Source organism: Dreissena polymorpha, chromosome 11 (assembly GCF_020536995.1).
Source record: "Dreissena polymorpha isolate Duluth1 chromosome 11, UMN_Dpol_1.0, whole genome shotgun sequence".
NCBI classification, from domain to species: Eukaryota; Metazoa; Mollusca; class Bivalvia; order Myida; family Dreissenidae; genus Dreissena; species Dreissena polymorpha.
In genome coordinates, this window is record NC_068365.1 from 41,922,369 (window position 1) to 42,066,547 (window position 144,179).

At 35.3% G+C, this 144,179-nt stretch overlaps 5 protein-coding genes and 3 long non-coding RNA genes across 13 annotated transcripts; 1 reads left to right on the plus strand and 7 right to left on the minus strand.

Annotated features, from left to right (window-relative positions):
- Positions 1-12,591: 12,591 nt before the first annotated feature.
- On the minus strand, positions 12,592-26,109 carry LOC127849786 (uncharacterized). The gene is made up of 6 exons (XM_052382537.1): positions 26,020-26,109; positions 22,817-22,836; positions 14,971-15,166; positions 13,270-13,302; positions 12,994-13,065; positions 12,592-12,670 (listed from the first exon to the last, which is right to left on the minus strand). Exons 1-6 carry the CDS (start codon positions 26,107-26,109, stop codon positions 12,611-12,613), a joined length of 471 nt encoding a protein of 156 aa, XP_052238497.1. The 3' UTR covers positions 12,592-12,610.
- Positions 26,110-34,714: 8,605 nt separating this feature from the next.
- LOC127850674 (uncharacterized) lies at positions 34,715-40,668 on the minus strand. Its single transcript, XM_052383872.1, has 7 exons — positions 40,649-40,668; positions 39,857-39,959; positions 39,416-39,586; positions 38,640-38,835; positions 36,722-36,793; positions 36,315-36,392; positions 34,715-36,089 (listed from the first exon to the last, which is right to left on the minus strand). Exons 2-7 carry the CDS (start codon positions 39,955-39,957, stop codon positions 35,637-35,639), a joined length of 1,071 nt encoding a protein of 356 aa, XP_052239832.1. The 5' UTR covers positions 39,958-39,959; positions 40,649-40,668; the 3' UTR covers positions 34,715-35,636.
- A 2,673-nt stretch (positions 40,669-43,341) lies between these two features.
- Positions 43,342-44,644, minus strand: LOC127850676 (uncharacterized). The gene is made up of 2 exons (XR_008035406.1): positions 44,520-44,644; positions 43,342-43,932 (listed from the first exon to the last, which is right to left on the minus strand). It is a non-coding gene; the product is annotated as an uncharacterized LOC127850676 (long non-coding RNA).
- Positions 44,645-44,646: 2 nt separating this feature from the next.
- On the minus strand, positions 44,647-48,403 carry LOC127850675 (uncharacterized). Of its 4 annotated transcripts, none has more exons than XM_052383875.1 (8): positions 48,326-48,403; positions 47,268-47,355; positions 46,827-47,021; positions 46,587-46,712; positions 46,094-46,229; positions 45,383-45,454; positions 45,105-45,182; positions 44,647-44,924 (listed from the first exon to the last, which is right to left on the minus strand). In XM_052383875.1, the coding sequence occupies exons 1-6, from the start codon at positions 48,384-48,386 to the stop codon at positions 45,413-45,415; spliced, it is 648 nt and encodes a 215-aa protein (XP_052239835.1). In that variant the 5' UTR covers positions 48,387-48,403; the 3' UTR covers positions 44,647-44,924; positions 45,105-45,182; positions 45,383-45,412. The 4 variants fall into 4 exon arrangements, with proteins under 4 accessions (XP_052239835.1, XP_052239833.1, XP_052239834.1 ...); XM_052383873.1 differs by having other exon boundaries at positions 46,094-46,289; XM_052383874.1 differs by having other exon boundaries at positions 46,094-46,289; positions 46,827-46,999; positions 48,326-48,372.
- Positions 48,404-55,073: 6,670 nt separating this feature from the next.
- LOC127851578 (uncharacterized) lies at positions 55,074-61,222 on the minus strand. Of its 2 annotated transcripts, none has more exons than XM_052385415.1 (6): positions 61,140-61,222; positions 60,378-60,495; positions 58,195-58,393; positions 57,159-57,230; positions 56,813-56,896; positions 55,074-56,577 (listed from the first exon to the last, which is right to left on the minus strand). In XM_052385415.1, the coding sequence occupies exons 3-6, from the start codon at positions 58,378-58,380 to the stop codon at positions 55,411-55,413; spliced, it is 1,509 nt and encodes a 502-aa protein (XP_052241375.1). In that variant the 5' UTR covers positions 58,381-58,393; positions 60,378-60,495; positions 61,140-61,222; the 3' UTR covers positions 55,074-55,410. The 2 variants fall into 2 exon arrangements, with proteins under 2 accessions (XP_052241375.1, XP_052241374.1); XM_052385414.1 differs by having other exon boundaries at positions 61,056-61,190.
- A 3,784-nt stretch (positions 61,223-65,006) lies between these two features.
- LOC127851673 (uncharacterized) lies at positions 65,007-79,096 on the minus strand. 2 transcript variants are annotated; one of them, XM_052385493.1, is made up of 4 exons: positions 78,971-79,096; positions 78,542-78,682; positions 73,062-73,237; positions 65,007-66,739 (listed from the first exon to the last, which is right to left on the minus strand). In XM_052385493.1, exons 3-4 carry the CDS (start codon positions 73,230-73,232, stop codon positions 66,497-66,499), a joined length of 414 nt encoding a protein of 137 aa, XP_052241453.1. In that variant the 5' UTR covers positions 73,233-73,237; positions 78,542-78,682; positions 78,971-79,096; the 3' UTR covers positions 65,007-66,496. The 2 variants fall into 2 exon arrangements, with proteins under 2 accessions (XP_052241453.1, XP_052241452.1); XM_052385492.1 differs by having other exon boundaries at positions 78,510-78,682.
- Positions 79,097-84,840: 5,744 nt separating this feature from the next.
- On the minus strand, positions 84,841-105,055 carry LOC127850793 (uncharacterized). Its single transcript, XR_008035454.1, has 5 exons — positions 104,857-105,055; positions 101,655-101,774; positions 88,325-88,437; positions 86,215-86,317; positions 84,841-84,912 (listed from the first exon to the last, which is right to left on the minus strand). It is a non-coding gene; the product is annotated as an uncharacterized LOC127850793 (long non-coding RNA).
- A 30,075-nt stretch (positions 105,056-135,130) lies between these two features.
- Positions 135,131-140,654, plus strand: LOC127851518 (uncharacterized). Its single transcript, XR_008035808.1, has 3 exons — positions 135,131-136,014; positions 139,028-139,148; positions 140,521-140,654. It is a non-coding gene; the product is annotated as an uncharacterized LOC127851518 (long non-coding RNA).
- Positions 140,655-144,179: the final 3,525 nt, after the last annotated feature.

Here is a 144,179-nt window from a genome sequence, read left to right on the forward strand (position 1 = left end):
TACTGTTTCCTTTGTAGCGAAGGAATCATCTACAAAATTACCAACTTAACTGATATATGCTTTTCCCATAATTACGACGGTACAGGCCGGGTTTATCCGGGAACTCTCGTGACACTTCTTCGATCATACGTCTCAGATTATTCAGTAAGTGGAGAGAAGGGAGAAGAAATGGTATGTGACAGAATCCGAAAGGTAAGAACTAAACGTTTTCTTTTTTCTAACAAATGCTCGATCTATACCTTACCAAAGCAATAACGTAATTTAATTGTTCTCATTTAAAGATGATTATTATATAAACGGTTTAAACTATGAACAGGTGATGAGGATGGCACAATCAACTATTTTGTTAAGCCATAGTTTGGTATATAATAATAAAAGTAATATTATTTAAATTCTGAGCAATATCGTGCACGAAAGTGTTTTAAAGTTCATATTGTATTAACCGGCAAACTATTATTTTATCTTGAACGACGACTTTTTGACAGGATGACTGTCGCCCACTTGTGTGCCCCGAAGGTCAGCTAAGTATGAACAACAAATGTCATTTCCCTACTACTTTCGTCGGAGATACATGTTCAGTTTTAACTAAACTGGAACCAAATAACATCGGAATATCTGAGGACATGATTGGCTCATTGGGAAATGTAAAGGGACACGAACTTTGGCGACACGGATTAAACGAATGGACACTTGAGTTTTTCAAAGTATTGAACAATGCAAGCACAACTGATATCAAGTATTTTGTCGCACGTTTGTACAAAACTACACATGAGGAATACCTTGGGCATATAATTGCATCTGTACGACAAGCTCTAGACAATATCTGGCAGTTAAAGATTGGTAATGTAATTATAAACCTCGCACCATCATTTAATGACTTCATCACAGTCAGTGGGCCGTACAACAGTACGACATATTTTTCTGTTTTTTACAAAGATGAAGTAGAAAACTACATGTTAGTTGAAAAGATGATAATGTTATCTGAAGTACATACGCTGCGTTCACCAGCTCTAATCATAACGAAGTCATATTTTTGCAATCAGGTTGATTTCTTCGAAGGGGAATACCTACATTTCGAGTATCATGTTTATTTGAAAAATGTTAATATAACACTCGGGAATGGCAAATTTCGGCGACTACGAAATAGCGACGGCAATTACATAATCCGAGTATGTTATGAGGACATAGGACACGAATGGATGTACAAAGACATCACAAATCTGGGCAGCGCCAATATATTCAATGACTGGGCAATTTGTGTTTTTGTCCCTTTTGGTGCCTCATTATACATGTGTTCAGTCTACCTTAAGTTTTAAAATTCCAGAAAATCCATGTAACACTGGGCATCCAACATTTTGGAATATAAATCAAAAACATCTTTTTTGTTTTCATAGTATATTAGTTTAAAGCGAATTTAGAAGTATTCATTATACTATAAACAAAATAAGTTTTCAGTGTGTTTGATTATTTGAAAACACTTTATGTTGCAAAGAATGAAGCAAATATATTTCCGACATTCAAATGTACACACATTAAAAGAGATCAAGGTTTTATTGAGCGACGGTTCTATCAAATCGGATCAAGTGGCGAGTCGCATCGTATATTCGAATAAGTTTATATGCATAAGAAATCAAAGGCAATATACACAACTCATCAGCTCTACAAAACAACTACTTTTATCACCTGGAAAACATATACTGCTACGCTTTCGGGAACATATAACCAAACGTTTTTCTGTTACAAAATGTTGAATGTAAAGTAATCATTAAAACACATTTGTTCAAATTCAGTTTTGTTTAGATGAGTTGAATTATACCAAATCCAAATAAAACTAAATGTAATATTGCTCTCTGCGCAAAGGTTATATATCTTTATATAATATAGATATATCAAATAGTAAAATATCGGTTGCAAAAAATATACACAACGAATGTATCTACGAGTATATCAGAGGTTTAGGTAGCTTTGACCGTAGAACTATACGAAACAGCTGACAGAGGTGGGAAGGTTGGAGCATATTACTTAGATGTTATAGCTGGTGCCCTGTTAGAAAATAGTGTTTAAGAACAAGAATTTATCTCCTATAAAAGTTTCTAGAGTGTCATTGATTGCTCTATTAAATGTTGAACACGTGAGTATATAGTGATTTCACGATTTAATAGTTATAAATGCACGTCACTTGTGAAGTCGCACAATTATTTCATAGAACGGGTTAATGAACCCAATAGTTCATTTGGGGTCAACGAAATTCTACATTTATAATACCAATAGTACGTAATAATTTCCACTGACCACCGTTTCTTCATGGTGACTGTTTACATTTGTTTGACGTTAAACGCGGCCTATCATATAAAGGTACAATTTATGCGGCGCTTACAGCATGTGAGGTATGCATCTTGTATTGAATAATCACTTTGTATAAATTATTTTGAATAAAAAAAAATCTTTATGTCAAATCCATCCACGAGCGGATTCATGTCTGCTGCGGAATGAAAGCAAAAAGCTCCACGAAGCAGACTAGTGTATGAGTTCTACTTCAAGTGTACACGACGAAGATATGACGTTCGTATTATGACATTTGCCTAACCTTCGCTGAAGTCGCCGAATGTTGACATGTGGACAGACGAGCGAGCGATGAAATTTCCGAGCCATTAAAGAGTGAAGCCGTCTGTTAACAAATATGTTACTCAAAACCTGCAATAAACTACATTGAAGATAAATGGTTTGATGTTGAAAAGTTGAAATGGAAAGCGTTGTTAGATAGAAATACCTCTATCAGAGGAAATGGTGGAAACAAGCTGAGAACTTACAGAATTTTGTATTTTTGTGCTGAGAATTATTTGAAAATCAATATACCTTTTGATTACCGTTCGGCGTTTACAAAACTTTAGATGCGGTGTTGCACCATTACGAGTTGAGACGGGAAGATATGAGAATTTAGCACCAGATAATAGATGTTGTCGTTATTGCTAGAATGTTGTAGAAGATGAAAAGCATGTACTATATCATTGCCGATTGTAAAATGAGTGTAGAACAGAGCTTATTTCTGTAATAAATAATATGCCAAGCGTCAGTTATGAAAATTTGTCAGATTATGAAAAAATACTTTCGAATTTTAAAAATGATAGAAGCGCATGTTGTTGCCAAAACCCGCTTTAAGATTTTATATGAACGCAAACAATGTTTATACTTTAGGACTTTACCATACTTTAACTGTATATATGTATATACAGAGTCTTAGTTAGAATATCTTTTAGTATGTTTTAATGGTAAAAATGATTTTAAGTAGAATGAAAACTTGTTTTTTATAAATGTTGTAGTCATTTTAAATATTAAGTTTTTAAAATTTACAGTCTCTTATAAGTCATTTATGACTGGTAACGTTGCATTCATATATCAATGTGTTATATTGTATGTGTACATTGTAGTATGAACATGCAATGTGATTAAGACTTAAATAACATATTTGAATTGAATTGATTTGCCATTCATTTTCATACAGAACGGTAAACAGCCTTGTTGGTATTGTGGACTAAGATCCATAACAGTTGGATCCTGAGTATTCTCATTGAAAGGTTTTCACCAAACGATGATGTTGTTGCTGACCGTATTACCTTCCTCTTTCGCTCCGTAGGCAATCTTTTTACTGAGCACCGGGCCATCTCGATATAGGTAAATAATTGGCCAAACGATGAAGTCAACATATGGTCCATGAGATGTGTATTTACCAAATGTATTTTTGTCAAAAGTAGGTCTTTCTGTAAATTCAAATGCGCCCTGAGAAGTCTGGGTATCATCGCTAGGAACTGACAGGTGTACATTATAAGCACTATAATCAAAGTCGTTGTCAATTGACGTTTTATCCTTAAAGAAAACTGCTCATACACTTTACTATTTGCCTGTATTAATTTATGAAACTGAGATCATGTATTAAAATGCAATCGTTTTAATGTGTTAATATTTAGCGAATGTTTTATTTTGGACGATTGCTGGAGATGTATGTCCTGTTTCCGATTGCTTTCATCATTTCCAATAATTGATTACTATATGTCAGCAACACATTCGACAACTTTATTGAGTATGTCGTAAAAAAGATATTCGCCTATTAACTTACTAAAAAGCTTTTATTATAAACCGTCTTTAGGGACACAGATGTTTGGTTAAAGTTATAATATATAATAAATTCACTAAGCTATATAATAAATGCATGTATATGTATACATATGCTAGTTAACCATGCAAATATGTAAACTACAACGTTCTCCTCGCTTAATTAAGCCTCTTTAGAATGAGCACATATACGTGTTTACCTACCGTTGGGGGCAATGCCCCCTTCCCAGATGACAAACAAGCTTTTGCAATATATAAACATATATACATTCAGTTAAAAATTTTACTAGGAAATTATATTGTATGCAGGTTTGTTTGACGGTAGTCTGTTCAGTCTTGCCTACCCAAAACCACCACCGTAACGAAACGATAAAGATGTTTGGAAGGGAGGAAGGGGCACGCTTATTAACTTTTCCACATCATTATCGTCAGAAGCGCACGATCAAGGCGGGCAATTTAGGGTACTACTGTCAGTGGATCCTTGGGGTCACTTAAACATTGCAATTGTGCTGTTGGCAACAAGCACATGTTTATCGCCCATTCACGACCCCAATGTGGGAATCCAGCATCTTTTATCTTTTAATTATGCTTCCAGTCGGCATTTTGTTACTAGATGATTAATTATTTCAAATATCGTTCCCACAATAATTCGCAATATATTTATGACTTTTTTAGACTTCTACTTCATATTACCAAATATATCAAATTATAAATTATAAATTTTTGATTTGATTTCATTTAAATATCTGAATATTAAAGGGGCCTTTTCACTGATTTTGGCATATTTTGAAGTTTGTCATTAAATGCTTTATATTGATAATGTAAACATTAAATTTTAAAAGCTCCAGTAAAAAATCAAAAATAAAATTTAAAAAAGGAAAAAAAGTAGCCCGCAGCATGGCTCAAACCAGTGACCCCCGGAATCCTGAAGTACAAACTCATTAGCCAACTGAGCTATCCTGCCAAGCATACAAAGGATGCGTATATTATACTTTATATAAGCAATCTTCGTAGTTTCACAAATTTAAACGACAACAACAGAACTATCCAAATTAATCAATCGTTTCGCGTTGCAACGCTTTATAATATTTAGGTTTTTAAATCGTCAAAAGATGCATATAATGGCTATATTAGACCATGGCAAATGTTCAGTAATACTGTTTCCTCACAAATATCATAACTAAACCGAAAATGTGTGAATCTGAAACAAGTTTTTTCAAATTTGTCAATTTACCAAACCGTGAAAAAATCCTTTTAAATTATAATTTGTCAAAGTGATTCTTACAAAACGTATCCATGATATTCAAGTAAAATAACAATAATCACTGATTTAATATAATATTGTATATAAACTTTTTATATAATTTAAAATTTTGCTAGGAGCAGTTGAAGCAATTTTACTATTAACGTCCAATATTGGAATCTTTGTTATTTCTCATTTTTTTCTCGCTATAATATGTGTGTTTAATTCCAAAATAAAAAAGTTTTGCTAGTAAAAGCATTTACTAGCATTTACTTTGCCAGCAATACGATATATAATAATATATGTGGACAAGACTCAATGAGATCTTTCGAACAATCCACAAAGGCTTCTTGAATCATTGTCGTACAATTGCTCACACTCATCGTTGAACTCTGGTAGTTCGACTAGTTGTCTAACTCGATTTAATTCACGATATGTTCCTAAACAGATTTTCGGATCCGGATCCCTCAGATAAGAGAAAATGGGAATTTTCTGTCAAAATTGATGAAATCAATGTTTAAAAAGTAAAATTTGACAAAAAACATTTATTACAATAAAAATAACAAATCTCTCGGTTTTATTATTTTAATTCTTTTTTCTTAAGAACCGGTAACAGAAGAAATGAAATTTGCCTGTGCTAAAGCACTACTACAATGATGTAATTTGTCAAACGCAGGTTCACACTTAAATGCAAGTTAGTTGTGTGACAGTGACGTCAGTCAGTTAGACTGGGCGTTTCAACACTACCTGTAGGTTTTAACTTAATATGGGTATGGCATGATTCGATGTGTTTTTGAGATTTGACGTTGTACCTGTTCTGTACAAAAAGTGGACTTTGCATATCTTACAAATGGCACTTGATTTATCCAAGGCTTCTTTTTCGTTTTCTCCTTTCATGTTAAAGCTGAAAAACTCCCATTCAGGGGAGGACAAACCAGAGGCGTTAATTTTCCGCACCGACATGTTCGCGAAAATCGGTTCTTTATACAATAAAAGCCGAAGGATCGGTAAACGCGAAGGATCTGGAATGATCTGCGACTTTACTGTCATATGTCCATAACAATCGACTATATTATATTTATATTTTAAACAGAACCAGTATGTATAAAAAACAACACTCGTGAAAACAGCGCTATGTTACATACAACTATGAAAATTAATATTCGGAACCGAAATTTCCAGGGGTGGATCCGTACCTGCGAATCTGAAGCTGGAAACGATATCTCGGGTACCCGTTACAGCCCTACTAGTTTCCAAATTAATTTTTTTAAACAAAAGTTACGGATGACAAATGATTGCAGAAACAAAATGTATAAAGCATTTTCTATTTGTTTTAATGAATTACTCTGAAAAGTTTATTTTTTATGTTTTTTTTTGGAACAAGATGTTGTGAACTTGAATATTTTGTCATTGGTTTTCTATTCAAACACTGATATTATGAGAATACTTGACTAGATGCTCAAATTCTACACAAAAAACAATCATAATCTGATGTTAATTAGTGAAAATTTATCTTCTTTGCTTAAGAAAAAATATTTTTCTTTCATGGTCTGTTGTCGAATAACCCACAGTAAGGAGTAAAGATGCGTAGGAATAAAAATAATATTCAAGTAATAACACATTAGAATAGTAATAGCACAATAACGTTATACGCAGTTAGGGGCACTGCCTATAGATCTAACCGCTAAAAGAAGTATTCCAAACTTTTTGGTTTACAATTTTTGTGTTCTAGATAGTGTGCATACAGCATGAAATTGTATGTTCTGGCAGATTATTGTTCCGACTTTCTTGATTGGGCGATTTCGGACTGCTTAATCAAATCAGAAAATAGTTCGAAAGCGTTATTTAGACCCAAGTTAAGCGAGGTAATATAGAGCGACTCGTTGTTTACTACCCATAAAGTGACGTCAAGAGTTTCCTCCCTTGTTTTTCCATGTAACCAAGTGATATCTTACGTAAACAACTGATTATTTCATGTTAATTGGTTAAACTATTTAAAGGCTATGTACATGTAAGGACAGCACGATTTTATTAGTTGATATGCAATTACACATTAATGGTTAAGGGCATATGTTTTTGAACTTAATTAAGTTACTACAAAAACTAAAAAAAACATGCCTAATTGATGTTCGTGCCAAACGGGCAACATAATGTCCAGTTGTTATTCGAATTAAAATATTAAAGAAGTCGCAATTGAAAACCATGAAAACGGACTGATATAGAATCTAAAGATAAATGAGAATATTTGTTATCAGTGAATCATGGTTTTATGATAAATAAATTAAGCAACTACATTTAGACATACAATAATGCAATTCAAGCACATACGACGTTTCGTATGTCGTAATAAATAAAGTATTATATTCGCATTTTCATCGACCAAATGGCCGTTTTAAATTGTTAATCCACCTCAATTCTCTTGCAACGATCGAGTTTGTATTCAAACTAGCTCTTTCTCTTTTGTTATGTGTATAAGATGTCTGGTATAGGACGTTATATGAGTTTTCAAAAAAAAAAATGCATGTAAGACGTACTCGACGGTACGTTCACAACCTGATATTTCAGTCTATGTTGAATTGTGATGCATTGTTGTCAAATTTAGTTATTTTATTTTGAATGCGTGTATTTTGAATTGTCCCTAAGCTGGGTTGAATTATGAGGAGATTTCCTTGCCCGTTAAAAGACAGGTTAAAACCGGTTATTATTTGTATTGTGATTAGATGTCGTGCGCCTTGTTCTAGATTGAATGTTCAATACGAGTTGTCACATGTCTAAAATAGCAGTATGGGTTTAGTACGATTTAATACGTCTCTTCGTGTGTTCATAGATTTGCCTTTGGTATTATTGTACGTTTTCTATGTATTGTTGGAGGGTGTAAACCAGCTTAACTGTCAGCAAACTAACACATGCTAAATATGCACTACTCACGATATGTATTACACAAATGACGTGCTTTAATAATCTTATCAACAAATGACCCAATCCGATATGATATAGCTGACAGTGTGGACACAGTTGGGTTACAAATAAAGATAACATACCAACCATTATCTTAATTTCATTTATTTGAAAAACACTATGCAAAATAAACACAAACATGAATAGGTCGCTCAAATATTATAATATCTTAGTTTAACATAGCCTAAAATAAAACATCCAAAATGTTAATTTAAAGTTACAATGATATTGAATAAATAGTTCATGTTAGGTCATATAAGATTCAAATAAAGTTTTAGACCTTTGGCGCAAGCCAACACGATTTTTGGTGGCAATCATAAATCGGTATCTACGTCTTTAATGTGTAGGTTACAAGTAAAACAATCGATTAACACGCGTACGCAGAGCATTGCTTCGTCCTGTTATCAATGATTTTATAAGTTAATAGATACCTCTAAATAGGAATGAGGAAGAAATATTTCAGCCTTAAAATAAGATACCAATAATGATATATAATTATATTGTTGTTAGTTTTCACATATTTTGCGATAAATGTTACATATCTCATGTGAAGATTTCGTTTAAATCCGTTGAAAATCGACGCTGATTCTTAATTTCTAGATTTATATGATAAATTGTGTACATGTTATATACCAATTTTTGAATATGTTAAATCACGTTCGGATAGGACAAAATCGTCCTTAATCGAAAGCTCATATCAGTAACATTTTTTTTCAAGGTCGAGTGGCTTTATCTGCTTAAATCATTTAAATGGATTGAAAGATTGATTTTATACACGCGTTGAAAACCAATTTATGCATTATAATAACCGTGCATATTGTGCTAGAAGAGCACTACTAAGACGACGATTGAGTGCAAATGAGTTATGATTTTAATTGTATTACTATTATATTTTAAACATAATTTGAAAAAGAAACAACAATTGAAAAATAAATGCTTGTTTGAAACTACCCTCGAACTTACGTAATGACTGTTTGATGATTTCAGTCGCCCACATATACAACAGCCAAAATAATAATTTATATGAATAACAAAACTTGATTGAAAAGGTTTTATTGTTAAAGGCTTGAAGGTAATTACAGTTGTTGGTGTCATTATTGATCTAAAAAGGGGGAATTAAATCATGTTTATGTCGTCTTAAGATATTTTTCGTATGAGTATTACGTGAACTATATTTACTACTGGACATGAAAAGTGCTACCCTTAAATTCATGATAGGGGCTACTATGGCTTCTGTGACCTTAACCTTTTACCTGTTCACAAAATCTACAGTGGTCTTTCTTTTATCTGGAGTAAAATATCATACTAGTTTACGGTTATATGTCAAGTGATTTTGTAGATATCGTGCGTTACAAGCGAAAGGACGTTACTATACTACATATCGGCGTGCCAACCAACGAGTCGAACGTTCTACAGTGTTCAAAGCAACCGACGTTAAACGATGAACAACAGCTTCAAAATGCTTAAAAATCATAATCACAATGCGACACTCAACAAGATTCAGTGTTATTGTTAGTTACTTAACGGAATTAAAGTTTTCATTCATATCCTTTTTTAACACGTTTTTTAATTAGTAACAATGTCGAATGAATGGCGAAATACATTTAAGGAAATTTTAAAACTATCGTCTCCCGTTAGATTCAGTAAATGCTTAAAAAAAATATGGTCTTTCTCTGCAAGCGTATGTGGCTAATATTAGTGTCATCATTGGACGCTTGCTAAATCTGTGTTTGCTCCTCTTTTCCCGACGTTACCGTTTTACTATTTCGTTTAACACAGCCACATCTGTATCGAGTATTTTGAAGATTGGCTGCACAGAAGGTGTTGGTTATTTTGTAAATTATTGTTGTTATAAGGTTTAAGCCAAAATTTATTAGCGCACAATATGCATCAGAACCTGGACGGTTTGATTTGAAAATACATTATTTGTATACAATATCGCATCATACTTGCATCTAATTGTACAATCTTAAAATCGTTAATTACAAAATAATTGTTCATGCTTGACGTTTAGACCATATTCACTTGCGATATGTACCTGAATGCTATATTAAAAGGCAAATGTGACAATTATTTCGATGACTATTACGGTCTTTGCTACCAACGTCATTAATCTTTTGTAGATCATGTTTTGTTGTGTTTCAAAATTACATTTATTGAATATTTTGCAAGCTAATCGCATATTCATATTTTTCGAGAACACGTTTTAGACATATAAGAGTCCACATCTTATTTGTAATTGAAATAATAATGGATTTTATTTTGTTAAATGACAATCGTGTATTCGTTTTTGTAAGGACTTCATTTTCGAATGCAAGCTTTGAAGCAGTAATTGACTTATTCCAAGAGATAGCGTGTTACCACAAATAATATGTTAATTCTTTAGTTTCATCTTTTACATCACAGTACGAGCTTTTTATGAAGATATACATGGTGTATTTTGTGTTTTACCATGAAAATATGATTACTTGGGAGCTGAATTAGTGCATAATTAATTACTGAATGGAGAGTTACATATTTGAAAACACACACTGTTCGTACAAGTAATATTGTCAATGGATAAGAATTTTACAGAGCGGAGAAACAAAATTAGTAGGACAGTTATAACTTGCTATGGTTTCAACTTTGATAACAAATAAAGAATAAATAAGAGCCTTCTGCGCATTATAGCTAAACGCACACATTTAGTAAGGGCCTTATTGTGTTATTTTAACTGCAAAACTCATAATTTATATAAATATATAATACGTAAATTTAGCATACAATATCCTGATGTTATACATAAATATTTGTACAAAAAAGATCTAAAGCAGCTTTACATAACACAAAAAAGTAACTTACTGGCAGACTGATAGTACTGCTGACAGCTATTTAAGATTGAAACTCGGGTGATATGTACTGGGATATCAACTACTGTAACGAAACATCCAAAAACACACTTTTTAGAAGGACAAAAAAGTTAAGCCATGTACGACCAGTAAGTTTCGGTAATATATAATATATCAGAGCCATTTTGTATTTCTAAGGGAGCCATACATTCACATTGGATTCATGCAAACATCATTTGCAAAAAACATTTTTTTCTATTGAGACACAATGAATGCCCATAGTTCCCAATCAACAAGCCCTAACAAAACATGTACAACAACTCAGTGTAGGAAAAACCTTATAATATACATGAAATCAACCTATGCGCAGTATGGTAACTAATTATGGGCCCATAAAATCCAGTTTCTACAATTCGATTTTTGCTAAATATTAGTTGCTCACACGGACAAGATACTTTTATAGGGCGCATATATAAAATTTGTACTGGGGAAATAATAGTTTCATATTCACATAATTTACATATATAAGCTTTACATACACTTAAAGCGTAACATAGTGTTTATCCCAATAATAATGTCCGGCATAAGTGCGAAAGTGAGACTTCTATCACATGTCCGGATGTCGGATTTATTTACCAAGGCATAGTTTGAAAATATAAGTGGTATTGACTTCAAACTTAACGGGTAGATATCATATGGTGCTTTCTGATTCAATATCGTCATTGCGTTTTGCAATAAAAAAGGAAAATAAACCAATTATATATATATAATAAAGTATGCCTTATGTAAAACGTAGTTTGCATTACATTTGAACATCAACAACACAAAGTAATTCAGTGTTTTAGGGCGGAATGTTTCTTCCTTGAGCTATTCCCTTGGCAAGCATCGGGCCATTCCGATGAAGGAACGTGATGGGCCAAACGAAATAGTCTACGTATTGTCCGCGGCATGTATATTTCTTGAAAATGGCCTTGTCAAAAGCTTTTCTATGAGACGGCTGTACGTCTTCTTCTATTACTACCGCTTCTGTCACTGATGTCAATTTGCCATTGGTCATGTCCAACTGGGTCTGATCTTGTGTCCACATACGCGACTTCCATCCCGGACATTCAATAACCATGGCCGGTTGATGAGCATTCATCAGCAGACATAACCGTACGCATTCCAATATATATTTCTGGATCGTGTCGTTGTTAGCTAACGGTGGGTACTCCTTGTAATGTTTTGACAGCTGATTTGAAAATTCCTTAAAATGCAACACATAAATAGGTAGTGTTAAGCAAATCAATCATAAATTATGTGTTCGTCATTTGCTTTCGATGTATATAAGTGTAGTAAGTACGTCTGAAAAAAAAAGAAAAAACTCGAGATTTGGAAGAAATAGAGAAATACAAACATACTCGTGTAGCTGATTGATAGACTCTTTTTGTCATATTCAATTAAATGAGTTTACCCGTTTCCTGTCGGCAATCTAATCGAGAAACTTCTTTTTTCGTGAATCTCTTAAACTCTTCTCAGTCACAGTATCATTCTAAATGATATAACAAGTACATTTCAAGCAGACTCATGTAAATCGGGTATATTGTTTGAATACAAATGTATTATTTTTGACTTGTTGTATATATATCCAAACATCATATATTTAAAGGAATATATAAGAAAAAATATAACAAGTATATTTTTATATTCATCGAATAAGATGGCATTAATACAATTTGTGCATGCAGTTCTGCAAAAGTACGAACTAAATTACGCTTATTCATTTGGTTGTACGTGTATGTAGTGGGTTACTGCCTTCTCTCCGTCAGAATTTGTTAACTATATTATTCGTGTTGTACTTGAGTATTTATTTACCTCGATCAGAAAGTGCTTTAGAACGTAGTTCCAAGACTCTGTGAGTTCCTTTTTGCAAAATGCATAGGCTTCCTGGTAGATACAAATTTAAACCATGTGTAAGGTAATAACAATTTAGTGCAATCAACAAACAGTTCAAGCATATATTATCCAACATAACATTACAAATGCATTTGTGTATAACGTGCTTACATTAAATTGCCTAAGTGCATTGAAAGTATACTATATGTGTTACAGATCAGTACTAATGCGATTCTTACTATATGAAATACTTACTAAAGTACACCAGTGCTGGTTTCTTGTTAAGGCCTTTTAAAAATATATCATTAATTTAAAAATGTACATTATAATTTTCTACATGTATCAGAGCATAACTGTATTTATTGTATTGCTATTCAAAAGAAGCAACATAGCTCATTCAAATGAGTCGTACTGTCAACGCTTCTAGAGTCAAGAAGATCTAATCGATCGAATCGAACTCTGTTTTAAAACTAAATGTTTTCAAATGCTTAGAAGTTCTTAATTTTCAGTAAAATATTCATACAATGTGGACTCGTTATAAATATCAGAGAATCTTGTAAAGAAAACAAAAACATAGTATTTAATGAACAAAATGTTCAATAAAAACACTGTCTGAAGTTTAAAAGCAAATTATGTGAATATGAGACTTCAAAGCAACATGACAAGTCTATATTAATGTGTGCCTTTGGGTTCACTTTTTTCAATGATGTATACATATGCGCGATTGTATTTGAATGAAAAGCGAGTTATTGTTAATGCATTATTATAATTATTACAATTTTAAACAATCCTTACTATCAACTCACTGGTATTTCCTGCATTTAACAAGCTATGATCCCCTATAAACCTATTGCACGTGCTCGGTGTCATTTTCGATATAATTTAAGTAATGTAAGTAAAGGACCCTGTTAAATCGCGCCTCGTATACATTTAAAGAAGTAATCAGCGCAAACACATCTGCGCGTTTTTCAACCTTAGCTAGATCTTATACATCTTTTGTCCCTAAATGCGTTGAACATTCATAAATCCTTATTAATGTGCGCCCAAACAACTCTAAAGGTTTCTTACATAGATAAATTCGCATTAAATAACTAACTAAAAACTATTAACCTGCGCCCATTAAACATTATCACATGTTAATACTGTCGTAATTGCATGATAGCAAATATGGACCTCATCAATCTACTTTAGGAGGTCGTCTGGCATTTACCAATCCATGGTAAGTCTATAATATGGGTGTTAAATGGTCTGTACCATATTAAAACATAATTTCCAATATGTCACGCCATCGTTTTGTTATTATCGCACAACAATATTAATTGTAAACGCATTTACAAAAAGAAATAATGAATACATTTAACTAAACTTTGAAACATAATTTTTGACATAAAGTGATAAACGTACGGTGGCATAGAGGTGGCATTTACTCCTCTTTTTAAAATTGCACTCCGCTTTTTTGTATCTCGTGGCATCGACTTAGTAACTCGAGGCCACGACTTACTAACTCTTGGCCGATAGAAAAAAGAGGAGTGTAAAACTAAATGAAAGAGGAGTGTAATTAAAAAAAGAGGGTGCATTAAACAAAGGAGAAGATAATTTAAGCTATCTCGAAGGAACGAGTTAGGCAGCCAATCAAATTTTGAGTAGCATGTGCAAATATTCTGTATGCATATAAATAGCTGACCGAAGCGGGCTTTTACTGTGATGATTACTTCCCTTTGTATAAAGATCACCATGGGCGACCATATGGAACTGGATGAATTGACATAACAAATTATTTGATTGGCTGACTAACTCGAGTTAATAAGTCAAGGCCACGAGAAAGAAAATAGAGGAGTGCAATTTAACAAATGACGAGTGAATGTCACCGCCATGCCACCGTATGAACGGGATTAAAGTTATTAGTTGAAAATGAATTATGAACATTTGACGATATATAAGATAATTACTTATTACCATGATGATATCTAAGAGAAAGGTCACTCCCTGCTTTTCCGTATATTGTTGCTCCAGGGCAGATAAATCATCCGTCCACTCGTTGTCAAAGAGTTCGGTGAGAAGCTCTGCAATTCTGGTCTGTCTGAACTTGTCGCTGAGGTCGGCAATATTGGGATTGTTGTCCCTCAGTCTGGACGACAACAGGTTTGACAATCTTTAATAACTAAAGTCCTGTATATTACGTACCGGTTTAAATAGTTTAGAACTGTAATTGTTTCACTTCTTTATATTATAAGACTTTGTTGTAAAGGTGTAAAGGTATTGAGGCAATTTATCAGCTGTATGTTTTATCTACTAGTGTATTTCAATAATATTGATATGACGATTAAGCTACTTTGTGGTATAAATATTGTTACGTACCTCTGCTTTGAGGTAATACCGTTTTAAATACTTGATAACTTATAGCTTTCAAATAGCTGTTAATATAGTGTTACGCTTGTTCCATCCGTTTTGAAATATGACACAAGCCGAAAATAAACGTCCAAACAATAATTTATTCGGGAGTGGAAGGGACAAGCCTATTTTAGTGGCACGAAATCAAACAGCGAAGGAGTAGCAATCCTCATTAACGATACACTGCCAGTAAAAAAATTAAATTACAAAGAAATTATACCGGGTCGTCTTCAAGCCTTAACACTAGAAATTAATGAACAAAGTCTTACGATTATTAATATTTATGTGCCTAACAAGGACGACACCCTTCTTTTCAAAACTCTAGCTAAATTCTTACAAGATACCAACGAAAATATTTTAATCGGGGGTGACTTTAATACTGTTTTAGACACTAATTTAGACAAGAAAAACGGCCGAGCCGATACACATAAACATTGTCGAGATAACTTAAATAAAATTATAGACGAAAATAATTTAATCGATGTTTGGAGAATGCATAATCCTAATAAATGTCAATTTACATGGCACTCTAACGGTAAACTGCCAATTTTCAGCAGACTTGACTTTTTTCTTATCACAGATACATTATGCAATATAACAAAAAGTTGTATTATTCAAACAGGATATAAAACAGATCATTCATGTGTTATATTAAAAATGAATTTCTTATCACAAAAACGGGGACCTGGTTATTTTAAAATAAACAACAGCCTTCTGTTAAATACCGAATATAAATCACTAATTAAAAAAACATCGCAAGAAGTTTTAAACAACAATAAACACTCAAACGCAAACACTCAATGGGAATTGGTAAAAGGAAATATTAGAAATGTAACTATAAAATTTGCTAGTCAAAAGAAAAAAGAAGACAATCAACAAGAAAAAGAACTAATTCAAGAAATAGAAGCTCTTGAACAAAACTTGATACGTAAGGATATTATAGACACAAAAGAATTATCAAATAAAAAAATGTTATTGGATAATTTAAGAGACAAAAAAATCAACGGTATATTACAGCGATCAAAAGCTATATACGTTGAAAGTAATGAAAAAAAACAGTGTTTTTTTCGCAAACCTAGAAAAAAGACACGCAGAGAAAAAAACTATTAAATGTATAAAAGTGAATGATAAATTTATAACAAATCAAAATGAAATATTAACAGAAGAAGTGAAATTCTATCAATCCATTTATCAAAAACAGTATGATAAAACATCAAATATTGATTTCTTTAACACACCGATAAACCGCCTTAGTGAAAACAATTAAAATATGTGCGAAGGTATCCTAACCGAAGAAGAATGTTATAATGCCTTAAAAGAAATGAAAAATGACAAGAGCCCGGGCTCAGATGGACTAACGGTAGAATTTTATAAAACATTTTGGGATGGCATTAAAAAAACTTTCATCGAATCAATAAACTATTCATTTATACACGGACATCTAACTGACTTTCAAAAACAAAGCATTATATCACTAATCCCTAAACCTAACAAGGATACCACTATTTTAACAAATTGGCGACCAATATCATTACTTAATGTAGACTACAAAATAGCTACAAAAGCCATCGCTAATAGAATTAACAAAACGATATCCTCAATAATAGCACCTTCACAAACAGGTTTCATAAAAGGGAGATATATTGGGGAGAATGCCAGACTAATTTTCGAAATAATCGAATACCTTGAAAACAAACAAATACCCGGTCTTTTATTTTTTTCAGATTTTGAAAAGGCATATGATACTTTAAATCATGAATTTAAGTGTTTACAGCATTTTAATTTCGGCGATGATCTTATCCGTTGGGTAAAGCTGTTTTATCATGATATAAGTAGTATTATTATGAACAATGGATACATGTCGGAAAGTTTTAAGATAAAAAATGGCGTTAGGCAAGGTTGCCCTCTCTCATCGTCCCTGTTTGTAATATGTATCGAAATAATGTCTAATTATATTGAAAAAGACCAGAACATTAGGGGTATTGTTGTAAATAATATAGAAATAAAACAGTCGCTCTTCGCAGACGACGCAACCTTTTTCAACAACGGTGAACAAAACTCTTTTGAAAATTTGGTCAATGTAATAACACAATTTGGGAAAACATCTGGATTAAAACTTAACAATTCAAAATCAACAGTTTTAAGAGTAGGGCTTTTCAAGAATACTACAATCTGTGTTTGCAATGATCACAAATTTATTTGGACATCAGAATCTGCAAACACCCTTGGGTTATCCTTTTATAATTGTAAAATAAATGTCCATGAACTTAGAACCAAAATTATGTGCATTCAGTAATTGTCTTAAACAATGGCACCACAGAAAATTGACCTTACTAGGGAAAATTACAGTAATGAAAACATTCGCCCTACCAAAATTAGTATATACATTCACTGTATTACCAAACCCTCCTAAACACACCATACAAAAAATAACTAAGGAAATTTTTAACTTCTTATGGGATGGTAAACCCGACAAAATAAAACGCAGCAAAATAATAATGAATTATACAAATGGAGGCCTTAAATTAACAGACATTGAAATGTTCCTAAATTCTATAAAGGGGTCATGGGTTAAACGACTGCTTACAGAAAATAATAGTATGTGGAAGTGTATATATGATACAATCCTACAGAAATACGGAGGAGAATTACTATTTGAATCAAATTTACAATCTAAAGATATTAAACGTATATGTAAATACAACGAATTTTTAAAAAACATAATTCAAGGATGGAATACATGTAAAAATTGCTATAAACACAACTTCGGCAAACATATTATATGGAATAATAGTAAAATACAAATTGAAAATAAAATTTTGTACTGGAAAGATTGGCACGACAAAGGAATCGTATTTGTCGACCAGTTAATTGACCTTCGCGTGAAGAAATTGTATAGCTTTACTGACTTCAAATATATCTTTAATGCATCAGACAATGACTTTCTTAAATACAATAGTCTTATAAATAACATACCAAAAGACATATTGGAACTTGTAGACGAGCGTTTTCTAACAGGATCAAGGAAAAAATCATTACTAGATATAATCAAAACTTCGTACCAACCAAATAAATTTGTATACAATCTTCAGCTATCTGAAATAAAAAATACAAATTCGAATGCGGAAAATAGATGGCAAAATATTTTTCAAAATAAAGAGTTAAATTGGGCAAAGATATACACGCTAGTGTTCAAAACTTGTACGGACACAAATTTAAGATGCTTCCAATATAAATATATTATGCGTTTAACAGCTACAAATACATACCTCTTCCGGTGCAAACTTACGAACTCTAACTTATGTGATCTGTGCAATGAATACGATGAAGATATTGAACACTTGTTTTGGAAATGCCGGGTAGCACAACATTTATGGAACAGTTTAGCGGACTACATGTATGATATAGGAATTTTATTATATTTTAACTACGAATTAATTTGTTTTGGACAGATTGAATATAATAAAAACATGCAAACAATTAATTTCATCATTTTTTTAATGAAATATTATATATTAAAATTAAAAACAATGCACCAACCATATGATTTCAACAATTTCCTTACATTCCTAAAATTACGCTTTGATATAGAACAAGAAATAGCCCCAAAAAACGATAATCTTGAACAATTTAATACAATTTATCAGAGATTACTTGACGGTCAGTTTTGAGCTTCCAGCTTCTCATTTTTTATATTTCTTTCTTACATTTTACTTTCTTTTGTTTACTCTTCATATTGCAAAAAGACATAAATAATAACCTATGGTTAAACCACAATTATCACTATTGTTCCATGCGGAGTGGGTATATTTTGAAGAAAAAATATTTTAAAAAAGCAACATTCTATTGTACGTGCATATGCACCCATAACTGTATTGTTATCTTCTTGAAGGAAAAAATGTTTGCAATGTATGTACATGTATAATGTTTGCTTTTTTTAGTTATATTAAATAAAATAAAAAAATTATTCGTGCGAAGACAATAATCGCAATAAACAACACGTTAGAGAGCAACACAATGAAAGTGATTCCTAACCGCCAGCTTCCTGGTAATTATACTAGGGTAGTATTAACTAAGTTAATGGCGTGTGACGCACACTCAGTGCGTTCGTTCACTTTTCATTAATAATACAATAAAAGTGTTAAACATGCTTCCAAAATCAGTGTTACTTAATGTAAACCATCTTTATACCACTGTATTATTACTATAGAACTTATGTGTTAACGACTAAAAGGTATTTACTTCGAAAAATGAATGATTCTCTCTAGACAAAAATTACGTCTATTCTAGATCTTGACTTAAGCTCAACTGTCTACTGTTTTGACTTATTGTTTAATACTGATGACCAAAATTGGTCAGTGACCACGATTCTGGGCAATGACCAAGATTCTGGGCAATGACCAAGATTCTGGCCATTAATGACCCGAATTCTGGGCACCAGAGACCAACACTGGTCAGTCACGTGACTGACCAAAAATAATTACCAAAAAATTGGAACGTTTCATGACGTCGTTTACAAAACGTCATAACAATAAGACATATTGGCGCCTTATATAGAAAAACAATGCAAATAACAAAGAATTAAACATGGATTTACTTTGCTGTGACACATTTGGAAGTAAGGTGGAAGTAACGTACCCTGGATAGTATATATATATATATATATATATATATATATATATATATATATATATATATATATATATATATATATATATATATATATATATATATATATATATATATATATATATATTAATATTTTAAGGAGCCCAATATATTGAAATAAATATATAAAATCATCTTTAATGAGAAAAAAATTGAAAAAGAGCCATGAAAAAAAATCCCCACCTTCTGATATTGGAATCATAACAAGGTCATTAACTAGACTTTATTATAGACCTGTCTTCGCGGGCCGCAAAAATGTCAAAAATAGCTGTAATCAAAAGCATCCCATGAACCTCCTATGGGCAATTGGGCAACCTTAAAAAAAAGTTAACTTCAACAAATCTGTCCAGCCGTTAACTCACAGTCGGTCGAAAACCGAGCAATATTTTCAGTCCGTTTGTCAACCCGAAAAAATCTTCTACAGACTTTCAAACAATATTTTTGATTTTTCTCCCCTTAATCAAAAGCTCGCGTCCTATTCATTTAAAACAACGAGGCGTGTCACATAATGCATGCATATGCAACCACGGATACCAAAAAGTTCATTCAAATCGACTTCATTGCGATCAAATTTCGGTGTTTTTTGTTTGTCTCTCTCCGAGAAATATTAACAGACGCCATATGTTTTACATTCGGAAGTACCTTGGATTTGATCCGCATGTATGAACTATTCTGAAACAAGACCGTTGATTGGTCAGTCATACAGGAATTTAACTTGCTTCCGGCTTCATCCTAGTGTTTACCTTTTCCCCATGCTATACGATAGCGTGGGAAATCCATGCCGGGCACAAAACCAAAAATAAACAAATACACGTGTATAACAATAACATTCAACTGGTCTATAATCTATCAAGATTTGTGTGTATTTCTTTGTAATTATATACAATCATATATGTAAATAAGGAACACTGATAAATGTACATTTTTTACTGAAATAAAACATTTTGCATGATCATGTAAGTTTTTTCTTTATTTTTGGCTTTCTCGTAAGAAATATACATTTCACATCTTAAACATGTATTATTATTGCTCTAATACAGATTGAGTCACCTAGATCTTATTAATTTTTTGTGTGTGTTTACTCATCTTTTGTATTCCGATCCTCATATTTGGAGCATATAACATTTATCTTTAAAATGTATTCGAAAAATACGTTTTAAATTTTAAATGTACATTTTCAATAAAAAATTCCATGTCATTTAGCTATAATTTTACATTTTTCTCCGTAAGAACCAATCTATGGTCTAAAAAAGATAAGGTTGCTTTTTTTCTCCAATTACTTCCAAACGTGTTTTATTACCAAAACCAAATGTTTCTGTATCTTTAATTTACAATATGTATGCACAGATATGTAACATGACGTAACATGCCTCACAATTAACCAGTTATATCTTTCTTTGTATTGTTTTATATTTTGAATGATGGGCATTTTGCCTTTTTTCCTAAATATAGCATATCTATCTACATCCACTTAAAAGAAATGCTTTTCATATAGCATATGTAATAACAAACAGTTTGTTCATTCTTATATTGAGAAAAAATATTGCAGCACACTATGTTCTGTTTGAATCATATTTCAGTACATGTCACTTTGTGTTATATAATTATGCGAAAGTTGTTCTTTGTCGATAGAACATGTTTTGTCAAAGATGTACAAAAATCAATTATGTTGCTAAAATCAATTACTAGATTATCACCCCACTTCTTCATATTATCATGCCTTCCATACAATTTTAAGAATTTCTGAAATAAAATTATAATATGATTAGAAAGGCATTTTCACTCAAAATAATTATTTTTCTGATACAATTCCATTACAATTAATACACAATTTAATATCATACACTGTTTTTATGCTACCCTTTTGTATGCCTTTATTTCAGTTTTGAAAAGTAAAAGAAAATATTCCTCACCTCTCACAATTTAAGAAAGAAATGGATGATGATCTAGTAATTTATTATTTAAAGTTTCCTTAATAACTTATAGCATAATTATCTTTTTTAAAAATTTCAAGCTTCAGACAACATTAAAAAAAACAACAATAGTCAGTTGATAAGGTTTTGTTACTTTATATGACATAATTATTATGTTAATTTAAATGAAATTTAAAATGGTGTTTCATTCCCTATATTCCTGTGTGTAGTCTCCAAATGTGTGATACTTCCGAAATATCAGATATCCTTATATGGAACAGCCCTTGTTTATGGAACATTTGGGGCCGTTATGAAGTTCCCCAAGATGAAAATTATGTTTTTCCCCAAATTGGAGAAAACTTTCCCAAGAGAACCAAGCTACCTAGCATATAATATCTTTTAATAGGACCACCCTGACAATAGCCATGCAACAATAACAGGAAAATGGACCTTAATGTTATTGCGACCAGTCTGCCATTTCAAGCGCAGGCTGATCCGGATCCAAACTCTTTGCTTAACATCTTTGGTTTCACTGACTTAATAGCGAACGTTTGGATCCGCATCATTCTGCGCTTTTAAGCACAGGCTTATCTTGATCCAAATTGGTCACAAGCGCCTTATTAAAGGTCCGGTTTTACTGTGATGCTGCTCATATATTTATGTTACTTCAATGTAACTTGACAACAAGTAGCTGTATAGGTTTGATTGTCATGGCCCAAACTCAGTATATAAGTAGCTGTATAGTCCAAATTTATTGTAAGGTGACAGAATATTACTTATTGATTTGGTACTAAAAGATCCGGAACAACCCATACCATATTGAGGGATACCTGACCATGTACGTGACAACCTGGACCACATAATTCAATTCATTAATAAACAACCCAGGCAAAATTTTGTTGAGCATTATCAAACATAACACATTCATAAATGAACAGTCATTGGAAAACAGACCTAAAAGACATTATATTATAACAGTAAAAAGGACAGGTTTTTAATCCACTGTCTTTTTATACCACACAGACAGTGGCAATGCTTGTAAGAACAAACTGTAGTCACTTTCAAAAGAAAGTAGTCAACTATAGACATGTATGAGCTACCCAGCGTATAATATATTTAAAGGGATTGCGACCAGTTTGAATCCAGATCAGCGCGTGACTGAAAAATAAACAGCTCGGATCCCATATTTCGCGAAAGCTGTAAGTCCAGCATACATGTCTGACAAAATTTTATTCGGTCTGACAGATTTTAGTATCTCGTCAGACCGACTGTCTGGTAAAATTCAGGAAAACATCTAATATCTATAAATGGCTTTGCCTGACAGTTTTCTGTTCATCTGACAGATTTTTTAATCTTGTCAGACCGACTGTCTGAGCTTTGGTGAAGTCTGTGATCCTGAGCACACTGCCCCTTCAAGCTGGTCATATTTGCCTGACGGTCCCTTTTCCCATGGCACCGCACAATTAAAGTTTATAGCCCATACAAATGATCCAATTTCAGAAACAATAACATTAATGAATATTATTAATGTTGCCCGATTTGTCTGGTCCGGGTAGTCCACGATTCATGGTTTGAACTTTGAAGCCCTGTACCCAGATTCAACAACCAACATCACGAGTCATGACACCAGACATTTCCTTTTCCTGGAATGCTTTACTTTTTGTATATATTTTCCAAATGTGATTCAGGGTGCATATTATTAACTCCAGGGGCGTAGCTGCTATTAGGCACAGCTGGCCCGGGCCTACAACTTTTTGAAACATGAAAACAATAAAAATGCTTCAACTTCGAAAAACGCATAAAAATGTTGACCCTGATTTGGTTGAACAAAAACTAAATTTAGTTCTCTGACATTGAGATAAAACAGTAAAATATCAAAGAAAAACTGGCCAAAGTCTTATATTTTCTTATCTTTTTACTTGTCTATATATGCTTTTAATCTCACCATTGGCGTTATAAGATTTTAAACATTTCTGGGGAAAACCCCCCGTTTTCATGTTTCATATCCGGGCCTACAGCTAAAAAAATGCTAGCTACGCCCCTGAACTCTACTCAGTACTGAAAGCATGTCCAACAATACATAAATCTAGTTTTCAAAGGCGAAACGCAAGTAAGTTGGTCTTTGTTGAAGACGAAAGCAATGCACCGTACTTGTACATGTCTAATTTTAAGTCTGAATTCATCGTATCAAGCTTTTATCACACCGTTATAAAATATCTAAACTCCACCAACACTTACCAAGTCATATATTTACTCATTTTCGTCAATATCAATATTTGAAACGCATACATCAAACATCAAATTTTGAACAGTTCAAACTTGTTTACATGGGGTCATATTGCGGGACGACTGTTTCCCCAACTTACCATATAAAGTGCAGCGAACAACGGTACCAGTCAGGTAAACGTCTTGGCCAATGAAAACATTCGTTGTATTCACGGTTCTGTCAGCAGCTGAATGGCGTCTGTTAATATTTCTCGGAGAGAGACAAACAAAAAACACCGAAATTTGATCGCAATGAAGTCGATTTGAATGAACTTTTTGGTATCCGTGGTTGCTTACGCATGCATTATGTGACACGCCTCGTTGTTTTAAATGAATAGGACGCGAGCTATCGATTAAGGAGAGAAAAATCAAAAATATTGTTTGAAAGTCTGTAGAATATTTATTCGGGTTGACCAACGGACTGGAAATATTGCTCGGTATTCGACCGACTGTGAGTTAACGGCTGGACAGATTTTTTTTAAGTTAATTTTTTTTAAAGGTTGTCCAATTGCCCATAGGAGGATCAAGGGATGCTTTGGATATAAGCTATTTTTGACATTTTTGCGGCCCGCGAAGACAGGTCTATAATTAAGTCTAGTTAATGACCTTGTAATGATTACAATATCAGAGGGTGGGGATTTTTTTCATGGCTCTTTGTCAATTTTTTTCTGATTAAACATGATTTTATATATTTATTTTAATATATTGGGCTCCTAAAAAAATATTTAAAAACAAATATATAGTTACTATTGAGCAAACATTACTTCCACCTGTGCTATCAAACTGTCAAAGTGACTTTCAGGAAAGGGAATTTCCCAGAATTCAATAAAACAAATGGCTACCAAAATTACAAGGTGCCACTTGAAGTAAATAGGTAAATAGGTAAGCTGGCAGAAATTGTAAAATATTGGAATGTACTACAAAGAAACGAAATTCTATAACATGGATGGCTAACAACTAGATGAAAGTTCTGGTGATGTTTAAATTATATACATTCACTTGAGAAAATATGCCAATTGATTTATATAGTCACATAATGCCACCAGTACGAACAACTTCACAGTCCATGAGAAAAGGTAAGTGTTACTGTCACACCTGGGGTTGACCAATATATACATTTTCTTCAAAATTGCAGTAAAAACAAACACGTAGCTATATATTTATGTCGACTGGGTGATGCGACACTGATAACTATCATCCGCATGAGATCCCTTATTTGAGGCAGATGAACAATCGCCAAACAATGATCAATAGACAAGTTTTCGTCTTTAACTAAGTTTGTAATTATAGGTTATATCACCAGTTTCCTAAATACCGGGCATCCACAGTTAAAACGACATTAATGTGCACAGTCTAGAATATCAAAACACGTCATGTGTATTCTTTACAGACATGCAGCTTTAAGTTAAGGGTGATTTAAATATTGATTTATGAATGGTAAGATTGTGTAATATATATATTCATTGATTCTGTAACAACAATTGTTTATATTAATCTTTAATTTACTAATGTACTTAAGGTCTTAATATAAATAACCTTAATAAATGTGGTAATGTGGTGTCATTCTTTAATGACGTTTCGCACCCTTGGTTATGACTAATACACACAAATGGCAAGTGCACATTTAAATATGTTTTGACCATAAAAAATAAATCATAACAAACAACACATGACATAAGTATTTTTTATATAACCGATAAATAATTTACTTGTTTAAAGCATCATATTTTTCACTTTCAAACAATTTTATTTTTGACTCGGCTTTTACCAGCAGTTCTTTCAGTTGTTCAACCTGTCCCTCGGTTTTGTCACTGCTTTTCTTTGTAAGAGTGGATGTTCCTTCGCTGTCATCATTCATCGTAGTCCTTTGAGAGCAACAACATTTAGTACTTAGCACCAATTTTCAAATATGTCTATACATATCCATCTATCTATCTATTAATCTATCTATCTATTTCGATCGATCGATAGGTAGATAGGTACATAGATAGAAAGATAGATAGATGGATGGATGGATGGATGGATGGATGGATAGATTGTATTTTTTTAATTATATTATCCGAATCATATTCTTCATCAAAACAATTCATGAATTAGAAAAATTATTAAGAATCGAAAAACGGCACTTTTCTGGCCGCCTTTTAGAAACGATGCGGTTTTATAATTATTTCGCATGTTTACCGCGTTACAATGGCGCATGTGATCGTACTATTTTGTTTTCAAAATTTGGTCGTAGCCTTCGTTCAAATTCACATTGGACATACTTAGTTCTAACGTCTGGACGAACGATGCAACAACGAGCATAATGCCACTGGGTTAAAGCCATATTCAACGATGGGTCAATGGAACGAATTTCGTTGGGTCAACGTATTGACCAACGTTAGCAGGATGTATGTGATTGGTGATATTTGAAACTAAGTAAATACGAGTTTTCTGCTTACTTTTTCCAATTGTTCGTAGTTAAATATTGCATTACTAATCAAAGTGACATCAACTGTTTTGATCATGAGTTAAATGTTCATGTGACAAAAGTGTATAAAACATTTTTAAAAAGCTATTTATAGCATAGCTATTTACTTACTTATAGTCAAATGAGACAATTATTATATAAATTACAATAATATCTCGAAACTGATTTAAAAAAAGTAACTGCAATGCTTCTTCAGACAGAAGAGCCTTCGACAACATTTACGCGGCCCTTTAGAACACATGTCTGTAATAAAGTATAACCCACGTAAACTTGTACATCACAAAATACACGTAATATGTTCACATGCAACATAATTAGATACTGGATTTCTTGGATCCTTATAATTCGCCCATCATTTAACATTGTCCTTAAGCATGGTTATGACAAACGGAGAGAGTCATGGACACACAAAACAACACTTTTTGTTTCCATCTAGCGAAAACTATAGGAGGTTTTGGCGTGACGTCACAAGAGGGGTTTTCCGTTACTAAAAATAGATTTGCCGTCAATAGCACTGGTTACAGTAACGTAAATGATGAACAAAGGGCTCTTGTTTAGTCAATAAATCATTACAAAAAATCCGAAATAAACACGAAAACACCAAAATAATAGTACAAATATATCATATTTAGTACCTAGAAATGTTTATTCATAAATATAATTTCCTCTTTATAAAAGTACGAATTAGTTATTAGCATCAGAGTAAAGATGGTCGGAACACTAAAAACTGATAAAACAAAACTATAAATTAGCCGTATTCTTTCTTAAAGTAAGACTTTAATAAATGATATCTCAGAAAATAAAACATATAATAATTGGATAATAATTATAAGTGGTGTGGATTTGATAGTGTTATGTTTCATCAGCGATCGAAATTTAGAGCAACTCGAGGTGCATTGAATCAATTATAAAACAACGCCCGAAAAAGCGCAATACATTATTTTAAAAAATATGCAGTTTTAATTTTTTTTTACATTGAATTAATTTTCGTTTCATTTACATTGAATGAAAATATAAATAAATTAAAGCATAGAAATGGAAAAAAAACTTGCATATTTTGCAAATTGAACTGTCTTTTGCATGTACATGGATATTGAGTTATCTGTACTAGTGATAATGAGTGATAAAAATCTAGCATTTTATGATACCATAAATCTATACATTTTTAGGCAAGTATTTGATATACCTATTGTGATCAACCGTGATTGCTTGTTTTTATGATGATGTTTTTATTTATGATGATAAAACTGCAGTGACGATTTTACTCGTACTGGCGAAGGTTACATTTGCCGGTACCCGTCATACACGTTAATTGTGTAGCAGTAAATGTGTACACTGTTTTAAATTTATAGTTATTTAACACTTCATTATAATGTTTTAACTGGCTAATATATTCTATGTAGTCCCTGTTAATCCATTTCGGACAAATGTATATTTTTAAAATATATTAACATATTTTATCAAAGCAACTGTCAAGTATTTGGCTTGAACATTGGGCTTAAGTATCTGCTCAATATAACATAACAAAATATAACTTTGTCTGCTCAATATACCAATTAAAGAGATGACATGAAGATATCATAAATTGTGTTTAATGACCAGCCACATGTGGTTTATTCAGGGACATATACAAGTATAGTTCCCTTGATTTATGACACCCTGTTTTCTTAGTAATTGTCTGGACAGTATCCGATCATATCGAGATAAACGTTTGTGATGAACAAGGGGCAATTAAACACTGGCTTGAAAATTCTTAAACAAAGAGTGTCAAAATTAGTGTGAACAATTATTTAAAAAACAATTACATTTATCAAGAGGATTTATTTAATATGTAACAAGGTAAGTTTTAACAGAGACCTATACATGCGTTTGTATAGGGCCCTGGTTTGAACAGGCATATAAAGGTTTAAGTCATTTACTTTATGTTGATTACATGAAATAAATATATGTGGTAATTGTCTTCGTCCTTATTTGTGTTCGTTCATTGAATTCAATTTAATTTGAAAGAATTTCCATTTCTGAGTATTGTTTTGTTAATAATGGTCGCGAAGTAGATTGTTATGGTAACCTTATCACGGTATATATGCGGTTCATCAAATGCATACAATAGCGGAATGGCCGCAGTGTTGACGACCAAAATTAGAGCGTGTGCAAACATGACGTCATTATCGGAATCCCCAAATCCTCCTATATATAGCTCTTAGCTTTATATCATAGTATCAAGTATTCGACTAAGCTTTTTAAATATTGTTTTACACATGAGGTTTTATTTATAAGTCTAAAATGCATTATTATATGTTAATTGTATTGTATCGTGTGCATGTAATATTGTATAGAATACCAATACACGTAACAAACTAACTCATTTTTATTTGGATTCATTTATTATTTGGTCGAAGATCTAGCGAGAAGTATCGGTAAAAAACCAATTTTACATACGCACATGATGAACAGTTTTGTGTTTGTGAGATAAGTTACATATTATTATTCTCAACTACATGTGTTCATATATAAACATTCTCGAACAGGAACACAAGTTTGAAACCTGTCGAAGTCTAGGAACTTGGCAGCAATTAGTAAGAGGCTTAATGTGTAACAATTAGGCTATTATAAGACCAGTTATTACCATTCTATACGTCTACAGACGTATAGGTCTCTTCTTGAAAGGTATTTTTTATCATACCACCGCATTGATATCTGCCTGATATAACGTTGCCTGATATATATTTTTTATATCATGGTCAACAGGAAGTTCTTATATCAGTCAATGTTTGGAGTTACGTGGGATTTGCAATAAAGTCAACAATTTCTATCAACATTAATCAGGTTCAACAAAACAAACAGTTTGATACCAAGAACGCATACATTTTATTCTAGTTTTAAGTCATAAATCACAAAAACGTTTATTTTTTTTAAATAACCACTGCCCGCACTACAAAGTTAAATGACGTCATCAATGGGACAATAAGTCTTAAATATCGATATAGTCATTGCACTCGCAAGTATTGCACAGAAAGTCAAGGCAAATGATAACTGTATGCTATCCTCAACGTTTTAACAAACGATTTAACACGCTTATGGCAATATGGACACCATCATCAAAATGTCAATTTCAATACACATCTCCAAAATGGCGTCTCCAAACTACTCGGTGAAGTGTGTTCTTCGATTAATTTTGTCGCTGCAGTCCAATCCTGATCTCCAAGTCAAGACGTTTATAATTATAGCGGGTGTACTCTTCTCATTCGTAGTGCAAACAACTTTTTTTCTCTATACGATGTTTAAAATTAGCGATTATTCGTGTCGTCTTTTCGAACGCCGTTGCTACATTTATGTCAACGTGTAAAAGCCGGATCAGCAAAATCAGCGGGGATCCGTACATTTTAAATATAAAAAATGGATTGTTTTGCAGATTTTTAGAAACATGTGGTATGATAAACAGAAAAACAGGTTACTGTCCCGTCGTTTTGTCATATATCAGGCTCGGCACGAATAAAATAACGGCCCGGCATGCCTCGCCGTTATATTATTCTAAGCCTTGCCTTATATATTACAAAACGATGGGACATTCACCTGTTATTCTCTATATCTTATAAATTAATGTATTAATAATTAATTTACTTAATCGGTATTGGCTATAGTATAAATGCATATATAAATAATTGTGTTTACATAACGTAACAAAACTAATCCAAAGACATACAGGAAATGTGTTTCCAAATAGACATAAGGTTTAAGTACACAGTGAACAACACGTTAGTATCTAAGTAATATACAACGTTCTTTTCATATAATGTTTTTAAAACGTGTACAAACACTGCTATGAGCTCCGCTAAATATATAAAGTCAAATGTTACCTCTATAATGGACGATTGCAAACAAGTCTAATAACTTAAAACCATGTAAATTTAAGAAACTCAAGTTGTTTTTCAGTTCACATAAAATGGCATAATAGTGGTTAAGATCCTATGTATTGGTGCATATTTGTTTAATGACTATAACTACCAAAACAACGCCAACCAGACGGATGTTCTTGCCTATAAGCCAAATGATTATTGAGCGTCAAGTAATGAATACACCCATTCAATAGAAAGTAGTTGCAATCGATCATTGACACCGTTTTATCGGCATAGTATATAATCTCAAGATAATGGTGAATATTTGTTATCAGTCTTGGTTTCATATTAAACATTTTCGTTACTCATTACAACAAAGTAAATAAAAAAAATGATATGTACATAAGATTAAGCATTTCGGGAAACATCTGATCTTACGCATGTTGTAAAATAAATTATTGCATAAGCGTTTCAAACGACCAAATGGTAAACATGCCGTTTTAAATGTTATACCAACCTTAATTATGTTGCAATAAACGAGTTTCAGTTTATGCACGCTTTTCTTTGTTTATTTCTGGCATTGAATGTCTGATAGAGGAAACGAGTATTGCTTATAAGACTATTAAGCTGGAACGTACACAACCAATTATTAAAGCTAAAATCAAAAAGAAATATATTATTTATAAATTTATTGTTGTATTTAAGAGCTTTGAAGGTGTCTGGACCGCGTGTGTTTTTTAAATTATCTCTTTACCGTGTTTTAACCTCAAGACATAATCTTAGCCGTTTAAAAGGCGAGTTAAAGTCGGGGTTTTCTTAGTGATGTCATTTCATGAAGTGTGTCTTGTAATTTATTGAACATACACACGGTCACTTGCCTCATGTCTAACATAGCAGATGGTGTATTTATCCCATTTTAAACGCGACATTGACTGTATAACACCTTATGGAATATACTAGCCTGTATTCAACCTTGTAGGATATACCTGTCGCGTGCACGGACTACTTTTTACTTTACCACTGAATGATTTTTAAGAAATAAAGTCGTTAAAAACTTAAGCTACAAAATTATACGACCTTCAACCTTAAAATCTAGTCATATGACATAATTTTTCGCCATCCGTATAATGAATCAGCTGATTAATGGCGTCATAAAATGACATATTTATTGCGTCATTTTCCCTAATTTTTTTTGACGATTTATTAAAAACGCGACTTATTGTACATGAATGATATGATAGGCCTACTGTATATCGACATATTTGAATTGTCAATTTATCACATTTTCCTTATTTCGTATAATGTGCATTGTTTATAACTATGCATGTACTTTTGACATTTAAGAATGTACAACAAGCCATACAGATATCGCACAATTCATAAACAATCTGCAATATTTGCTTTCCGATTAAATTCACGTAAGGCATAGTGCTGTGTAAAGTATAAGATGGTAAAAATAGCACCAAACTGGAATTCGGAACGTCCCATTTTGTTCACGGGTATTATCCACTCATTTATCTGTTGTGTAATGGAATATTTTTCATTCTTTCTGTATTTATATATTAAATTATTTTCTTGTAAAATAAGGGCATTTACCATAGACAATAAAACATTGTGCGAGTTTAAACATAATTATGTTTGTATGCAGAAATCTGCAACTGCAACCGTGTTTACCAACGGCTATTATTTGATAAACTGCTCCAATTCATTTTAACAGCAGTAATGTACATAGAGTACATGACGTAGCGTGTGACGAAGAAGAGTTCTCATTTGAATATAGTGATATGATGGCATAAGGGTCTTTATTTAACTATGCTAAAATGATTAAAGACCCTAGATAAAAAATCGTCAATTATTGGATGGATTTTAAAGGACAATTAAAGGTAAGATAATAGTTCGAACGTGTTTTGGTTTTTGTTTGTACTTTTGTCGTTCCCTGTTCTCGGGGAAATGATTTTAACATGGGCGCCATTGATGCATCGGATCACACACGGCATACGCATAACTTTTTATAAAAAACACGTTCTGCGCGTCCTTTTATTCGTCGTCCGAAGTCGGAAAACGTATTGCCCTGTATATTAAGTCAAATAAAGTGTCAGTCGCTGCAATTTTCTGTTTACTCGTCGAAATTGTCAAGGTCGTCGATGGTGTACATCTATGTTGACATCGACATCATTTTGTCAGGAGCAATCGCCGCCATATTGGAATTTGATCATTTTCTTTCGAAAATAAAATGAATTATAGTAAAGTAAAATCTTTTCGCGGTCGTAATGTGTTACAATTCGCATGCTGCGTAAAATTGAATCGAGGCATATGGTGATATTTTTTCTCGTTTTACAGTTTGTGTGGGAATTTTCTAAAGACTATTTTGCGTACCAGGACAAATGCATTTATATCACTACGCATGGTTACATTCGTTAGATTTTAAGCGCTTTTAAGAATGAATTAAAATTATTGTTAAGGATATTAGATCTATTTATGTTAAATGTCACGTTCAAAAAATCAAATGGGATTTATAAATAGAATACTAGGATTAGCGTTGAATACAGAGAAGTTTATGTTGCTCGACTCGAACACCGAAAGCGCTCGCCAAGGCTCGCGCTCCCAGCGTTCTAAGCCTTGCAACATAATCTTCTCTGTATTCAACGCTAACCTAGTATTCTCTATAAGTACGACTTTGTAGGATTCTTCGGTTTGATATGTAATTGAGAGTATCGTACTTTTCTGTGTATTTGATGCTGCTATAAAACAGTGTTTTGTGCAACCGTTCACGATGCCAATAGACTAACATATATTGAATATAAAATACTCAAGATATGTTGATAACAACAATGATTTGGGTACTTTTAACACTTTAAACTTGTCAACAAAAGCCTCAAACAGATATGATATATTGCTGGCAATTCAGACACAGTTGGATTAAAAATAAAGATAACATATCTACAATATTTTATTTCCCAAAATGAACAATTTAATCTCATCGTTATTGAAGATTTACTTAAAGATAAACTGTGTTGAATTTAATAATAATTGTTTGACTTGGAGAAAAGCACCACGATTTTTAGTGGTTAGAAATCTTATCTAAAACTGATCTCTGAAAATCTTGAAAACTCCCCTTGTACAATACTCTTTTTTGACATAAAATTTTTAGGTATGAGAAACCTTTACAACATCAATCTTTTTTTTTCTTTGCAACACATCGTCTTATTCAGGTAAACATATGTTCCTAGTTATATTGTAATCCTTACAAACGTGTATATGTATCCTAGCACGACATTAATATCTATACATAGTATAACGCATCCTGACATATGTTTATGTAACGTCATTAGTTGTTATACCAGTCAACATTTGGAGGTAGAGCTATGTCACATTACTCGGAAAATACTATACAGTTTTTATTTGTGTTGAGATAGAAACATCAATAACACAACAAGTGATTTTAAACACATGTGTTATATATTTATACACGAAAAGAGAAAAGGGAAAACAACAAAGCAACCAAAAACACTTTGTTTAAATAGTTAACACAAGTGCTCACGGCGTCGTTATCAACACGTCAAGCATTATATTCATTCCAGCTGAAAATTCAGCGTTATATAAATTATATGTCATAATTTCTATTAAAATTGGAAGAGAAAGATATGATACATAGAAAAATAAGCTACTAACATATCGTTGTGTGAAATATCAGACTCGCGCAACGGCAAGCATCACCATCCTTATATTCTTAGCCGTGCGATATTTGTTAAATATGTTTGTTTGCTGATTTTGTATTTCTTTGTAATTTTAAAATATATTACATTTTGATATGAATCGTTTGCTTTGTTAAATCTGATTCTATTTAACCAAACATGATGACTTAATGGTCGATTCCGAGTTATATCACCTACCATAAGACATTGACTGATATAGACCCTCTTGACGTGATATTAAAAATTATTATATCATAGTGGTATAATTATAACAAATATCAAACTATGGCACTCACACAGCCAAATCCAAACTGTTGTAGTACAAAAAAACAGTATCGGTAATATGTAATAGACGAAAGAAGAAATGGCAAAGTAGAGCAGTTCACAATGGACACATGCAAAAATCGTTCAATTTTCCACAACCAAGAAATATGTTATTTCAAAACAATCATGACGAACAAGCACAACTATAACCTTTATTAAAATTCAATACAAGAAACACATTTAAATTAAATCAAGCAAACATAAAGCCGATATGGTTACCAATTATGGAACAATAGAAATATCGTTTCCACATCAGATTTTGCCAACAACTAGTTGCTTACACGGAAAATATTTTCATATCGGTCCCATATATAATTGTACACTGGGGAAATAACATAGAAGATATTTGTTTGATTTGGTGAAATAATGATTTTAACTCACGAGTTATCACAGAAAATATACATTTTCTATTATCACGAGTGAATAAAAATCGATATTCCACTAATCACAAAATTTCACATAATGACACTATAATTATCGATAATTGTCATTTTTTAATTTTCACATTTTGCAACAGTGAATTATCAGTTTTAAATCGCTGATATGTCTTTATAAACCACCGGAAAGCTTTTAAAAAAAAACATTGCATAATTATGTGTATGAATAATTGCGGAGATTGAGTCTTCTGTCACATATACGGACGTCGGATTTCTTTAACAGGGCTTAAATAGCCTTCTGTCACATATACGGACGTCGGATGTCTTTAACAGGGCTTATATTGAAATTATCAGAGGTATCAACTTCAAACATCACGAGTGGTTATTGAAAGGTGCTTTCTGCTTTAATCTCGTCAGTATTTTTTTTTATATACACATTGCAAATACACAAAAAAACAGCATGTAGCGAAAAGGATATTATATTGATGTAATTTAGATAATATTTTATAACACAACTCAAATAAATGAAATTGAACTGCATTGTTTTCGATGTATATGTTAATAATTAATGCTAGCCATTCGAAATACATATAAACGTTTATTTATGATGCGCGTTTGAGTCATATTCACTACATTATAAAAAGGTCATATGAATTATGCCTTCGTTTTATGGGTAGTTAGTGTCACTTTTGAACATCAACAACGCAATGTAATTCAGTGTTTTGGTGTGGACTGTTCTGCATATTGTTTCCTTGCGCTATTCCTTTGGCAAGCAACGGTCCATTCCGATGAAGGTACGTGATTGGCCAAACGATGTACTCGATGTATAGTCCACGGCATGTATATTCCTTGAAAACAGCCTTTTCAAAAACTTGTCTAGGCATTGGCTGTTCGTCTATTCCTATTCCAACAACTGCTTTCCCTGACGTCGGTTTGCCATTGACCATTGGCATTCGGGTGTGAGCTTGTTTCCAAATACGCGGATGCCATCCTGGACATTCAATAACCACCGGCGGGTCATTGGCATTCATGAGCAGACATAACCGTACGCATTCCATTATATATTTTTTGATCGCGTCGTTGTTGGCAAACGATGGGTATTCGTTGTAATGAGTTGATAGATGAGTTGAAAAATCCTTAAATATGTTAAAACAAATAAGTTTTACAATAGCTTAACTTAAAAATTGTACTTTTATTATTTAGGGATATATTTAATATATGAATGTGTTTCATAACAACCAAGACACAATAAAAGCAAAACGTAAAAAAGCATAGACACACACAATAACAACCAATTGAGTAAACAGTCTGAAGATCTTTTGCAACAATTATTGTCAGATTAAAGCTAGATGTGTAATTACCCGTTCCGTTTCGTCAATGTGTCGCAGAACCTTCTTTTTTCGTGCATCTTTCAAACTCTTCGCTGTCACAGTATCGTTCTATATTACAACCGATCATTATTATAACATGATAATTATAACTTCTTCCAAAGAACATGTGTATTTGTGAAATGAATTGCATTTGTATTTTTTTTCGATTGACATAATTTTGAAAACAAACCAATGAAAAGCATCATAAAGTGAAACGGTCAAAGAGCGACTTCATTTAATTTATAATAAATATGATACAGCCGTTGCAAGCTTGCATTATTTGGTCGTGTGTGTATAAAAAGTTTATTCTATACAAGTTTACAATCTGTGCCTTTAGTTTACTGAATATATTGAAGAACCAGATAGATCATTCGTGTTTCAAAATTGAAGTTATTTACCTCTATAAGATAGTGATTTTGGACGTGGCTCCAAGATTCTGTGAGTTCCTTTTCGCAAAAAACGTATGCTTCCTTGAATATTTGAAAATAAGTCACAAGGACATGAACATTCTAAATCATGTGCGTGGATAAAATAAATACTGTGAAACCATTATTAATCGTCAGGCATTAATTTTCATAAATTTCGCCAGTCGACCGATCGGCGAATTTAAGATCCTAACGAACAATCATGCTCTATGTTTGAACAAAAACAAACACTAAGTTGAACAATATTAAAACTTTACCGTAGACATGAGGCATTAAATTTCAAAATAATCCATGCACACATTCACTGCTGTTTCGTAATCAAGATTAATCCGGTTTTGACAGAAAGGGATGTAGATTACACAAGGTACTTAACTGACACGTGACACTTCTTAAAAACGCGTGTGCAGTACAGCTGTATCGAATGCGTTGACCTCGTTTATGTAGAATGGTAATGAATTCGCGCTAATTGTTTATAACTGTATTACCCATTAGGTGCATTGTGTTTTTCAGGGGTGTTGCATATTAGCCATCCCGCAGCGAATGCCGATGAAAGACAATAAACCAAACGCAAAGATGACGATGTGTGATCAACAAGCATATTTATCACAAATTAATAAAGAATATTTTAATTGCTGTTTGTTGTTTGATTGTTTGCGTTTAGCTACACTTATTACTATTTTATATGTATCGATTTATTTATTTTTAAATTAGTGACATTATTGATTTATATACCGGTTGTTTACTTTTTAATAACACACACACACATAGAGTTTATAATTTTAATGTTGATATCAGGATAAAAAAGCAATTTATTTGAAAAAAAACCACTTAACAAACTGGAACCTCTTTCGTATAACACAAACAGTTTTAAAACGGTATTGACAGCATTTTAATAACAATCATACCAACTAGAACACAAACCCAAGAAAATAAACAAAAGTGACTAGTTTGATTTGCTTGCAAAAAATACTTCATTTCATTTAGAGAGCAAAAAAAACGGAAACAACATTGTTTCATCAACACAACATGGACAATTTTTTTTTAAATCAGCCCAGCTTTAAGACTAATTGGCAATTGGCTTCGTTGTTACAAACACTCGTTAACGGTTATTCGATCCCACTTGTCCGGTAATCATAACAATGAACGTGTGAATGGCATACATTAAGAGGGTCCATTACTGTCCCTTGATAACAAAAGACTAGTTAATTGGCATGTGACAAACAGGCCCCACCTCCTGCAGTGATTCTCAAGTGTGTTCCCGCATTCGTACCACGATTTTTCGCAAATGCGATAGATCGCGAATATGTATTACACACAAATCGGATAGTGACTGACGCATTTTTTTAAAATTCAAAATCAGAAATCGGCGAATTTAAGTGCTGACGAAATCGTCAGTTTTATAAAAATGACGAAATTTTGTGCTGTCGAAAATAAATGGTTTCACAGTATTTAACTTAAAGTTTAATACATATATGTGTGACTGTAAGAGATCGTAGGTACAAGTGATAAAATAACGCCTATTAAATCGGTATAAAATCCTCTTTTAATATGTGCTTTGCATTCACTGTTCAATCAAAGGATCACGTCTAAATACTTGCTGTTTTAGTTTTATTAATGAATTAATTAATTATTTATCATATGATAATTAAAGTCACTGAATGGGGTACTCAATTAATTTGTTCGACATTTGTGCTAATTTCTCTTCCGATCAGAAGCATTATTAATGCTAGTCATTATTGATTCATTGTCATCTAACCTCGTGAATAATCATACACATGTATATGGTAAACGGGATTGTTTCGCATGCTTAATGCGATGATTATGAGTAAAAGGGCACATATGACAGGACACACGATAAAAATTGATTAAATACACGCTAAAAACTGATTACCATGATGATATCTAAGAGGAAGGTAATCCCTTGTTTTTCCGTATATTGTTGGCCCAGCACGGAAAAAGCATCCGTCCACTCATTGTCATAGAGTTCGGTGAGAAGCTCTGCAATTTTGGTCGGTCTGAATGTGTCACTGAGGTCGGCAATATTGGGATTGTTGTCCCTTAGTTTGGACGACATCAGTTGGCTAAGTCTTAAATAACCAAACTGAGTCATGCGCATTCACTTAGTGTGTAAGTATAGAGTGTGTTTAATGAAACGATGTTGTTGTAAAGACAATCGGTAATATTTCAGCTGAATTTACTAGTAAAATGTTTAAAATTATTAGCTTATCATTATTTTATGCTGAATTGAAAAAGTTAAACTGCTGTTGAACCAGCCGGTAAGAAATTGAAATTTGATCAATAAGGCGGTCGTTTATTTATGGTAAGTGAAAAATCGTCCAACAATGATTAGAAGACACATGTCCATCTTTCATTATGTGATATTATAAGAGCATAAGACATCATATTGTGATTTCATAGAATAGATTTTATTTAACTCCTCTGTCCGAATACTGAAAAGCTTGGATATATTTTTATGATAACTGATTATTCGTCAAAGCACAAAAAACAGACATAAAAATTTGGTCTCCGTCTTGGACTGATCGACGCAGGTCATTATTACTTATGTTATTTCAAGTAATGATAATTTTAGTTTAACATACGATCATCACAAGGTAAAACAAATATAAACGTAAATGTAATAATTATTAGAAAATTAAAATAAGATACCTGGTTAAAGCATCTTGTTTTTCAGATTCCAACAACTGTTTTTCCTGACGAAGTCGTTTGATTTCTAACTTGGCGTTTTTCAGCAATTGTTCCCAAGTTGGAAGAGGTTCGTCGCTGATGCCAGTTGTATAAGTTACTTCGTTTATGGAAATGCTTGTAGAACACCCGTAACTATGATTTACAAATGTAATACGTAGCCCACATTAAGACATACGTATTGAATATATGGTAATGAATATAACAGACATGCCATTCATATAATTATGTCAGAGATTGTAGAACGCAGATTTTTGTTATGTTTTAAACGAAAAGCATTGACAATAAACAAAACATTAGTACTTTATTTTTATGATGATGATATTATGCTTCATTTTAAGATGTGTTAATGATACTTGAGTCACTTTGAAAAACATTGACTTAAATTTTCACGTGCGAACGTACCATAATCTGGCGATGAAACCACACAGTGTGCGAACGAGCGTTAATCTGGCGACGAAACCATACAGGGTTTCAGATAACGTAAATTGCATACCAAAATCCATATCTGCAAAATGTACACAAGCAAACTATCAACAACTAACTATGTTATGCGTTATCTTAAGCATATCTAGTTTTACACAACTATATGTGTTTTTACAAAACAAAAATATCTTAATATGTTTAAAACAAAAACAAGCATCGCAGTCCGTATGTCCAAAAAGAAAAATATAGACAAAACAAGATGTGATACCCCATATATTTGAACTTTGACTTTTCACACCAATTAACTATTCCAAACGTTCAGCTATATGAGATACATATGAATAAGAGCAGTTGTTACGAAGTTATAGTGTATATTACATTAGCGATTTTGACCCATATATTAGACCTTTGACCTTGAAAGATGACCTCGACCTTGACCTTTTACTACTCAAAATGTGCAGCTCTATAAGATACACATGCATGCCAAATATGAAGTTGCTATCTTCAATATTGCAAAAGTTATGGCAAATGTTAAAGTTTGACGCAAACCAACAAACCAACAAACAAACCAACAGACAGGGAAAAAACAATATGTTCCCCAGTACTGGGGACATAAAAATATTACAAGGATTTGCAAAAGGTAATCCACTTATTTCATTTAGGAAAAACATCCCAAGTTTTGTGTTCTTAATGAAGTGCATGAAGTTTTTACAACAGAAAATCACTAGTATGCGCACAACGAAATAGAGTAAATGTGCAACTACTACACACATGCGAGTATAATGTAGAAAATATATGAACACTTCCAACATATCTAAAGCCCTTGTAATTTCGCGATGTAATGGCTATTATCAGTTAAAATAAAATTGCTATCCAGAATTTTAGAACAAATCTGGTTAAAACATCTATCAAGTAACTGTTAATACAAACATTCGCATACCTGGTAAGTTGTCTAAATGGACTGATTATCCTCGAGCGTTTGCTTATGAAATAAACATGTTAAACATAAAGTTGTAGTACATAAACATTGCACTGTTATCGGTCTCAATATGCAACCTCATGATTAATATGAATATACGTTATCGACTAAGCCCTAGTTTACCTGGGCGATGGGCATATCAAAACACGTTTTTATACCACCTGGAAGATATGGTTAGTTTTATTTTATTAGTTGATATTTAATGAAATCTCTATTCGAAATATTTGCACTAAAAAGTGCATATGTTTAAAAAAAGAGTTTATGTGTATAACCTTTTATGAACATATACTTTTAATATCGGATTTACAAGAAAATAACCTTTTTGATCGAATCGTTAAACAAAATGGATTCTAAACTCAAAGTATGACGAACCTGCAATAAACAACACGAATAGACGTTATTGCTTAAGCAATAACAATGTAATCATCACAAAAATGAAAGAAAATAACTTTTTGTCTAACAAACACTTTTTTCTTTTCGAATTAATAAATTCACAACAGGTTTACTATTACTTACATGAAGTATAGCAGGAAAATTGGCACGTAAAATACCAATTAATGTTCTGAATTATACAAAGAAAGATTTTGCAAACGTCAAATGACCCGTTATTAACAACATTTCATCGCATGTTTTAAAGATAGCAAGATAAGTTTGGTCTTAACTCGCAGAAATACGGATCCTTAAACTAGCTATTGTTGAAACACATTTAATAAAAAGCTATTGTACACATTCTTTCTTGATCGAGAGTAATAATTAACCCAAACTATTCATATATTAAAAACAGAAATACATTTTCTGCATTATCACAGGAAAGCAAAATAAAAAACAAAAATCACGTTTAATACATCTTAAAATTAATCAATTATAATATTTTGGTAAACACGTTTGTATTTCATAAAACACGTTATGTTGCCGAATGATACATACGCCACAAATAAACTTAAACTTTGTCCTGTAAATTATACATATATAACACTAAGACAGAACTATAATTTGGTGAATATATTTTGTTTGAATCTCTTTTACGGAACTTCCCGTCATTCATATTTAAGGACATTTTTTCGTATGACTGTAGGTCGTACAGATATGGCACTGATTTACGCGTTATACCTTCAGAACGCCCCGCTCGTTACGGCGTGAAACATACGCTTTAAGTTCCTAACTTGACAAACGTTGCATCTGAATAACCTCAATGCATTGAATTTTTAACATTGTTCATGATTATGTTGGGCAGTTTTATTTTACCGTTGTGTTTATTTTTATTGTAAAAAAACTCTTGGTATAATAAATATGGTTTTGAGACCTTACACATTTCATTTATTTATTCTGCTGTGGCGAGACGCAGGTACTTGCCATCATATACTATCATTTATACAATTATTACCGTCAGAGGGAAGTACAAAATGCCTGAAACTATTGGTTCATGCATCATTTTACCAAAATATGTGTATTATATTGCCATAAAACAATGCAGTTTAATATGGTTTCAATTTTATTAGAATTTATGTTTTGCATCACAATGAAGAACATAATATATAGTACAGATATGCACAAACGTAAATAAAACCAAACGTATGTTGTTATAGATGTACGGTTATCTGTAGACAGTATCCTAATGGTAAACCCATCTTAGTTTCAGAACAACCCTTTAACCGTCAGTGTTATCAACGAGTTGTCCGTGTCATTAAGCACTGTTTTGATAAGATGTTTGATAAAGAAATATGGGTTGCAGTGACACAATAGGTGGGATTTACACGTTATGTGTAACATTTAATATTGAATTGCGATGCCTTGAATATATCTTTGAATTTACACTTCAAGTATGCAATTATGATTACAAATGGGACATGCGTGAGGTACAAAATACCTAAAAACCGGTCTAAACCTTATATTCTTTGCATACGACATCTGATTGATGTTACACCGGCTGTGATCAGTTTATGTTATGTGATATCATGTGCCGTAATTCCCTTTAAAGTTATAACTCTGTTGCTCTGGTCTCCTTTCTTACATCGAGTAATTAAATGGTAATGAAATTGAATTAGTTTAAATTCCCTTTTGTTATTGTTAAATTTGAGTTGCAATGCTATGAGGTTAAATTTTATTTACACTTAGGTGTATCATGAATATTGCTGGGCAAAGTATGAGGTTTAGCTGTCTAAAATAGGTTTTAACCCCCAGTGCCTTTATTCTTCTATGTGTGTACGTTGTTTCGTTTTTTGCCGTCCTGTTTGGGCAATCGGTCACTTGCCGAAAATAAAGGACCACGAAATTGCGTATAATCAGAATGCAATACTGCTGGTGCAGTTGGAGTCACTTCTTTATATTAAAATCATAAAGACATGCTGTAAGTTTGTGTAACCGCGTACTGATGTAGACAATCGTTTTGTTCAGTCGCCTTTTGTAATATTTGTTTTTTGTAAAAGTTTTAGAAAGTAACATATCTTGAATACATAACAGATAAGATTCGTTGATAAAGAACAAGAAGCGGTTAACTTTAATCAGCATAGTCAACAAATACATTATATTATAAATATTATACAGGTGACACAAACACATAATGTAGACAAGATGCTATCACATAGACTGTTTAAAGTAATTGTTGACACATTATTGTAGTTAAAACAACTCATTGAATGAATCATTTCAACGCATTCTTGTTACCCAATTGCCCAAGCGTCATAAGACACTTTTTCAACAGCGATATACGGGTTCCCGAAACAAACAGACTCTTGCCCAAGCCCACATTGAACCTGTATAAATATGTAGCATATGAAATATATTAAATTACATAAAGCCATCCAAGGCCCAATAAGGTAATCGATTAGGCCCATAGAAATACTGTTTTGAAGATACCATTTTACCGATTAGGTTTCATATATTCTTGCTAAGTTGGCAAATAATAATTTGCATATGATCATTTATTTTAATTTAATCTAGAAAAACTGGCATAGGCCACATCAACGCTCAAGTCCAAACAATTTATCCGGGAACAGTTGTGCTGAAGGTAAATAATTTTCTCACATGTCCGGACGTCGGATTTATTGTCCAGGGCATATCTTCAAACCTCGTATCACTGCAAACATTTGCAGTAGGTATGCATGCGTTTCCCCAGAATTGTGTTCAGGTTCAGCGCCAAGCCGGCGAAGAAGAGGGTTGATGCGGAAGGGTAGGAGCCCATTGCGCGTTTTATGTTTTGTACATATTTTAAATAAAAATCTACACTACTTTGGATCTACTTAAACACAACATTTTCATTTTTTTTTCAATAGCAAAAGCGACGTTGAATCAAAAATGACCATTATGATAACTATCATTGTACTGGTGCTTTTTGATTCAACATCTTAAATGCTATTTACAATAAATACTCAAGATAAAGAAGCGACATTGAGTTTGTATGAGACTAAAAACAAATAAATTTTATTCCCCTTGATGAGCTATGAATATGTTACTAAATTAAGATGGACAATGTTGATTTATAAATGAAATAAAACAGTTTTATTTTCACATTTTATGTTCCGATTAGTAATAAGTAGACCATGTAAATTTATGATAATATTAATTAATTAATTAATATTAATGAGCGTTGCAGTCAAATACATTATACTATAAAACGAACCTATAAATTATATTCTTATGAAATAGATTGTTGGCAGTACATACGAACATCCAAACCACTCAGTACTTCAGCGTTTTGGGGCGGGCTGTTCTACATATGGTTTCCTTGAGCTATTCCCTTGGCAAGCATCGGTCCATTTCGATGAAGGTACATGATGGGCCAAACAAAACAGCCTTGTCAAAATCGTGTCTAGGCATGGGCTGTTCGTCTATTTCTATTCCTACCCATGCTTTCCTTGACGTCGGTTTGCCATTGACCATTGGCATTCGGGTGTGACCTTATGTCAAAATATGCGAATGCCATCCTGAACATTCAATAACCAATGGCGGGTCATTTGCATTCATGAGCAGACATAACTGTACGCATTTAATTATATATTTCTGGATCGCGTCGTTGTTGGCAAACGATGGGTATTCATTGTAATGAGTTGACAGATCAGTTGAAAATTCCTAAAAAATAACACCATTTTATGTTTGTTTAATAAGTAATAGGATTACTTAATACACGAACGGTGTACGTAAAAGTTGTTAGATAAGTTTGATGTGTTAATGCTTAGAATTGAATGTGTGTGTATGTGTTCGGCATTGTATTTATGTTTTACAACGTTGTCAGATTTAAGTTATGTTTACCCGTTTCTTTTCAGCAATGTCATCCAGAATCTTCTTTTTTCGCGCATCTTTCAAACACTTTGCTGTCACAGTATCGCCCTAAAATACATTAAACTATAACGAGTTAATTCGGTTACTTTTGACAATATAGATCGTATTCAGTTATGTGGTGCTGTATTTTGGGTTTTTTGGCAACTTGAGTATATATAAAATTACTGTTATCATCCTCATTATTTTTTTGTAATTATTATTTTATTATTAATATTAATTTTATAAATGTAGTATTCATTTACTATTACCTCGGTTAGAAAGATTTTTTTAACATAGTTTCAAGACGCAGTGAGTTCCTGTTCGCAGAATACGTAGGCTTCCTAGATTATAGAATATCAACCATGTGTTCAATATTTTACCATGCAGCTCAATAAAATCAAGCTATTATTGCAAACATCTTATAGTTAAAGTGTGTGCGTTAACTAAATGTGAAAGTAATGTATGTGCTATCATATTTAATTAAATAACAGTGAATACGTAAACATATTAAAATCCATATTATATTGACCTGTAGTAGTTATCCAATTCTCTCCTTTTGATCAGAGGAAATCAGTACTTATATATTATTAAAACTGTTGTTGCCATTACATCATCGAACATATGGGCATATCGAAATTCATTTTATTTTGCGATTTTCATTCATTGATTAAGACATTGCGCCGCAATGTTCAACTTTTTTTGTCGATGTGAAGTTGGTTATAACATTGTAAGGTGTTTACAAAATTTTAAGCACATGAACATTCAATCCATACGTATATAATTGGCGCGACTGACCTTCTTAAAAGCAAATAATACCAGGTAATTAACAAAGAAGCACAATATTTATATAACGTTTCGGAGACATTTTACTGCTGACTATACTAGGGTTAAAGTTTTAAACGAGACGCTGCCTGCCACAATCATGAAAAGCCGTGTGGTTCAAAGCACGCATAACAGATAACACAATAATATTTCATTACCATAATGATATCTAAGAGAAAGGTTATTCCCTGCTTTTCCGTATATTGTTGTTCCAGCACAGAGAAAGCATCTGTCCATTCATTGTCATAGAGTTCAGTGAACTGCTCGCCAATTTTGGTAGGCCTAAACTTGTCGCTGAGGTCGGCAATATTTGGGTTATTGTCCCTCAGTTTGGAAGACATTAATGTGCTTAGTCTGGTATAAGCCATTAAACATCATGTATATTCGATATAAGGCAGGCTAATATTGAATAATCTGTATGAATGCATTATCTATCTGAATAAATATATAATTAGTCTATAAGGGTTAATATTCTGAACGAATGTAAGCTTCTTTTATTTGTAATTTTAAGTTGACGCCATCTCCTTTCCATCCGTCATAATATATTACTTTAACGCAACAATTAAGTGTAAATACCACTTTTGTCGCCATTATTGCAATTTAAGTCACAACATATGTTAAACATATATTTAGCAGTTGTGAACATAGTACCTGTTTAAGGCATCTTGTTTTTCACTTTCCAACACCTGTTTTTCAGCATGCAATCTATCGATTTCCGACTGAGCTTTTTTCAGCAAATCTTCCAATTGTTGTTGCACTCTTGTATGGTTTTGATCTCTTCGAAATGTATTTACAAAACAATTAAGTGTGAATAACATTTAAACCGTCATTATTGATATGTAAATAAAAACAAATATCAAACATATATTTAATATTCGTAGAATTATGAACCTGCTTAAGGCATCTTGTTTTTCACTTTCCAACACCTGTTTTTCACTACGAAGTATATCGATTTCTGACTGAGCTTTTTTCAGCAATTGCTCACAATTTTGTTGATTTCTTGCCTGACGTTCATCGCTGCTATTTTTTCTAGTAGGTACTTTGTTCTCGACAATGTTTGGATACTTCCAACACAATATATTAGAACTTCAAAAATAAATCATTGCTAACATGAAGCTATGTATTTGGTATATGGTGTCAAGAAAGATCGGCACATTCTGAACAAAATATTATGTTTAAAAGAACACAGACTGCTATCTTGATTGGATAAACATGAACATACTGAAAATGTTTGATTTGTTATGTTTTAACGGCAAATCTAATTAACATACATCCATGTGTTTTACGATTTGGAAAAAAAAATATGACTTTAATTTTTAGATTAACACTTACCACAAATGTAAGATATACCGATAGCAGATCAAATAAAACCGTTGTGTGAGTAAATACAACAGTCCAAAGTCCATGTACTCGCCCATATCTGTAAAAAAATATTACAGAGAGCTTGTATGCACACATAGAATATGAACTCAATACGCTAATTAGTTCATAACGAAAATGCTGTAATACAATTAAACAAACAAAACAAGTACTTAAAACGAACGCCAGTAGTTTTCTTACAAAAACAATAACTTATAACACGAATGTTAATTTAGAAATGCATACGAAAAGGTTGCAATGATAAACAGTATTTATATAACGGGTTAGTTTTTTTTGTAATGAACACTGTTTATAAATTTAGTATTGCTTGAAATTTATGTTTATCATATAACTCTACAGCATATTTTAAGTTGTAAAAATACATTTAATCGTACCTGATTAGTGTTCGTTTATTATGGTAGATGAAACTTTTGTGTTTAAGATAACATTAAGATATTAATTCGAAAGCATACGAACATGAACGCTGTTCCCATTTAAACGGAGGCAATAAGTTATTTGGAGATAACTGTAGTGGGTTAATTCTTTATCAGTCTCGTATTATTTTAACGAGAAGAACGCGGAGTTTCGCATCACAAGGTAGTAAATACCGTAGTTCATAAACACCTATAACCTGCGCGGGAATCGACATAAACATTTTAACCGAGGCTTAAGTATGCATTGAATAAGACATGCAGATAAACATAAATATCAAGCCTGCTCTTTCGTTAAAATTCAAATATGAAGTACTATTAATGTATCTGTTCTGACATCAACATTCACTCTTGAATCATACCAGCTTTCATCCACAATCCAACATAGAGCGTTCAAATTAAAATATGAAGCTCGACAATTGAGAAAGTCTCCATATATAATTACTAATTATATATATATATATATATATATATATATATATATATATATATATATATATATATATATATATATATAACTGTATTGTATACAAATACGGGCACTTGACTCACGCAAATACAATTCCTCAGTCGGTGAACTTAAATAATATTGAAACACACTGAGGCCGTGTGTCTTCAGATCGCTTGTCCATTGTCTGGAGATCGTACCATATTCCGACATGTTGCAGGTGTTTGTTATTCGTATGCTGTACAAAATACATAAAGTTTAATTCTTTCCATAGATTGATCCAACCGTACATTTTAAAATTAATGACATTTTTGTAATAATTGGGTAGATTTGTAACAACACGTTTAATTTGAGTTTCATTCTTCACAGGCAAAACAAGGGTCGCATTTTAGATCCCCTCTCTGAAGTTTGTCCTTAATGTCTTTTATCCTTTTAAGTTCTAACCTCCGAATTCATTCAATCGATCTTGCGCTCTAATCTGAATTTCAAACAGGCAATTACTAGAGCCTTGTTGTGAGAAAACTGGGCATAATGCTTGTGCGTAAAGTGTCGTCCCAGATTAGCCTGTGCAGTCCGCACAGGCTAATCAGTGACAACACTTTCCGCTTTTATGATATTTTATGTTTATAGAAAGTCTGTTTTTAGCAAACATTTAGTTTCGGCTTAAAGTGTCGTCCCTAATTAGCCTGTGGGGACTGCACAGGCTAATCTGGGACGATACTTTACGCACAAGGATTATGCGCAGTTTTTTCAGAACACGACTCATAAGTTGTCATTTTTTGTGATAATTCTGTATAGCTGGCCTCGTATTTGTATTTCTATAGTGATCATCTCCTTCTGTTGACACATACTTTATTTTTTTAACATTTTTTACTTAACCCATTTATGCCTAGTGGACTCCCATCCTTCTAAATTGGATCAATTTATTTCCAAAATTAGGGATGTCAAGTATATTTATTTCTATATTTAGAATATTTCTTACAGAAATTCATTAAAGTAAACGCGCAGACCCTGATGAGACGCCGCATATGCGGCGTCTCATCTGGGTATACGCTGTTTGCCAAGGCCTTTTTTCTAGACGCTAGGCATAAATGGGTTATTATCCTACATTATATATTTTTTTATTTTGCAATTTCCCTAGTCTTACCTTGTAAAATAGATTTCACCAAGGTATAACTCTGAACTGCTTATATGATTTCCTTCACACTTTTACAACATGCGCAATAAGTTCCTGTTTAACCAGTTATTACAACTTTAAGCATTGTCCCTTTTCCGTTGGCGGTTAAACTATAAACAAGTGTATACTACTGAATCATTAACAAAAGACTTATAGAATGTCAAACACTTTTTACCATACTGGGCCGCGGTTTTGAACTCACGCCAACAAAAATAATCGCCTTACATAAGAAACTAACTACCTTATGGTCCCGTAATCGATAGTGCGCATTCGTAAAACGTTACTTTATGAACAGATAATTCATATTTGTTTAAATACTACTATTGTTTTTTTCCGCGCCTTCTTAAATAAATATGTAATTAGTGTACGTTTTTAAAATGACAATTATTGTTTCATTTTGTAAATAACCGCTGTCTTACCATCGTTATATCGTAGTGCGTGTGTTCGCAGTCAGTCAAGCGTTAATGGACTACGTGCGTACACTGCGTCTATTTGATATTACAGCACGAACAGCGCATTGCACATAAACATCCGACAAAATGGCGAGTGTCAGTGGATTTACGTTCAGTAAAACTTGGATGTTGTCTGTGATTTATTTGTTGTGTTTTTGGTTCACGAGAGTTCGATTGGAATCATTTACTTGTAAAGGTCATTTTGACAAGTGCCTTTGTTCAACTACGACTGTTGAATGTCATGGAGAAACTCAGTTGAAAGGAGATAACATTATAGATCTGTATAAAGACATCAGCGATGACTGTGAACGGATCGTCATTACCGGGTCAAATCTGACTGAAATGCAGCCCTACTTCTTTGGATCCTGTGCGGGTGCTCCAGATTTGATTCTAAAAAAACTTACGTACGTGGATCTGTCACACAATAATATACAGAGGGTCAACGGAAAAGCGTTTCACTGCGTCCCCAATCTGGAGACGCTGATTATGAGCGATAATCAATGGCAGATCGACAAGCTTGACAATGAAATCGGGTACTTCAGCAAGTTACCCTACTTAAAACACCTTGACTTGCGTAATTCTTTTGAAGATGGCACAGATGGGTCAATTTATTTCTATAAGCTGGCTCATAGTTTTAATGATACAGACATGTTTGAGTTGGAGACATTAGATCTTTCGTACAATGAATTCATTTTTCTTTCGGAAGACTCTGCGAACACGCTGTGTGAGCTTACGAATATAAAGACGTTGAATTTCTCCCATAACTTATTCAACGAGCCCGCAATGCCAACCAAAAGTGACTGCTTCCATGAATTGGAGACCCTCGATCTCTCTTACAATAGCATCCAGTACCTGACTCCAGAGTTCATGAAAGAGGTGGACGATGTACATAAACTTAACGGGAAACTGAAGAACGTTTTCCTGCACGAAAATCCATTCGAATGCGATTGTGGCCTGCAAGGAACATTGCAGTGGTTGAAGGACACCAAAGCCCCTGTCAACAAGGAACAGCTACTCTGCGCGTCTTCATACCAATCTATGTACAACGGAAAGCGTGTAATAGATCTGGAGCTCGGTGATCTAGTTTGCCAGAAGTCGGTTGTTCAGTCGAACATTCAATCATCCGTTGAAGTTGAGGTTGTTCTTGTTGTTACCATTATGCTCCTCGTGTTGGTCGTGAGTATTATCGCATTTGCCTTTGTGCACCGCGATAAGCTTGGCCTCGTCGCTCGACGCTGGCAAAACAAGAATCCCGGCCGTGAGGTTTTGGTCCCATATACGATATTACTCCCTTCAGAAAAGGGCAAGGATATAACAATATATCATTAACAGCTTGGCAAAACTTGTATCATGTACGTGTGTTTCTATGTTATATGGATATAAGATAGATTGGTAAAACCGACGGTATGAACACAAAAACACAATGTTCATAATACCGGATTGTCTCGCTTTGTGCTGCTTTCTATAATAATGAAAAACAATGTAAATGAAAAAACTTTACGGACGGCACTTTCGAAGATTGTTCGAATATGTTACTTTTTAAATAAAAATTGGTTGATTTCAATTATAGAAAGTATACGTTAAACACGGATAATATTTGAACATTCTGTCTGTGCATGTAAGTTTACAATAGTGATGTTCACCTTATAATAGGTTCATAGGCTCATCATCGCATAAGTGAAGTGTAATAAAATATTGCCATTAGATTGTCATTACATCTAAAGAGTTGCTGCCTTTAGCGCTTTTCTTCACTGTTCAATGTGGTATAGGGGATATATAACACAGAATAGTTAAACAAACTGTCAAAAGTAAGTGTATGGTGTAGAGTGTTTGACCTTAAAACGTTTGGCTCCATCTCATGGTCTCTGGAAATAAAATTTAAACATGGTAAATGAAGTAATGAATAAATTATGATTTGTCCATGCATTGGCTTGCCCTTGAAATCCCTCGGGCAAACTAGGCAACTAGATACATTAAATTCAACATCCTTAAACCTGTTGGAAAGGCTTATAAATAATACATTTGAGGGGCACTATTGCCCATTAAAAAATATAAGCGCCCATTTATTAATGTTACACTGTTACACTCTTGAAATGTAAATGCAAGTATCAATATACAGTCGATGTTTAAGCCAAATATGGTGTAGCTTTAACTACTTTGCGGTTTGAACAGTAATCATAACGGTTGATAATAATAAATTAAAGTTTCTTTTCAAAACGTTTTTATGAAAAGTCTAATTTAAATAACATCAACAAGTAAATCGCATTCGCTTCAAAGACTCTGTATTAGCCAGTTGTAATTTCCGAGTTGAACATTATTACCCAGCAACATTGAAATGAAAAGCAAAACATTGTGTAATCAGTTTTGAATATTCTGTAGCATTGAAATTTACTTACATGTAAACGTAAACACAACCACATCCTAGTACAACGTGTATAAGGGAATGTGCTCATACAGGATGTCGGAAATACAATCTTCACCGATGTGTCAGGGTTGTACACTGTTTAACTGAGAGATAAATCTTTTTAGTAAAAATCAATCAGGATTGCTAAAATTGTATTCCCATACAAAGGCTTTGTTGTGCGAGGTTTAAATGCACTTCCTTTTCGAGGTCCCCAAAAGTCGTGGGCTATCCAACGACAGTCGAAACCCGTTCGCCAATAAGCGTATTCAAGCGCCTCAGAGTTCTTACTCCAAACAACGGACATTACTTTAAGCGGCATATCGACGGTATGTACCCCTAAATATAAACATGTGTTATAACAATTATTATTTCCTTCATACAAGCAGAGGTTTCTCTTGTTAAATTGATAAAATCATAAAGGAAATATAAATACAATGCCTGAAATATCATGTCGCTACTCGCCTTTAAATAGAACTCGAAATCACGATAATTTAGATAAACTCAAGTCCTATCATCAAAAGTGCGCATGTCTCTGGCCATGCCTCGTAAATTTCCTTCATTACCACATACTACCGACTTCCGACCTCGATAGAAGCACATGACATTTAATATGTAAAACTGTTAGTAACGAAATACCACATTGTGTTACTTTGCTTAGATGTCAATCAAATTGATTTCCTACATTAGTTTTCGTGTGATGTATTAATAAGGTTTAGTTTTAATCTTTAGACGTAAAATTGGGTTGTTTTTAAGAACGTGTTTGTATTGTACATAAATATTTGATATATCATTATAATTATATTGATATAGTTGTACTCTTGTACATACAATACTACTGCACAGTTTAAAATTAAGTTCTCTTCGTAATCAATACTGGATTTACCATGGAAGTCTGTCTGTCTGTCTGTCTGTCTGTCAGTCTCTCGTAGAATCAGACTTGTCCGATAAAGTGCAATTACACTTTTCAATGTACACTATTTAAACTTCGATGCATTGTTCTTCATGAAATGAAGTTTGACATGTGCAAATTTAATAACGCTAAACAGGTATTTCAGACTTTTCCATATAAATTTTTGTTATTAAAGTATATGAGTGTATAACAAACAACTAGGTATGAACCATATGTGCATATTCTATGGATCTCGATAAAGACAATTTCAAGGGAGATGTTTCATGAATATTTGGTTATTTAAATTAGAGCTTAAAATTGCAACTACTTTTGTTGTTATGTGCGCAAAGTTACTTTTATTTTGTATTTTTTTGTATTTTTTTAAGTAAAATGTTGTATTGGTAACGTTATGACTCAATAATGAGGCCAAAATTATGTATACTAGTATCTCTAATCTTGATATATGCATTTATTGTTTGTCATGAATATAACTTGGTATGGTGGAATGTAATACACAATAATATTATTAATTGTATACATTCCATAAGATAGACCTCTACAAAAGAGGCATTGAAATGCACATTATCTGTCATTAATACAACTATTGTTCTTGTGTTGTTCGTGTTTAATGGGTTAACAATAGCACACACAAGAGCTCCCAGCCATGCGTGTGATATTTGATTTATTGAGCCGTGCTCCGTGAAAAGAGGGTTTCATGAATATGCGTTAAGTGTTGTCCCAGATTAGCCTGTGCAGTCCGCACAGTAAAACTATTTTTTTATTTTATAAGTGCTTTTTTCTAATAAACAGTTATCTTGGTTATAAAACTTGTGATCACACTTGCTTTACAAAATAAAACAAATAATGAGCAAAAACTGGGATTCCTATAATAAACATGGTACAATGTTCTTGTATATAAAAATGACCTAAATGCTCGGAGTAATGTATGTTCATGTAAATTTAATTCAGTGGAATGAAACAAGTTGTCAATATACGAACACTCATGTGATGCAAGTACATAACAGTTAACAGGTGGTTTTGCCTCGGCATAGGTTGACTTCCAAAAAAGGTATAAAGTCATACAATTACATCTCAGAAAGTACTTTTTATATAACGTACGCTGTGAGCGTTTGTGATTCATGTAAATGGGAGTTATGATAAAATTGTGTTTTATTTTCTTTTCTAGCGTGGAATCAGTGCGTGTATATTTGGTTTCTTTCAAACTATTCATTTGTTGCCAAAGAATCAGGAGAGAATGGGTAGTTTCAAAGGCCATATGGTACAGCTGTTTTTTTTCTTTCCGAGCTGTCTCAACGCACGACCAACCGATCATGCCATCATTGTCGTCGCGTAACGCCCTGGTGAAAGTTGAAAATACAATACCACTGGCTGTTACAGTATGATATTTGTGTATATCTTTTATTAGTAGAAATTATCGAGCGCATCGGGATTCTATCCCATTAACATGCACCGGAAATTCCTATAATGCAGAAATCAAACAAACGCCTGAATTTAAATGCAAATATTGCCAAACAAACTAACAAGCAAAAACTTGCTATTTTATCCACACAAACATGCCAATTTATGCATGCGTGATTCAATGATAGTTTGCTTTAAAACGTCGTGCACACAAAGGGATGAAGCACGTAGTGTGTAATGTGAGACCGCATTGCGTAATATCTTAATCATAATCAAAGCGCAGAAGGCATTTTAGGTGTTCGCTTTTGTGTATACAGTGGGTGTTGTAGTACCGAGTTTGGTGTAAACCCAACTTCAATCTTCAGTTGGTTTAACCAAGGAATAGATTTGTTTGAAATATCACGAATTACAGGAATTACAATGGAACATTAATACCTAGAACGGAATTTGACCAAAATCTTGGCGTTAATGTAAATTTTCAAGACTTCGAAGGAAATCTACAAGCGATTAAAAAATTCTAAGGATCGCTAAAACTTAAAAACTTCACAACAATGAGTGGTGAATTATGCATATTCTTTTCCGGAATATATTAAGCATATACGATTGCAAAACACAAAGAACTGCTGTATTTATAACATACACATCAATGAAACCCCATCAGGCCAAGTAAATAAAGTAGCAGTTGCAGTACTTATTGTTCAGAATGGGAAAGTCTACATGCACGGGTTTAAACCGTAAAGTAATTATACAACCAATGGTGCCATGAAAGACTGACTCACAATACAATAGCTACAAATTATTTGTTTAATATGAAAATATGTGTTTCAGAAAAATGTACTTTCTGTAAAACATAACCTCTTGCTTATTTATTTGGGAGCTGCAATGCCATCAAAATGTCATTCGTCTTTTAAGGGGCTTGGATAATTCGTGCCTTGAGCAATACCCCTGCTAAGCGCTGCTCCATTTTGATGCAAATAAACAACAGGCCAAACATAGTACTCAACATACTTTCCTCTATGCGTGTATTCTCTGTACTTATTTGTGTCAAATTCTGGTCTTATGTTTACATCCATATCCACGTTGTGTTCCCGAGCTTCAAAGCATTCGTCGATATCAGATGACTCTACAATACTGCTATCGTGCTTGTCTGATTTCGCCTCAAAAACGGGTTCTCCATCGTTGCGTTCTTTAACGCTCGTTTCAATTAGAGAATTAACATCTCCTCGCGTCTTATTTAATAAGCTGGTACTCGCATTTGAATTTGAACCATTCATCGTTTCGACTATATTAGTCGCTTCATTCGTTATATGTTGCGGAGCACTTTCTATGTAAACGACTTTAGTCCTAGCGCTTTCTTGTCGATCACAGGTGATGTCTCTTGCGTTAGTATCTACTTCATCAACTTTGGTCTCTATGATTTCTTGCCTACCATTTGCGATCCTTATGGTGTTACTTTCTACTTTAACGACTTTGATTCCTGTGTCCTCTTGCCCTTTGCCTGAACTGTCGCAAGTGTTGCTGTTTAATATTTCGACTTTGCTTTCTGTGCTATCTCGTCCATCTCTTGCAATTTCACCAGTGCTTCTCTTTACAATATTTGTACCTATCAACTCAATATGTGAAGCTCCACTATTTTCTATCTTATTTTGACCACATTCGAAAGCATTATCGGTCGTAAGTGTTTGTGTAAGTTTCTCATCACAAGTCATAGCCACAGTTTGGTAAGTTCTTGTTTGTTCATCATCATCTGGCCCTACCGTGTGTTCTTTACGAGTGATCTGCTCGGGCTCTATATTGGCGTGTTCATTACACCTCCACGATCCATCCTCTACCTTATCAACTGAATAAGTATGCCCTCTCTCTGTACTTGATGCAACCTTACCCGAACGTTCTTTGAACGGTTTCCATCCGGGTATTTCAATAAATACAGGCGGATCGCAAGCGTTCATCATAAGGCACAACCTTATACACTCGTTGATGTATTTCTTTAATGGTTTGGAATTCACCAGTTCGTTGATCATAACCTCGCTCTTAAATAGTTCACATACGTGCAGGTTAAATTCCTAAAATAAAATAAAAACATATGTTTGGAAATTATCCTGTATAGAAATTTATATTCAATTGAATGCTTTTGCATAATAACTTCAAAAACAGTTACAAACAGTCTTGGTTTATTTAGTATGTATGTAGCAAATAGTAGACGCTATGTATTAACATTATTGTATTATTGTTTGGATACAGCGTCTATAGAATAAGATTATGTTCGTGTTTAGTTTCAAATACCACTTGGTGCTTTACCTCTTGTATTTCCGGTATATTATCAACGGATTTCTGTTTTCTTCCATCTTTAAATGCCTTGATAGTTTCAACAGAAGAAATATCCTGGAAGAATGTTTTGCTCTTTGAAACATGCGATGTGTATACAAATAACTACCTTAAATATATGCATGAAACTACATTAAATACAATAATTGCATGCAAAACAATTTCATAAAAAAATCATTTTTATTATTTTTACTGTAAACAAATGCACTATAAAACTGTACACAAATAATTGTTTGAATATGAATATGAATAATGGTATGAATAAAACAAAAATTAACATAGATGGTATTGTAATGAGCTGTTATTCGATTATATATACCTTCACAAGAAACCATTTTTGAACGAATGCCCATGTCGCGTCTATCTTACCGCGACAAAACTCGTACGACTCCTAAACAAGCAAAGCAGGTTAAAAAGGTTTCATTTATATTTTAAGGGTTACTACATGCAAAAAAAAAAATTCCAAAGGGAAAATTTTATTGTGTGAGGCTATAAATCAAACGGAATATGTGTATAGTATATTAACATATTTAATTACGTATGTTGTGTTGTACATAGAGGAAAACAATTATGTTTATATTAGTTCGTTTATTTCCAACAAAATCTGGGGTATGTCTACTGGGTAAAACATTGTTCTTGAAATATACCACATAGTCGTCATATGTTAAACTTTCAACAAGTTATAAATGCGGTATTCAAACCTTGAGTTATGATCAGTATGAAGGGTTCACAATAATACAGTACGGCATAAACATCCGTTTGTGTCACTTTACAAGACAAATTAGGGTTTAGCAATCCGGATTGTCGTTCATTTGAAACAATCCATGCAAGTTCGATTGTTTCATTTTGAAATAATTTCCAATTTGAAAAGTGTAGTAGAACTTTTCCGGTCAAATTTGTGTTTAAAGACGGACGGACAGACGGACGGACGGACAGAAAGACAGACAGACAGACAGACAGACAGACAGACAGACACAGACAGACAGACAGACAGACAGACAGACAGACAGACAGACAGACAGACAGACAGACAGACAGACAGACAGACAGACAGACAGACAGACAGACAGACAGACAGACAGACAGACAGACAGACAGACAGACAGACAGACAGACAGACAGACAGACAAACAGACAGACACACACACACACACACAGACAGACACACAGACAGACAGATACACAGACAGACAGACAGACACAGACAGACAGACAGACACACACACAGACAGGCATACACAGACAGACACACAGACAGACAGACGTCCATGGTGATTCAGGTATAACCTCTTCCCCATTTACTTCGCATCGGGGGGAATAACAACAAACATACCAATCATATACGTAAAACATACCATCACAAGGTCTAGAAGGATTTGAACAGTTTGTTGGTCTGAACAGTTGAGATTCTGAAGCACATCGAACGCGTCGGTCCACTCGTTGTCATAAAGACTCGAGAACTGATCGGCCAGTTTAGTTGGTCGGTAGGGGTCGCTGAGGTCAGCAATGGCGGGGTTGTTGTCGTATATTTTTGCTGACATCAGTTTACCCAATCTGTATTGAGATAATATACATGTACAATAACATCGAAGCGTTGATCGACCCAAGAGTGCTGCCACATTTACTGAATTTAAGGTCATGTCAGAAAAGATGCACACTCTCAAGAAAATTTGTTATTTATGAATTTATGTTAACTGCCTTTAATTTATTTGTGACACGTTGTTAATGTTTGTCTTATTTATGGTTTACGAATAAATATAATTCAGCAATCTATTAAAAAATAACTACATTGCTTTAAAAATAAATAAACAAACGTAGAAGGATATTATGATTGATTCACGGTAAGGATTTTGTTCTTCAGTACATCCACGTGTAATAAAACATGAAACAGCCTCTGTGAAATTGTTTCGACCAAACATCCCGGCCTGTCGGCTATCGCATGACATAGTTTGTTTACAACATGAATAAATGTGATGCGGGATGCAGCCTGCAATAGCCGAGTCTACGTACAGAGGTTTTCATTAAAACATAAATAATCAAGCCTCACTACAAATATAGGAGGAAACATGTCAATTGCGATTTTAATCACAAATCTTGAAATGCGGTTAAATAGATTCGTCTAAAGCTATTCCGTGTTGACTTATACAACTAGTGAACACTTAAGTCCCGGTCCTTATATTTCATTATGGTATTTTACCAGTTATTCCAATTACGAAACGGTGTACTTATGAAACGGGGCACTTTCTATGCATTGTTCTGGCTGAATACATTTTATGTTGTTGTATCAATCTATTGATGACGCTCCAAAACTTTCAATACAAACATTTAAACGGCCTGCGTATAAACATATGTTATTGGGTGTGTGCGTGCGTGTGTGTATATTTTCCGCATGGTCTTGTATTGTGGTTGACGAGTACGTACTCTATAGATACGCGGACTTCCCGGTGACCACAAACTAAACTCGAATGCACCTGGATTGGGAAGCAAACCCAGTGCACATAGATGAGAAGCGAGTGTAGTATCTGCATTGCTAGCTGGTCAGCCAAAGGTATGCTTGTCGTCGATTATTAAAGGGGCCTTTTCACAGATTTTGGCATTTTTGTAACTTATTCATTAAATGCTTTATATTGATAAATGTAAACATTGGATCATAAAAGCTCCAGTAAAAAATCAAGAAAAAAATTAAAAAAAGGAAAAGAACATTGCCCGGAGCAGGTTTCGAACCAGTGACCCCTGGAGTCCTGCCAGAGTCCTGAAGTAAAAACGCTTTAGCCAACTGAGCTTTTCCGCCGAGTACACATTCTTGACGTATTTTATACCTTATATAAGCAATCTTCGTAGTTTCACAAAATTTAACGACAAAAACAGAACTCTCCAAATTATTCAATCGTTTCGCGTTGCAACGCTTTATAATTTTTAGGATTTTAAAATCGTCAAAAGATGCATATAATGGCTATATTAGAGCATGGTTAATGTTCAGTATTACTGTTTCCTCACAAATATCATAGCTAAAACGAAAACTTACGAATTTGAAACAACTTTTTTTCAATTTTGTCAATTTACCAAAGCGTGAAAAGATCCCTTTAAATGAGTTGTTTACCTATCGTGGCTTACCCATGCAAACGTAATAATTCTTCTACAGACGTTTTCCAAAAAAAAGCCGATAAGTAATTACTCCATAGCATATAACCTTATTAATCTTATTTGACACTCCATCTGAATAAGTGGACGAAACAATTATTCATATTTACCGTACGACGGATTTTTTAAAATAATACTTACTTGTTGTTCTATAAGTAGTAATTTGAAGATAACAAGTATTCTAAATAGAGCGAAGTAGATTAAAACCTTTGTTAATTAGATCAACAACGGCAGAAAATAATCATCTTTGATTGCGTGGATGGATCTGCTGATATTTTCGTTAGATTAAATAAACGCTTTGTTGTTTGTGGGCGTTGAAAATTAATCTCCAGGCAGACGAATTGATTTTGTTTATCTTTAAAAGCATTTATTCAAATGCACTTTGGCGTCAAATTACCGTCGTTCCGCTTCATCCTTCTCCTTCTGTAGCCTTTTTCGTTCGTCATCAATACATCTATATTGTTCTGTGAGTCTGCGGTTGATCTGTTGGTATTCAAGTGTTTGGTCATGATCATCTGTATGTTCGAAACAAATACAATATTATAACATGAGCCTCGCTCTGTGAAAACTGGGCTTAATGCATGTGCGTATGATGTCGTTCCAGACTATCATTTGCGGTCACGGGCGACACACTCTGCTTTAACTGGATTTTAGCTAAGAATAAGAGACTTACTTGAAACAAAAAATAATCCATTAAAGCGGAGTGTGTCGTCCCTGATTAGACTGTGCTTATCTTGGACACAACTTTACGCATATTCATTAAGCCCGGTTTTCCCAGAACGAGGCTCATATAATTTTATTGTTTTACCTTGAATCTTATACATTCAAACAGATCATGCCCGTCCTACCTTTATTACTCTTTATAACAATCGTTAAACAAACATATTTCCCAAATTCAATTGAATTGAATGGCGCTGTTTATTTTTAGTAAGAAAATACGGGGACGGAAACAGATAGACGAAGGTACACTTGTATATAGCTTTCTCTACACATTTATTTTCATCTAAATCGAATCACTTCGACCTAAATTCACATCACTACTAAATACGGTAATACGATTGATATTTCTACGTACTTCTGTCCACGTTTGTCTCTTTACCCTTTCCTTCTGTCTGACCCATGGTCCCTATATATTACATAATCACATAATAAAAGCTACCTTATAATGATTGAAATCGAAAGTTGCAGGTACACGAATCATATGATGCGACATAAGCCACACCTTTATCTTCCGGGACTGGTTTTGTTCAACTAGGGGAAACCACTGTTAAGATTTTACAAGATGTTATTCACGGTGATTTTTCTTGTCGGAATGCTCACCTGAATTGATATTTAGGCCGCCAATTAGCCTTATATGACGCCTCAAAGGCACGTTTAAAAACCCGTATCCAGGGGGTGTGCGTTGGGTGCGTTCGCACCCAATCTTTTTTGACGAGTAAAAAAATGTATTATAAGTTGCACCCAACTTTATCCGACGCAAAAACGGTTATTTATATTTTCCCGGAATCACCGGTCACAAGTGCAGAGTGTGAACGGGCTGCTAGCACACTGAGGCGTCTGCACCACTACCAGCGTGCGTCTATGGCAAATAGTTGCATGTCTTCATTGGCGATCGTAAACATCTAATATTGATTGTTATAAATAGATATTTGTTTTCTGTTTCATGCAAAATTATAAATCTGGCACTCTAATCCGTATCAAATCGATATTTATTTGTAGAAATTGGATACTAAATGATTGTTTTGGAACTTTTGTGATCGTCATTAATGTCTGTTAAAGCTTTAACTATAATATATATCATAACGTAATGATGAAGCCTACTTATTGTTGGTTGATATCCAAGTCCAATATTTTTTTCGACAATCATCTAAATGGCTGGACAAACAATTTGATTAAATTGAATATATAATCTTATAAAAAAGAAAGTACATTTTAGATAATTATTTACGGAATGGTATGCGAGCTTCCGAAAATGACTGAAATCAAAGGACATCCTATCCGACTATTGCAGAAGACTAATGAGTCACTGGCTAATAATTTTGCATTATACCACGATTTATAACAAGTCCACATTGTGCACAGCATTTTCGACACACTGTGTTGTCTTTTTGGAATATCCCCTTCCAACCATTTTCGGATCACCTGAAGGGTTTTCCAGCAAAACAATTATCAGTCGTGCTCAAGACAGGATAATTTTTTTGTTATATGGCAAGAAAACAAATCATTTATACAAAGCAATGTAGCCGGTTTGTAGGTTACCAACACTCAATGGCAGCTGTTCTGCTTTCTTTACTTTACTTTCCACAATGTTTTAACTATGTAAGACTTGACACTAGGAAATATGTCCTACTCTTAAACAGTTGTTATAATGAATTTAAAACGTTATAACATATGATCAGGTGGATGTTAACGTTTAATGTTCATTAACGGTGACGGATCGTGAGTAGAATGGGCAAATAAGTCCATCTTTTTTCTTCAACGTCCTTGTATACTTTGTTAACTACTTTGAGACCATAGGGCCAGTAAGTTGTGGTTATAGTCTTTATGAAGCCTTAATTGTTTTACGTTTCTGAAATTCGTTTAGAAATAGATAACTTATTTGTTAAAAAAAGTTTTAAAAATTAAAAGTAACCACTTATACCGTTTTGATTTTTGTTAAGAAGTGATGCAGATTAGAGAAGACCCAGTTTTGTTCATCAGTGTTTGTTGTAGTACAATACAATATAAGCACGTTAAGAGCAATGTTAGGCATTTGGTACTATCTAAAAGAGCAGACAAACAATTGTTGTTTAAAAAAAGTTAAATATTTCCTTTTATTTTACTTGATTTATGAATGGTAGGATTTTGGAATGGTAAAATACACCAATTTTATCAAGATTCCAGGATTCCAATAAATAATGATATTTTATACCGTTCTTACTGTTGATTTTACATTCTATAAATGTGTTGTTGCATATGTAAACAAAATGTGTGCGCGCATATTAGTGTCAGGTTTAACACCGTATAAAATAATTTATTTCCGTGACTGATCGAAAAAAGTGGTTATTGAAAAACGGTAGTCAGGAATACATGTATGTTATATCATATTCATGTCGATCAGTCACTGAGTATGGTCAATGAAAGTGAAATTTCATATAAAACTTCCGTCTCTTAATACAGATAACAAGTCACCAGAATGCAGGGTTTTATGTTTCATTTTCAAAAATTTCTCTCCAAATCCCTCGATTGCAGGAGGCACCCCCTCCCGCACCTACCCCCTTCGCCACTTCGTTGCACAATAACAATCGTTGATAGGACAATTCGCACCCCCCTTTTCAAAACCCTGGCTACGGGCCTGGTTTAACATAACCCATCAAAGCCGAAACCCATAATGCCAGTTACATCCAACTGCCATAGGTTGATTAGCTCTATACCACGTAGATACGTATTTGACGTGTTCTAGTCCCTTAGAAAGTTATATTTACTTAAAGACCTCTCTTACTAGTTTGTTTAAAGGCCTAATTTCCAACTATTAGATACTGATGAGCAGCAAACAGCATAAAACCTGAACAGACTGCAGTTATCGGCAGGCAGTTTTGGTTTTATACTGTTTGCAAATAGCCTTTTTCACTTTGCCTCCTCGTGGGAAAAGGTTCATTTGCATACCCTTTCACAAGTTGCATAATGCGACTGGCCTAGTTGTCAAACGTGTGAGCCTGAAGATTGGCCTGCGCTCTATCAATTGAGCCTCATTCTGGCAAAACTATTCTTGATCCCCAATAGGAAATACGAAAGTATAAATCTTTCAGTTAATACATGTAAAGCGTTTAATGATGCGCTTTCTAATTTGTGATATGCGATTTAGAACATATATAACTGTAACAGGATTATTTACTCACAGTAATGAGTTGGAAAAAAAATCTTACTTGCAGTCCACGTCAATATCTGTATAAATCTCTTAAATATAAAGAACGACAGCTGCGACTCGTGTTACAGTTGCACCAGGTATGTGTATTTACTTATACACATACCTGGTTGCACTTAAGGTTTAGTAGGTGGTCATCATTCCAGACATGAGGAGTTTCCTTCGGGTTTACTAGTGTGTCAAGAAAAAGCACAATACCACATACAACAAGAGCACCGCATAACGGGTGCCACGCTCGGCTGCGGGTGCATTTTTGAATAAATGAAAGCTTGTCAGATTTTTTTATAGTGACCCCAAAATGGATGTGGCGTGTAGAGCTCATCAAGGTGCATCTACATGTGAAGTTTAAAAGTTGTATGTGGAAGCACTTTGATTTTAGAGCAAAATGTCAAGGTTTTAGCACGACGCGGACGGCGGACGTCGGACGACGAGCTGGCTATGACAATACCTCGGGTTTTCTCCGAAAACAGCCGAGCTAAAAATTAATGCGATCGAGAGCATATTGCAATAAACTTCAACTTTCAGTTAAAGTGTGCCAAAATGTGCAAGAAACTAGTAAATGTATTCGTTGTAAGTGCTGTGAAACAATAAAGGTAATAATTCGGTATCAGGCCTCAAAACCTCGAAAAACTCACAAACACAGTTTGAAGTGTAACTGTAAGACGCACAGTTCTTGAAAAGTTATCATATTCGTCCAGACTATAAACTAGTCTTATACCAATACAGCTAGTGCTTGTCGCGGAAGTGACAAATACCTCCAATGCAGCATGTCGTAAAAAGTACAAATTGAAACGAACCGAATTGTGGGAAAAGTGGGCTAAATGCATGTGCGTGGGGTTGTCCCAGATAAGCCGGTGCATTAAGCGTAGGCTGATCCGGGACGAAACTTTCCGTTTTTATGGTATATTTCGTTAACAGAAAGTCTCTTCTTAGCGAAAATCTAGTTGAGCGGAAAGCATCGTCCCAGATTGGCCTGATGTACAGGCTAATCAGAGATTAGCACTAATGACTGACTCATGCCTTCTTCACATTGTCTCAAGGAGACATGTAGCGGAAACTAACTAAGACAGCAACTTCAATACTGCCATGGGGTGAATGTCATTTGTTGAAGAAATGTTATAGAATTGTTTCAGGTTAAAGGTTTAGTTTATTGCTATTCGAGAAATATACTTTTTTAATAATTTGCATAACATAACAGAGCATTTTATCTTACTTAAAACCTAGTTTGTACAAATGGCAAACATTTCATGCAAACACAATTTTACAGTAAAAAATTGGAAGTTCACAACGAATGCACGTACCTTTCAAATCAACATTTTTAAACAGAAACTACCAATCAATTAAAAGGATACACAGTTAGCATCAAAGGCTAGGAGTGGTCAATAAATACGCCCAAATAGAAAATTTGTATCTAAGATTGTTAGAAACAGTTCTTTTATTATACCTTGATCAATGTATGTTTTACAAACAATAACAAAAAAATGGTTGAACGTGCTTAAAGTATAATTAATTTTCAGCAAGTTAACATTTGAGCTTCTAAAATAGTCAAACCTTTCGAAATTAAATTGTGATCTTATCAACAAAACACTTGTCGGTTGAGCCATTTAACTATTGTTGACAAGACTATTACTTATACAAGCACGTGACACTTTTCCAAGGAACATATGACCAAGTTTGTGTATGCTGATGCAATAATCCATTAAAGTAACATAAATACTAAAAAACTACGAATATTTCACAAAATATTTTGTATAATAAAATTATACCATAAACAATTAGTGTTCCTTAAAGCAAAAGCGAAATTTCAACGCTATACCTGGTATATTTACATAGCTTTAATGAAATACAAAATGCTCATTTTTATTTTATGCGTGACAATATACTCCATGCTATTTCCCGCCATAATATCCAAATATTTAAGAGCGAACGCGAGACTGGCTATGTGCAGGGTCGGAAGAACAACGTATTAATAAAAACTACATTGTGCTTCTGAAGCTGATTGAAGCTAATCTTGAAAATCGTAGCCGAAAATTCACATGTAATATATTGTGACACAAAAAATAAAAACAAGCATTTTGTATTGCGTTAAATACATGTTATCAGGCCACATCTAGTGTTGAAATTTTGGCTATTGCTTTAAGGAACATTGATTTTTTATGTGTTAACTAAGTTTTTCAAAATATTGTAGAAATATTTGTTGATTTTGAGTGTTTATGGGCTTTTAACTTTTAGCTGCTAATGAGTTTTAATTATTCTTGTTCACACTCAGATCTTGCATGTTTAAGAAATTAATATTATGCAAAGATATGAATACTTTCACAGTGGCTCAATTCCCAGAAGCAATTTCCACTTTATACACCTCGCCATTTATCTCCACATAATCTCCAGTCGACAACTGGTTCAGTTCTTCAGCCGACAGCTCAATACCCTCCCCTTGTGAACTATCCTGTCCTTTATCTCGAATGACCTCCTGTGCCAACTCTATAATACTCTGAAACCCTTCATTTCCATTCCTGCCGTCAACATGCTGTCCCATCCCAAATCCCCGAATGTGATCATGCTGAACAAATGCACCAACCAAACCTCCACTCTCCCCGCCGCCAAAACTGCCCTCAAACCCAGCAGACCCCCCCACTAGACCCCTCTAGGTTCCCTTCTGTCACAGAACCAGTATCCAAGGTGATTTCTCCATCGTTAAGTATCTCCGTGGTGATGACCTCGGTGGTGAGTTCATTGTCGAGGCCCTGTGTTTCCAGGATACCAGGCTGCTCTGCTAGTGCCTGGAGTCCCTCAATAGCCTCCGCAGCCTCATGTGTCTGTATCCCTGCAAAGCTGCTCTGTTCATGGACGTCAACCTAGAGATGGAACATGAAAACTGATCATTACCATACTGCTCTATGAGATACTGATGAGCAGCAAACAGCATAAAACCTGAACATTCAATTTGTGTCTGAATGGAACTCCTTATGCTTGGATAGGCGCTCTATTGGATCCAAGGTCATGAGCTTTCACCTAAACAAGATCGTAACTTGATGCGTTAAAGTGATAGAGGAAGGATTCACACACAAAAACTCAGTGAAACAAGAAACCGTCGGAGACGGGTGATGCTCCCCAAAGGTTTTTTTTGTCACCATATTGCACTATATATTTAGATAAAAGGAAACGTCTTGAGGGCACAGTAGATGGGGGGACAATAATTTTTTTATAGAAAATTTCAAAGGGCCATAACTCTGTAAAAAATCATCCGACCAGAACCCGCTGATAATATGCACATCTCCTCTTGGTAGTGAAGCTTCCCATAAAGTTTCATTGAATTCCGTTCATTAGTTGCTGAGAAATAGCCCGGACAAAAATTGTGCACGACGGACGGACGGACACACGAAGCGGCGACTATATGCTCCCCGCAAAATAAATTTTGGGGGAGCATAAAAAATACCCTATGAAGAAACATTGGAATAGAAACCTTGGCAATCAAATGGACGGTATAGTCAGAAAAGAAAAGGAATACTAACTTTGCTTAGTTGCCTATGGTACAAATGAAGAACAATTAACATGGACACTCAACAAAGCCAGGTTATGAAAGAATAAAACATAATTTCAGAACAGAAGCCACATTATACCCAAGGTATTGAGCATACAAAGATTTTCTCTTTTTTTTAGAAAAATTTAACCATTTCATGAACCAGCAAAAGGTCCACAAATAGATTCTTCAGTAAGGTAAGCTATTTATATACAATAATTTATCAAAATATCTCCATCCAAACTTGCGTTATTGAATTAAAAACTTAAGTTATTCACTGATTGTCATCTATCTTCTGTCGGTTTTTGTTTGGTAACAGTGGCCTTGACTGTAACCTGCCTGCCCCCAAAAGCCATCCTGAGTCAGGCATTTATGTAGGCAACCTACACACAACATTTCTATGCAATATCTCCATCCAAACTGAATATATTGAGCAACAGAGACCTTGAACTTGATCATTTACCTTAAAGACATGCAGCAAAAGCATTTCCAAGCTAGCTGTACATGCAACCTTGCTATTTCAACAGTTTCATCAACATTGGTCTATGGAAACTAAAGTTATTGACTGAAAATCACCCAGCCGGTTGTCAACTTGTATAAAAATTGTGTTAACAAAGAAACAACAATGTTTATCCAAATATTTTACTAACACTGGATACTTTTAGTTATGAATTAAGCTTTAAACATAAAATACTGTACATTATTGCCAAACAAAAATAACATACATTTCTGATAATAACAGTTAGTCTAAAAAGGAAGTCATTCTGGGAAAAGCAACATTTTAATTCTCGAGGGGGACTACACCCTAGAGCTTCCTCACAGAAGCTACTAATACCCCTACAACACTTTGTCACCAATGTTCAAGGGAAAACAAGAATATTGCCAAGCAATAAAAGTCCCCTACCGGCTCCACCATTGTCAGAAATTCCACCATTGTCAGAATATTTTTTTATTTGTTGCCATAGCAATCAGAATTTTTGACGTAGGAACAAAATGAAATGACGTGCATAATGTCCATATTGCCATCTATCCATGTTCCAAGTTTCATGAAAAAATATTAAGAACTTTTAAAGTTATCGCAGGATCCAGAAAAACACCATTTTCAGCAGTATTTCTAGTCTATTTGTTGCCATAGCAACCAGAATTTTAGACGTAGGAACAAAATGAAATGACGTGCATAATGTCCATATTGCCATCTTTCCATGTTCCAAGTTTCATGAAAAAAATTAAGAACTTTTAAAGTTATTGCAGGATCCAGAAAAATACACCATTTTCAGCAGTATTTCTAGTCTAATTGTTGCCATAGCAACCATAATTTTTGACGTAGGAACAAAATGAAATGACGTGCATTATGTCCATATTGCCATCTATCCATGTTTCAAGTTTCATGAAAAAATATTAAGAACTTTTAAAGTTATCGGAGGATCCAGAAAAAACACCATTTTCAGCAGTATTTCTAGTCTATTTGTTGCCTTTGCAACCACAATTTTTGACATAGGAACAAAATGAAATGACGTGCATAATGTCCATATTGCCATCTATCCATGTTTCAAGTTTCATGAAAAAATATTAAGAACTATTAGAGTTATCGCAGGATCCAGAAAAAAACACCATTTTCAGCAGTATTTCTAGTCTATATGTTGCCATAGCAACCACAATTTTTGACGTAGGAACAGAATGAAATGACGTGCATTATGTCCATATTGCCATCTATCCATATTCCAAGTTTCATGAAAAAATATTAAGAACTTTTAAAGTTATCGCAGGATCCAGAAAAACACCATTTTCAGCAGTATTTCTAGTCTATTTGTTGCCATAGCAACCAGAATTTTAGACGTAGGAACAAAATGAAATGACGTGCATAATGTCCATATTGCCATCTTTCCATGTTCCAAGTTTCATGAAAAAAATTAAGAACTTTTAAAGTTATTGCAGGATCCAGAAAAAAACACCATTTTCAGCAGTATTTCTAGTCTATTTGTTGCCATAGCAACCACAATTTTTGACGTAGGAACAAAATGAAATGACGTGCATTATGTCCATATTGCCATCTATCCATGTTTCAAGTTTCATGAAAAAATATTAAGAACTTTTAAAGTTATCGGAGGATCCAGAAAAAACACCATTTTCAGCAGTATTTCTAGTCTATTTGTTGCCATTGCAACCACAATTTTTGACGTAAGAACAAAATGAAATGACGTGCATAATGTCCATATTGCCATCTATCCATGTTTTAAGTTTCATGAAAAAATATTAAGAACTTTTAGAGTTATCGCAGGATCCAGAAAAAAAACACCATTTTCAGCAGTATTTCTAGTCTATATGTTGCCATAGCAACCACAATTTTTGACGTAGGAACAAAATGAAATGACGTGCATAATGTCCATATTGCCATCTATCCATATTCCAAGTTTCATAAAAAAATATTAAGAACTTTTAGAGTTATCGCAGGATCCAGAAAAAAACACAATTTTCAGCAGTATTTCTAGTCTATTTGTTGCCATAGCAACCAGAATTTTAGACGTAGGAACAAAATGAAATGACGTGCATAATGTCCATATTGCCATCTATCCATATTCCAAGTTTCATGAAAATATATTAAGAACTATTAGAGTTATCGCAGGATCCAGAAAAAAACACCATTTTCAGCAGTATTTCTAGTCTATTTGTTGCCATAGCAACCAGAATTTTTGACCTAGGAACAAAATGAAATGACGTGCATAATGTCCATATTGCCATCTATCCTTATTCCAAGTTTCATGAAAAAATATTAAGAACTTTTAGAGTTATTGCAGGATCCAGAAAAGTGTGACGGACTGACGGATACAAAACCATAAGTCCCCTCCGGTGAAACCGGTAGGGGACTAATAAAACAGAAATGTGTGAATCACTGTAGATTAAATTCTCTTCAGCAAATAGACTTCATGGTAATGAAATATTTGAAGTTTCAAGAGAATAGCTTGAGAAATGTGGACATAGTTTGCTAAACATACCTATTACATTTCTTGATGACCATTGATTTTGAAAAGGCGTTCGATACCCTAGAGTTTGATTTTATTGAAAAAACACTTGACTATTTTAATTTCGGAGTAACTTTAAAAAAATGGATTTCCCTCTTCCTCAATAACACCAAAACATCAATTCAAATTAATGGCTTTCTTTCAGACTTCATTACAATAGAAAGAGGTTGCAGACAGGGAGACACAATCAGCTCATACATTTTTATTCTATGCGCTGAAATCTTAGCAATTAAAATACGTCATTCTAATACTATCAAAGGAATTGAAATTGATAGCACTGAATATAAAATCTCTCAGTTTGCCGATGATACATCACTTTTTTTAGATGGCACAGAAGCTTCACTCAATGCTACTCTTGATCTTTTTAATGACTTTGCATTGTATTCTGGATTGAAAATAAATTACGACAAAACAAATTTAATATGGATTGGCTCCAAGTACAGTACACAATCCATAAAAACTAAATACAAACTAGTTTGGGGTACAACACAATTTAAAGTTCTAGGTATTCTATTTGATGTTAATTTAAATAGAATGATAGATATTAACTTCGCAAATAAAATAACTAAATTACAAAATACTATACATTTTTGGAAAAGAAGAAATTTAACTCCCCTAGGGAAAATAACTGTCATAAAAACATTATTACTTCCCCTACTTACTCACTTATTTATCTCCCTTCCTAGCCCAGGAGAGAAAATAATGTAACAAATTAACACCATGTTCCATAATTTTGTATGGAATGGCCCTGCGAAAATCAAGCATAGTATTGCTATTCAATCTTTTGAGGAGGGAGGAATATCTACGATAGATGTATATGCATTTGAAAAAAAGTATGAAACTTACATGGTTAAGAAAAATTGTCTTATGCACTGGAAAATGTTTTCAACTTGTTTATTCAATATTTGATGTTAAAAAAAATGATGAATTTATGAAAAGATTATGCTGAGAAAATTTGTAAAGTATTAAAGAATAGTTTTTGGAAAGATGTTCTTACATGCCACATTATGTATATCAGTAAGAAAGTTGTTTGCAAATGTGAAGATATACTTAACATGCCTTTATTTTATAATCACAATTTTAAAATAGGTCTTAGTAGTATATATAATAAATCCATGTATGACAATGGAATTCGATTAGTTAGGGATATTGTTAATACCTCTGGACAATTTTTACAACAATCTGTATTAGAAAATCATATTGGCACAAAGATCAACTTCTTATTTTATGAAGGATTGATTAGAACTGTCAAAAGTTTTCTCTGTCTTTCTGACTTCCAAGTTATTAAAAAGCCAAATACAGAATGTGCATTTATATCATCTTACTTGAATAGCATAGTTTTTATGGAAAACCCAAACCAAAATGTTTATAAAACTTTTATTATCAATTCTGATATACCGACTTGCCAAACAAAGTGGAATACATATTTCAACAACATTACATAGTACATAGTCTCGTTTTTAATATTTCCAAAAATACTTACACTCAATGGTTTCAAACAAGAATAATACATAGATTCCTAGGAAGTAAATCTCTATTGTATAAAATGAATATTGTGCAGGATAACCTGTGCACTTTTTGTAAAGAAAATGAGAAAACTATAAAACATCTGTTTTGGGATTGATGTTTTACACAGAGAATTGTGAATTACGTTGTTGAATTTTTTATGTGCATATAATGTTAAAAACACTCGGAAATAAGTTGTAAAACAATGATATTGGGAAGTACAAAAAGTAATATGACTGATATAAATATTCTTATGCTAGAATTGAAGAAATATATATACGTCAGAGAAAAGGGATAGTTCCATCCATACAAGGGCTAACAATGAGCCTGAATATGTCTTTTAAAATCCAAAACAATGTTTAGTGTCATGAAACAGAACTACAGTCTTGGGCAATTGTAAGTTTGTTTGCTGAACCAATATCATAATATGATTATAATTTATCCTTTAAAAACTCCACAATCAACCTTACTTAACCTTAAACTTACCTAATAAAATTATCACTAGTCCGAAACCTTTTTATACTTCCACAATGAAAATAGTTTGTGCATATGCTTTACATAACACTACATGAACATTTGCTCTACATTTTTCATAATATACTTTATTTGCTTTTTTAAGATGTGTTAAATTTTTGTAGATGATTTAGTGTATATGTAGGTATAAGGATATTATATTCCAACACTTGATTAGAACACTGTTTATTGACGCATACTAACACAAACGTATGTATGGTATGGAGCAGAATGACCTCGACCTGCACATACCTATGGACGAGGTAAATAAAGTATCATTATCAAAAAAAAAAAATACCAATTACATTTCATTGACCTATCAACAGACCAACCGGAGTAAACAAGTGACTACTAAAAATAATCTGCTCAAACTTCAATTGCTGTCTGATAAAATAATATATTAATACTCTACTGAATTTCAAGGCACTACAAAAAACATCATTGTCAATGAACCAGTCCCACAAGACCACCCTTACCTATGTTACCTTCCAACGAACTAACGGGACCGAACTGTTACTCCAATATACACCCTCTAAAACGTCATTTGCTATAATATAATAATTATTTAGTACTCCACGAAAGATATAAAACCTGTCCAACAATGGCACCCCCCCTCACCTGTGTGGCCACATAGCTGCCTATCTCCTCCATGGAGATGATATAATCCAGGGAGATCCTGTCTGAGCCCAGAGGGGCGTTGTAGTCGGATATCACCTGGAGGGCTGTGTCACGGCTGATTGGTTCTGTCGTCACGATCTCAGAGAGCGGCATCTCATTTGCCGTTGACATGGTGCCTAAATTAGACAGTTTAACATTTGTATATTAATTGCAGAATTTGGACAAGGCTTTTCACCGTAATCTTTACATGCATAAATCAGATAATTAATGTTTTAAATGAGCCTTACTCTGGACAAACATAGTTAACCCTTTGCATGCTGGGAAATTTGTCTTCTGCTAAAATGTTGTCTGCTGAATTTCTAAAAGTAGCATTTTCTTCGATATTTTTCAAAGAATACTATCAGAATAGCAAACAGTTTGGATCCTGATGAGACGCCACGTTCTGTGGCGTCTCATCTGAATCAAAACTGTTTGCAAAGGCCTTCAAAATTCGGTTCCCGCACTGAAAGGGTTAATGTATGTGCCCGAGTGTCTGCACAGGCTAATCAGGGACAACACTTTCTGCCTACACTTTCATTTAGAACCGACTTCTTTAGACTAATAATTCCACAAAAGTGGAAAAGTATTGTCCCTGATTAGCTTGTGTGGACAGCACAAGCTTTAAGCCTCTTATTGCCGGAGAGAGGCTTTAATTGTAAAATTTCTAACAAGGCCTCTTAGGGCAATATGAACTTAACATATTCTTTAATGACAAATTTAGATGAAAGTTTCTGTGAAAAAGTCATTATTTTCTTCCTTCAAAAGTATTCTTTATTAATCATATTGTAAATATTTACTTGCTTAAAATATTTAATTAAAAGACATCAATATGATTTAACTTGCATGGAAATTGCAATAATATTTGTGTGGTTTAAGAAGTTTCCATTAGTTGTTTTCAGGAGCTTGATATAAATGTCATTTTTGCTACCAAAGGACCATAACTCTGCTGCAAACAAAAAACTCAACAAACTACCAAGTGTTGAAAGTTCCTTAGCTTATTAAAATGTTTTGTATAGTTGTATCAATTTAGCAGCAATACTTTTTAAAATACCATCAGATGGATAGACATGGGCAAATCTATTTGCCCAGAATACGTGAAAGTTGGGGCAAATAAAACAACAATTAAGCCTTGTTCAGGAAAAACTTCATGCATTTGTGAAAAGTGTCTTCCAAGAGTTGCCTGTGCAATCCGCACAGGCCAATCAAGAAAACACTTTCCGCCTTACAGGGATTTTTGGTTGGAAGAGACTTACAATAAAAGCTTTCATAAAATAACAAGAGCACCGCCTTGCGGGTGCAGACCGCTCATCTATTTTTCTTTTTAAAGGTGTAGGGACCTATCTCAATTTCAATCACAAAGGAGGGAGGGGTGGAGTGGAGATGGATGTATAGTGTGGGGGTGTGGTCATTTATTATATTTTTATTCCAAACATGCAAAAAAAATGCAAAAAAAATAATATTTTTTTTTGGGGGGGGGGGAGGGGGGATTCTTGGGTGGGATGGATGGACCGTATTTCAAAAATAAAATAATAAAAATAAATATTTGTGTTTTTTAACCATGTTTGAAAAAAACAAGAGATGTGTTTGTCAGAAACACAATGCCCCCTATTGCGCCGCTTTGAAATCTTTGTTTGTTTGTGTTTTTTTACCTTTGACCTTGAAGCATGACCTTGACCTTGAACTTCCACCACTCAAAATGTGCAGCTATATGAGAAGGCCGCTTTGAAATATTATTTTTTGACCTTTGACCTTGAGGGATGACCTTGACCTTGAAGGATGACCTTGACCTTCCGCCACTAAAAATGTGCAGCTTCATGATAACGCCGCTTTGAAATTATTATTGTTTTGACCTTTGACCTTGAAGGATGACCTTGACCTTGAAGAATGACCTTGACCTTGAACTTCCACCACTCAAAATGTGCAGCTTTATGAGAACCCCGCTTTGAAATTTTTTGTTGACCTTTGACCTTGAAGGATGACCTTGACCTTGAAGGATGACCTTGACCTTGAACTTCCACCACTCAAAATGTGCAGCTTCATGAGAACGCCGCTTTGAATTTTTATATTGTTTTTTGACCTTGAAGGATGACCTTGACCTTGAACTTCCACCACTCAAAATGTGCAGCTTCATGATAACTCTCCTTTGAATTTTTTTTCATTATGTTTGACCTTGAAGGATGACCTTAACCTTGAAGGATGACCTTGACCTCGAACCAACACCACTCAAAATGTGCAGCTTCATGATAAGGCCGCTTTTTTTTTGACCTTTGACCTTGAAGGATGACCATGACCTTGAAGAATGACCTTGACATTGAACTTCCACCACTCAAAATGTGCAGCTTCATGATAATGCCGCTTTGAATTTTTTTATTTGTTTTTTGACCTTTGACCTTGAAGGATGACCTTAACCATGAAGGATGAACTTGAACTTCCACCACTCAAAATGTGCAGCTTCATGAGAACGCCGCTTTGAAATTTTATTTTTTTTACCTTGAAGGATGACCTTGAAGGATGACCTTGACCTTGAACTTCCACCACTCAAAATGTTCAGCTCCATGAGATACACATGCATGCCAAATATCTAGTTGCTATCTTCAATATTGAAAAAGTCATGGCCGATGTTAAAGTTTTCAGACGGACAGACACCATAAATTTGACATTTGACCTTGAAGGATTACCTTGACCTTTCACCACTCAAAATGTGCAGCTCCATGAGATACACGTGCATGCCAAATATCAAGTTGCTATCTACAATATTGAAAAAGTTATGGCCAATGTTTAAGTTTTTTCGGACTGACAAGACAGACTGACTGACATACTGACGGACAGTTCAACTGCTATATGCCACCCTACCGGGGGCATAAAAATTACTTTTTTGGGGTGGGGTGGGGGGGGGGTATAGTGTGAGGGTGTGGTGGTCATTTATTAGATGATCTTTAATTTAAACAAGAGCACCGCCTTGCGGGTGCAGACGGCTCATCTATTTTCTTTTTAAAGGTGAAAGGACTCTCATGTTCAATCACAAAGGAGGGAGGGGTGGAGTGAAGAGGGGTGTATAGTGTGGGGGTGTGGACATTCATTACATTATCTTCCAAAAATGCGAAAAAAAATTGTGGGGGGGGAGGGGGGAGGGGGGGGGAGGGCACGGGGATTGGTTTGGGTGGAGTCTATTGTGGTATGTCAGGTAAGAGTAGTTTTGTCAAAGTATCAATCAAATCTAATCATAAATAAAGAAGTTATGGCAATTTTAGCAAAATTTAATAATTTGACCTTGAGAGTCAAGGTCATTCAAAGGTCAAGGTAAAATTCAACTTGCCAGGTACAGTAACCTCATGATAGCATGAAAGTATTTGAAGTTTGAAAGCAATAGCCTTGGTACTTAAGAAGAAAAGTGGATGGAAACACAAAATTTAACCATATATTCAAAGTTACTAAGTCAAAAAAGGGTCATAATTCCGTAAAAATGACAACCAGAGTTATGCAACTTGTCCTTTTACTGTACCCTTATGATAGTTTGCGAGTGTTCCAAGTAAGAAAGCAATATCTATGATACTTTAGGGGTAAAGTGGACCAAAACACAAAACTTTACGAAATTTTCAAGTATAAAGGGCCCATAATTCCGTCAAATGCCAGTTAGAGTTACATAACTTTGCCTGCACAGTCCCCTTATGATAGTTAATAAGTGTTGCAAGTATGAAAGCAATAGCTTTGATACTGTAGGAATAAAGTGGACCTAAACACAAAAGTTAACCAAATTTTCAATTTCTAAGTATAAAAAGGGCACATAATTCTGTAAAAATGCCAGTCAGAGTTACATAACTTTGCCTGCACAGTCCCCTTATAATAGTTAGTAAGTGTTGCAAGTATGAAAGCAATAGCTTTGATACTTAAGGAATAAAATGGACCTAAACACAAAACTTAGCCAAAATTTTCAATTTTCTAAGTATAAAAAGGGCACATAATTCTGTCAAAATACATGCCAGAGTTATCTAACTTTGCCTGCCCAGTCCCCTCATGATAGTAAGTAAGTGTACCAAGTTTGAATGCAATAGCATTGATACTTTCTGAGAAAATGGACCTAAACGCAAAACTTAACCAAAATTTTCAATTTTCTAAGTATAAAAAGGGCACATAATTCTGTCAAAATGCACGCCAGAGTTATCTAACTTTGCCTGCCCAGTCCCCTCATGATAGTTAGTAAGTGTACCAAGTTTGAATGCAATAGCACTGATACTTTCTGAGAAAAGTGGACCGAAACGCAAAACTTAACCGGACGCCGACGCCAACGCCGACGCCAAGGTGATGACAATAGCTCATAATTTAAAAAAAATAGATGAGCTAAAAAAAATAATGGGGGGATGGGGGGGTTTGATAGTTAATAGTTTGACCTTGAGAGTCAATGTCATTAAAAGGTAAAGGTAAAATTCAACTTGCCAGGTACAGTACCCTCATGATAGCATGAAAGTATTTAAAGTTTAAAAGCAATAGCCTTGATACTTTAGAAGTAAAGTGGATCTAAACACAAAATGTAACCATATATTCAAAGTTACTAAGTCAAAAAAAGGGCCATAAGTTCGTAAAAATGACAACCAGAGTTATGCAATGTGTCCTTTACCGTCCCCTTATGATAGTTTGCGAGTGTTCCAAGTATGAAAGCAATATCTATGATACTTTAGGGGTAATATGGACCAAAACACAAAACTTTACCAAATTTTCAAGTAAAAAGGGCCCATAATTCCGTCAAAATGCCAGTCAGAGTTACATAACTTTGCCTGCACAGGCCCCTTACGATAGTTAGTAAGTGTTGCAAGTATGAAAGCAATGGCTTTGATACTTTAGGAAAAAAGTGGACCTAAACACAAAACTTAACCAAATTTTCAATTTTCTAAGTATAAAAAGGGAACATAATTCTGGTAAAACGCCAGTCAGAGTTAAATAACTTTGCCTGCACAGTCCCCTTACGATAGTTAGTAAGTTTTGCAAGTATGAAAGCAATAGCTTTGATACTTAAGGAATAGAATGGACCTTAACACAAAACTTAACCAAAATTTTCAATTTTCTAAGTATAAAAAGGGCACATAATTCTGTCAAAATGCAAGCCAGAATTATCTAACTTTGCCTGCCCAGTTCCCTCATGATAGTAAGTAAGTGTACCAAGTTTGAATGCCATAGCATTGATACTTTATGAGAAAAGTGTACCTAAACGCAAAACTTGACCGGACGCCGAAGCCGACGCCAAGGTGATAACAATAGCTCATAATTTTTTTTCAAAAAATAGATGAGCTAAAAAATGTCATCCCTGATAAGCCTGTGCCCTTTGCAAAGGCTACTATGGGAAGCCACTATACACACATGCATTAAGCCCAGATATCTCAGAACAAGGCTCAATTATTCTTAAGGAAACCATACCATGCAAAAAGTTTAAGATCCTTCTTGCTTACTGTCATCAGGCCCCAGATGTCACACGTGAACGCGTCCATGCTGCCCTCCAGGGGCATGTGTTGTTTGCGGATGTGCATCTTTAGGTCGGGATTTGCGCTGGCGCACTGGTAGTCACACAGAGGGCACACTATCTTCTTTTCCTGCAATAAGTGGGACAGGTTTTCAGTTACAATTACATTGTTTTAATGGCCTTATCCTTGAAGAGATATTTGAACAAATCAATATTTAACTTTTATATACATCTAGGCATGCTCAGTTCTTTCTTGATACAGATTTGTAGCTTGTTAAATGATGAAACATAATATCATTACACCAATGTGATTCAATGGATTAAAAGCATTTTTAAATATTTTAACCATGCGCTCCGATGAGCTATAATCACTTCCAACAAAAACATACCAAACCCCACCTGACCCTTCCCCACCCACCTCATGTTTGTATTTCAGATGCCTATCCAGGTGTTTTTTTGTCTGAAGTGTAACCCACAGAGGTGACACTCAAAGTTACGGATATCGTCATGGATCTGCATGTGGCGTTTCAGATTGCTACTGGTGGCTGCCCTGTAGGAGCACCTTGTGCAGGCATGGGGGCGTATTCCTGTACAAAAACATGGGCGTAAAGAAATGTAACACCAATAACCTAGTCAATATTTAATAAATATTTAATATGATGAACACACCTGCTTTACAACAACCTATTGCAGTGCCTTACCCTGCTAATTAATCAATGTTAATTTCAAGATGGCAGACAATTGCAAAAATTCATAGACTTGATAAGATTTGCAGAAATTGGTGAAGAGGTTTGGTCAGTTAGAGTGCATGTCTTTGCAAGCCACAAGCCAATCAGAGGTAACTTAATAAAAGACCACGCAAAATCAGTAACAATGGCAAATTTCCTGAGAGCCAAGGAAACTTGAATAATATCTGTACTACAATAATCTTGCACTGGAACAAATTTCACCTGCCCCCCTCCCCACCCCACCCAAAAAAACCCAATCAAAATCTACCATCCACAGCTTAAGTCTGAATTTCAGGAATAATCTGGAATATCAACAACCCTGTCCAATGAAGCATAGTGATAACATTTTAAACTATTACAATATATGTCATATTTTTACAAATTGTTTGATAAAGAGGATATTTGTTGGATTCGGTGGATTATCGATTATAAATCACGAGTGATCATAGGAAATAATATTTTCACGAGTGGCGCAGCCACGAGTTAAAATATAAATTTTCTATGATCACGAAAGAATTAAAATCGATATTCCACCTAATTCAACAATTTTTCTTTTTTATTTTATGCTTTTTTCACAGTTTATATACATTGTTAAAGAGTTAAACTAAAGAATTTCGCTGGGATAATGACATCATTCCGTAAATAAAATGACGTCATTTCACAGTAAACAGTGAAAATTATCGATAATTTTCACTTATAATTTTCACTGTTTGAACACTGTGAAATTATCAGTTTTAATTCACTGATATTTCTCTATAAACCACCGGAAAGCATAAAATAAAAAGATTTCATCTACAGCTGAACAAAAACAGATTTATAGTTTCACAATTTTACAAGTGCATGAATGGTTATAGTTCATCATCTGCAAACATTAATTGATGAAACATCTAAACAAAGTCACAAGGGCTACCTTGTCCCTATATAAGTCTGCTGTGTGCTGGGACATGGCCATTTTCAAACCCTGGGGCATAACAGGACAATCTTTGCCAAATATTAAATGCTTTGTGCTTTGTGAAAAGGGGGTTTAATGCATGAGTGTAAAGTGTCGTCTTAGATGAGCTTGTGCATTCTGCACAGGCTAAGCAGGGACAACACTCTAAGCCTTAACTGGATTTTTGATAAGAAGAGACTTCTTAAAACCAACAAATATTAAAAGCAAAAAAGAGGGCCTGAAAGGCCCAAAGTTGCTCACCTAAAATAACAAGATATTATCTTCTGACCAAGTTTCATAAAGATCGGAAAATGAATGTGGCCTCTAGAGTGTTAACAAGGTTTTACTATAGCCATACAAAGAAAAATGCCCCGACCCCGTGGTGGCCATGTTTTTAAACCAACTGGCATCATTGTTGAACTCGTCCAAGATATTATTGGGATGAATCTTGCGACCGAGTTTCGTGAAGATCGCACTATAAATGTGGCCTCTAGAGTGTTAACATTACTATTTTCAAACTCATCAAAGATATCAATAAGGCAAATCTTCTGACCAAATTTCATGAAGATTGGTGAATATATGTGGCCTCTACAGTGTTAACAAGGTTTTACTATAGCCATATAAGGAAAAATGCCCCGACGCCGTGGTGGCCATGTTTTTAAACCAACCAGCATCAATTTCGAACTCATCCGAGGTATTATTCAGATGAATCTTTTGACCAAGTTTCATGAAGATTGGACAATAAATGTGGCCTCTAAAGTGTTAACAAGATTTAACTATAGCCATATATAGCCATATAAGGAAAAATGCCCCTCCCCTTGGCAGCCATGTTTTTCAAGCAAAGGTTACCATTTTTGAACTCATCCAAGATATCTTTGGGACAAATGTTCTGGCGGGCATGTTTTACAACCAACCGGTAATATTTTCGAACTTGTCCAAGATATTATTGGAATGAATCTTCTGACCAAGTTTCATGATGATCAGACAATAAATGTGGCCTCTAGAGTGTTAACAAGATTTTACTATAGCCACATAAGGAAAAATGCCCCGCCCCTTGGCAGCCATGTTTTTCAAGCAAACATAACCATCCAACTCATCCAAGATATCATTGAGACCAATCTTCTGACCAAATTTCATGAAGATTTGACAATAAATGTGGCCTCTAGAGAGTGAACAAGGCAAATGTTGACATCGCACAACGCACAACGGACAACGCACGACGGACAAAAGACGATCACAAAAGCTCACCATGAGCATGTTGTGCAGGCTTAATTCATGTGTGAAAAGAGTCATTCCAGATTAGCATGTGTAGTCTTCACAGGCTAATCAAGGAAATAAACTTTCCACTTATTTGGGCTTTCATTTAGAAGAGACTTTCTTTAAATACAAAAATTCCATTAAATCATTAAATTTTGCCTGTGCTCTGGGAAAATCGGGCTTAACAATGTGTGCTTGTAACTTTGCCTGTGCAATTTGCAAAGGCAAATCAAGGACAACACATTCCTTGCCTAGACTGGATTTTTCTTCAGAAGAGACTTACTTAAAACAAAAATCCAACAAAAGCAAAAGTATTGTCCCTGATTAGCCTGTGATGACTGTACAGGCTAATCTAAGTTGAAGCTTTAAACACATGAATTGCCATGCCCCCTGGTAGCCAGGTTTTTCACCCAACAGGAACCATTTTCGAACTCGTCCAAGATATCATTCTGGCACATGTTCTGACCAAGTTTGATGAGTTGCCTCTAGAGTTTTTACAGGATAAATTTTGATGACGCACAACAGACGATATACAAAAGGCGATCACAAAAGCTCACCATGACCACGTTGTGCTAAGAGGAGCAGCTAAAAACACAATGAATTTCTAAATACCTACAGACACTTATGTATGTTTTATGTATTTTAGTCACTGTGAACTCAAGCTTAAAATTAGCACAGAACAAAGTTCAAGGAATTTCAGTTGCGGACACATTCACGGTCTTAAATTTCCCCAAAGGCAATTCAGAAAAAGAAATTGATCCTAATATGGATTAATTATTTATAAAACGCCCAAGTTGGCAAAATGCCAATCAAATGGATTTATTAACACTGTTTATTTCATTAAACATGTACACCTCTTGGTATTGGATAAGGCTCCTTATTCTAAAGGGTCAACATCGAATGCAGGTTGAATAATACGACGTAGGTACTGAATTTTGTTATTACATCCTGTCAAACTGACATCTGTTTGTTTATTGGATACTTAAAACTACCACTCCACATGAGGGTGAAAATTCAGATTGTTAATATTTATTTTAATCTTAAAACTACAATGCTTTCCATGAGGAATAAGTGACATAATATAAGTTAACATTTGTTTGCGCTTTCAAACAGAGAAACAGATTACGATGACAAACATGTGCAATAAATTGTAAAAATACAAACAAATATATATTTGAAAATGCATTTCCAATGTTGATTTCGTTTCATTAGAAATATAAAATTTACTGAAAATAAAAAAATAAAGATCTTTTTCTTCTTGAAAACTAACCACAGAATACTTGAATATGTATATAATACAAGTTTTAAGTTAATAAATGAAAAGGCTGAACATTATTACAGGGATTATTTAATGTTTGATTGTTTGACAAATGTGAATCCTGCAGAGAACTTGATAACGAGTAAAATAAGACAATATTTGCAGTTGTCATAAATTGGCCGTTAAGCAGGGAATAGGGAGTGCACTTAAATTACACCTCCATTAAAATAAGATTTTGCACAGTATAAAGTAAACAATTAGCAATGACCAAAACTAAAAATATTTGTTTAATAAAATGTTTCAGTCAGGTATTTTTATTTCCTTTTGTTTTTATTTAAGTGTAACAAGCAAATTCGTTGAACTGATATCCCCAGCCAAAATTGAACAAGAAATTAAGAAATTAAGAATGGTTGGTGAACATGCGCCCAACATGTGTGTATCATCAGTATTTGGGAAAATCAAAAAACTTAAAACGTAACATTTTAAGCATACACTATTTTTTTTATAAATGAAATGTACAAACAAGTTTCATTGAAATGCATAAAAGCAGTTCCACAATATGCTTCTGGACACAAAAGTTTTCTGGACAGATGCACAACGCATAGACAATCTCATTCAGATAAAAGGACGGATGGACAACGCCAAAACAATTTCATCCTCCAGATAACATTATGAGAGAAGGAAGGACAGACAAGTCAGAGACTATATGCTCCCCCTTGTTGGAGCACAAAATCACTTACCTGTAATTTTTAAGTACAAAGATGTAAACATATTGCTTGAAAAAATGATTGTGAGTTTAGGGGTTTAGCGTACAACCTTACATGAAGCATTTGTGAAACCTTGACCCTTGATATGAATCTTATGACCTTACATGAAGTATATTGTGTGACATCGAACTTAACCCTAGACATGAACTTTGACCTTAACCCTAGACATGAATCTTACATATGACACATAACAAGGAAGAAGATTGAGAAGAATAATGGAAGGTTATTACATAATCCACTGATGCATAGTGAAACAATGGCTAAATAGTAATGTGTGACCTTTGATGTGTGACCTTGACTTTGGTCAAAAACACGACATTCTTGCACTGCCTGATAATTGAGAACAATTACATCAGGACATTTTGAGAATCCATTTTAGTATGGTAGAATCCTTACCAAATAAGACATATTTAATCAAAATGTGTGATATCGAACCTTTGTGTTTTACTTTGACCATGTCCCTAGCAACCTGGATCTTATATTTGACACTCAGCTAGATAATGGAGAACAATTGTGGACAGTTATTACAGAATCCCTTGATGCATAGTAAAGGAGAGACTAAATAATGAATAATTCATTAAACTTGTGACCTTTGACCTTAATGTGTGACCTTGAACTTAGCCCCTGGAATTATTGGGTGTTGAATGTGAAGCATCCCCAGATGATTGAGAACAAATATGGCAAGTTTCATGGCTCTGGCTCATGTGTTAATGGAGATCTAAGCTTATATTAAAAAGGCATTTATTCATGACACATATGGCCATAACTCTGTTATTAACAGATGATGTACAATGCCATTTGGCATGCGTGATCCTCTTATCCATAAATATACTCATACCAAGTTTCAATTAAATCCGCAAAAGCACTTCTAAGATATGACTCCGGACACAAAAGTGCAGGACAGAAGGACAGACGGACTGACGGACAGTGAAATATTACAATTTATCAACTAAATCAAAGGAATAAACAAATAAAAAATGTTGACCAAGGATATTTATTTAAAAATGGTATATATTTTTAATCCACTACTTATAAACAACTCTCCACATTTAAAATTAACTTCACGTTGAACAGGCTTCAATGAGCCTTGTTCTGTAAAATCTGGGCATAATGCATTTGTGTAAAGTGTTGTCTCACACAAGCCTGTGCAGTTCCCACAGGTTTATCAGGAACAAAGCTTTTATGGAATTTTTTGTTTAAAGAAAGTCTCTTCTTAATGAAAAACTTGTTTCAGCCTATAGTGTCATTCCTTATTAGCGTGCGTTGAACGCACAAACTAATCTAGATCGACACTTCATATACGCATTAAGCCCAGTTTTTCCAGAACTATGCTAAAATGCCACCCTACCTCACTCCCGATGACACTTGACCCAACTGTAGTACTTTCCCTACTTGATGTGACCACAGTATCTGCACCTTCTGCAAACAAATGGCATTAAAATGTGACTTACATGCTCATGTAACCATGTTAACATGTGTGTAGTACCTTTTAAGTTTGTATGAAATTAAACACCTTTGTAAATAAAAGAAATTCACGTTTTAAAGGATTCATTTACAACCCTGAGATAAAGATGAGCAGCAAACAGCATGAAACCTGAACAGCCTTCAAGTTACTTACAGCCTGTTCTAGTTTTATGCTGGTTGCTTTTAGCCAAATTCCACTTTGCTTCTGGGCAATAAAGGGTAAACATGTTGAACCTAAGTACAATTTCATTCCTCATATATAACTGAAAGTAAAATCTTTGATTCAAGCTGAACTATGCGTTTCAATTCAAGTTATAATGTTTAATGATCAACTTCCAATTTTTCAGTTCTCAGTAAATGATGTGGGTATGCCTTAACACAAATTTTTTTGAAAACTCATTCCACATCCTATGTACAAAATAATCCGTTCAATTATACGGTAATATAACACAATTAAAATGGAATGTAAATATATGGCAAACCGCAGGTTTTTACAATAACTAACCAGTTATGAAACAAATAATAGCAGTTGCTATGCATTCTTGGAAAACTGATCTTAATGCAGTTGCGGAAAGTGTTGTCAAAGATAAGCGTGTGCAGTCTGCACATGGACGGCACTTTCTGCCTAAACTGGTTTTTTGCTTTAAAGAGACTATTTGAACAAAACATAGCATAGAAGCAGAAAGTGTTGTCCTTATTGACCAGTGTAGACTCCACAGTTTACCTTGGACGACACTTTATGACCAGTGTAGACTCCACAGTTTACCATGGACGACACTTTATGACCAGTGTAGACTCCACAGTTTACCATGGACGACACTTTATGACCAGTGTAGACTCCACAGTTTACCATTGACGACACTTTATGACCAGTGTAGACTCCACAGTTTACCATGGATGACACTTTATGACCAGTGTAGACTCCACAGTTTACCATGGACGACACTTTATGACCAGTGTAGACTCCACAGTTTACCATGGACGACACTTTATGTCCAGTGTAGACTCCACAGTTTACCATGGACGACACTTTATGACCAGTGTAGACTCCACAGTTTACCATGGACGACACTTTATGACCAGTGTAGACTCCACAGTTTACCTTGGACGACACTTTATGACCAGTGTAGACTCCACAGTTTACCATGGACGACACTTTATGACCAGTGTAGACTCCACAGTTTACCTTGGACGACACTTTATGTACATGCAAGAAGCCCAGTCTTTCCAGACCTCGGCCTGTTTGCCACTGAATACCTTGATGTTTGCTTCTGTGCTGAATCCAGTCATCCATCTCCATTGATTTGAAGTTGCAGTCTAAGCAGACATAAAAACCGTCTGTATCCATAATAATGGGCTCCTGTAGAAGAGAACAAGAGCTTTCACTGAATGTAATGTCAAGCAATTTGATCTTCCATGCGAAAGACACAGGTTTTTTTTTATATAATTCAGTTTTCAGGGAAATTCCATGTATATTTAACAAAAATTGAAAGAGCAAGGACAAACTTTTTTTTATCCAACATGACTAATTGCCATCAATTTGCTAATGTGATTTTTATCCCACTTTTACAGCGAAATCGGTTGATTAAAGCCTCGTTTATTAAATTTCATCTATAATCAACGGCAAGGCTATAATCAATGGCACGAAATGACGTCATCAACTGCCGAACCGGGACTACTTTTTCCCACGCACCTCGTCACCTGTGTTTGCCAAGTGCATCAATAATAAAAACAATCTCAAATGTTTGTCAATCTTAATGACCTTAAAACAAAGGAAAGTAGCAAAAAAACGTGTTTTTTTGTCATTTATTTTTATTAAAACCTCAAGTATTAGGTAAATTTAACACTATGCAAATAGGTTCTGTTGTTGTTGCTCCCCTTTGAAGAAGTCAGTGCGAGTTGCTCCCCTTTGACCGTAGAAAACAATCGTCTGGACCAAGAAATCCTGTGTTAATTTACAAGCTGTACTCGGATATGCATCCATCTGATTTTTCTTCAAAGCATCTTTTCTACCTGGCAATACACACAAATGACACTGCATCCCGGTGATTCTTGCGTCAACAATTGGGTGTCAACAAGTTAGGTCAGATGCTGAAGGCCATGGCAAAAGACTCCGGCTTTCTCAAGCACAAGAGAATAACGAACCACTCAGTTCGCAAATTCCTGGTCCAAAAATTTCGAAATACAAATATCCACCCACTGAAACCATGGCAATAACAGGGCACAAAAATGTCCAGTCCTTAACCAATTATTCCAACATATCTGTTGAACAGCTGCAAAAGTGTTCATTCTTGCTCAGTCCAGTAAATGTAACAATCCAACAGTTCCTCTTGTACACCTTCACGCACCGAAACTATGGCCGAAATGCAGCCTAGACAACCACTGTCTAACGTCGAACAATTTGATCTTGATGTTCGCCCCACCCAGTCACTTCACGGTTCACCAGCGTTCGAACAACTTTGCCTCACAATTCTTTGGTGCCACTTTCAACATTCAAAATGTTAATGTATATAATTAGCTTAAATCCAAGTAATCTCTGTTATTTCGTCACGAAATAACCACATATTATAACAAAGAAGCAAATAATGTGCACCTCGTGATCGACTCGATAGTTTGATATCGAAAGTGAATTGTGTGTGGTGTAAGGCTACGTTGTAAACAAATGTAGTTCCTTGTATATAACAACTTAATGTCATGTTGATATCATAAAACTTAAAGATTTGCAATTCAATATGATTAAAATTGTAATTAATAACGCTCGACACTTTGTTACAGAACGATATTCTGATTTAAAAAAATGATTATTTGATCAGCGGTTATTTTTGGAACTCGGAGTAATACACTGACCTTGGTTACACTACAGTCATTATCAAAGTACGACAAACACTCGTGAAAACTTATTTTGTTTAAATAAAAAAAGTTTACTGAATAAAAAGTGGGATAAATAGAATAATAGGTCAGTGTTGATTATAGATCAGGTTTATCATGCTCGGCACGAAAACGAAAAAGCACTCGCCAAGGCTCGTGCTTTTTGTTTTCTAAGCCTCGCATGATAAACCTGATCTATAATCAACACTAACCTATTATTCTATATATATATCAGATTATTAGCTATTATGGACTTTATCAAAGTGAACATTGTGTCAACCATCAGTGTAGTCAGTTTAAATAACTCTTCCAAAGCTCTGTAATCATTGTTTAAAATTATTTTTGATGTGCACAAATTATGATTAGATCTCCTTACTGTTTATTCACAACAAAATGCATAGTTGGGTCTCACTCTGTGAAAATGGGGCTTAATGCATGTGTGTAGTGTCCTCCATGATTAAGCCCTGTTTTCCCAGAGGGTGACTACTATGTTTTTCACCTGGAATGAAGATCTCTCATTGACAGAGCAGTCCTCAGAGTTCTGTGGGTCCAAGTCCCTTGCACTGATGCCAATAGTTTCTGGAGAATGGCTGCCCTCGTTACTTGCATCTGCTACATAATAAAAAAGCATCTCAGATGCCATCCATGGTCTTACATTGTCTTTGTGAAGCAGTATCTTACTAGAGCTTGTCACAGCAGTGAAGAACAGCACACTACATTTTGTTATGTTGCAAATTCTAAAAATCCTTTATAAGAAATTCTTAGAAATGCATAGTTGTATGTTAAAAGTGTTGGAAGACTTTGTCAGAAAATGTGTAACAGGCTGACAGAAAGACAGAGGGATACTGAAAGAGAAACAGACGGACATGCAATGTGAATAAGTATATCAACCTTTACTTTGTTGCAGAGGGTATAACAACAATCATTTCACTAAGGGGAAGACCTAAACCATACTTGGGTTTCAATAACAACTACTCATCTTTCAATTGAGCCTTGTTCTGGGAAAACTGAGCTTAATCCAAGTTCGTAAAGTGTCATCAAATATTTGCATTTGCAGTCTGCACAGGCTTATCAGGGACAACACTATGGTGAACTTGACCGGACTGTCAATTGACCATCCCTACCGTTTTGCCTAATTGCCCTCTTTACCGCGCAACCGAACGCGCTGATGACGTCAGAGTGCAGAACCGAATCCCAAAGATACATTGTTCCTTGTTATTGTTGATCATCTGAAGGGTTTATTCTGCGTTTCCTCTCGATGGATCCATCCACCACTACTTATATTAAGTAAGTATTACATGTATTTATGTTCATTAGTACTATAAATGGCGCTGCAAGCAGGGTCATTTATAGTACTATACATGGCGCTGCGAGTTCCAAACTTGCTGCATTTGATTGTGCAAACAGTCGGCTATTTTTTAACCATAGCGTTCGAAGTCAGCCATCTTGAAAAAAAAACCAAGTTTCATTTAAATTGTCCGTTTTTAATCGTTATTTTGTTTACTTCATGTAAATAAAATATTTGTTTAATGAATTTAAAGTACTTTTCATTGAATTAAACTGATTTTGTCGTTTTTTGTCAGCTTATTGGCTGAATTTTAGGTTCTACTATTGACGTCATATTGCGGTTCGCTGAACCGTGTAACCGCTCATCTGTGTTGTCTATTTTTAGGTTGTGTATGTTCAATGTGCTGGATTGTGAATTATATTAAATAGTTACACGGTTATATTTAGAGCAGTGTTTATTTACATTGCTCTGTCGCTTGTGTGACTTGTTTTGCTCCATATAAGCCATCTATATTTAGCTGGCTGTACATTTGGATTGTGATTCGCCTATAGTCAGGCGAATCACCACATTGCTAGATATTTATTATAACGTTTGAGTAGAGTATTTCTACTACTCAATTTATTCTGTTTCACAATTTCATCATTAATAATTCCGCAATAAGTGATGGTGATACTTAAATAAGTATTATTACATGTTAAATCATACAATATTGCTTTTGAGCTTTCTTCGTATTGAATGGCAATTTTAATATTTCATTGAATTTGTAGTCTGTGTAATTTGCCCTTGTTTATTGTATCATTCTGTGACCTGTGTTGACCCGAGTTCAATTACACAAGTCCCTTCTGTACGATCTAGTGTTTTCATACATGAAGTGACCAACCTGTAGTGAAGACAATTCACTATTCATATTGTAATAACGGGTGAATTACTTACATTTTGTTTGAGTATTTATTTATATTTAATATAAACAGATATTTTATCAGTTAACATTGATTTGTGAATTTTTTGCTTTTCTCGTTGGGTATAATTGAATCACTATTTCACTACCTTTTACTCATTTGCTTTGATTAAATCATATGCCAGCATTGTGTTTGTGTTTTTTTTCTTCACATAAATGCCAATTTATCGTTTAAATGGCTTTTGAATGTGACTTTCTCCATGCTTGCACGCTTCAAAGTGTGTGGCCTCTAAATACTTTATAAGTCTGTTGTTGTGCGTTAATTTACAACAAACTGTAATATTAATATCATGGATCTCACTAGGAGAATCAGATTTAAACAGGAGTCCTACGATTCCTTACTTGGAAAACCATGTGTAACATTAGTCTCATTCTAGTTTTTTTTTCACTACAGCAAATGTCCAACCTGTAGCATATACACAACACAATATTGGATATAACAAAGTCCCTATAATGAATTTAAATAATAACTTTAACTATCGAATTTTTACTATGAAGGGACATTTCAAAATTTACATTTGCTACATCTACTCTGCATCTGATGTGAGTCATGTTTGGGTTCAGTACACCTGATTATAAACCTGATACCGAGCGTGCGTGTTATGAGGAGGGGGAGTGGTATGGAGAGGCTAATGGGCTATTTACTGAACCGGTCGAGCAGGGGTCAGTGGAGCAGCCTGTGCAAGATCAGGCCGCGAAATCGAAGCCAATGGCATGGGAGGCACAGCCTGTGCAATATCAGCCTGTGGCGCTTATGTCAGTGTCACGTGGGATTGGATCGGGTCAAAACCAGGAGGTGGCTCAGATGCCCTTGGCACATGGGGTGCACCCTGTACAGTACCATGCCACAGCACATGAGGAACAGCCTGTTAAGTACCAGCTCACACATGGTGTGCAGTCAGGCAAATACCAGGCGGTGACTCAGCTGCATAATATGTTAGTGAGCTGCCAGGTTCAATTAGTTGATTCAAGTATCCAACCACAATTAACCTATATGCATCCACAAGTACAATGTGTAACCTCGCCACCGGTGGTACCTGTACCGCAGAAGGATAGGAGCGGGTTTTGTGACTACGAATTGCTGGAAATGGCAAAGGTCACATTTTTGAATGCGAGGCAGGCGGAGAATGAGTCTGTGGATGACTGGGCCGACAGGGTGTGTACCCTGGCTGGCAATGCATATAGGGACTTGTCGGAGGAGTATGTGTTGCAGAAATCTATATTAAGATTCTGCATGGGTGCGAAAGAGAGAGAGTCTGGAGAGAGAGTAATAAATCATAGGCCAGTGTCCATAGAACAGGCTATTGACCAGCTGAAGTGGGGCATTTTCACTCACGGCACTATGTATCGACCAAAATTGGTACGCAAAGTGGATTGTGCAGGGCAGATCAAGGTGGCAGGGGAGAAAGTGGCCTCGCAAGGTATGCTTGTAGATAGGGTGGTGGCCTTAGAAAGAAAGATGGACACGTTAGAGAAGAAGATGGACATCTTTATGGGGAAACTTGACCAGCTTTTGGCAAGGCCTACCACACGGTGCCTATACCACGTGACATTTTAAGATCTGTGTGGGGAGTAAAATATCAACAAAAGCGCGACGAAGGTAAGATTTTTAAGGATAACTTTTTTAATATGTCACCATTTTTAATGGGATAAAGTGGAGAGCCCGCTCATTCATGAGAGTTTTCTATAGGTATCATGATTTTATAAAACAAATAAGTATTTTTTCAATAAAGTGCAACCGCGCGTTTGAACGGTTAGAAAAGGGTAGGATCAGTGTGGAGACATTATTTTTTTTTACACAAAAACATCACCTCTGGTGAAATTAAGAAATAAATTTTATGGGCGGAGCTTACACTATATCATTTTGCATCCATTTTCAGGTTTCTGTTATTTATTTACGAAACAAAATTCAAGAAAACTATTCTTACAGTAATATGATCAGTGTGGTATACGTTTTTCAACGGATCTGTGTGGTATACTGTTTTTAAGTTTTTCAGTTCTATTTAGTTGTTTAAAAAAATGCTTGTCAACAATGTATTTGAAACGGGATTTTTAAATGCGCTAGCATGTAAATCACATAATGGCTATACACTACGCTTGCACCGCTTGTTGAACTAATACATAATTATGATTTACAGGCATTCTGTACAATCCCCATTATAATATTAAAATCTTACGCTGGAGCATCTTAAATCGATGACAAGTCCATGCTTACCTTAAATAAGTGTACACTTTATGTTATTGTATCAAATTCCATTTTTATTTTGGCGCCAAACACTACTGTCAGGTGAAGTAATGTATCGTATATTATTTTTGATATTATATTTGCTTTAAGGTATGGCTCAATGCTCCGAATGCGGAAAAATGTCGAAGACCAGAGCTGGATTATTGCGCCACATTAGGGGACACGCTAACTCTGGAAACTAAAACTGCTCTGGGAACGCATTTCAGGGATGATTAAATACCTTAAAAATAGTTACATTTTTATACAGTTATGCTAACCAGATGAACGGATTTTCTTGAAACAACACAAATATACAATATATCTCATCTCTCAGGTTATCATATATTTTGAAATAGCTCAATAATCGTCAAATCGTTTGTAATTTAAAACTTACGAACGCGTGTCCTCAGATACTAACATTTTTTAAATAGCGTGTCTACGCATTGAAATGTCATGTGAATAAAATATGTTTTTTTTTCTCAGGATGCCTACAATCTTAGAAGGCTTCAACGAACAAAGGACCCCAATGTCACGTGTGTGTACAGTGCGGCAGGAGCTTTGCGGACAAGTACCTACTCGTGGCTAGAGAGAAAAGTGCAAAAAAAGAGGGATTGGTGAAATGTTACCAGTGTGGGTTGGCAGTAAGGAGTGAGAATGACCTCAGAGAGCACGTCAATACCCACATGAATGACAAGTGTTACAGTAGTGAGGAGTGTTTCAAAACGTACAAACGCAAAACAAACCTTTCTCGATACGTGAGGACTTCACATAAATCCGTGAATACTTCATTATCGTTTTACGTTATTTTATTCGTTGTTTTACTTTTACTTTACTTTTCAAAATGATTCTAAAGTTATTCGAATTTGATTAATTTTTAGGTTTCGTTTAGTTCGTTTGTGTGTTTGAAATCATTCTCAAATAATTGTGCAATAATTTGGAATTACGTTATTCATTAATATATCGCATCTGTGATTTGTATTATCGAACCTGTGATTCTTTTTTAATTATAACTTGATTAAAGTTTTGCGATGTTTTTTCGTTGGTTTCAATTTTAAATACCGCTGTCACGAGCTAGTTCGATAATCATAAGCAGCCAGGGTTTCTAATACTAGGGTTTTACACGATTGCTTTACATAATTAACTGCCTGCTTATAATTACTCTAGGCCGTGGTAATTGACAGTAAACAATGTATGCAATGTGGTTGTGTATACAATACAATACTCCTTAATTCGAAATACGTCTTGACATTCTTCAGAGCTGTATCCATCCACAACACAGAATCGTACATATATAATCATATAATATAATATTTATTCATTTACTTTTTATATTCTCTTCAAAATAATTAACGCTAAAGATAAGCATACACTTGTTACACTGAATACAACGACATAATTTATAACATGACATTATCAATATCTATACTATGTAATAAACTAATGCAACAATATGAATTCCATATAAGAAATAAAACACACAAACACACACATATATATATGTTTCTTCTATGACCAGTATTTTGTTTTTAATAAACATACCGTTTACCTTAAACTTTAAATAACAACAAAATGACAAGTCAATACGTCTGGTGGATTCTGTTTTATCAGTTTGCATTCCAAATTTGATTTTAAAACATACGTATTACTCAGGAAAGAACATGCCTTTGCTTTTTGTCAACCTGTGTAATATTTGACACAATTTCTATTGCAGAATTTGTGTCAGAATCAAAATGTCCATTGTGTTCGTCTATCCGCATTCTTATTGTTGGCAACAGTTTGCTATCGTTTTGTCTCGCCCGCTCCCACCTTACTCCTAGTGTCCCCTTCTGTATGGCATTTCTGTCTCGTGAAACTGTTTCCTCTATTTTTTCTTCCCTTAACCCTTGTCCGCTCACTAGTGCCAAATAGGTGATTACTGAAATGAATGAATTTTTAAATAATAATAATAGATCTACTACTACTACTATTACTACTACTACTAGTAGTAGTTATAGTTGTAGTAGTAGTAGTAGTAGTAGAAGTAGTAGTAGTAGTAGTAGTAGTAGTAGTAGTAGTAGTAGTAGTAGTAGTAGTAGTAGTAGTAGTAGTAGTAGCAGTATTAGTAGTAGTAGTAGCCAAAATACCAAAATAGTAGTAATAGTAGTAGTAGTAGTAGTAGTAGTAGTAGTAGTAGTAGTAGTAGTAGTAGTAATTGTTGTATTGAAATAATTGAAATTAATTGAAAAATATATATATTGTCGTTATTATCTCAATTTATCCGTAAATTGTAGAAACACGGATACCACACAAATCCTTCTAAACACGTATACCACACAGATCATATTACTGTTAGAATATTTTTCTTGAATTTGTTTTCATAAATATATGAAAGAAACCTGAAAAAAGAATGCAAAATGATATAGTGTAAGCTCCGCCCATAAAGTTTATTGCTTTATTTCACGAGAGGTGATGTTTCTGTGTCACAATAAAATAATGTCCCCACACTGATCCTACCTTTTTCTAACCGTTCAAACGCGCGGTTGCACTTTACTGAAAAAATATTCATTTGTTTTACATAATCATGATACCTATAGAAAACTCTCATGAATGAGCGGGCTCTCCACTTTATCCCATTGAAAATGATGACATATTAAAAAAGTTATCCTTAAAAATCTTACCTTTGTCGTGCTTTTGTTGACATATAACTCCCCACACAGATCTTAAAAAGTCACGTGGTATAGGCACCGTGCACCAAAAGTCCATCTCCATCTCCAGTCAGGCAGCAATGTTTCAATTGCAACAAGATGGGGTTATTTAGACAATATTGTCCAAATAGTATTCATAACGATAAGGGCCAATCTGTAATAGTCGGGCAGATGAAGTCTGACCCGATGCCCCAGATCAATGCAAGTGTGAACGACCTTGCAATACAGGCTGTAATAGATACGGCGACTGAGGACACTCTGGTCTTGGGCCGGGTTGTTGCTCAGTTACCAAAAAAGCTTCCGGTGTTGGAACAGTTGCGCTAGTGCGGGTGGGTGGTGCACAAACAGGTAGACACTATTGACGGAGTGGGGGCCGCCTTGGGTTTAAGTGGCCAGGTAGTCCATATAGCCCAAGAAAGGGGCCGTACGTATGTATTAGGAAAGGGAAATGATATGCTTCATGGTTCACAGGGGTGCGTTGTGATTAAGGCAGTGAGCGATTTCCGAATTAATCAGGAATGGCTCATACACGGCACTGATCCACCAGGTAATGAATGCTTGACGAGCTTAAAAGAGAGTAGTTTCAATGCAAATCGCGACCGACTAAATAATGACAGCCTGAAAATGTGTAAACTGGATAATCTCCCTGTACGGGTGGTTCGAGAGCAAAAGAGTTGTGGTATTGCGGAAGATGAGCAAGTATACTGTACGTGTAGAGGAATTGATGATGAGTCCTTTATGATTGATTGCGATGTTTGTGAGGAGTGGTTCCATGGAAAGTGTGTGGGAGTCACGGAGGAACAGGGTGAGAAAATAGATCTGTATACATGTCCAAGTTGTAGGACAGGTTAGGTCTATATTTATCGTATATGCCGGTAGATTGCGAAGCTCATGCACATTATGTTATTAATTTGTGATAATTTGTGATTGATTTGGCTGCATCGATGGTCGCGACATATTTAGTGAGGTCGAGGAGGCCAGCGGTCGGGGAACGCTCTGGAGTTCAGGGCGGGACCTGGTCATAGAGCTTGGTACCATGTTGCCTTGGATCATGGACGGGTGGAAAGGGCGGTGGAGGGTCAAGTAAGTTTGGCCAAGAGGAAAGGGCGCCTAGGTTTTGTAGCCAAGGTCAGGAAGAACGGCCACCAAATTCTAAGTGATTCGTTCATTAAGAGGGTGTAGGCCGGTCCTGAGAAGCAGCGGAAGACTCCGGGGGTTTCACTTAGCGGAAGACCCCGGGGTAAGGTAGAGCTACCCGAACCGAGGCCAAAGCTGGCTCAGGTCCCGACAGCACTGGACTTCCCTGCGTTGCCAGTGAGGTCGGGAAGGGTTAAGGTCGAACCTGAGTCACTCGTCCCCAGTCCGACTTCGCTGGGTTCCACTGCGTTGCCAGTGGGGTCGGATTTGTGAATAGTGAAAGTCGAACCCGAGGGGGAGGCATTTTCCTCTAATCCGACATCGCTGGTCTTTCTTGCGTCGCCAGTGAGGTTGGTGGAGGTAAAGCTCGAGCCTGAAGGGGAGGCCACCATGGTCTCATAGCCATCAGCACTGGACTTCCCTGTGTCGTCAGTGAGGTTGGTGGAGGCAGCGGTCGAGGTAGGCCCCGAACAAGGGGTTATCATCATCTCTAACTCGGAAAAGATGGAGGTTGATGCTACTTTTGAGGCTAACCTTGACCAAGAAATTGTGAAGCAGACCGGCAGTGCACGGCCTGTAGATGAAGTGGCGGAGCCCGTTAGGGCAATGTTACTTCAAGGTACGATGATAAGAGGTATGGACCGGTGTGAGAGACGGTCAAGGCCTTTTGATAGAGCTGCAGAGTTGAATGGAGGGGTTGGGACCAGAGACAGATCGCGGTCCCAGCAGGATGATGTGGGTTTTAAGAGGAAAAAACCCATAGTTGTCCCGTGTGTGGAGTAAGGGCACGGTCTATAAGACACCATGTTGAGGCACGGCATTTTCCGCCTGTGTTTCGTCGGGAGGCATGGGAGAATCCGGAGATGGACCATGTGCGGTTCAGAGGGGTCATATGCGTAATAAATTGTCTGGGTCTCCAGAGCTTTGATGAAGCTATGCTTTTCGTGAGCCGCCAGAGGTTGTCTGTTCCGGAGCAGTCCTGCCTAAACGATAATGACAAGGTCTGGGTAAAAAGGGTCTCTCGGCGGTTCATGTTTTACATTCCCCCTATATTCCACGTTGCACGGGTAAACTCGCGGGCACTCCTCTTTCACTGGAGGGTATTGGCCGTGTTGCTGAGGTAATGCAGCCAAGAGGTCAGAGATAATTTCCTGGCCCAAAGGTTTGACAGGCGGCGCAGCGTGGTCCAGGCGACTGTGTCGACTCAGGCAACTGAGTTGGTGCAGAGACCCGGACCAGATGAGTGTATGGCAGTCCAGACAACTGGGTCGACTCGGGCAACTGAGTTAACACAGGGAGCCGGATTAGATCCGAGTGTGGTTGTGGAGGCTCAGGCGACTGTGTCGAGTCCAGAGATGGATTTGATTCAGAGACCCGAGCCAGTCAGTTGCGTAGCGAAAGGGGCCCAGGTGATGGCATCAGCTCAAGTGGCAGAGTCAATTCCAGAGCCTGGGTCTTTGGTGGACGAGTGTGAACGGGGTGATGAGGTGGAAACCGCACCTGTGGTTCGTGAGTGGATTTCGGCTGGGAATGCGGAACTCACCGCATTCGACAGCCACTTTAACTTGGACCGCAGTTGTAAGGCGACCAAGGGTTGTTCTATTGAGGCGTTGGTGGGGCATACCGTGGGGCCAATGCCTGAGGTACCGGTGCGGGTAGATCGGGGAACTGCAGTTTTCTGCGATCCACCCAACTACCCAAGGGAATATCCCAGTGTCACTGGCTTCTGAGTTGGTCCGCCGCATTCCCTCGGTGTTACTTTAGCATCTCGGGTCTGGCTGCACGTTTTGATGGGGTGCAAAAGTCAGCTGTGCGAAGGATTCCGGCCGACCGACTTCCAGTGGAGACCGACTCTCCCTACTTGAGAGTCCTGAGTAATAAAGACAATACTCCAGCGTACGTAGGTGAGGTTGCAAATGTTGTGGCCCAGATCCAAAAGGTGACCCTCAGGGAGATATTACATACTTCTGCTGAAAACGGCAGACGTCTTTATAACCTGTAGCGGGACGGATACTGGATCTAGTCTGTTGGCGCCCTTTTGACTAGTGGTTGAGGCAGTCGGATGTCTGTTAGACACTAGCCAAGAGGCATTGATAGTGGAATGTGTACGCTATGTGTTAGACTGGAATTGGTTCCTATGGTTATTAAGACTCAATAATGAAATAGGAGCAAGGTCAAATAATGGAATATGTGTCAGGATTCAGTAAGGTGGTCTATGCTTAAGGGAAGGTAACGTTTGGTCAAATAATTAAATCAGTGTGGGGGATTGTAAAATAAAATACAAAAGTCAAATTGTGAATGAGTAATGCAGTTGAAAAACTAGGCCAGAATTTCTCCGGTCTGTAAGTATGAGATCATATTGTGTGGTCTTGGGACGCGGTATGGGGGTGTGGCAGACTGTCTTGGTGGGGTGAAGAGGAGGGCTATATAAAATTAGGAGGAATATGGTGGACTTGACCGGACTGTCAATGGACCATCCCGACCGTTTTGCCTAATTGCCCTCTTTACCGCGCTTCCGAACGCGCTGATGACGTCAGAGTGCAGAACCGAATCCCAAAGATACATTGTTCCTTGTTGTTGTTGATCATCTGAAGGGTTTATTCTGCGTTGCCTCTCGATGGATCCATCCACCACTACTTATATTAAGTATTACATGTATTTATGTCCATTAGTACTATAACACTTTCTGCTTTTATGGAATTTTTCATTTAAAAGAAGTCCTCTCTAACAGAAAATGCATTTTATGTGGAAAGTATCATTCCTCATAAGCCTGTGTGGAATTTAGAGGCAAAAATGGGTCGATCCTTTATGCACATGCATTAAGCCCAGTTTTCCAAGAAAAAGTCTTAAGTATACCTCTTTGCAACTTTCCACTAGCGCCAATGTCAGTTCCTGTGTCCACAGTATCGGCCTCTATATTAGAACTGGCATCAACCGCTACAACAGTGCCTAAAAATAAAGGAAAAAATTATCATTTACTTACATTTACTGGTTCTCGACTTGGAAAAAGTCTAAGTGAACTCTAGTGCAAATAATTTTTGATGTACCGTATTTGATGGATTGTCAGATATCTTTTGTATTGTGTATGGCATACTATCCTGAATAGGTCACAACAGTATATGCCAATTTCCTGTAGCATGTTATTTTATATGAACTATTTTGCTGATTTAAGATGCTGTGTAAATATATATGCCGCCAGTGGACGCCTTGTCAAAAATCGTCACAGCAAGATTTCCTTTCCTTACAATCACCTACATCTTAAGGTCATTCAAATGTGAAAGTATAAGCAAGATCCACCCTGTAGTTTAAGAGGAGTTCAAAACACAAGCTTCAAAACATACATTAGTATGTACGGACGAACGGACGTACATACAGACAGCTAGACAATTGCAATCCTTTATACCTTACACGAAAGCATAGAAAAGTAAATTAATGAACAAACAAGACGGCCTGAAAGGCCCAAAGTTGCTCACCTGAGATAAAAAGAAATTACCTGTTCTTTGCAGCCCAAGATATCAATTGAACAAATGTTCTTACCAAGTTTCATGAAGAATGAACAACAAACGGCCCCCTAGCGGCCATGTTATTCAACAGACCTGAACCAATTTTGAACGCGTCACAGATATAAATGGAACAAATCTTCCGACAAAGTTTTATGAAGATCCGACAATAACTGTGACCTCTACAGTGTTATCAAGGCAAATATTCATGGAGCACAACGGAAGACAGACAATTGACACAAGGTGATCACAAAAGTTCACCATGAGCAAAAAATATTATTCACATAAAGATTGTCACCATGTTTGAAAATGATATTATTAAAACTAATCGAGTAAACAAAATCAAGATATGATAACAACATTTGTACTCAGCAAGTGTCATTCAGATTGAACTAAAAATGTGACTAAAAGTCTTCACAATGTTTCACTATAAACAACTATAGACATACACAAAAACTACCATTCCCCCTTTTTTAAACAAACATGAACTATTTTCAGACTTACCTTGCAATTATATTTCCAATAACAAAATCAATAAATCCCTTTAAAAACACAAATCTTTGATAATCAAACAAAAAAGTTCAGACCTCATCAATAAACTGTGTGCCTCAAAAATTCTTCTCTTACCTATGGTGCCACACATCAAAGAAATAGCACAACAAGGTATTAAGTTGCTGATCTAAAAATAGAACAACATGGTTCACACAGAGTTTTGTATTGATTTATGCTCAGGCTGCTGATAATGGTCAGTTGAAGAAATTAAGTGTGCATTCATGATTGGAATTCAAACAATTCAAGCTATGAACAGTTTTTCCTCCCTTAAGTAATTTTCTGCAAAATAAATATTACTACATTAAATTTAAGAATGATTAACTAGAGTGTAAACAAAGTTTTACTATAGCCATATAAGGAAAAATGCCCCGCCCCCTGGTGGCCATGTTTTTCAACCAACCCAAACCATTTTCAAACTCGGGCAAAATATATATAGGATGAATCTTCAGCAAAAGAACAATAAATGCGGCCTCTAGAGTGTTTTACAAAAGCCATATATAGCCATATAGGGAAAATAAATGCCCCACCCCCTCACCTGGTGGCCATGTTTTTTTAAGCAACCGGAACAATTTTAAAACATGTCCAAGATATCATTGGGACAAACTTTTTGACCAAGTTTCATGATGATCTGACAATAAATGTGGCCTCTAGAGTGTTAACAAGGTTTTACTACATGTATAGCTATATAAGGAAAAAAGCCCCGCTCCCTCTGCAGCCATGTTTTTCAACCAACCGGAACCATTTTCAAAATCATCCAAGATATCATTGGGACAAATCTTCTGACCAAGTTTCATTAAGATTGGACAATAAATGTGGCCTCTAGAGTGTTAACAGGGTTTTTAAAAAGCCATATATAGCCATGTAAGAAAAAATGCCCCACCCCCTGGTGGCCTTGTTTTTAAAGCAACCAGAACCCTTTTCTAACTTGTCCAAAATATCATAGGGAAAATCTTCAGACCAAGTTTTATGATGATGGGAAAATAAATGTGGCCTCTAAATTTAACAAGGTTTTACTATAGCCATATAAGGAAAAATTACCCACGCCCCCCCTGGCGGCCATGTTTTTCAACCAACTGGCATCATTTTTGAACTAGTCCAAGATATTATTGGGATGAATCTTCTGAAAAGTAATAAAAATATTTTCTTATGTGTATAATTTAGGTGGACAATTCATAATAATGAAGAATGTCTTTTTCAATCAGTCTTTAAAAGAGACCAAACAGAAGCTGCAGAAAGCATCGGTATTGACCAGGGTTCTTGCATTACTTTTCAGGAATGGAAGGGTGCAATTTCTTTGGTATATACTTTGAATAATTTATACATGTTTACCAAAATTAAGGCCACTATTATTAAGCAAGTAGGAAAAATTTAGTTCTGTGTATGATTTTCAACCTCTGACCTAGAATCATGACCATGACCTTGTACCTAGTGACCTTATTTCAAAAATGTGTTCAAATTCAGCAAAACAAACCACACAAACTTTAACCTGTCTCTGATTCTAGTGTGTATCCATCTCCATAGACTTCCTTCCTGAAGGCATCATGGGAAATCTCCACCAGTTCTTGGCAGCAAGACTTACTAGTATGCTTTATGTTACCATGGAAACCTGAAGGAAATCAAAGTGCAGTGTAACCAACATCGACAAATATCTTTTAATGGAATCAACTCATTTTTTTGCTGATCTTTTTATTAAAAATAAAAAATAAACTAATGTATCAGTATTATTGTTAACTTTCCTTAAAAACAATAAAACAATTTAAAAAGAGGTCCCCAACTGCCCAAGCAGACAATAGTAAAATATGGCTTATGTAAGTAAAAATGTGGAATCCCAAAAGATACAAGTGATGCTCTTCATAAGGGACTGGATGTAATTGTTCACCTTTCTTATGATATTATCAGATCATTTATAAATGTAAATGAAGGTACCAAAAACTGAATAATCGATGTACAACATATGCGTAGATTCTTGCGATTAATTTTTTACAGTACACTTTACTTGAAGTTTTACACTATATATAATATTTAGTAATAACAATGAGTTGTCTGAAGCCAAACATATATAACAAGTTACATTAGCTATTTAAATTCCTGTATTGGTAGTGATTTCAACGAGATTCAAACATGTTTGAAATTCCTGTATATAAGCCTCACCTTTGGAAAACTGGGCTTAATGCATGTGCATAAAATATTGTCCCAAATTAGCCTGCGCAGTCCAGACCGTTTAAAAAGGGACAACACTTTCCGCTTTCATGGAAGTATTCCTTTAGAGGAAGTCTCTTCTTAGCAAAATTCAAGTTTAGCCAGAAAGTGTTGTCCCTGATAAGCCTATTTGGGACACTTTAAGCACGTATATTAGGCCCTTTTTCCCCATAACAAAGCTCATCTGGAAATATAATTGAGTGAGAGGTAAAGAGAGGAAGACACAAGCAAGGATGACACACATATCCAGAACAAAAATGGCCCCTTGTGTACCTAAATTTAGCAAGTATTGCAGCATTGATTTTATGATTTTAAACATACTGGAACATGTAAGTTAAATGCTTATAAAAAAATAACGGTTTATACAAACAAGAGCACCACATAGCGGGTGCCAACGCTCGGCTGCAGGTGCAGTTTTGAATAAATGAAAGCTTGTCAAAAGTTTTATATTAGAGGTCACAGTGACCTTGACCTTTGACCTAGTGAACCAAAAATGGGTGTGGCGTGTAGAACTCATCAAGGTGCAGCTACATATGAAGTTTCAAAGTTGTAGGTGGAAGTACTTAGATTTTAGAGCCAATGTTAAGGTTTTAGCACGGCTGACGACCAGCTGGCTATGACAATACCTCAGGTTTTCTCAGAAAACAGCGGAGCTAAAAACTAAACGGTTATTATGAGAAAATGTCAAAGTCCAAGGCCCATAACTTGCCAAAAATCAATGGACAAGAATGAAACTTGCACTTCATCTGTAGGTCATGGAGGTATACTAACACACCAAATATCAGGTCAAGATATGAAAGCGTTAAGGAAAAAAAGTCCGGAAAATGGAATGCCAGACGGACAGTGTGACTGCTTTAAGCCACACTACAACAAGAGATGTGTTTGTCAGAAACACAATGCCCCATACTTTGAAATAAAATTTCTATTTATCATTTGGCAGGTATAGACATCATCTCCCTTTAAAGCTTTATTACTTCCCTTGGATTTTGTCCAATCCAACCGGGGGGGGCGGGAGTCTGTAGACAGTTAAAAATGACCAAGTCAGACATCACTGACAACCAAGGCCTGTGGTTTATCAAAGAGATCATACCCAGAGTTCATCATGTATGTATGGACATAAGTTCACTGGTATTTAATAAAAACTAGCATTCACAAATTAGAACAGGTAAGAACTGACAATAATATCAAGAGATGTGTTTGTCAGATACGCAATGCCCCCTATTGCGCCGCTTTGAAAAAAAATTGCTATTTATCATTTTCCAAGTATAGAAATCATTTCCCTTTAAAGCTTATTACTTCCCTTGAATTTTGTCCAATCCAACTGGGGGGCGGGGGGGGGGAGGGTCTCATAGTCAATTATGACCATGTCAGACATCACTGACAACCAAGGCCTGTGGTTTAACAGAGATCATCATTTTTTTTTCTTCTTTTTTCTTTTTCATAAAACAGAGATCATCATGTATTTATGGACATAAGTCCACAGGTATGTAATGAACATCAAAGAAATTATAATTATATCATTTAAAAAAAAACTTTCACAAATCAATCATTTGAGTTATAAATAATCAAAATAATATATCTGTATTGCAACTGTGAAAAGAACTTCAATTCTTGGTAAGGAAATATATAATATGAGATTTATAATTATATAAATTACTTCCCTTGAAAATAATTGTCTCTAACAAATTTCTATTTTTAGTAGCAAATAATGAAAAGCCACTACCGTGACTGTGATTTACCACTCGAAATGTACAACTCCATGAGATACACATGCATGCCAAATATATAAAGTGGCTATGTTCAATATTGAATAAATATCTCCTTTTTTAAAGCTTATTACTTCCCTTAAATTTGTATTTTTTACCGTAGACCGTAAAGGATGACCTTGACCTTTTACCACACTGTGTTTGTCAGAAACACAATGCCGCCTACTGTGCAGCTTTGATTTATTTAACAAAAATATATACGTGGCAGGTCAGATAACTATGTCTATTTAAAGCTTATTACTTCCCTTGACTTTGTTTTTTCGACCCTAGACCTTGATGGATGATGTTCACGTTGAAATTTTACCACTCAAAATGTGCAGCTCCATGAGATACACATGCATGCCAAATATTAAGGTGCCATCTTCAATATTTAAAAAGTTATGGCCAATGTTAAGGTTTTAGCATGATGCCTACGGAAGACGGCAGACGACAAGCTGGCTATGACAATAGCTCGGGTTTTCTCCGAAAACAGCCTCGCTAAAAACTATCCTATTTCTGCTATTAGTCCATATCGGTATTATAATCTCAATAAAGATTTGTCCCACAATACAAGTGAATACTGATGTTTGACTTTATCCACCACCTGTTTTTTAATGTTTCGGATTTAATTTCATAGCAAGACCGTTTTACATGTTGTTGTTCACTGAAATTGCATGATATCTTTTCAAATTTCAAAATCCTAAAGTCACAAGGGGCCTATGCAACATGTATTTAGGTACCCACCTTTTCATTCAAACATTCAACCAAGTCGCGAACATACCCCGTCATTTCTTGGAAGAACTTAAAGCGTTCTTCAAACCTAGGCACGGAGGCCTCGCAAGTGACAATCGAGTCTTTTGAGTCTTCCATGTCATGCTAGAGCTTGTCTGCCTCCTGACCGTGAACCCTGTGTACCTCGTCCATTGTGTTCAACCTGAAAAATGAGCCTGTTATTGGAAAACTGTGCTAAATGCATACCAGATTAGCTTGTGCAGTCTGCACAATCTTATCATGGACAACACGTTTGGCTTACATAGAATTTTTCAATTGAAGGACGTCTCTTCTTAATCAAAATCCAGTTTAAACTAGGGATGTCAACGAATATCCGAATATCCGAATATTCGGTCCCGGACCGAATATTCGGATACTATTTTCCGAATCGAATATTCGGAAGAAAAAAATCAAAAAAATCAGGTAATTTCAAAGACTTTGTATTCGTGAAATTTGCTTCAAACATTGTACAAAAAGTCGTTCCTCGTGTCATAATGTTTAGTCCGGATAATTCGTCGCTATGGTGATGACAGTATACCGGTCATAAATCCCGCTAATTGCCTAACAAAGACAGTCACTTTGTGTCAAAATTATGATAGGTTCTAATCGCATCGGCAATCAAAACACCGACCTGCACTTGATCCAATGACTCGAATTACATTTAAATTGTCATGTAATTATTTTGTCGTCATGTAAATATTATGTTTCTCGTTCTATCGTTGATGTACAATATTAAAGCACGTGTTCGCTATGTAAATACTATGTTTAAGTTCAGCTTAAATTATTTATAGATCTAACTGTTGTGTTATGTAATTGTTTTGTCGTCATGTAAATATTATGTTTCTCGTTCTATTGATGATTTACAATATTAAAAGTTTAAAAACAGTTTTCGTCATTCAATTTTAACAATTAGCGACGGCAATGCTGTGTCAATATTTAGTCACTTCCGGGGAACTTCCGGTAAAAACGAAAGTAGAATTCATGGAGTAATGGAACGGTAAACATAGTTGATTTTTTTCTAACAGATGTTGACCGAATATCCGAATATTCGTTCGGAAGGATGACCGAATATCCGAATACCAATATCGGTATTCGTTGCCATCCCTAGTTTAAACAGAAAGTGGTATCATGAATAGCCTGTGCAGACTGCACAGACAAATCTGGAATGACACTTTGTGCAAATGCATTGAGCCCTGTTTTTCGGCTCAGGTAGTCTGAGAATTAATAATCCAAATTATTAAAAACATGTCAGGGATGGTGGGAACATAACCTCACAGCTTTCCTCCCAAATAGTTGAAATTCAATCAGGCACAATTTTGGGCAGATCTTTCTGATCTATAGATACAGAGCAGACACCTTTTACTTACCAATGGTCTTTATTTATAGAGAAAATCCAAGGTTGATATGGCGATTGATTTTGAAAGGGTCTGAAATGGTTTAATCAGCTTGGTTTGTGCCCCAAGAATAGAGGTTTTTCTAAAATCTTGCTACTTTAAAAATGTGATTCCACGAGTATTTATTTGAAATAAGACTATAACAAGAGATGTGTTTGTCAGTAACACAATGCCCCCTTCTGTGCCGCTTTGAAGCCATATATTTGATATTTGACCTTAAAGGATGATCTTGACCTTTCACTACTCAAAATGTGCAGCTCCATGAGAGACATGTATGCCATATATCAAGTTGCTATCTGAAGCGACATAGAAGTTATGAGCATTTTTCGAAACCTAAACGCGAAGTCTAAACGCAAAGTGTGATGGCAGGACAGATGGACTGTCCGATCACTATATTCCCTCCTTCGGGGGCATAAAAATGGGATTGCTTTTGATGATTTATTCACAGTTCTTCTGCGTTCACATCAGCTCACAGGATTGCTTAAAAACGTGTTCATAAGGCTTTTGTAGTTTTACCTCTTAAGTAGTACATGTATATAGGGTCTTCAATGTCTACATATACATCCAAATATAAGAAATCTGATCTGTTCAAAATACATTTTAACTTTAAATATGATATTTTATAAGGGACTGATACACTTACATTAGACACTTGGATAACACCAAAACAAATAGTTTTTTGTGAAATAAGAAGCTTTATGAAAGACTACACAATTAACTGAAATAATGCTCACAATACATAATACTTAAAATCAAATTCATAAACATTTGTGTTTTTTTCAATGATATATTAATGCATACCTGAAAACACAATTATGTTGCCCATGTTAATTCTGAAATTCTGAATTAATTAATTCTGAAAATGCCCTATACATGAACCAAATAAATGAACATTCAGAAAAACAGGAAAACCTCACTTTAAGATGTTTTATGAGCCCATCCAGGGTAATGTTTTCAGTGGCCGAGAGAGGCAAACATCGAGATACTTGTGCCATGACTGCGTCGCCAGGGAAAGGCTTGATGCCATGGTAACCATTGTTGTACATCGCATCAGGCATGGACTGGATGTCCTGGTCCATGTTGAGGAGGTCGTTGGATGAAGACACCTGAGAATAAATATATCAGGAATAGCTAGAATAGATGGGAGTTTCAATCAAGATGCATGCTTTGGTTAAAATTTATTTGTCAGACTTAAAAAAATAATTCTTAATTGCTGTATGCCACTTTAGCTTGCATCAGCAACAAAAACAATATGGTGTGTTTGCCCTGGTTTTTGTGTTTGATTTTGGCAATGTGTTGGCATTAATAAAATACACACTCTCGTTCTCTGAAAGAATTCTAAAATTGAAACCAAATATTACCAAGAGCTGTTTCAACTAGAGCTGCAACAATACGCCAAAAACCCTAATGCAATATATTGTCAGTTCAAAAACCTGTATTGCAATATATTGCTAACTTGTACCAGAAATACAACTCGCCAGCTAATCACCAAAACCAACTTAATAACATGAACATAACCATTGTATTGTAATGTATTTTTAGGTTCTAGTTATATCCTATTGGCATTTCTAGCCCTTTTAACAAAATGCTTTATAAACACTATTAACACTTTTTTTTGGCTTTACAAAGCATTTTGATATGAAAGATTAGTATTGTCATGCAAGAACAAATTGGATTTTACGCCACTACATTTGACACCATCCTTACACCGCTTATGATATCCTACCGCTTCCTCGATCTCATTTGTTTCTCTCCTCTTTTTAAGACTAAAATATGCACAAACAACTCTTTTGCCTTTGAATTGTCTATAAAGCCAAACTCAGCGTTCGTTTCGTCTGCCATTTTGAGAACTATAATAAAAGCCAACAAGAAGAATAATAACCCAAAAGAGAATTGTGGATGTTTAAAAGCCGGCCGTGTAAGTTATCAAAATGCTGTTATGTAATTTTTTTTAATCATTTTTCTGTTTTGAATAACATCAAATTAAAATTAAAATATGTCTTTTTTTTCTCGTATTTCCACAAGCTTCATCTTAAATTTTACAGTATGATATGCAAAAGCAGATCTTGCAGACTCCCATGTTACAACGCTACTCCGTATAATACACTTTTAACAATGCTATTTTTACATAACAATTTAATTTTACTAAACAGTTAACACCGATTTGTTTTGTGTACCTTGATATCATTTTTTCTGATGGCTTTTCTTTACGAAATGTCTATGCATTGTTGTAGAATTTTGCATACGGGTATGATGAAAATCGTATCGCAATACAATATGCGGATTACGTACTGTGATATATACCGATATACCGGTATATTGTTGCAGCACTAGTTTCAACAAAAGCATGTCAATAACCATAAGGACAGGGATGTAATCAAGCTGAAATAATATAAAAAGATCAACTGACTGCCATAATGACAGACAAAACTTTTGAATACTGTGTCCATTCTATCAAAGACAGTGTATGTACTGTTGTGCCGGTGCCCGGTCTACAAAATGCGCACATACCTCGTGATTGGGAACCAGCGACAAATCGGTATAGTACATGCTGGGTAGCACGAGTTTGTACGGTCTCTTATGCACGGGTGACTGATGCGAGTAGACGTATTTTCCCAAGCTGAGTATTGCTTGGAGTAATTGTGAGCCTGAGTGAGTAATTGTGAGCCTGAGTATAGGTTATATTGTATTATATTGTACTATATTGTATTTTATGTGTGTTCAACACGTATTTACCTGGAAGGCCATTCCCAGAAGATATAAGTGAGTCTGTGACTGTGTATGTGAGTCTGTGAGTTGCCTGTGATAGTGCCAATGACACGTATTTCCCTGGAAGTGTATTCCCAGAAGTATATGTGTATGTAAGCCGGTGACTGTGTGTTTGAGTACTTGTTTGCCTGGAGGTGTATTCCCAGAAGTATAGTTGCATTCCGTTACGTGTACCCGACGAAGACGACGAGTATAGCCGACGAGTTCCCTCGAAGACGACGAGGACGATTGGTGCCATCCTGACGAGCATTCCAGTTGATGCTTATGTGAGTAGTTTAGTATCTTGTCGTTGCTAGTTATTGCTGTAGTTGTTGTGAAAGAACCCCAAAGAGCTAACCGTAAAAACACTACAATGGCGCCCAACGGGGGACTCATTGAAAATTGTGTTTAACGGTTAGGCTAGTTGCAAAATCAATCGGCATCGCATAATTTATTTTCAATCGACGGGTCAATTTTAATTTAAAGTTTATAGAAACTGTTCGTTTCATAAAACGTGATTTCTGTTTTTAACTTGTTGAACTCAGTGTTCGTCTATTTTAAGAAGTGTGTAACAAACAGACGGCATCGTAGTTTTTTTTTCCATTGTTGGCTTTCGCCGGCCATGTTATCAGTTGGTGAAATATTTCTTAAAAAACGTGATTCTCCAATGCTGTTTGTTACAGTTTAATTGCTTGTGTAATCAACGGATGGCCACGTGTTTTTTTTATTTGGCAATTTTCCCGTGATTAGTTGGCGCGTATTCTGTGCGCAGCAGTTCATGAAAAACGTGTTTGGTTGACTGTTGTATATAGCAGTGTAAATTGCTTATATATCGGTAACTAAAGTCCGAGGAAATAGAAGTTTACACGCACGAGTTTTGTCCTTGGCAATTCTTTTTATAGCAGTGTTATTGCGAATGTAAACTGGGTCCCGGGAAATTAGTGCTTAACGTCAAGTTAAAGCGACGTGTTTCTTACTTTCAGTTTTTATTGATTATTGATAGCAACAACAGTGATAGTGATTTTGTTAATTGGTTATTGTTTGGCAATTAAATTTTAATTGCCTACCAGTAGATACAAAAGTTTTTATTTCAGAATTTCTCGGCCCATTTATTTTAGGTTGTTTATTAATTTAACTTTTTCATATTTACTTGTAAAGTTCTAAATTAACAATGGATATGGGAAGTGGATATACCCCACCATTTTTTACTGGTAGCCCCCAGAAAAATTCGAGTGAACTACGACACTCCCACTAGATTATGCAATATTCTGGGTGTGGGCAGACAACTGGCACAGGCCATTGTTTTGATACGGGAAAATACGGGAAATTTGTTACCACATACTTTAGAGGCAATTATAGGGCGGCCGCTGACCTTTGGTGACATGACCGAGTTGGATTTTAGTACTAACCCCGCATTATTTAGAGAAGCCCTGGGGTATGGGGATGGGGCGGAACATGTTGGGGAGGGTGGAATGGGGCGGTCAATCGCAAATAGGCCCTTGGACCCTCACGAAAAGTGGATAGATATGTCTGTGCTCGAGAAGGAGTCGGTAAGTCAGGATCACGAGAGGGCCCAACTAGAAGCCCAACTTTCGGCTCTTGAGGCGGACGTAGCTCAATGGGACGATTTTCTTCCCCAGATTGCAAAGCCTTTGCTCCCAAAGCGTCTGTTGTTACAGCCGGACAATATGATGACAAGCATACCGAAACCGTTTAATGTCGCATCAAGCGTCCCCCGCCCCGCCCCCTTTGTTAGGTTTTCCCCAGAGTAGGGCCAATGGGCCTACGGGATCCCATCGTGCCTCAAAGGGCCCTCTTGCCCCGAATGGTCTACCTGTCCCAATTCCATCTACCATCACTATTCCCATACCCAGCAATGCACCGGTTTTCAATAATTTGCCCGGACCAAGCAACCCTCCTGGCCCAAGTATTCCCCCGACACAGAAAGATCGGGATGTTCTGACAAAATTGCCTAAGAGCCTTCTATATGATGGGCAGAGCAATTGGTTTGTTTTTCAGAGCAAGTTTGAGCGCTCCGCAAGGGTGCAAGATTGGTCTGACGCAGAATGCGCCGATTGCCTTGGTTGGTGTTTGACAGGAAAGGCGGTCGATTTCTATGCGTTGCTTACCGAAGGGAGAGGGACGGTACCTTACGCAGAGCTAATGCAGCGACTGCAGGAGCGTTTTGGCGCCAGGGAGCTTACCGCCACCGCGCAGGGCCGTTTCCACGTTGCCCATCAGGAAGTAGGCAAGTCCCTAGACAATTGGTCAGATCGGGCGCTGAAGCTGGCAACAGCGGCGTTTCGTGATCTGCCCTATGCATACGCCGCTGAACAGGCAGTGACGAAGTTTTGTCACGGTTTGATTGACGAGGAGGCCGGCAAGCATGTTAGTCTGCAGTTACCAACACCTATGGGAGATGCGATGAACATGCTGAAGGTATATAGCCATTTTCAGTCGGCTTGCGCCGCGGCTCCAAGGTATACCCAGGAGACTTAGCAAGAAGAGTCAAGGTGGGTTCACGAGGTGAAGAAAGCACCCACTGCGGATGAGGTCAGTGTGTCGGCGGTCGACAAATTGACCCAGGTGGTCGAGAAGTTGCTGGATGCTGTGAAGAGATTGTCAAACTCTTTTGGAAGTTCGGCCGTTGATCCCTTTGTCCGACAACCGGGTAAGCCGTTTCGAAATAAAAAAGGCTATGCCGAGTACCCTGTGGAGTGCCCCTACCCAGGGAAGGTCAGGAACCGGTGGTACAACGACCAACGCCAGGTTATGTATCCTTCGGATGCGGGTGGCGGAGGTTTACGTGGGCATCGGAACCAAAATTCAAAAGTCCGCCCTGAGGGATCGTATCGCGGCAGATTTGGTTCCAACTGGGGACATTTCCACGCCATGTCCTTGCCCAACCATAAGGAGAAGGAGCCCGTTGTGGTAGCTGCGACGACTTAGCAGTTGGGCCAACCGGAAGTAGATCATGTAAACCAGCTAGGTCCGGTTTCCCAGTTCTGCATGAAGATGCAGCATGCCAAGGGAGTGCACGATGCAGTTCCCTTGGTGCTGCCAACAGTGCCAGCTGTCGTCAGTGATCCAAGGATGGTCATTGGCGAGAGCACTGAAGGAGACCATGGAGATCCTGTGTGCGATGATGAATTTCGCGTGCAGCGCGTAGCGGTTCAGTCTGCGGAGGCGGCTAAAAGCATGGCGACCGACAGGGCCGACCAGGTGGGGGCCAAAATAGCCCAACGAAAAGCTGCTGAAACTACTCCGGCCACCGGAAGGTCAGTCCCTGTCAGACGGGCGACATAAGTTGCCGCGTGTGACCGCCGTGAGGGTGGCGCATGCGGATGCCGAGTTACCCCAGATGACATATGGGAAGGTGGTGTTCAAAGACTTGTTAGGCGTGGTTCCAAAGGGTGGCGACCCTCAAGTTCTCGCCGCTGGGAGCGGTCCCAGCGGTGGAAATTAGGTTGGCGACCACCAGAGCGTCTAACTTCCAAACTGTACCGCCTAAAATTGTAAATGGCGAGGTTAATTGTTAGTAAAACTAGGAAAACAATGCAAAATACAAATGACCCCCAATTTTAAAAAATACAGTAAAGTTGCAGTCACATTCTATTCGCGGTGTTGATAACGTATTACGGTGTACGCGGAGTATCTCTAGTAGTAACACTAAAAGCAGCAGCAGTAGTAGTAGTAGTAGTAGTAGTAGTAGTAGTAGTAGTAGTAGTAGTAGTAGTAGTAGTGGTAGTAGTAGTAGTGGTAGTAGTAGTAGTAGTAGTAGTAGTGGTAGTAGTAGTAGTAGCAGAAGTAGTAGTAGTAGTAGTAGTAGTAGTAGTAAAAGCTGTTGTTATGAATATTACATGAAGTACGCGGTGTATAAAAATAATAGTTCTCTTAAACATTTTGATTAATTTGATTAGATTGTTTTGAATATATATGTCCTATTGTCTCAGTTTAAGCCCAGTCTTTTATTGCAATATTGTTGGAACTATAAAATTGAAATTAATCTGAGCAGTGCTCTGCGAAATGGGGGTTTAATGAATAGGCATAAAGTGTCGTCCCAAATTATCTTGTGCCGTCCGCGCTTAAATTCCTGTTATTTTTGTATTACCGCGCTAAGAAGTGCTTTGCACAGACACGGATGTGTTTGATTATTTCCCGTGAAGTATGTTGGTTTTTTTTTTCCTTATGGTCGGGTGTGACATTGTCGGACATTGTCGGACGACCGCTGTCACACCGCACCATCGGATGTTGTAACTACGCAGATGGTGAATAGGAACCCAGTTTCCCCTGCAATATCCAAGTCTTGGCACCTCCGTCACCTTTTATCCTTCCATGTTAAGATTTGTGAGTCGATCTAACTTCAATCACTTCGTCATTGCTGTATCATGTCATTTATTTCCGTAATTTTCTATACATGAATTTCTTTTCTACCAACCATATGCCGAGCAATGTCGTAGAATTTTGTCGCATGAGTTTGTTTTTTATAGGTGACAGTGCTTGACGAACACTGTCACACTCAATACTGTTGGCCGGAAGTGGTATTTCCCGGAGTTGTTCTTTTAAACAATATTTGCAGGTCTTTTTAAATTTGTGTGTGACCGTGCTTGACGGCAACTGTCTCGTAGCGTCACTTTAATTTTTTGAATGGCCGGAGTTGTTTTCCGGTGCATGTACACTTTTATTTTGTTTTTATTTTTGTAAAGTACATTATTTCTCAGTGTGATCTCCACATTCTAATACATAAGTGACTGTACTTGTTGGACGAAAGCCAACAAGAATGTTTTTTCTTGATTAAGCAATTGTCGGACGATAGCCGACAATAATGTTTTTTTAATTAACTAATGTGATGGAAATTTTCTTATGCAAGAAACATATTGGTCACTAACCGCTAGAATGCAGCGGTCTGTATGTACCCCGCTATGCGCTGCCACTCCTGTGCCTGCGGGAGGTGGATCATGGTCCCATTTGAGTCTCTGTCTCTTCTGCCTTGGGTGCGACCGTACGGCGGCGGCCCAAGAGGAGAAAAGTGGGAGGAATGTAGTGGGTACAATAGTTTTATTTTAGTTGTCTTTTCCTCCATATAATGTCAATGATTATGTTGCAAAATGTACGTTCTCTATATAAAATTAAAAGCAATTATATGTATTATTTGGACAAAAATAAGATTATTTTTATTCTTATATTTTTAACCTTTTGTCACTTAGATATTATTTGAACGCATTTGTAGTACCTTAGAAAGTTGCATTTCTTGTGATTTTTATTTTTAATATAACCAAGAGGATTTTTATTACCTCAGAAAGTTAAATTTCTTGTGATTTTTATTTTAATATAACCAAGAGGATTTTTATTGTATATTATGCAGTCACATGCAGAGGGCGTAGGCCTTCTCATTTGGGCTGCGAGGGGATGTATTTGTATGATATTTTATGATTTTATTTGATAAGTTATTTTATTTATGGATTGTAAGGTGGGTGCTCCTGTCCATTCATTGTGTAGACAAGGGGGGACAGAAGTAGCCTGACCTTGACTTTTAGAATATTGGGTCGAAAAGCTTTGGTAAGGCACCTGGGTTGATTTTTGTATTGATACATTCGGGTTTGGGGCGTGTTGGGGCACTTGAGTTGATGGTGTGCTATTTTTGTTGGTACGGGCCGGTTTGTTTAAATTATAAATATATACAGGATGACCTGTCGCTGGATATTGAACATTTGTTTTTGTGTAGTGTTTTAATAATTATATTACAGGCCAATGGGTACTGACGTTTAATGGAGATGCATTAACTTTAGTTGTGGTCTATGGCAGGCGTTGCGCCAAAAGAGAGGTCGGACGAAAGCTATACCTGACTTAGGGTAGTTGGGTCAAGGTGCTTACGCAAGGGGCACTATTACTTCATCGGTAGCGCCGGTACGATTCCTTCGCTGTGTGGCGTCGTCCCAAAAGGACAAAAGTGGGAGGAGTGTTGTGCCGGTGCCCGGTCTACAAAATGCGCAAATACCTCGTGATTGGGAACCAGCGACAAATCGGTATAGTGCATGCTGGGTAGCACGAGTTTGTACGGTCTCTTATGCACGGGTGACTGATGCGAGAAGACGTATTTTCCCAAGCTGAGTATTGCTTGGAGTAATTGTGAGCCTGAGTGAGTAATTGTGAGCCTGAGTATAGGTTATATTGTATTATATTGTACTATATTGTATTTTATGTGTGTTCAACACGTATTTACCTGGAAGGCCATTCCCAGAAGATATAAGTGAGTCTGTGACTGTGTATGTGAGTCTGTGAGTTGCCTGTGATAGTGCCAATGACACGTATTTCCCTGGAAGTGAATTCCCAGAAGTATATGTGTATGTAAGCCGGTGACTGTGTGTTTGAGTACTTGTTTGCCTGGAGGTGTATTCCCAGAAGTATAGTTGCATTCCGTTACGTGTACCCGACGAAGACGACGAGTATAGCCGACGAGTTCCCTCGAAGACGACGAGGACGATTGGTGCCATCCTGACGAGCATTCCAGTTGATGCCCATGTGAGTAGTTTAGTATCTTGTCGTTGCTAGTAATTGCTGTAGTTGTTGTGAAAGAACCCCAAAGAGCTAACCGTAAAAACGCTACAGTACCTGCTGTATGGCCGAGACCCCCATACGTATCTGCTGCTCCTCCCACTCCCTCTCCTGGTCACTACCCTCGTCACTGCCTGAAACACACAGGGGAGGTAAGTCACAAACAGTTGCAACGTAAAGGCCACGTTCTGGGACAAAGGGGCATAGCGCATGAGTATAGTGTCATGCCAGATGCGAATGTGCAGTTCATAGGGACCAGACAATCAACTTAGAATGCATTTTTGTTAAGAACAGACTTCCTTTAACTAAAAATTCCACAATAGAAGAAAGTGGTGCCCCTACTTTGCCTTTGCAGACTGCACAGGCTTATTTGAGACGACACTTTCAGCAAATGCATGAAGCCTGGCTTTTGTTAAGCACGGTTTATAATTATAAGTTATTAATAAATAATTTATTTTGTTTCAGCAAGTTATGCAATGTGGACATTTGAGTTGAACTCTAAATATAATAGAGACATAATTAGCATTTGTTGTTGTTAAAATGCATCTAGACAATGATACCCAGTTTCTTTATCAACCTTTTTAGCAGAACTAGGGCTACTTTTCTTCAATAGGGGCTATGGCAAACCATTTCATATTAAGGAAATAATATATCAACTTAACTGAGAAAGGCATGACTGCTGTTCATTTTTTATGATGTTTTTCACTTAAATTTGCATGCATTAATCAGTTTTTACTAAACATAAGAATTTAGTGTCAATTCCTTTTCTATGATTGTATTATAGTTTGGAAAACATGTACAATTCCACACATCACTCGTTTCAGTACAACTGAAAGTACATTTTGCTATGTCAATACCAAAAGATTGTAGTTTCAACAGTACAAACAAGAGCTTTCATGACCTCAAAATCTGCAAGTCAGCATACCATGCTCAGCCCGGAGGAAGTTGTCCCTCATCTTCTGTCTATCTAAGGCCCCAGTGTTAGTGGTGAAGTCAATCCTCTCATCTTCATCATCATCACTTTTGTCGTTATCATCCTCTCTAAGGAGTGAATTACATTGCATATGTAGAGAATTCATCTCGTGTTTTAACTTTAGAACTAAAACCATAGCTTTTGTCGAGGCAGAAAATGATTTGGCAACACATATATGACTTCTTTACACTGATAAATTAAAATTGGCTCAAGAAATTATCAGTTGAAAAGGCTTCAAAAATTATCAGTTGCAATGCCTTTATTTTAATTGTTTTTACATCTTTAATTACAATCAACACTCTGCGGTTCTGCAAAGTCTTGAATGACTTATTTCATCTGCATTCTTTTTCCCATCTATTAATTTTGGCAATAATTCTCTAACAACAGCCCATAGTGGATACCTGGCAAACTGTGAGTTGCTGTTCTCTTACAACAGCCCATATTTCACACCTGACAATGCTGTGACTTCATTTCTCTAACAACAGCACATATTGCATACCTGACTAGCCCCGACTTGCAGGTCTCTTACAGCCCATATTGAATACCTGACAAGCCATGACTTGCTGTTCTCTAACGGCCCATATTGCAAACCTGACAAGCCATGACTTGCTGTTCTCTTCCAACAGCCCATATTGAATACCTCACAAGTCGTGCCTTGCTGATCTAACAGTTCATATTGAATACCTGACTAGCCATGACTTGCAGGTCTCTAACAGCCCATATTGCATACCTGACAAGCCATGACTTGCTGTCCTCTTACAACAGCCAATAGTGCATACATCACAAGTCGTGACTTGCTTATCTCTAACAGCCCATATTGAATACTTGACTAGCCGTGACTTGCAGGTCTCTAACAGCCCATATTGAATACCTGACAAGCCATGACTTGCTGTTCTCTTACGGCCCATATTGCATACCTGACTAGCTGTGACTTGCTGTTCTCATACTTGACAGTGTCATCGAGTGGCATGAAGTCGCCGGCCTCTCTCGCCATCTGACGCTGCTTCCTAATCTGGTGAATAGTCGTCGCATCTGGGATCTCGCCTCCTACAGAAATAAGAACACTTAGTAAAACAAGCAAATTCGTTGAATTGATATCCCCCGCCAAATATGCTTCTGAACACAAAAGAGTTCTGGATGGAAGAAAGGATAGACAACGCATAAAAAAGCATTTTTTCAAGATACAAAGGGCCATAACTCTGTTATTATAGATGGTGTACAAAGCCATTTGGCAAGCATCATCCTCTTATCCATATATATACTCATTCCAAGTTTCAGTGAAATCCGCCAAAGCACTTCCAAGATATGGCTCCGGACACAAAAGTGACGGACGAACGGGCGGACGGACGGAAAGACGGACGGATGGACAACGCCAAAACAATATTCCTCCGCCTATGGCAGGGGATAACAAGCATAGGTTTAAAGTCATTGTTTTATGTTTGGATCTTTCATGTTTTCAACAGTTTGGTTTTCGGTCACAACATCAGTCTGTAAACCTCCATGTATTAACACATTTCTGGACTTAGTTGCTCTACCAGTATTAAAGGAACATATTAATTAAGTGAACTGACAACTGCCCGTCTTTAATCCAACATAGGGGGGAAATGTCAGTAGAAATAAGTTATGTGGCTGAGTCTGGATTTGGACCATCCATCTTCAGACATTTGGTCCAGCGTTCTCCCTACTTACATGTAGGCATACTAGTAAACAAGAGAGTCAAATGAACTGCAGTCTGCTCTCAGCAACTTTTGAAATGTTTTTGAAACAATTTTGTATTTAGGGGACCACATGAACTTGAGCCTCATTCTGGGATATGATGCATGTGCCTAAAGTGTCTGCACAGATTAGCCTGTGCAATCAGAACAGGATTATCAGGGATGACACTTTCCACTTTTTCTGCTGGTATCTTTCATTTAAAGTAAGAATGTTCTTAGCGAAAACACAGATTAGGCATAAAGTTTCGTCTTTGATAAGCTTTAGCGGCCTGCACAGATTAATGTGGGATGAAACTTATCGCACATGCATAAAGCCCCAGTTTTTCCAGAGCATGGCCTAATCATGATATTCAATGTGCTTCTTACTTTTGAGCATCTTCTTGAATGTCCCCTCTTCCTCACTGTCAGGGTCCTCCAGGGCGGCCGCCTCGTCTCCATTCATCGTCATCAGGTCCTCTCGCAGCTTCTACATGACCAGGAGACAACAATGGAAAGTTATATGAGCCTTTCTTGAAAAGTGGGGCCTTATGCATGTGTGTCAACCCTTTACCACTTAGTTACGTATTTTGATGTGTTTGTATACCCTGAGAAAGTTATGTTCAATTGAAGACCTTTCTTACAAGATTCAAGTTTTAAAGGCTTCATTCCCAACAGTTAGATACTGATGAGCAGCAAATACTTGTAGCATAAAACCTGAACAGACTGCGAGTTATTCGCAGGCTGTTCTAGTTTTATTCTGGTTGCAAAATCCATTTTCACTTTGCTTCTTATGGGGGAAGGGTTAAGTGGTTTCTGATTTAATTCTGATTCTTTCTTGGGACAACCTCAACCTTTCAAAAATGACAATGGTCTTTTGGGAAAAGTATCCAATATTGCATCTCTCAGCTTCTACAGGAATAAAGAAAACGGATGGTTCTCAAGGTTGGGTTGGAGTAAAGCCTGTGATCGATATTAGAGCAAGCTGTCTTGATAGAACTGCCAATGACGATGACTGGGGGAAGAGTGTTTTACTGGCAAAAGCTGTTGTGATTATTTGATTGAATTTCACTAAGCCTACGGGAACAGTAAAAAAAAAATTAAGTACAGAATTTTTAAGAGTTTTTGTGACAAGCATGCTTTTGCAATTTTCTGTTAAAATATGTTTTCAAACAATCTACACAAAATAATGTACAAAGCTTGCAACTGATTATACAAGAAAATCTGATGCAACATGTACGCCTGAATATTACTGTCAAGCATACCAACACTGAGATTCTATACATGTATAATACCTACCTTAATTCTGTCTTCCATCACATGTTTGTCCTGCTCAGGTGTCAAAGGCCGAGACGGTTTTTCAGTTTTCACCACAACTTTCTTGCTTTCCACCTCTTTCTCTTGTTCATATTCCTTCTTGAGTTGCTTGGCTAATTTCTTACTGTGACTAGATTTCTTCAATTGAAAAGTTGTATCTCCTGCAAAATGAAGACAATTTTCTTTGGGAATGACAAAAATTTGAACTCTTTCCCAAACCGTCGAGAGCAATTGGCCGTAAATAATAAATGTAGTGTGGTAATTTACTGTAAACATCACTGATTTTTGTCGAGCAGATTCTTGTTTTAATGTTGTTGTTTTTGAAGACCCATATCATAAGCTAATTTGCTCTATATATGAGTGTACCTGTCGCATTATGTGTGAGACAAACAAAGAATGAACAAAAGCATAATCATTATCATCAGTGCATAGGCATAAACAGGCATTGTATTAATATATCAAGAAAACCACATTTACACAAAATATTTAATATTTTGTAATGAAATAATTTATTCTCATTTCATTTTTATTCTTTTTCATGTATTGGCAGTAATGGGTAACTCCTCTACACACTCGCCCCCCTCTCACCAATATTTTTTATGAATGTACTAGTCAAACAATGTAGTCTGGTGCTTTTTGGAACATTTAAAAACATCTACTGCAATGTATTAGTCATAAATTGAAGTATTTTTCTATAGTTTCAATAAATTAATACTTTCCCATTGTATGCATTGATTCAGATGTAACTTTTTCATAATAAAATACTACTTGTGCTGAGTTGCCCGTCTATATTTAGTTACAGTACATAGTCTGTGGCAATACGCATGCTTTCCATATTATTTCCATATTATTGAAAGGGGAAACATTTATCTATAAAATGATATTTGTCTTGCAAAATTTGTCAAATAGAAAATACAAGGCAAATGCTTTGAAAGTTAGCAGTTTTATTTAGCAGACCCTATGGGAAATGCGAGCAGGGGTGTCAATTGTCCCAAATTTGAAATCTGGAAAATTAAGCCAGGAGTCTGAGGCCATAGGTCCCCTACAGCTTTAAAGTGTAGAGCCTCCCCTCCCTCAATCCCTATGTTATTGTTCCTTTTTTTATAGTCTTTCTAGTTTCAATTTCTGGTGAGTACAATCCACAATATTATAAACCAGATCATCCTTAACACCGCATGTGTATTTAGCATTCTATAAAGAATGTAGAAAATAAAGTAAAATCAATGAACCATACCATATCCGAAAACCCCTGTCGGAAAATATACAGTACAATCCACGCGTTTTCCCCAATTTCCCTCGCTACTCCGCGGACACACCCACGGAGGGAGATAAAGAACGTCCCGCGTTACGCGGAGTTTGCATGATTGGTGCTGCCGAGGTTAATGATCGGTAAATTGATAAGCCGACGCGGCGGCCCTCTGCGTTGGGCAACGCGGTGGAAACTCCATGTTTAAAGAGATAACGATCAATTTAACTTTGTTTGACTTCCTGATTTTCAAATAAAATTACATTCATTACAAGTACATATGTATATTAAATAATGACATTCAAAACAATGTATTACCAGTAATTATCATTGACAAGTCGCCAAATACGAGATCGCTCCGCCCACTAAGTGGTGTTTTCATTAAACGCTTTATCCATTACTCCTCGAGTCTTTGTTTGTCGGACCTTGTGGCCGCAATAAACAAAATCTTATTGATTATTCCGTGAGTTTGATTGACAGGTGGCAATTATGGACCAAATCGGCAGAGTGACATTCGCACATGTTAATCCCTTTTGTCAAAACACCACAGACAGCAGTCTACACAATATGTCAGTAGACAAGCTTTGCGTGTTTTCATAACGCCGAACACTTAATCCAGTTTCGTCCATATGATTAGATACGGCGTGTTTGAATTGAAATTTTTGAGGAAATATCAAATTATTCGCGATATAATTGTGTTAAAAAATACCTAAGAAACTTTTAACCAAAATCAACAGAATTCAGTGTTGTCTGCGCTACAAAGTTTGTATCAAAAAATCAATACACGCACGCTTTCCACGCAAAAACCTTGAACTTGTACATTGCAGCATAATTTTCGCGCGCTTTTGTCGGGAAATATACATGATGACTGTATATTGGAAGCATTTGTTAACGTCGTGTTAACATTAAAAATCGGAAGCGTGTTTCGGATCACAAACTTTTATTCTCATTTGGAAATTTAACGGAACATTTATCAGTGATTTTTTTACCTCTGCATCCTGCGTCCTAGACGCAAAACAATTGGCGTAGACGCAAAGTTTAAGAATATGTGCATCCAAAGGACGCATGCTTTTTTCAAGTAACAAGTCCGTCTGAAATCGTATTTGTTATTATTGCACTTTCCGTACAGGGTAAAATGTAGGTAAACACGGTGTTCCGTAAAATTGCACCGCTCGTAATAATCGGATAATCAGTTGCTTAGAACCAATGAAATTCGTCGTTAGTAAACTGTCTAGGGGTAAGCGGTGTAGTAGTAAAAAATTATATTGCAAGTGACGTAGCGAAATTCGTCTGCAAAAATGGGTCCAAAGCGAAAACAAAATAGCGAAGGCCAGCAGACTTTATTCGGGTTTTTTCAAAGCGATTCAAATGCATCTACATCGACAACCAGTACGACCGTTTCCAGCGAAGAACCAAACAATGCAAATCGTTCTAAAAAAGCTAGAAAATACCAGACTGAATGGGGAAAACTGTTTAGCTGGCTTGCATTTGACGAGTGCACAAACAGTATGTATTGTAAATTATGAACAGATGCTAAAAAGTTAAATGGCATGACTTAAAGTACACAATGCACAAATTTTCAGCAATCAACTCTAACAAGACATGCTTCTTTGCCCGAGCACAAAATGTAAATTGAAGCACCCGTCTTGCAAAAATACCTTGAGTAAGTTTGCAAGAAACATGAATCTAAACATGATGGGGCAGTCAAGATATTCAGTGTTTTTTATGGCAATTTAGGGGCCGCTATTCGGCCCCATTCCCCTCAAAAAAGAGTATATATTTTTCCCCCATTTTGTAAAAAAAATCCCCTCTAGAAGTAAAAAAAAAAAAAATAATTTTTTTTTTATTTTTTTTATTGAAAGAACTGTTTCATTATCATGACAAATATATCTCAAATTTATTTCATAAATAACTAACAAAGTATATAACTAAAATTTATATGATTTTTAATTATTATAAAGTGTTAAATTAAATTAGATTAGTTTTTTCCAAATCAGTGGACTTTTCAAATGAATTGCATTTTTCTCCCAAAATGGCCAGGAAAAGGCCTGATGTATCTATATTGTGTCAATATTTGTTGATAAAAACATTTCAATTTGGTCCATTTTATTGATAAAAAATGCTCAAATTTGCCATTTAATCGATTTAAAAAAGTCAATTCGACTCAAAATGGCTAAGAAAACTGAGACTGTGCATGAAGGCTGAACTGTCTGAAACTAATGTTGAAAAAATCATTGATATATATTTCAGAAAAAGGACAGACATTCTGCTGTGAATATTATATTCATACAAACATGTGTATTCATATAATAAATATTACATATAAGAGTGAATTTTAAATTTACCCCTTTTCCTAAAAAACGACGCATTTTTTTCCCCTTTGGACGGGCCCCGCCACCATTCCCCTATAAGTGAAAAAAAAACACTGATATTATTCAAAGCCCTGCATTGGCTGGTCACTGAAGACATTGCTTTGGTGAAATTCCAATCATTATTAGATTTTTTGCATGAACTTGCAGAATCTGGGCATTGTTTGGGTGACTTGAGCGTCTTAAAGTTGTCTAATATCAATTACGACTCTGCATATACTGCACAAGAGTTACTGAAATCAATGACAATTGTTGCAGAGGATGAGCTGCAAATCGAACTCACAAACTCACCCATAGTGACTGTTTTAGCAGATGAAAGTACTGACATAAGTAACCACAAACGTCTAGTCCTGTACACTCAAATTATTTCGAATGATATGAAACCATCCACCAGATTCATAACAAATATTGAATGTCAAGATGCCACTGGAAAAGGGATAGCCACATCAATCTTGGAAGAATTAAAGCGGGTATATACGATTTTGTCAAATATTTATGAATTTATATAAACTGTGTAAAAAACTTATTATATATATATTTCAATATAAATTAAAATAAAAGTTAAGAAGAACATGTGTCGAAAAATGCGAAATAAGCCAGATATTTAATTCTGAAATTGAAAACGGCTGTACAGCCGAATTCGCCAGCATGTATACCATACATGTACGATGTGCATCTGAACTTAGTTTAACGGTTTATTTGAATTCCTGCAACGATATCTATTCATACGACACACGAACACTATCTCCGATCCTAATACAAAGACGAATGCTTCGGTTATTGTAGGAAAATATGTACGTCATTATCGGCTCGTGGCGCTAATTTGTCTTTGCTGCATTTTATGAAATTCGGCTTTAATGTATAATTTGTCTTGCCTATTTTGTGTTATTGGAACATATTTTATCAATATATTACAATTAAACACATATAAAAAATCGTATATACCCGCTTTAAGAAAGAGAGGGATTCCACCATCAAAAATAATGAGTTTAGGCTCAGATGGTGCTTCTGTCATGACTGGGAAAAATGCTGGTAATTACTGTAATTATTCATTTAAATACATTTATACAATTATGCAGTGGAAAAAAAATTACTAATATATTCTGCCTCATCATCAAATGTAAAAGGTTAACACTTTGACACATTTTAAACGCATGTTTTCAACAGTTTTTCAACCTTGTTTTTAGGAATCATAGGTGTTAATAGTTGTCCTTTTCTATAATATGTAATCAGGTTGTTAAAATGGAAAATCAAATCATTATACTTTTGTTATAGGCTGTGCTGCTTTCATGAAGCGTGAGAATCCCCACATGAATAATGTACATTGTATAGCCCATAAGTTGGCCCTTTGCACTTCTCAAGCGGCTGACAAAATCCCTCACCTGAAGCAACACCAGCAAAAACTCACAGACTTATTCTATTATTTCAAGGTGAGTTACTGGTTGGTAACATGTTAAGGTGGATGCTCTTACCGGTACATTTTGTTTCCTTAAGAAATTATAACATAGCAATTGGGAGATATGACTGATCTAAGGTAAATTGTACAACAAGTTCAACTGACTAAATAAATTTAAATAGTTTCATTAAAAAAAACTTGAATAAAAATCATTAGGCACTATTTTTAGTTTAACAGAACAGAGCAGAACAGAACAGACAGTTTATTAAGACTTATACATAAGTACATCGTCTTTAATGCATATAATTATAAATAAAGTAATGTCACGTATCCTTATACTATAGTAGGTAACCAAATCAATATAATGATGAACCCATGAAAGTGTTTTTTTCTTTAAGGGAAGTGCGAAGCGAGCTGGGAGAATTCACGAGATTCAGCAACTTCTTGATGAACCTACCCTAACTTACAAAGAGATCCACTCTGTGAGATGGCTATCCTATTTCCAGGCATTGACAACTGTGTACAGGACCACATACAGCCTGTTGACATACCTTGCTGGGAAGGGAACAGAAGACCCCAAAGCAAATGGACTTAAGAAGAAGGTAACTTTGGTTCTTATCTATATTTCAATTGCCTTCATTTCAAGCACAATATCATTTTATTTAGTTGCTAAAAATGGGCAATATTTTTTCAGATCTCCACAGACAAGTTTTTGTCTATCACCTACTTGCTCATGGATGCCATGGCCCCAGTGACGCAGTTGTCACAATTTTTTCCAGACAGAAAATGTGGATGTAGCTCTTGTACAGGTGTGTCAATGTTTTGTTCTTTGGAATTAAATTATTGACCTTTCAACTTCAAACATGTTACCATGGTGGTAGGAACTTATTTATTTAAAAGCAAAATTGCTTTAATTGAATACATGATTGATTCAGATTGAAAACAGCCATATCATTAAAACATAAGCTGAGCAACAAAAATTATTGCCAACACTGGTTAAGTAGTTGATAAGCATTTGCCTAATCTGCTTTGATTTTAAGTAATACTTTTTTAAACATAGGTGAAGTTAGATCTTTGTTTGGCTGATCTGGAAAAGGTAAAATGCTTGGACTCTCCTCACTCAAAGAAGCTGATGGAAGATCTCCCACATGACAGCTCCACTTTCAAGGGTCAGCATCATATAACCAGAACCAATTTCAAACTGGAAGACCTTGCCAATGAAATTGTGGATTCATTGATAGACAACATTAAAGCCAGGTAAATATAAAATCAGATAGTTTACAAAGTTCATGGGGGCTATATTGATTCACATGAATTGAGACTAGCCTATATTAATTCACAAGTGTATTTAAACAAATGCTACAATGTTCTCTTTCTGATCTCATTACAGATTTGCTTGAGATGACTTGCTGACGCACTTCAGTGTTCTAGGCATGAGACCACTGTCATTCTTGTCTGCACAACAGCTGGGGGAATATGGCTGCAAAGAAATAGACGCTTTGTGCAACTTTTATGGCTCACCCCAGACCTCATCTTAGCTAGAGGATGGAGAGAAGCAGGAACGAACCTTACAGCCCCTTGTTGACCCTATTAAGACCAAGGATTGCAGCTAGTGAAGAGAGTAGTGCTTGCTGAACAATATCCAAGGGATTCAATGCACCAGCTTTGGTCCCTCATTGTCAAGTACCATCCAGAGTTCAAAAATCTTACCATTCTTGCAAAACTTGCCCTTACTTCCAGTGTCCATACTGCTGGATGTGAACGCGGCTTTTCTGTGCAAAACAGAATCCTAACAATATTCAGAAACAGGCTTTCAATTGAAAGTCAGCACTGTCTGATGACACTCAAATTGGATGGTCACAGCAGGCTGACTTTTAATTTCGATTCTGCTCTGTCAAAATGGAAGAAAGCTAAAGACAGGAGAATTTATGAATTAAAGAAATTAAATTAAAAAATAAAACAACAACCAGCAGTATTTTAATATTATGTTTGAGGTGTATTTTCACTGGTTTGTGAACACTATTCTTTAATTACTGGATGTTATAGTGACAACTGTGTTTACTTTATTAGATCATTGTGTTATTCTTTGATTTTCCCTGCAACGTGTTAATTACATCAAATGAGTGTATTAACATGAGAGCCCATGCACATAATGTGAAAATACTTGTGCATAAAACTTGTGGTTTGTATGCAGTTATTAGTTGGTAACTATTTGCTTTTATGTTTATATCTTTTCATGTTCATTATCTGTGAATATCGTATTGTTTATTATCATATTTGCATCTAGTCAGGTCTAAGTGTATGTTTTAAATGCCCTGTGCGTGATAAATAGTCAGCATATTTGTAATTTCCAACATTACATGTATGTGTTATGCTCTTCCTTAGCTAATAGACCATTTAAAACCTGGTTACTGCTTCTCATTTGTTATGTGTGTGTGTTTTGTTGCTAAATTCATCAATGAACAGTCAATAATACTTGGGACTCACACTTTCAGTTTGGGACTCACACATTTTTAGTCCAGCGAGTCCCAGGACTCACATATATTAAATTGTAAAAAAATCACTGAATTTATTCTTGTGTTATATGTGTTATGAATTAAATATTAATTTGTCAAAATGCTTTACGTGTCGTATATTCATTCATATTGTAGACGTACCTGTGAACAAAAACATATATAAATTTTTTATACAATTATCTTTATTTTTATAAGCCACAGTATTTAAACAATTTTTAATTACAATGTTTTTATTTTTTGGCATGCACAGTAGCACACTGCTACGGTGCTACCGCGGTGTCGCGCGGCGGTGACCTGATAAGAACGGAAATGGTCTTCATTTACCGACTAGGCTTAAGTAATAAACGCCGCGGGTATTAGCTAACTCGGCAGAATGCCGAGCGTTTTAGCGAGTACACCTCACCCCCCCCCCGCGCGCCCGGAATCACTTTCTAGCAGACAAATGCCCTGTGGAGGGAGCGAGTTTTTTGGGGAAAATGCGTGGACTGTACTGTATCAAGATGCATCTTTTGCACATGAAATAAAATATGCATATCGTTTGCTTGAAGAAAAAGTAAACCAGTAACCTAGCAAATATGCAATCAATATATGGTTAACAGGGTTCCCTCTGAGCTTTAAAAAGTTGTCGCCACTTACTTTTTCGCGAAATTAAAAAAGTTGTCGCCACACTGGGGCTACATTGGGGCAATGAAGATCATGTTATTATAATACAAACAAAAACTGAGCATTTTACAAATAAATTGATTTAATAGCAGTATAATTAATACTAATATTAATTAATGTTATTATTAATAACAACACATTTAACAAGTTTATTTAATAAAGGCACATTCAATTAGTTGTAAGTCTTGTTGATTGACACCTTCTTAGCAGCCTTTATATGTTGCCACAGTTTGGGTGCTTAAGCAGCTTTCTGGTAATCTGAAAATACAAAAATGGAAATATAATATTAATATAATACTAATAATAATCAATTAGATTGTACTGTGTAGTATATAAATAATATAAATGTGTGCAAGTATATGACCTACTACATAGAGCCCATAGCAAAACAGTCAAATAAAATAAACTTTTGTGTATATCAAATGTTAAATTGATTTTCATGTGCTTAATTATGTTCACCTTTTTTAAAACATTACATCCGGCAGTGAATGAATTAATTAGTTTTGAGGATATAAAGAGTTCACACAGCATAGATTGTGTGTTGGAAATCATATTGAAAGACAGGAAGTTCTGATGAAGCGACTGCCATAAAGCAGCTGGTAAACAGAGCGAGGGGCTTATGTCATTTGAAGGAATTACTAAGCAGAAAAAAATGTGTATTTTCGAAAAATCGCCATTTGCGAAAATAAGTCGCCAGAATATTTATTTTGTCGCCATTGGCACCAATGGTGATCGACAGCGGGAACCCTGAGTTAACATATTGGTTTACAATATGCTTTTGCAGTGCTTTGCTTTGCTAATTGTTATTTTTAGTACGGAATGCTGAGGATGCTTTAATAATATTTGTTCTCAATCAATTGATCACACACTAGAGCTGCAACGATTCGATCCGATGCATTGAAAATCTGTTTTAAATGCGTCGATTCGATTACGATACCAACCCTACCAAATTCGATTTGATTCTTTAACATATAGACATAGATACGTAAAGCGCGCTGTACTCTGACTATTTGATACGGAAAGGTATCTTATTTTATCTGTAATTACGACGCGCGCATTTTGGTTACTTATTACTTTAGTCATCCAATCAATAAGCGCGTTACGGTCTACTTTCGGAAAAAGCGTCATAATGGCTGAACAAGTTGTGGCCGACAAATTGAAATTATCAGATGCGCCTAAGAAGCTTAAATCAAAAGTGTGCCAGTATTTTGTGTTTCGGGATGGTAGTCCTCCCGATAAAGCTATGTGTAAACTGTGATTCACGGACGTGGCGTACCCTAAGTCCGGCTCAACCACTACAGTGTTTTTTTTATGGCAATTTCGGGGCCGATATTCGGCCCCATTCCCCTCAAAAAAGAGTATATATTTTTCCCCCATTTAAAAAAAAATCCCCTCCAGAAGTTTAAAAAAAAAAATGTTTTTTTTTTTTTTTTAGAAAGAACTGTCTCATAATCATGATAAATATATCTCAAATTTATTTTATAAACAACTAAAAAAGTATATAGCTATAATTTATATTATTTTGAATAATTATAACGAGTTGTATTAAATAGATTTTCTCTAATCAGTGGACTTCTCACATTAATTGCATTTTTCTCCCAAAAATGGCAAAGAAAAGGCCTGATGCATCTATATTGTGTCAATATTTGTTGATAAAAATCATTCCAATTTGGTTCATTTTGTTGATAAAAAATGCTAAAATTTGCCATTTTATCGATTTGAAAGATCCGAATTAGACTCAAAATGGCTAAGAAAACTGAGACAGTGCATGAAGGCTGAATTGCTGAAACTTAAATGTTGAAAAAATCATTGATATATATTTTAATTTTAAGAAAAAAGACAAAGACATTCAGCTATGAATATTATATTCATACAAACATGTGTATTAATATAATAAATATCATTACATATAAACAAGTGAAGTTTTAATTTTCCCCTTTTCCTAAAAACAACGCATTTTTTCCCCTTTGGACGGGCCCCGCCACCATTCCCCTATAAGTGAAAAAAACACTGCACTAATCTAATGCAACATGTCAAATGCAAACATAACGTTGATTTGGCAGGAGGTAGCACCAGTGCAAATACTCAAATCGCCAGCCTTATTAGTATTTATTTATTTATTATATTATTGTGTAGTCAACACAATCTTCTAGTCAGAAGTTTATTGATATTAATATTGAATTCATAATTTGCTAAATTTTTATGTGTTTAATTGAAATATTGACATAGTTTGTCAGAAAATTGGCAGTTTCTTGCTAAATATTTCTTACAAATGTTAATTTAACCCACTTTCAACAGTTTTTAAAACACTGTTGAACCAACCAAACTATATCTAAGAAACACACACATGCCCAAGATATCTAGGTATGCAACACATTTGAACAGAAATGTTTATTATTTTTTGCAGAAGAGTGAATATATGATAACACTAGGTTGAAAGATGAATCGAATCAAAACAATCAATATCGGACTGTCTGAAATCGAATCGAGCTTTTGGTGAATCGTTGCAGCTCTATCACAGTTCACACACTCGAACAACTTTTTCCCTACGTCCCCTCCCACCTCTTCAAAAAAACAAACTCATCGGATTTAAAGGATGTCTAAATCGACCCTGGACGGCTCAAATCCGGATTTTACAGAATAATCCGGACAATACCACCCCTGTGCGAATAATGTAAGTCGCGAAAACGTATACCTTCTTTGTGGTCAAAACTCAGCACGGAGGAAGATTTCGGTATTTTGTCTTTCTTTAGCTCTTTAGGCTTTTTCGGCTCAGGAAGGATTTGAATACGGTCGAGGTTATCTTCTGTTTCCATCTGATTGCCATTTTTTTCTTCATCAGAAACGCTGGTCGCGACTCTTTGGCGAAAATTTCTTTTCGGTTTCTTGAACATCGACATTTTCTCATCAGCGGGAACAGTGAAAACGTTGCTTTCGGCTACACTACACTAATATCGACGTGTTTGAACAACGGGCACGATGTGACAAAAATTATATTTGACATCATGATTCTAAATGTGAGCTCGCTCATAACAAAGATCTATTAATAGCTCATAACATCAGCTTATTTTAATGTTGAATGAACATTTTAAATGTTTGAATGCAATTATAACCGTCATGCAAGAGATTGGTAATAACGCTGCTTAAGACATGTGCGATATTAGACAAATATTTTTTTAATCCTAAAAAGGGAAAGCTTATTTTGTTTGCAGACTTATTAAATGATTTATTCTTAAAGTTAAAGCTTAAGATATCGGCACAAACTGCAAGACACAATGTCTTTTATGCTCATTTTTTTTCAAATGTATTTCAATGACTTGAGACATGTTGAATTGTGGAGGCTTGTAATTGCACATTATGGCTGCTATCAAACATGGGTTACCTGTCGATAATTTTGTTTCTTTCTGTCTAACCTTGATTTGGAGTGTTCATGTGGCTTTAATATGACGACGGATTGGTCCAGTTCCTTTAGCTATACTATATGTTCCTTTCGCTATTCTTTGCGTCTTTAGCTTTACTATATGTGTCTTTACCTGTATTATATGATCTTTTGCGTTCGTTTGTTTTGTTTGAGTTACATACGTTTTGCGACAGTATAGACAATCCCAGAATCGATAAATTGACCGCCACCATAACCCTTACCGAAAAAAACAGGCCTCCTGCAAACTGTTCTTGCTAATTTGCAGCAAAGTTGCAGCAAAGTTGCCGCAAACATGCTTTCTTGCAAACTTATACCATGCAAATGAGCTTTGCGGCAACTTTGCCGCAAACTTCATTTACATATGGGTTTGCAGCAACTTTGCCGCAAACTTAATTTACATGGTAAAAGTTTGCTGCAAATTTGCCGCAAAGTTCTCTTGCCATGTTCCTGCAAACTTCATTCGCATATGGGAGTTTGCGGTAACTTTGCTGCAAAGTTCTTCAAAAGTTGCTGCAGAGTTGCCGCAAAGTTCTTGCAAAGTTCTCGCAAACTTCATTTGCATAACGGACTTTGCGGTAACTTTGCCGCAAAGTTCTTGCAAAGTTTCCGCAAAGTTCTTGCAAAGTTGTCACATGGTGAATGTTATGTAAATGAAATTGCAAGCATACAAATATATAGCTTTCTTTTGTAAATGTTAGAAATGTCATATGAATGCTTCACCAAACATAAAACTAAAACAGAAGGTTTGGAAGAAAAAAGTGCAGCTATAGTCTTCAATCTGCCATCTGAGTCAGCGTGAATTGTTAAGATTCTTGGCTAAAGCTACTTTGAAATATTATAAAGCCCATTGACATATTTTATTGTTTGTAATGTTGTGCAGTTGTTTACACTCATGACCTCACAAGTTCCTGCAACATAAATATTATATCAAAGTTTCTTGCAAAGTTCCTGCAATGTCAATATTTTTAATAAAAGTTTCTTGCAAAGGTCCTGCAACACTAATATTTTGAAAAAGTTTATTGCTAACTTCTTGCAAACTTTGCGGCTAGCCGCAAAGTTCTTGCAACTTTGCGGCAACTTTGCAGAAACTTTGCGGTTAGCCGCAAAGTCCTGCAAAGTTCTTGCAAACCTTCCCGCAAACAAAAAAGTTTGCCGCAAAGTTGCAGCAAAGTTGCCGCAAATTTGCAGCAAACATTCTGTTTCTGTAAGGGATTGGCTATCACGTGACCCGCTACTGGAAACGGTACTGAAGAATTTGGCAGATTACAGCGTAATCATAGTGTACACCCGCTTTATTCCAAATAAACAGTACTTAATGACTTCGCACAGTAGGATTGAAAACAATTGAAACATGAAACCAAGTGTCGATTTGTTAAACATCGTTAATCAATATAAGTTAAATAAGAAATATACACGATAGATTTATAAAATATGTGTCTCTGCAACAATATCAGTGACAACACGTAATGTTTAATGCCAAGTTGTTTTTTTAAAGCATACCTTTCAGTAATGCCTTTGTATAAAATTTAATGATTTCTTTATGGAATAAAATTATTCAATGAAAATTATAAAGTTTATAAAAATATTTAAAGTCTGAAGTAAACGTTGTGATCTTAGCGTAAATAGTGCCGAAAATATTAATTGGCGAAACTTTGAAAGATTTCAGACCGATGTAGAACAATTTATTGAAAGGTAGATATCTGCCTTTGTTTAAGCCCGTATTATTTCTTAAAAATTTAATAACATCTAAATTCACGATAAACATGTTCAACATGAAAAATATGGAGCCTTAAATAAACTTGAATAGTTCCAATTGTTTTCTGTAGATTTCCTAAACTTGGGTCTTTATTTAATTTTCGTAATAAAGTCTTAATTTACGATACAAAAATGAAAACACGAAAAAAATAATCAGTTATTTTGCTTCGTTTATAACGGATGATTAATTTCAGTAAGATAAAGGTCTTGAAAAAAAACCACATCAGCGATAAAAGAGCGAATAAATGGATCCGCTAAATGGGAGGCGATGTGTGGATTAATATTAAGCGTCTATGGGTATGCACGTGACACCACATGTCTGCACATGTGTATATACCGTAATTAAGATAATATATCGCGTGTCACCTTTAAATAATATGTTAAATGACAATCAAGACCTTATTCTTGCCAGGGACCTTTACAAATAGGTTCCTGTTCATGCTGAATTTTATCACTCTTAAATGAATGCAGACAAACCTTATTTCTACTAATTATGTAATAACTTATCTTAAAAAATCACGAACTCTTATTTGATTATCAGATCGGTACTAGAGACTACTTAAATCTTCAAATATATTCGAAAAAATAGTTTAGCCTTCTTGTTTTGTTCAGGGACCTATACAAACATATATGTCCCTGTGTTTTCTTCAGTACCGTTTTTGAGGAGCGCGCGAGTATTCAGGGGCGGGTAATCCGGGAGGTATCATTTTCTGGGATAGTCTATTTCAGCCATATTAAGGCGGTCACTTAGGCTGCACACCAAACTTTTTAGCCACCAATGCGAATTGGCCCCGGTCAAATTTCTAAATAAAGAGAACATTGCTCAAGTAAGCACCATTTTGAGTGTCATAATAACGAATGTCAGGTTTGAGTTGTGGTGATTTTTCTTGGATGTTTGTAAGTTACCAAAACATTGGTATTGTAGCTGTAGCTGCATACACAGGTGGAAGTAACGTACCCAGGATAGTATTTTTCATATATATATTTTTAGGAGCCCAATATATTCAAATAAATATATAAAATCATGTTTAATGAGAAAAAAATTGACAAAGAGCCATGAAAAAAAAATCCCCACCCTCTGATATTGGAATCATAACAAGGTTATTAACTAGACTTAATTATAGACCTGTCTTCGCGGGCCGCAAAAATGTCAAAAATAGCTTTAATCCAAAGCACCCCTTAATCCTCCTATGGGCCATTGGACAACCTTTCAAAAAAAGTTAAATTCAAAAATAACTGTCCAGCCGTTAACTCACAGTCGGTCGAAAACCGAGCAATATTTCGAGTCCGTTTGTCAACCCGAATAAATCTTCTACAGACTTTCGAACAATATTTTTGAGTTTTTGCCCCTTAATCGATAGCTCGCGTCCTATTCCTTTGAAACAACGAAGCGTGTCAAATAATGCATGCATATGCAACCACTTACCCCTAAAAACTTATTCCAAAATGTTATATTTACTTTGCAACAACTGTTAGGTGGCAGGGGATATATCAGTGAAAGGGGGGTCCATGAAAATTACATATCTTTAGGGTAGGTGTTACCTATGGTCTTTAAAAATCAATTAGGTATTTATAAGATGTATTTCTTGTGTTAGGTTGTAGAAAGAATGTCTCAAAATTTTGGAAAAAAACATTACAACTAGCCACAGCTCCCTAGCAAGGAAATTTTGAATCTTCAAAAAGGAGGTTTTCACTTTTGTCGGAAGTCAATATTTCACGCTGCAGAAACAGAACAAAATTTTGAAGGTAAATTGTGAAAAATCTAAACGTATGGGAGACACTTTTCTAGGCAAATAAACAAAGCACAGGGATGAAATTAGTGAGTAATGTAGCCAAAACTAGGATTGCATTCTGTTTGAATGTTCTGTGCATGCCATGAAATGGGTCAAATTTCTCAATTTTTCATTAAAAATGAGGTGGGTGGGGGGAAAGATTAAGGGCCATAGTTTCACAAGTGAAGAAGCCAGCCTTGTCTTTGGGTGTATTTTCAATGTATATTGCCTATGCTATGACACTGACACAAAAAGGCTTTCTTGTGTCACTTTCTGTTTTGATGCAATGGATTTGACTGTTTGCGGCCTTTCGGAACTCGAAATTTGGTCAAAAATATATCCCCTGCCCCTTTAATAGCAAAACTCAAAATTTTAAAATTGTGTATATCATACGAAAATTGATACATGTATTCCACAAATGTGTTGCGGTAACAAATCGAACATAATTTTGCATATATCTTTTAACCGCTATGGTTGAGATTATGGAAAACAAAGGGAGGTAATAATGTTAAAACCATTGCTTATTTTAGGAAAATTTCACGTGTGCTGGTTTCGCACTGGAAAACAATGTTTAAACTCATATTTGTGTAATAGCATCTACATTTGCACATTTTCTGAGCTTGAATACTTAAATAAGCAAGATAAGTCTGCAGTTTTGTAGAAAAAGTTGGTAAAAATAGGAAAATTATGCAAAATAGTGGTTTGTAACATGCCGCAAACATAAATTCTCTTTTTCTTCTTATTTGAAGTCATTATGGCAACATATTTCTTCATGTGACACCTAACCGATGAAGAAAGACTAAGATTGAAGCATTTATTTGATAATAAATACGAAATAATAAGTGAATGCCACATCTGGAAGGGGGCGTACACTCCAAGCGTCTATGGTGTTCTGCGGTGTAGTTTCCGCGGCAAAAGGCTAAGGCTTAAAGCTCACCATGCACTATATTATCTTGAAAATAAACATGCCATGTCATCAAAAATGCATGTGTCACATTTATGCCACAGTCAACTTTGTGTCAACATCAAGCACTTAAGTTATGGGCCTCAAAGCATTAACAAAAGGAAAATATGTGCTCATGAAGGTTCCTTATGCACTTGAAAATGTTTTCAAGCTGTGTCTTGTTTACAATGATGTTCTCATAGTCAGATATATTTGCCCACTGTTTCCAATTGTAGCACTTTGATTTTCAGACTGTGGTACTGTTTGATGTGGTCGCAGTTTAATAGGGAGAACGAGTGGACCCCGAGAACGATTACACGCATTAAAGACATCGTTAGCCACAGAATCACCCAATCGCACGACACTTTCCAGGTCAGGGTCTGAATTCAACGGAATATAATCTTGAACTTGTTTCTCTACACAGGGCACATGCCTGCAGAAACTTTATAGTTTGGAAATACTCCTTTTTTGAAAAGTACACCTTTGTTTTTCCTAGCGTGATTGTTTTTATAACTGTGCTGTGATTTCATATGGAGTGATCTAATTTTGAATGGTATTTTAATGAATGAATATCAATATTTGGTGCATGTATTATGTAATCATATGGGAATATACATCTGTAAGACTGATTGATAGTGTCAATAATCATTTTAAACATTTGACATATAACTTGTGTGCTTCTCTACTAAATAGAGTCAAATGTTGTGAATAGGAACACTATTTTTTTGATTACATGTATTTCTGTTCTGGTTGTTTCCCTTGAATTGTGTGAATTTTTGGAATTACTATGAAATACAAACAAAACACAGGATACAGTTCAGAAATGTTGCATTTAATTCATTAAACATTATATTTTAATATAACAAAAGCTTTTTGTTTTATTATGCATATATTAAAAAACTTAAGGTGGCAGGGGATATATCAATGAAAGGGGGGTCCATGAAAATTACATATCTTTAGGGTAGGTGTTACCTATGGTCTTTAAAAATCAATTAGGTATTTATAAGATGTATTTCTTGTGTTAGGTTGTAGAAAGAATGTCTCAAAATATTGGAAAAAAACATTACAACTAGCCACAGCTCCCTAGCAAGGAAATTTTGAATCTTCAAAAAGGAGGTTTTCACTTTTGTCGGAAGTCAATATTTCACGCTGCAGAAACAGAACAAAATTTTGAAGGTAAATGGTGAAAAATCTAAACGTATGGGAGACACTTTTCTAGGCAAATAAACAAAGCACAGGGATGAAATTAGTGAGTAATGTAGCCAAAACTAGGATTGCATTCTGTTTGAATGTTCTGTGCATGCCATGAAATGGGTCAAATTTCTCAATTTTTCATTAAAAATGAGGTTGGTGGGGGGAAAGATCAAGGGCCATAGTTTCACAAGTGAAGAAGCCAGCCTTGTCTTTGGGTGTATTTTCAATGTATATTGCCTATGCTATGACACTGACACAAAAAGGCTTTCTTGTGTCACTTTCTGTTTTGATGTAATGGATTTGACTGTTTGCGGCCTTTCGGAACTCGAAATTTGGTCAAAAATATATCCCCTGCCCCCTTAATAGCAAAACTCAAAATTTTAAAATTGTGTATATCATACGAAAATTGATACATGTATTCCACAAATGTGTTGCGGTAATAAATCGAACATAATTTTGCATATATCTTTTAACCGCTATGGTTGAAATTATGGAAAACAAAGGGAGGTAATAATGTTAAAACCATTGCTAATTTTAGGAAAATTTCACGTGTGCTGGTTTCGCACTGGAAAACAATGTTTAAACTCATATTTGTGTAATAGCATCTACATTTGCACATTTTCTGAGCTTGAATACTTAAATAAGCAAGATAAGTCTGCAGTTTTGTAGAAAAAAGTTGGTAAAAATAGGAAAATTATGCAAAATAGTGGTTTGTAACATGCCGCAAACATAAATTCTCTTTTTCTTCTTATTTGAAGTCATTATGGCAACATATTTCTTCATGTGACACCTAACCGATGAAGAAAGACTAAGATTGAAGCATTTATTTGATAATAAATACGAAATATCTTGAACTTGTTTCTCTACACAGGGCACATAGCTGCAGAAACTTTATAGTTTGGAAATACTCCTTTTTTGAAAAGTACACCTTTGTTTTTCCTAGCGTGATTGTTTTTATAACTGTGCTGTGATTTCTTATGGAGTGATCTAATTTTGAATGGTATTTTAATGAATGAATATCAATATTTGGTGCATGTTTTATGTAATCATATGGGAATATACATCTGTAAGACTGATTGATAGTGTCAATAATCATTTTAAACATTTGACATATAACTTGTGTGCTTCTCTACTAAATAGAGTCAAATGTTGTGAATAGGAACACTATTTTTTTGATTACATGTATTTCTGTTCTGGTTGTTTCCCTTGAATTGTGTGAATTTTTGGAATTACTATGAAATACAAACAAAACACAGGATACAGTTCAGAAATGTTGCATTTAATTCATTAAACATTATATTTTAATATAACAAAAGCTTTTTGTTTTATTATGCATATATTAAAAAACTTAATAGCAAAACTCAAAATTTTAAAATTGTGTATATCATACGAAAATTGATACATGTATTCCACAAATGTGTTGCGGTAACAAATCGAACATAATTTTGCATATATCTTTTAACCGCTATGGTTGAGATTATGGAAAACAAAGGGAGGAAATAATGTTAAAACCATTGCTAATTTTAGGAAAATTTCACGTGTGCTGGTTTCGCACTGGAAAACAATGTTTAAACTCATATTTGTGTAATAGCATCTACATTTGCACATTTTCTGAGCTTGAATACTTAAATAAGCAAGATAAGTCTGCAGTTTTGTAGAAAAAGTTGGTAAAAATAGGAAAATTATGCAAAATAGTGGTTTGTAACATGCCGCAAACATAAATTCTCTTTTTCTTCTTATTTGAAGTCATTATGGCAACATATTTCTTCATGTGACACCCAACCGATGAAGAAAGACGAAGATTGAAGCATTTATTTGATAATAAATACGAAATAATAAGTGAATGCCACATCTGGAAGGGGGCGTACACTCCAAGAGTCTATGGTGTTCTGCGGTGTAGTTTCCGCGGCAAAAGGCTAAGGCTTAAAGCTCACCATGCACTATATTATCTTGAAAATAAACATGCCATGTCATCAAAAATGCATGTGTCACATTTATGCCACAGTACACTTTGTGTCAACATCAAGCACTTAAATTATGGGCCTCAAAGCATTAACAAAAGGAAAATATGTGCTCATGAAGGTTCCTTATGCACTTGAAAATGTTTTCAAGCTGTGTCTTGTTTACAATGATGTTCTCATAGTCAGATATATTTGCCCACTGTTTCCAATTGTAGCACTTTGATTTTCAGACTGTGGTACTGTTTGATGTGGTCGCAGTTTAATAGGGAGAACGAGTGGACCCCGAGAACGATTACACGCATTCAAGACATCGTTAGCCACAGAATCACCCAATCGCACGACACTTTCCAGGTCAGGGTCTGAATTCAACGGAATATAATCTTGAACTTGTTTCTCTACACAGGGCACATGCCTGCAGAAACTTTATAGTTTGGAAATACTCCTTTTTTGAAAAGTACACCTTTGTTTTTCCTAGCGTGATTGTTTTTATAACTGTGCTGTGATTTCTTATGGAGTGATCTAATTTTGAATGGTATTTTAATGAATGAATATCAATATTTGGTGCATGTATTATGTAATCATATGGGAATATACATCTGTAAGACTGATTGATAGTGTCAATAATCATTTTAAACATTTGACATATAACTTGTGTGCTTCTCTACTAAATAGAGTCAAATGTTGTGAATAGGAACACTATTTTTTTGATTACATGTATTTCTGTTCTGGTTGTTTCCCTTGAATTGTGTGAATTTTTGGAATTACTATGAAATACAAACAAAACACAGGATACAGTTTAGAAATGTTGCATTTAATTCATTAAACATTATATTTTAATATAACAAAAGCTTTTTGTTTTATTATGCATATATTAAAAAACTTAATAGCAAAACTCAAAATTTTAAAATTGTGTATATTATACGAAAATTGATACATGTATTCCACAAATGTGTTGCGGTAACAAATCGAACATAATTTTGCATATATCTTTTAACCGCTATGGTTGAGATTATGGAAAACAAAGGGAGGTAATAATGTTAAAACCATTGCTAATTTTAGGAAAATTTCACGTGTGCTGGTTTCGCACTGGAAAACACTGTTTTAACTCATATTTGTGTAATAGCATCTACATTTGCACATTTTCTGAGCTTGAATACTTAAATAAGCAAGATAAGTCTGCAGTTTTGTAGAAAAAGTTGGTAAAAATAGGAAAATTATGCAAAATAGTGGTTTGTAACATGCCGCAAACATAAATTCTCTTTTTCTTCTTATTTGAAGTCATTATGGCAACATATTTCTTCATGTGACACCTAACCGATGAAGAAAGACTAAGATTGAAACATTTATTTGAAAATAAATACGAAATAATAAGTGAATGCCACATCTGGAAGGGGGCGTACACTCCAAGCGTCTATGGTGTTCTGCGGTGTAGTTTCCGCGGCAAAAGGCTAAGGCTTAAAGCTCACCATGCACTATATTATCTTGAAAATAAACATGCCATGTCATCAAAAATGCATGTGTCACATTTATGCCACAGTAAACTTTGTGTCAACATCAAGCACTTAAGTTATGGGCCTCAAAGCATTAACAAAAGGAAAATATGTGCTCATGAAGGTTCCTTATGCACTTGAAAATGTTTTCAAGCTGTGTCTTGTTTGCAATGATGTTCTCATAGTCAGATATATTTGCCCACTGTTTCCAATTGTAGCACTTTGATTTTCAGACTGTGGTACTGTTTGATGTGGTCGCAGTTTAATAGGGAGAACGAGTGGACCCTGAGAACGATTACACGCATTCAAGACATCGTTAGCCACAGAATCACCCAATCGCACGACACTTTCCAGGTCAGGGTCTGAATTCAACGGAATATAATCTTGAACTTGTTTCTCTACACAGGGCACATGCCTGCAGAAACTTTATAGTTTGAAAATACTCCTTTTTTGAAAAGTACACGTTTGTTTTTCCTAGCGTGATTGTTTTATAACTGTGCTGTGATTTCTTATGGAGTGATCTAATTTTGAATGGTATTTTAATGAATGAATATCAATATTTGGTGCATGTATTATGTAATCATATGGGAATATACATCTGTAAGACTGATTGATAGTGTCAATAATCATTTTAAACATTTGACATATAACTTGTGTGCTTCTCTACTAAATAGAGTCAAATGTTGTGAATAGGAACACTATTTTTTTGATTACATGTATTTCTGTTCTGGTTGTTTCCCTTGAATTGTGTGAATTTTTGGAATTACTATGAAATACAAACAAAACACAGGATACAGTTCAGAAATGTTGCATTTAATTCATTAAACATTATATTTTAATATAACACAAGCTTTTTGTTTTATTATGCATATATTAAAAAACTTAAGGTGGCAGGGGATATATCAGTGAAAGGGGGGTCCATGAAAATTACATATCTTTAGGGTAGGTGTTACCTATGGTCTTTAAAAATCAATTAGGTATTTATAAGATGTATTTCTTGTGTTAGGTTGTAGAAAGAATGTCTCAAAATTTTGGAAAAAAACATTACAACTAGCCACAGCTCCCTAGCAAGGAAATTTTGAATCTTCAAAAAGGAGGTTTTCACTTTTGTCGGAAGTCAATATTTCACGCTGCAGAAACAGAACAAAATTTTGAAGGTAAATTGTGAAAAATCTAAACGTATGGGAGACACTTTTCTAGGCAAATAAACAAAGCACAGGGGTGAAATTAGTGAGTAATGTAGCTAAAACTAGGATTGCATTCTGTTTGAATGTTCTGTGCATGCCATGAAATGGGTCAAATTTCTCAATTTTTCATTAAAAATGAGGTGGGTGGGGGGAAAGATCAAGGGCCATAGTTTCAGAAGTGAAGAAGCCAGCCTTGTCTTTGGTTGTATTTTCAATGTATATTGCCTATGCTATGACACTGACACAAAAAGGCTTTCTTGTGTCACTTTCTGTTTTGATGCAATGGATTTGACTGTTTGCGGCCTTTCGGAACTCGAAATTTGGTCAAAAATATATCCCCTGCCCCCTTATAACTCTAAATTTGATTTACTTGAAAACGAAAGTAGCCATCGCTCTTGAACCCGGCTTAGCAGTGAATTACACTGACAGAGCCAGGCACATAAATATCCAATCAACAACAACAACGATGTTTAATAAATGTAAATAAATGAAAAATACTTATCATTCTGATTGTATTGGAATAAGTTTTTAGGGGTAAGTGGTTGCATGTGCATGCATTATTTGACACGCCTCGTTGTTTTAAAGGAATGGGACGCGAGCTATCGATTAAGCGGCAAAAACTCGAAAATATTGTTTGAAAGTCTGTAGAAGATTTATTCGGGTTGACAAACGGACTCGAAATATTGCTCGGTTTTCGACCGACTGTGAGTTAACGGCTGGACAGATTTTTTTAAAGTGAACTTTTTTTGAAAGGTTGTCCAATGGCCCATAGGAGGATCAATGGATGCTTTTGATTAAAGCTACTTTTGACATTTTTGCGGCCCGCGAAGACAGGTCTATGATAAATTCTAGTTAATGACCTTGTTATGATTCCAATATCAGAGGGTGGGAATTTTTTTTTACGGCTCTTTGTCAATTTTTTTCTCATTAAACATGATTTTATGTATTTATTTGAATATATTGGGCTCTTAAAAACATTAATAACATAAAAATACTATCCAGGGTACGTTACTTCCACCTGTGGCTGCATACAGGAAGTAGAATTAATGCAATTCGAAAACAGGTGTAATGCTGGCTCCGGTCAGTATTTTTGTTGGAAATTTGAAAGGGCGTACGGACATTGAACTATTACAAAAAATCTAATCCTTTGACCCCCAATTTTCTCCATTGCTGTTTAGTACTTGGTAAGTTACCAATGTAAACACATGGTTTCCAGGCACCTTGCTTCTGCAGGAAAGTGGCAGTTTGCTGTTGAAACTGGCTTAAAAAGGCTCGGAAACACACAGTATTCTGATGTTTTGATTTGAAATAATCAATACTAAAACATTTTGCCCCAACTCATTTGATTTGAAAGTTACTGATTTTTCAGAAGGCACAGTCTCAACCATTCTGGAAATGTGCTTGGTTTATTTTCAGATTTGCGAGGTGACCAGTTTCCAGACATTGGTTTGCTCCTGCTTGTGTACGAGATTGGCCGAGACTTAAAAAACTGTAGTGTGCCACCTTAACAACATACCCGTAGCCAGGGGGGGGGTGCGTTGGGTGCGTTTGCACCCAATCTTTTTTGACGAGTAAAATTTTTTATTATAAGTTGCACCCAACTTTATCCGACGCAAAAAACGGTTATTTATATTTTCCAGGAATCACCGGTCACAAGTGCAGAGTGTGAACGGGCTGCTAGCACACTGAGGCGTCTGCACCACTACCAGCGTGCGTCTTTGGCAAATAGTTGCATGTCTTCATTGGCGATCGTAAACATCTACTATGGATTGTTATAAATAGATATTTGTTTTCTGTTTCATGCAAAATTATAAATCTGGCACTCTAATCCATATCAAATCGATATTTATTTGTAGAAATTAAATACTAAATGATTGTTTTGTAACTTTTGTGATCGTCATTAATGTCTGTTAAAGCTATTACTATAATAGATATCATAACGTAATGACGAAGCCTACTTATTGTGGGTTGATTTCCAAGTCCAATTTTTTTTTCGACAATCATCTAAATGGCTGGACAAACAATTTGATTAAATTGAATAAAAAATCTTATAAAAAAGAAAGTACATTTTAGATGATTATTTACGGAATGGTATGCCAGCTTCCGAAAATGACTGAAATCAAAGGACATCCTATCCGACTATTGCAGAAGACTAATGAGTCACTGGCTAATAATTTTGCATTATACCACGATTTATAACAAGTCCACATTGTGCACAGCATTTTCGACAGGCTGTGTTGTCTTTTTGGAATATCCCCTTACAACCATTTTCGGATCACCTAAAGGGTTTTCCACAGGGCCAGTAAGTTGTGGTTATAGAGTCTTTATGAAGCCTTAATTGTTATACGTTTCTGAAATTCGTTTAGAAATAGATAACTTATTTGTTAAAAATATTTTTAAAAATTAAAAGTAACCACTTATACCATTTTGATTTTTGTTAAGTAGTGATGCAGATTAGAGAAGAGCCAGTTTTGTTAATCAGTGTTTGTTGTAGTACAATACAATATGAGCACGTTAAGAGCAATGTTAGGCATTTGGTACTATCTAAAAGAGCAGACAAACATTTGTTGTTTAAAAAAGTCAAATATTTCCTTTTATTTTGCTTGATTTATGAATGGTAGGATTTTGGAATGGTAAAATACACCAATTTTACATTCTATAAATGTGTTGTTGCATATGTAAACAAAATGTGTGCGCGCATACTA

Bases quoted from the DNA above. Each gene is read 5' to 3' on its own strand.
- LOC127849786 (XM_052382537.1), bottom strand. From the start codon at position 26,109: ATGAATGATGACAGCGAAGGAACATCCACTCTTACAAAGAAAAGCAGT. The intron at 15,167-22,816 runs GTATCCCTCAAT...TAGTTATTAAAG, and splicing joins GTTGTCACGTACATGGTCAG to ATTGTCAAACCTGTTGTCGT. The intron at 12,671-12,993 runs GTAAATAAATAC...TATATCATTTAG, and splicing joins TAAAGCACTTTCTGATCGAG to AATGATACTGTGACTGAGAA.
- LOC127850674 (XM_052383872.1), bottom strand. From the start codon at position 39,957: ATGGATTTTGGTATGCAATTTACGTTATCTGAAACCCTGTATGGTTTC. The intron at 36,393-36,721 runs GTAAATAACTTC...GTTGTAATATAG, and splicing joins AAAATCACTATCTTATAGAG to AACGATACTGTGACAGCGAA. The intron at 36,090-36,314 runs GTAATTACACAT...AACATATTTAAG, and splicing joins ACATTGACGAAACGGAACGG to GATTTTTCAACTCATCTATC.
- LOC127850675 (XM_052383873.1), bottom strand. From the start codon at position 48,386: ATGTCGGAATATGGTACGATCTCCAGACAATGGACAAGCGATCTGAAG. The intron at 47,356-48,325 runs GTGTGTTTCAAT...ATTTTTTTACAG, and splicing joins TCTGAAGACACACGGCCTCA to ATATGGGCGAGTACATGGAC. The intron at 45,455-46,093 runs GTAATGAAATAT...TCTATAATCTAG, and splicing joins TTCTCTTAGATATCATTATG to GAAGCCTACGTATTCTGCGA.
- LOC127851578 (XM_052385414.1), bottom strand. From the start codon at position 61,101: ATGGGTCAGACAGAAGGAAAGGGTAAAGAGACAAACGTGGACAGAA. The intron at 56,897-57,158 runs GTATATATAATC...ACATTCTTCCAG, and splicing joins AAAAATGGTTTCTTGTGAAG to GATATTTCTTCTGTTGAAAC. The intron at 56,578-56,812 runs GTAAAGCACCAA...ATTTTATTTTAG, and splicing joins ATATACCGGAAATACAAGAG to GAATTTAACCTGCACGTATG.
- LOC127851673 (XM_052385493.1), bottom strand. From the start codon at position 73,232: ATGTCAACGGCAAATGAGATGCCGCTCTCTGAGATCGTGACGACAGAA. The intron at 66,740-73,061 runs GTGAGGGGGGGT...TTCCATCTCTAG, and splicing joins GCAGCTATGTGGCCACACAG to GTTGACGTCCATGAACAGAG.